We start from the raw sequence: 127684 nt of genomic DNA, 5'->3' as shown, positions 1-127684 counted from the left end.
GAGAACGACGGGAACATCCCCCAAGTTACTCCCAGCTGATAAAAGAGGTCAGAGAGGAGGAAGAAAGGCAGGCTGCCAGTGAGTTTTGGGAAGCCCAAACATCGGAGCCAGCCAGCACAACACCACTGCAAATGGCCAGTGTACTGATGGTGAGCACCAGAGAGGAACTTGCCCAACAAATGCAGGTCCTGACGGAACGGATAGCTGAGCTGCAAAGTACCGTTGACCGAGTTAAGACTTCTAGGAATAAGAAGCCTCAAACTGTGGCGATTGAGAAGCCCGCACTTAGAGCCACCATCCCCCCCAGGCGAAGGGGGAAAGGTCAATTCTTCTGCTACCGATGTGGTCAGGATGGACACAGTGCTGCCAAGTGCCGTAATGAAGAAAACCCCTCCTTAGTGTATGGAAAGCTGAGGATCAGTTGGGAGAGATCCGGTAGCTGCCAGAGGGTCTGGGGACGGGGACCCCCCAGGTCTGCAGGATTTGAAGATTCCCCCAGAAAAGACTGTCCAGCTGGGATCCCTGCAGGACTGATAGGGCCTCGAGCAGAGGTCATGGTGAGGATCGAAGGGGTGGAGTGTAAAGCAGTGCTTGACACTGGATCTCAAGTGACTATTATATTTCAGTCATTCTACCAACAGATGCTTAGGCACCTGCCTATACAGCCACTGACTGGCCTTGGCCTATGTGGCCTCAGCATGGATGAATACCCCTATCAAGGGTATGTCATAGTGCACCTGGAATTCCCAGAGGAGGTTGCTGGGGTAAGAGAAGAGGTAGACACAGCTGCCTTAATATGCCCTGACCCTAAAGGGACTTCTGATGTGTCTGTGCTGATAGGGACCAACTCCAGTCTCTTCAAGGTACTCGCGGATTACTGCAGAAGGCGGGCTGGGGACCAGTACCTGAATACCCTGATGATCCATACGCTTTGTGCTGAAGCCTATAGGAAAATTGAGAGCGCTAAAAGGGACACATCTGAGCTACCACTTGGGGCACTGAAGTACGCGGGCACAACCCCCTTAGTAGTGCCTGCAAGGACGGAGCAAGAAGTGCTTGTCATGAGTACCTGTCTGAAAGGCAGTAAAGGGACGTTAGCAATGATAGAGCAGCCGATGGGAGGAGAGCTCCCTGAAGGAGTGCTGGTCCCCAGTGGAGTCATAACCCTACCTGCTGAAGCCCAGGAAAGGGTGACTATACTGATTGCTAATGAAACGAGTCGTGATATTTTTGTGAAGCAAGGACAAAAGATAGCAGACCTCTTTGAGCCTGAGTCGATTGTAAAACCCCAGTATGAAACTCCACTTTCGGCAATAGACCCAGCAAAGTTTGACTTTGGAGATTCACCAGTGTCCGAGGACTGGAAAGATCGCCTGAGGAAGAAACTTTGTGAAAGATCCAAGGTGTTCTCACTGCATGAGTGGGATGTGGGATGTGCAAAAGGAGTAGAGCACAATATCAGACTACATGACTCTCGACCTTTCAGGGAGAGATCTAGGAAGATTGCTCTCTCTGAGATGGAAGATGTGCGACATCATCTTCAGGAGCTGGCTGCGAATGGCATCATTACAGAGTCCCGCAGCCCATACGCCTCACCCATTGTGGTAGTCCGCAAAAAGAATGGGAAAATCCGGATGTGTATTGACTACCGCACCCTAAACAGCCGTACTGTGGTCGACCAGTACACTATGCCTCGAGTGCAAGACGCCTTAGACTGTTTGCTGGGAAGCCAGTGGTTCTCTGTGTTGGATCTTCGAAGTGGATACTACCAGATCCCTCTGGGAGAAGAAGATAAGGAGAAGACAGCCTTCATCTGCCCATTAGGGTTTTATCAGTTCGAACGCATGCCCCAAGGGATTTCTGGAGCACCTGCCACCTTTCAACGTCTCATGGAGAAAGTTGTGGGAGACATGAATTTACTGCAAGTGTTAGTTTATTTGGATGACCTGATTGTGTTTGGAAGAACCTTAGAGGAGCATGAAGAAAGACTTCTTAAAGTGCTTGATAGGTTGGAGGATTATGGTCTGAAGCTTTCAATTGACAAATGCCAGTTCTGCAGAACCTCAGTGAAGTATGTGGGTCACATTGTGTCCCAAGAAGGTGTGAGTACCGATCCTGATAAAATAGAAGCACTCACTACATGGCCACGTCCAAGTAACTACAGAGAACTCAAGACCTTCCTTGGATTTAGTGGCTACTACCGCAGATTTGTGAAAAACTATGCTACGATTGTAAAGCCTCTGAATGATCTTACCAGGGGACATCAGTCCAGCAAGAACAAATCTAAGTCCAAGAATAAGGGGAGGTCCCCAAAGCCTCCTGTGCAGAGACACAATGGCCCCTTTGCACCATTTGGGCCACGGTGGGATGAGAGATGTGAAAGGGCTTTTCAAGAAATCATTACTTGCCTAACTCATGCTCCAGTCCTAGTTTTTGCTGACCCAAGCAAACCATTTATCCTGCATACTGATGCCAGTTTGGAGGGTCTGGGAGCAGTCCTGTACCAGGAAGTGGAAGGCAAATGTAAACCGGTAGCCTTTGCCAGCCGAGGATTGTCTGATAGTGAAACTCGCTATCCCACCCACAAGCTGGAGTTTTTGGCCTTGAAATGGGCCATCACTGAGAAATTTCGAGACTACTTGTATGGTGCTCAGTTCCAGGTGTGGACAGACAACAATCCACTGACTTATGTGTTAACAAGTGCTAAGCTGGATGCTACAGGGCAGAGATGGGTGGCCGCCTTGGCTAGCTATGAGTTCAGCATTCAGTACCGATCAGGGAGAAGCAATGTAGATGCAGATGCATTGTCCAGGCGTCCACAGGCTCCAGAAGTTGCTGTGATACCCACAGATGGAGTGAGAGCTATTTGCAGTGTGAGTCGCCGAGAGCCAGAGGCCCGTGAAGGCTTTCAGGGATGTGTTGCAGAAGCTTTGGGCCTGCCCCCTGAATGCATGCCTTCTGCTTTGGTGAACTATATTGCATTAGACCAATCTCCTTTGCCCATGCTCAATGCGGCTGACTGGCAAGAAGCCCAGCGGCAAGATATTGACATTCGTGATACACTACTTGCCAAAAGGGAGGGGCGAAGCCCAGCTGCGGTTGTCCCACCTAACCCGGAGGGTAAACTACTATTGAGAGAATGGACCAAACTAAAACTGATTCAGGGAGTGCTACACCGAATGACCACTGACCCTTTACAAAAACAACGAGCACAACTAGTACTGCCAAAAAAGTACAGAGCCCTGGCCATGAGGGCCCTGCATGATGACTTTGGGCATTTAGGGATGGAGAGGACCCTGGAACTTATTCGTAGTAGGTTCTATTGGCCCCGAATGGCTGAAGATGTTCGCAGGAAATGTGAGACTTGCGCTCGATGTGTTCAAAGGAAAACTCTGCCCACGAGGGCTGCATATCTCAAGAACATCACCAGCAACAAACCTTTGGAGTTGGTATGCATTGATTTCTTGTCTGTGGAGGTAGACAAGAGGAATGTTGGAAACATTCTAGTAGTGACTGACCATTTTACACGGTATGCACAAGCATATCCCACACGTGATCAGAGGGCCACCACCGTTGCTCGAGTATTGTGGGACAAATATTTCTCAGTCTATGGATTCCCGGCTCGGATACACTCTGATCAGGGGCGGGATTTTGAGAGTCACCTTCTGAAGGAGGTGCTGAAGATAGCAGGAATTAAAAAGTCTAGGACAACGCCTTATCACCCCCAAGGTGATCCTCAGCCCGAGAGGTTCAATCGAACCCTATTAGATATGTTGGGAACTTTGCGACCAGAGCAGAAGGCAACCTGGAGCCAGCATGTCGCATTTCTGGTGCATGCCTACAATGCCACAAAGAACGATGCTACGGGAGTCACCCCATATCTCTTGATGTTTGGGCGAGAACCAAGATTACCCATAGACTTGTGCTTTGGTGTATCAGAGGATGGAGATAGCTATGAAACTCATCAGCAGTATGTATCCCGACTAAGAGAAAAGCTGCGGGATGCTTATCGCTTAGCTACCGCTGCGGCTCGGAAGAACGCAGACCGCAACAAACATCGATATGATGCTAGAGTGCGTTCGCAGGAGCTCCAGCCGGGGGACAGAGTCCTGCTGCGAAATTTGGGTATTGCTGGCAAACACAAGATAGCTGACAGATGGAAGGCAATACCTTACCTGGTGATGGAAAAGCTGGGAGATCTGCCGGTCTACAAGATCAAACCTGAAGACGGTCCAGGGCAAATAAAGACGGTGCATAGAAACCTTTTGCTCCCTGTGGGGGAATTGGTAAGCACCCCTTGTGAGATGGGCCACGGCAGGGCCGCCGGGCAGAACAGAGGTGCTAGACCAAAGCCGCCATCCAACACAGACAGTGGGCCCCCTGCAGCTAACTTACCCCTATTCTGCACATCTGAGAGTGAGTCTGAGGAGGAAGACACAACCCTGGTGTATCCTGGGATGGAGACAAGATTTCAGTCTCGATCAGCTGAACCAAACGAGAGTTTTCCCTCTTCCGCCCTAAACCCAATGGCGGAACTATTTAGGCCCCTTTCTGATACCCCGGTGCTGCTGATGAGACCCCCCTGTGATGACAAACACAGGTTATTGGACAATGGGGACAGACAGGTAGAGGATGTCCTGGGCACCTTGGACCCTCCAGCGTTAGAACTAGGAGTGCAGGGGCCTACGCCAGTAGCCGAGGGACCCTCCAGGGAAGCCTCTCCATCCGTCACTCAAGAGGATGTTCCCCCTACCTCGGCAACAGAGATTCTCAATAGACGAGACAGGGTGATAAGACCAGTGAAACGGTTAACTTATGATGCACCTGGGGTGACTAGTGAGGAGCCAATACATTTAGCACACAGGCTTGTGGAAGCTAAAGTGGGCTTCCTGAGGCCCTTTGGAGGAAACCAATGAGTTGGTATAAAGGGAGTGTGATTTGTCGGGACGACAAAGTCTCGGCTGGGGGGAGGATGTAAGCAGTGTCAGGATGAGCTCCACCCTGACATCTGGTGGTGAGGTGTGGCAAGTTGTGGAAAAGAACTTCAGGGGCCGATCTCATTTGCATAGGCACACCCACCACGCCTAGAATGAGACCATAGCTGCCCAAATGGTCACTTTGGCTGCTGTGGGATCCCCAGTGTCTCTGTTATTGGGGCAGGAAGAATAAATTGTTATTACCCTGATTATGGGAACTGTGCTTGGAACTGTACGTGGCCTTTTGTTATGATGGAGGGATTCACCATCAACTAAGTAGCACTCGCTAGGCAAGGGTCATGGGTTCCAAAACTGTGTGAATGGAGAGAGGCTGGGGACAAGTAGTAGTACTTGGTGGCATGGGCCCCTTGGTGAGGGCCTTACATGCTGATTGCACTTCCTCCTCTCTCCACTGTGGAATATCAGAGCTAATTTTGATTTCATTAGAAGTCTAGTTATAGGCTGCTGAGCTGACTTTGGGCTGACAGTGCACCAGCACTGGGGCTCCCCTACTACAAGCTGAATTCACCTAAGAGCTGAAATCACTGAGTGTTGTGTTAAGTAGTGGGGGAGCCTGAAGATATATTGTGGAGCAGTTTGCGGGACGGCTGGTGAAGCAGTTCGACGCGGAGCAGTGTGTGGATGGCAGGAGCTGCTTGTGGGCCGTGGAGCTGAGTTTGTGGGGCAGCTGAGCGAAGGAGTTCGTGGGGCGGCTGACGGAGCGGAGCGCAGCTGAGCGAAGGAGTTCGTGGGGCGGCTGGCGGAGCGCCGCTATGGAGCTATGGGGCGGTCAGCTTCAGATCACGTAAGGTGCCTCTTACCCCCGTCCCATTTCCACCCAGGTTGGGAGGTAAAGCTCCGCCGATAAACTTTCGAACTCTGGGGCTGCCCTGACCAGGGACAGAGACTTTTGGGGCATTGGACTTTTGGGGTTGCTGGACTCAAGAACCAAAGGGAAAAGGGCATGCCCCAATTTGTCTGGGGTGGGGTTGTTTTTGCTCATGGGTTGTGTTATGAATCCTGTTGGGGGTGTTTCCCCAACATAATGCCACATTGTTTCTCTCTGTTATTAAAAGACTTTTGCTACACTCAGACTATGTGCTTGCGAGAGGGGAAGTATTGCCTCTTGGAGGCGCCCAGCGGGGGTGGTATATATTTGTCCCAGGTCACTGGGTGGGGGCTCGAGCCGGTTTGCATTGTGTTATTGGAATGGAACCCCTAGATATTGAACCCGGCCCTTGTTGCTGCCAACTCTGACGGGCAGAAGGGTTACACACTTTTTTAGTTAAGGTATAAAACAGATTTATTAACTACAGAAAGATAGATTTTAAGTGAAAGGCCTAAAAGGGTCAGCAATGGTTACCAAAGAAAATAAAAGATAAGCACACAATCTACATCTTAAACCTTATTAAACCAGTCAGTATTTAGATCAAACAATTTTCTTAACCCACTGGATATTACAGTTCATAGTACACAGGTTTCTCCCTTAAACCTGGACCAGTCTCCTCAGTTGAAGTCTTCTGTCTTTCTGTGTTCTTGTTGCTTCCAGGGTAGGTGGGGGAGGAGAAAGGCAAAAGCATGATCCCACTGTCTCCTATTTTATATCCTCAGTCCATGTGGCTGGAAGACACTAGCCCAAGCATCCCTGGTGGGTTTTGCTGAGTCACAGGGTTGAGCAACGCCTCTGGTGGTCTTGTGCAACTGAGCCATAGAATTGAGCAATCTCCATTGTGTGGTGCTTGCGGGACTGTCACTGAATTGTAAATCCCTTGATCACAACTCCCCTGCTGATTAATGGTTATTTAACACCCTCCTAGGAGAGATTAGCAGTAGTGACTCAAAGTTACAACATATTTCAGTAACAACTATACAGCAAAATCTCAAAACTTCATAAACACTAATGATATACATATTTGAACAAAACAATGGGTTTCAGCAGATCATGACCTTTCATAAAATATCTTTCATGGCATGCTTTGTATGAAATATCACAACCATATTTGAATGATGAATATGGGAGTTACAGGGTGCAATTTTGAGGTACAGTGTGTCACACCTCTTTTTTTTACTTAACAATTGAAAAAGAGACACTGAGCCAAACACACATATCTTTGCTTGCATTAGGACTTCCGAGTGTCATCGTAAAATAGCTCCCAACCCAATCTAGTGGAAGAAATGTTTTTATTTTCTTCACCCTCTTTAAATGTTTGTGAACGTTTAACACTGAAAGGTACTTCCTCTGTTCACAAAGTATGTAAGCATTGAAAAGCTTCCTATCCTCTTCACATGCTGCATCCACACCTGGAGAGGAGATTTAGAACCTCTAACACACTCAGCAACTTTCCTGGTCTTCTTTGCTCATACAGATAAACAGCCAGCCAACAACAACAAAAAGAGAGAAATGAATGAGTGCTGATAATTGGCATGTGGGAGGCAGGTGTCACCTTTCTATGTCATGCAAGTTTTCTCTAATTGTTTTACAAGGGCAGATGAGAGATTGGTTTCAAGGATAAGAATGAGCTCCCCATTGCAGCTGAGCTGTTTAGTGGCTGGTGATTCATTTGATGTTTGGTAATTCAGCTTCCACAGAACTGGCACAAGGGCACTGCGCCAGCTCCCAACATGGGGAGGGAGGAGGCATTCCAGGAGATGGGGAGGGAGTGGTAGCCCCAACACAACTTAGTGCAGCCCTCTGGCTGTTCTAACTTACACTGAGAGTGAGGTAGGTACCTATAGGGCCCCACAGTAGGAGGAACCCAAAGATGGCATAAAGGCACCTTTTCCCCAGCTCACTCTATTCCCACACTAGGCATAGAAATGGAGCAACTGAGAATCAGGGGCCCATTTGCTCCAAGGTAATTGAATATTCCTGCAGGTTACAGAGTAACTACCCTTGGTAGATGTAATTGGCTTCTAACTTGGGTTTTTAAAAGAAGTAACCTGACTGTAGCGACCTTTTCATGTTAGTTATTACATAGTTAAGTCTGCCATGGTGTGATGCTTAGGTGTTACTAATCCCAAGAATTCAAGCATAAGACTATGCCAGCAAATAACCTTCAGGAGCATAACTATTTAGAATGATGCACTAAGGGCTCAGCAGCATGACCCTCCTTAAATAGAGTAGAGCCACCTGCATCTATTGACATTACTGACTATACATGTGGCTAACAGCATATGCACCTTACTCTTCATCACTCTAGAGCCAGCCAAATACAATGATGGCATGGTTTCATTAGGGTTTGTTTTTCTATTCCCAGGTCTGCTTGTAAAGCAACTAAGTTCTTAGAAGGATGCAATGCCTCCTATCACTGAAACACAGAGAGATTATTCAGATTACTGGACATTGATGAGCACCTCCATGGTGGAGGGATCTGCACCTACACCCTTCTGGCTTTGGCTTATTCTCATCTGCTCCATCTTGGATGCTGTTGCAAGTGGAATTGCCCTCTGGTTTTTCTGCCTTCACGCTCAACTGGACCCCCTGAGCATTCACATACTGAACCTGGCTGTTGCACATCTCCTGCGTTCTGTTGGTGATGCACTCCTGACTCTTATGTCAAACATGCCTTCTAATGAATTGGGTGGCAGTCAGTAAGTGTGACCTACAGCTTGGGAAACAATGCCAGCCTCTTTTTCATGCCAGCTATTAATCGGGAGAGGGCCACGTCACTGCTTTTCCAAGCACAGTTTAGGCACCTCCACCCAAAACAGTCCATCTTTTGTGCTTTGATGTGGGTCCTGTCCTCTTTGCTGACAGGAACAGAACATGCATTCTGCGTGAAGGTGACGCTGAGGAAGTGGGGGTGGGGGCACAGGAGTTTACAGAGGGCTGAGACACAATGTCAAAGAGTGGTCATCTTTATGAACATCCTATATCTGGTGGATTTTGTTACATTTATGGCCATGTAATTTGATGCTGTGTAGGCAGATCCAGCAAAGCACATGTATACCTCACTCAAAGCTCTATGTAGCCCTTACAGCTACAGCTGCGATGGTATTTGCTTTAGGCATTTCCCTCTGGGTGCTGGATTATGAGTTTGAACTCTTAGAATTTCCATATTTATCTTTTATGAGAGCAGCCACAGATAGCAGATGTTCAAGCAGCATCTCCCTGCTCTCATGTCACAAGTCAGAAGCAAAAGAGCAAGGGGGAGATGGGAGTATCTCCAGTTTTATAACCGCCAGAGTTGAGCACAAACAGTGAATAGCCAGAGTCTGCTGGAAGGTAACAAAAGGTCCAGATCTGACTATCACCCAGAGAGTTTGCTTATGAGATCTGTGCTGCTTATTGACAGGAAGAGGTCCAGTTAAGCTGTTCATTTACTTAGAATGATGCATAGTGGCATAGAAAAAACCCAAACTGGAATTTTTGCCCATGTGGTCTCTTGTGTGTAGAAGTAGCTAGTTCAAGCCAATCTGGCCCCAGATTGAACATTTATAAGAAAACAAGTTCTCAAGCCAATAAAGAGTCAGCTGACATAACTGACAGAAGGAGAAACATGATTAATGAAGCTGTAAGTATAAAAGCTCTAAAACTGAGGAAAGGTTTACAAAAGTAGCAGCAGCTTAATTACTTCACTGCTGCCTAAAGTGCCACTCATATGTGGCTAAAAACATCCTCAATGCACCTCTGTGTTCTTGGTATAGCCTGACAACTAATTGTGAACTTTCTTGGGTGGACTGTCTTAGTGTTTTGTACAGCACCAAGCACAATGGGCTCCACTGTGACAAAAATAATAAATAGTGATTTACCAGCAGTGGCACATAAAGGACCACCACAGTCAACCTCAGCAGCTAAGGTGTCACAAAAAGCAAATTAATGTTCTGATGAGTGCACTAACCTAAGAAATAAGAAAAGACTGCCAGCAGTATATTGTACAGAGCTTAAAAACCACCTCTGAAAATACAGTACGTCTTTTCACAACACCAATAGTAAAAGGGTTGAAAACCCATGCAATTTGGCTTGCAAGCAAACAGCACTGGATATGTATGCCCCTGACACGTGAACATTGTTATGCATCTGTTTTTAAACTCTGTTCTAATATAAACTGCTCTTATTATGGAACCAGTTCTTCTCAATGGCTTCCTTGGACCACTTAAGTGTTAGTCATAGCATACTTTATAGGGCCTGTATTTACAGCATAACTGCTGAGCAGCCCTGGAACTGATGAAGGCAATCATGGTTTGACTATACAGATTTATAGGTTTGTTCTGGACATGAAGGAGGTTCTAGGAACGAGAAGGTCTGCACTAAATAGAAGGGGGTAGTGTACTTTTCTGTTATTACTTCAGCACACAGACATGACGGACAGTGTAATCCTCCACAAATACCCCACCCGTATATCTTCAGTCACTGGAGCCTGGTGTGTTTTTATGTAGTTGAAGGATTTGAATATTTTCATCCATAAGTTAATAAACCATTCAACCCGTGTCTTCCAAAGACCCCCATAAGCTAACATATTTTCCACTTTTATCTTTGCCTTTAGAGTTTGTTCTTACACTCGAATTGGAAGGTCTGAGCCTGGCTTGGTGCTTGGCTTGTTGAAGAATTCTCCCCTCCAGGCCAGCTGCAGAACTTCTCCCAAGAGCCTACTGCAGCAGACCACACAGTGCTCTTCTGACCCTGCAGAGGGGAGGCATGGATGGAAGGATCTAGGCAATGGATACCCAACCCCCAGTGCTCCTGTATCCCATCCTCCTTACGGTGGAGGGAGCTGAGTCCCTCCCCTATTCAGCTTCAACTTTCCACAGAAGAAACAAACTCTTCCTAGTATCTGAAGACCTTCCACACCTTAGAATTCCCAATCAATTTTAGATTGGGTTTTGTGCCAAGGGACGAGGAAATCCTGAAACTGATCCCTCTGAGATTAACAGTGTCCCTAGTCCCTGAGAAATGCTCATTATGACACACAGGCACCAAGGCCAGAAGTAAAAGCTGTTTTCCTTCGAAAGACTTACACAATTGTTGGGCTTACCAAATTTCAGAGTAGAGGACAGCAGTCCTTGGCCTGAAGCCCACTCACTCATCCATATCAGAAAAACTGATCAACATAGCACATGTTACTGTCAGGCACTCTCCTGCAACGTGTGCTTAAAAATACACACAGAGAAGTCACCTGACTTATTTTGTTGTCTTTGAAAACCTTTCAGGAGCCTGCAGAATTATTTCTCCATCAGTTTCGTCCTTTTCCATCTGGCAAACAGCAATAACCCCCCTTTCCCTCAGTTGAAATGGAATTAAAGTTAAAGTAGCTCTTCTATTTAACAATTTCCAAAAAACACAACATGAACCTGTGTACACCAGCCTTTTTAACAGCAACACAACACTTGGAATAGAACTGGTTTATTAATGTTGTTGAAGAACAAACAGGGAACAAGATAAAAGTCCCATCAAAACAGTGGATTCTCTGTTCCACTTGCACCTGAAGAAGAGGTAGTACTTCTTTAATAAATATATTTAAAAAAAAAAAAAAGGAGGATTTTCCCCTTCAGATTTGATTCCTAAAACCTAACAGTCTCCTTAAACACAGATTTTTTTTGTGATTGAAGGCAAACAAAAAACCTTTGTTAAATGCCTTTTACTGACCATCACTATATTAGCAATGTAAGGAAAAAAAAAAAACAGGCATCCTGGTGTAGAGCACAAAGATAGGAAAGATGTCCTTGAGATTTTTCCAGAAGATAATCTTTTACATGGCATACCATTGAGATCCTCCAAATACAAAGGCCAAAAGAGACCATGATGCCACAATCCCACAAATTCTGCAAGAAGAAAGTTAAAATGTCATTAGACTATTTCATAATCACACAACTAATCCCAAATGTAAAGTGAGACTACTCCCTGAGCTGGGTCAGAGCTAATATTCTCCCTCCATCTGCACCACTATATCACTGGATTAACAAAGCATAGAAATTTTAATCTGTAATTGTCCCTGATATTCCAGAATTGAACTTTCAACACAGCTTTACCCTTCCCCACACTTGGTATTCCAGTACTGGGCTTCAGAAATCAGCATCTGTCAATTATGGTTTGGTGATGGCCACAAGGAAACATTTCCTTGGTGATCCAAGTCAAGATTGGAATCCAGAGACGGAAGATCATTTACACAGTGACCATTCTAAACCACCGCATAAAGCCTGCTTCTGAATGACATGTTTTCATGATGGATCTACAGTGTAACATTACTTAAAAGTAATTAACTGTTTCTCATACAAAGATGCAGGGCAAGCTAGTTCAGGGGGGAATATTATTCTTGACTCACAGCAGAAAGCACATGAGAGCATCGTCACTTACTGTAGCAAGCAGTTCACTTGTGGTGAGTGTCTCCAGTGGTGATAGAGTGAAATCCGCAGATTGGGGTGAGCTTTATAATCTCGCAGAACAACCCTGACACTAAGAAATAAATCATAATTACATTAGATACATCTTGCATGCGGCTCTTATTGCATTCTGAGGCTTGGGACATGAATCCCCTTAACTAAAAGTCAGCAGGATTGGAGTAAGAGGGCAAATAGGGGCAGCAGGGGGAGAGGATGAGAGGGTAAAGAATTAGAATTTTGATCACTTACTCCTTAAACTTATTGGAGAGCAACAGAAATTGGTTCTCGGTCAGTCGTCTGACATCAAACTTGCACAGAGCTTTTAATATTTGATAGATCTGTTCTTCATCCACCCCAGGCCACCCCCGAACACTGGCAATCAGAAGAGGTGGACGTTGGCTAGGGACATCTGTGCCAGAGAAATTCTGGAAAATGATGAAGTGAAATTAAGCCAGAGACTCTCAAATTTAATCCACATCTGACTGTGGAAATACTAAAAGTGTTATTTAAGATAATTAAACACAACAGGCAAAAAGTGACATAGTGACTAAGCAATACCCACCTGTACAATACAAAGAAGTATTTTTTCATCTTCGGGCTCTTGTGGGCATGAACCATGAGAGCAAAACTTAAGTCACCAGAATGCATGTGAAACCAAAAATTCAAGGCAACAACCTATCCTCTAACAAACTGTAGGAATCAGAAGCCTGGAAGTAGGGATACCTTAATACAAATAAGTACCTTTGAGTGCTTCCTGTATTTCCATCTCATTATAGGTGCTGAAATGGGGGAAAAGGCATCTTGGCTGCAGTTAAAAAGACTATGGGCTTGTCTTCATTATGGCACTAAATTGGTGATATGCAGTTGATGCCATGGCGTCAATTTAGCAGGTCTGGTGAAGATGCAGTAAGTCGATAGGAGAGCGGTCTCCCGTCAACATAATTAATCCACCTCAACGAGAGGCAGAAGCGATGTCAACATTTCCCGCTGACATAGCACGGTGTAGATACCACGTTAAGTCAATGTAAATTACATCACTCGGGGGGTGGGGGGCAGTTTGTTTTTTTTTACACCCAGAGCAATGTAACTTACTTTGACTCACGCAGTGGTGTAGACAAGGCCCCAGGTCATTTGTAACTGGTGACAAAATGAATATAAATAACAGGGTAAAAATTCAGTACAACTGTTTTTTTTAAAATGCTATTTGGACTGACACTGAGCAGTCACCCGCAGATGAAGATCCAGACACCAGCTGGCATTTTCTTTCACTCATGTGAGTGAGCAGATAGCCTACTAGCTTATCCACCTGGGGATTCAGATACAATGAGGGTAAACATGATGCACTTTAAACTCACGATTTTTGAAACGCCAGCTCGGATCAGATTCACTTGGTTCAGGTACTTGGTTAATGCATTGAGATATTGAGAGAAAGAGGGACCATTCTCCAGCGTGTCACTATGTAGGAAAACAAAATAAAAAAAATAATTCAGTGATCTACACTAGAGGAAAACGGCACAGTACTACAGCTTTAAGGAACTCCTAGCTACAGCAGACCTTTAAGGGAACAGGTGCAGGGGAAGTATGAAGGATTTATTTATTTAAAATATGAATATAGTGCTGGTAAAAGGAAACAGATTAACAGTCTTGCAGTACGAACTCCTCTGTGTACAGAACAGATACAGCACATACAAGGCAGATCAAGCTTCCCCAGAACCCCCCTGCCAGTGTACCTCAATCATAACAGAGGGAAAGACCACATCTACTGGTGCAAGGATAGTGCTGTTTCAACACCCATTTAACACCCTTGTTATTCTCAACAGAAGCCAACAAGTGTACCAAACAGTGGGAAGGGGACAAACATTCACTAGGAACTTGACTGAAGCCATCAGTTCATTTCCCCATAGCTGTCAGATGGTAAGACCATTTGGTCACAACCAGACTGAGCTGGATTTGAAACAATGACCAAAAGAAGGAATGATGCACAATTTCATTACCAGCCTCCCAGGCCATCAAACCCCTCAAGATTATTTTTTTAAACAAGGTTTCAGCCTTGAGACAAAAACTCTAACTTGCAGCTTTATAAAACAACAAGCTAATTACTTGGAGTAGTCGCATTTTGAATAATGTTTTATTCAAAAACCGGACAAAGTTGTTGAACAGAAAATCACAAGCTGACAGCTATTTTCTAAAAGAGCTATGATTGCAAGGTAATTCCCAAGGCAAAGAAGTTCATAAACACCACTCACCATGGCATCCTGCCTAGGAGCAAGTGGGCTAATTTCAAAAGAACTAAAAGGAGGAACAATGAAGAGGTGACATTACAAGAGTGCAGAAGCAAAAGCTAAGCAAATGTTCAATTTTAAAGAACTATATATATGAATAATTTGGCAGTTTATCGTTAAGTAACGAGTACCTGTATTACCTACTATTGAATGAAAATGGTTACAGTGGAAGGAAAGCAATTCTTGAATTCTAACAGTTAAACCTTTAAGAAATGTCAGGTTTTACCTGATCCACAAAGAAATGCATCATAGGCCGCCTCATGGGGAGATTTCTTGTCAGCTAAGAGTCCAAAAAATGGAAAATAAATTAAAGCATCTCTAGAACACTGTGCAAACTACTTTGGGTCAAAATAATCCTTCTCTCACTAAGCATCAGATTACCCACAGTTTTCCTCTCTCATCTTTACACTTCTTACTATTTCTAACCCTCCCCCCTCACAGAATCCCTATACCCCTGCAGTCTCTGCTGCTCCTCAGCTTTCAAAATGACACTACCAAGGAGGCAACAGTTAGACCAGTGGCTGAAGAAAAGATGGCATCACATTTAAAGGTTTATTACAGCAAACTTGCATTTATAAAAGGTCGGGATTGGAGTTAAAGGTGTGAATGGACAGGTTCCCCAGCACATGTTCATTTTGCCACACAGCTTCATTTCTGCCTTGCATTTGGATTCCCATGGAATAAAACAAAGAGTCTTTATACAGAAATGAAAATTTGCTTCATTGCACAGAACATACCATATTTTGAACAGTCACTTGCATGGGCAATCACCGGACATGTGGGGTTGGTGGGATTTAGGTCACTGTTGAAGAAAATTTGAAGTGTAAATTTTCATTCTTCCCCTATGCCTAAGGGTGGGAGAAATTTTTCAGCAAACACTCTTGCCCCGTCGGAGTAATCCCTATGGCTTTCCATTTTTAACACAACTGCTAAAGAGATTTCTTAAAAGAAGTTTCTCTACCATTAAGGAATAAAATCATACCATTACAAAAGCAGTGCAAGCAACAATTTAACTGTTTAATTTTCACCAACAACAAAGGAAGTCATATGGCTCAAATCTCTGCAGGCTACTTTGAAAATTTATCCCAGAAGTTTCAAATCTTAGCTCTTGACTGATATTTGGGAGAAAAGAAACGCGGGGGGGGGGGGGGGGAGCATGTGAAATAGTCCAGAAGTACCAATTTGTGTCAGAGGGATCTGCATAAATCCACACACAGAGATTAGGAGCCAGGCAAGTTTGTGGCATGAAAACAAAGTATATGGAGTTCACAAATGTAGGAGCCTTCTACCCTGCACAATACACCCGAAGTAGATTTGTGCTTGTGGCTGCCTCTTCTAGACTCAAGTATCCTAAAGGCTTTCTGCACATCTCCCCACTTTACCAATTTACAGATTCTTGTCCCTGACCAAAGATTACAATAAAAATCAGAAGGGATTATAATCTCTTAACTAAAACTACTGCTGCTTCAGACCTTGAAGGTTGGTTCTTTTCCCTGCCCATTTGGCTGTGTGTATGCCCTCACTCCACACACTGGTCCAACAGACAAGACTTCCACTGAGATCTAAAAGCAGGCTAGTTCAAAGTTCCCTCCCTCACTCCATGCTCCCAATACTGTAACTCGTATTTGGTAAAGACGGTTATATGCAGGGGAGACATCAGAAGGCAGCATAGGGAATCTTATTCCAGTTGTGAAAAAGATCCTTTAACATCTGACTGTGCAAGGAGAACATGAGTTTGGGCAGCAGGATTCTCCTAATCTGTTTTGAACTATAAAAAAAAATAGTAGTCCCTACCCAAAGCCAATCACACTGCCTTTAATGGCTTCCCTTACATCAGTGACTGCAGAGACAAATAGGGACCCATGCAGCTGCATACCCGTGAATGCTCTCCTTACTGGAAACTAATCCCCACATGCTGCACTCTGTGTGTATCTGCTGATATTGTATACACTACACAGAATGTGTTCAAGTGCAGCAGAGTGTTTTACTTGCATAAAAAAGTGTGAATAAGGATGAGTAAAGACAGACTAGTCCAAGGAGATGTGCTGACTGACTGGCTCTGGAGGGAAGGCTGTTTTGATGCAGGGCTTTTGGAGAAGGCAATAAAGAGGGTAAAAATTAGGATTCTTGAAGTCACCGAGAACAAGAGTTCCCAACTTCCCAACAATTCTGGGTATCCACAGTTTGAAAAGACTATGAAAAAGCAGAATGTCTTAGGAAGAAAAGTTAGTGAGGTTAGTGTAATAAAAGGTGCCTGCCTGAGAGCACTCATATCCTCCATTTATCCACATAGCAGATCCAGTACAAACAGTAGCAACACAAGGCTCTCACCATATCTCCTGGCATGGTGTTTTGCCTGTGGAAGGAACACATCTATAGAAAAGGAGACTTATAGTGTCCAGTCCTTACACTCTACCCATTCTTCTAACAAGAGTGCCATTTGTAATGTGGACACATGTCTGCTAAGAGCCAAACTGAGGGCTTGTCTCCACTTACTGGTGGATCAATGCTGCAGCGATCAATCCACCAGGGGTCGATTTAACATGTCTAGTGAAGACCCGCTAAATCGACTGCAGATCGCTCTCCTGTCGATTCCGGTACTCCATTGGAACGAGAAGAGTAAGGGGAGTCGATGGGAGAGCATCTCCAGTCAAGATAGCATGGTGTGGACCCCACGGTAAGTAATCTAAGCTACATCAACTTCAGTTACACTACAAAACGTAACTCAAATTGCATAGCTTAGGTCAGCTTTCCCCCGTAGTGTAGACCTGTCCTGAGATTACAAATTTATTCCACTTAAGACCCTGTGCAGCAGTGAGATAGTATTAAATTACTGCCAATCCCAGCCCTAACCCAAATTCAAGATCAGGGAAATAATGGTAGAAAGCTTCAGAGCCCATTATCAATCCTCTAAACAATCCTATCCTCTAGAAGTCAGCATATGATCTAGTTTGCCATATATGTTTCTACATCAGAATCTGAGCCAGTTTCCATCCTAATTTAATACTGGCTGAATAATTCAAACGGAGGCATTTTAAACAATTTACTGACTATTAACTTGATAGGTTTATAGGTAGTACTTCCTCTGATATTAAAGCCAGGTTAGAAAGGAGGGAAATTGGTTGAACAATCTCAACCCACAAAGCAGCAGAAAAAAAAAAAAGTATAAAAATATTGCACGATTGACTTTTGAAATACCCTTTCCAAGATGAAAAGGAGTGCTTGTGGCACTTTAGAGACTAACAAATTTATTTGAGCATAAGCTTTCGTGAGCTACAGCCCACTTCATCGGATGCATTCAGTGGAAAATACAGGTGGGAGATTTATATACAGAGAACATGAAACAATGGGTGTTATCATACACACTGTAACGAGAGTGATCACTTAAGGTGAGCTATTACCAGCAGGAGAAGGGGGGCGGGGAGGGGAACCTTTTCTAGTGATAATCAAGGTGGGCCATTTCCAGCAGTTGACAAGAACGTCTGAGGAACAGTGAGGGGTGAGGGGCGGAATAAACAAGGGGAAATAGTTTTACTTTGTGTAATGACCCATCTACTCCCAGTCTCTAGTCAAGCCTCAGTTAATTCTATCCAGTTTGCAAATTAATTCCAATTCAGCAGTCTCTCGTTGGAGTCTGTTTTTGAAGTTTTTTTGTTGAAGAATTGACACTTTTAGGTCTGTAATTGAGTGACCAAAGAGATTGAAGTATTCTCAGACTGGTTTTTGAATGTTAGAATTCTTGACGTCTGATTTGTGTCCATTTATTCTTTTACGGAGAGACTGTCCAGTTTGACCAATGTACATAGCAGAGGGGCATTGCTGGCACATGATAGCATATATCACATTGGTAGATGTGCAGGTGAACGAGCCTCTGATAGTATGGCTGATGTGATTAGGCCCTATGATGGTGTCCCCTGAATAGATATGTGGACACAGTTGGCAACGGGCTTTGTTGCAAGGATAGGTTCCTGGGTTAGTGGTTCTGTTGTGTGGCGTGTGGTTGCTGGTGAGTATTTGCTTCAGGTTGGGGGGCTGTCTGTAAGCAAGGACTGGCCTGTCTCCCAAGATCTGTGAGAGTTTTGGGTCGTCCTTCAGGATAGGTTGGAGATCCTTGATGATGCATTGGAGAGGTTGGGGGCTGAAGGTGATGGCTAGTGGCGTTGTGTTATTTTCTTTGTTGGGCCTGCCCTGTAGTAGGTGACTTCTGGGTACTCATCTGGCTCTGTCAATCTGTTTCTTCACTTCAGCAGGTGGGTACTGTAGTTGTAAGAATGCTTGATAGAGATCTTGTAAGGTGTTTGTCTCTGTCAGAGGGGTTGGAGCAAATGTGGTTGTATCGTAGAGCTTGGCTGTAGACAATGGATTGTGTGGTGTGGTCTGGATGAAAGCTGGAGGCATGTAGGTAGGGATAGCAGTTAGTAGGTTTCCAGAATAGGGTGCCGTTTATGTGACCATTGCTTATTAGCACTGTAATTAGTCCAAAAAGTGGATCTCTTGTATGGACTGGTCCAGGCTGAGGTTGATGGTGGGATGGAAATTGTTGAAATCATGGTGGAATTCCTCAAGGGCTTCTTTTCCATGGGTCCAGATGATGAAGATGTAATCAATGTAGCGTAAGTAGAGTAGGGGCATTAGGGGACGAGAGGAAGCGTTGTTCTAAGTCAGCCATAAAAATGTTGGCATACTGTGGGGCATTGTGGGTACCCATAGCAGTGCCGCTGATTTGAAGGTATACATTGTCCCCAAATGTAAAATAGTTATGGGTGAGGACAAAGTCACAAAGTTCAGCCACCAGGTTTGCCATGACATTATCGGGGATACTGTTCCTGACGGCTTGTAGTCCATCTTTGTGCGGAATGTTGGTGTAGAGGGCGTCTACATCCATAGTGATCAGGATGGTGTTTTCAGGAAGATCACCGATGGATTGTAGTTTCCTCAGGAAGTCAGTGGTGTCTCGAAGACAGCTGGGAGTGCTGGTAGCATAGGGCCTGAGGAGGGAGTCTACGTAGCCAGACAATCCTGCTGTCAGAGTGCCAATGCCTGAGATGATGGGGCGTCCAAGATTTCCAGATTTATGGATCTTGGATAGCAGACAGAATACCCCAGGTCGGTGTTCCAGGGGTGTGTCTGTGCGTATTTGTTCTTGTGCTTTTTCAGGGAGTTTCTTGAGCAAATGTTGTAGTTTCTTTTGGTAACTCTCAGTGGGATCAGAGGGTAATGGCTTGTAGAAAGTGGTGTTGGAGAGCTGCCTAGCAGCCTCTTGTTCAGATTCCGACCTATTCATGATGACGACAGCACCTCCTTTGTCAGCCTTTTTGATTATGATGTCAGAGTTGTTTCTGAGGCTGTGGATGGCACTGTGTTCTGCACGGCTGAGGTTATGGGGCAAGTGATGCTACTTTTCCACAATTTCAGCCTGTGCATGTCCGTGGAAGCACTCTACGTAGAAGTCCAGTCTGTTGTTTCGACCTTCAGGAGCAGTCCACCCAGAATCCTATACCGGAAACCTGCTGACCTCTATTCCTACCTACATGCCTCCAGCTTTCATCTAGACCACACCACACCACACAATCCATTGTCTACAACCAAGCTCTATGATACAAGCGCATTTGCTCCAACCCCTCTGACAGAGACAAACACCTTACAAGATCTCTATCAAGCATTCTTACAACTACAATACCCACCTGCTGAAGTGAAGAAACAGATTGACAGAGCCAGAAGAGTACCCAGAAGTCACCTGCTACAGGACAGGCCCAACAAAGAAAATAACACAACGCCACTAGCCATCACCTTCAGCCCCCAACCTCTCCAATGCATCATCAAGGATCTCCAACCTATCCTGAAGGACGACCCAAAACTCTCACAGATCTTGGGAGACAGGCCAGTCCTTGCTTACAGACAGCCCCCCAACCTGAAGCAAATACTCACCAGCAACCACACGCCACACAACAGAACCACTAACCCAGGAACCTATCCTTGCAACAAAGCCCGTTGCCAACTGTGTCCACATATCTATTCAGGGGACACCATCATAGGGCCTAATCACATCAGCCACACTATCAGAGGCTCGTTCACCTGCACATCTACCAATGTGATATATGCTATCATGTGCCAGCAATGCCCCTCTGCTATGTACATTGGTCAAACTGGACAGTCTCTCCGTAAAAGAATAAATGGACACAAATCAGACGTCAAGAATTCTAACATTCAAAAACCAGTCTGAGAATACTTCAATCTCTTTGGTCACTCAATTACAGACCTAAAAGTGTCAATTCTTCAACAAAAAAACTTCAAAAACAGACTCCAACGAGAGACTGCTGAATTGGAATTAATTTGCAAACTGGATAGAATTAACTGAGGCTTGACTAGAGACTGGGAGTAGATGGGTCATTACACAAAGTAAAACTATTTCCCCTTGTTTATTCCGCCCCTCACCCCTCACTGTTCCTCAGACGTTCTTGTCAACTGCTGGAAATGGCCCACCTTGATTATCACTAGAAAAGGTTCCCGTCTCCCCCCCCACCGTTCTCCTGCTGGTAATAGCTCACCTTAAGTGATCACTCTCGTTACAGTGTGTATGATAACACCCATTGTTTCATGTTCTCTATGTATATAAATCTCCCACCTGTATTTTCCACTGAATGCATCCGATGAAGTGAGCTGTAGCTCACGAAAGCTTATGCTCAAATAAATTTGTGAGTCTCTAAGGTGCCACAAGTACTCCTTTTCTTTTTGCGAATACAGACTAACACGGCTGCTACTCTGAAACCTTCCCAAGATGATTCATGGACCAGCTGGTAGGGCTCAAATTCCCAGATTTCAATGCTCACCTGCACAGGATTTCATAAATTTCTAGGAGGTTAGATGCTCGTGGAAACTGAAATTCCTGTAAGAAAACAAGGCAAGATATTTCTGATGTGCTGTGATGTTTTGGAAGAAAGGAACCACAGGATCAGAAAACAAAGCGAAACAGTCAGACCATATAAAAAGTGCTGTGCAAGCTTCCTATCCGCACTGTTTTTCCAGTAGTGCCCTTCAATGGGCAACTAACAACAGCAGGATTCAAGTCCTGGGATCCCATAGAGCCAGAGTCTCAACGTCCTGGCCCGCGGGCCATCTGCGGCCCAAGAACCTCCCCACTGCAGCCCGTGGAGGAGAGATGCAGGCAGACACGCTGCCGGCAGTATCTGCTGTAGACGCCGCCCACCGCAGCTCCCATTGGCTGGGGGAGAGGGACAGAGACACCATCATTAGTTGCCCGGCAGAGTCAGCCATGAAGGCAGCATCACTTTTTTCCCCCCACAATGCATATAAACAAGTCAAAGTACCGAACACAACTATTTGATGCATGCCTTGCTGCAATCCTGAAGGTTTCAACTGCTCAGTCCCTGAGGCCAAACATCATCAAACTGACAGAACTGAAGCGTTGCCTGGTGTCTGGCAAACACTAAAAACTCTCTGGCAGGTGAAGAATTATATAAAGTTGTATGACAGTTTTATTATTTCTAAGAAATTCTAAATAAAAAAATACAATGTAAACATTTTCTTTTCTGAACACCATCTTCAGTGACATTATTGGCCCGCTGGAAGGATTTGAGGACTGGCACTGGCCCTAAGGTAAATTGAGTTTGAGACCCCTGCCATAGAGTTTCTTCAGAAGAAGCAAACTCACTGCAGTACTCTTCACAATGTTAATTTAAAGATTAAGTTACGATGCTGTGATAGTCAAAATCTGGAATATCAGTCCCTGGATGCCATCTTGCTTCCCTGATGGAAGGACTGGAAATTATCCTATCTGTTCAGTACTACCTTTAAATCCTCTTTCCCCTGGAGCTGTACTACCTCTTCTGCCGAGAAGGTGTTCTAAGCTCCAAGTGACAGCTGAGTTATGAAGTGTTACAACAGCAATTCCTAAAATCAATATTAGTAGATACTGCACTCTCAACTCCTCCACCCTCAAACTCAGGAACCATATTCTGGCAATGGAACACAAGTCGTCTGGAAGTCAGTCAACTTCAGAAGGGTCACTCAGTGACAGGGCATATTCTATCCAGTGCCCCCAGCTTTTTGTCCAATACTCAACTCCTGCAGAGTGACAACCAGGATCAGCATTCAAACCCCAAGTCCAAGCACTTGTACAACACACTACTGGTTTGGGTACCACCGCTTTAGTGCAACATTTAAAACTGGTCCCTGCTCTATAACCAGAGAGTGATCAGGACCTTCTTTCCATCTAAGTGTGAGGCAAGTTTTATTTCCCAAAACAAAATTCCATATCTTACCTTCCAGATGGATTTTGTTACATTCTTGGTGTCTATGAGGACAGGAAACAGGCTGTGAATATTCCTTTTAAACTCCTCATAGCTTTCTGAAAGAAAAATAATAAAGAAGCAAACATTCAGAAAAAAATATTACAGAACTGAGAAAAAAGAAACTCAGCACTCTATGCAGTAAACAAAGTTTAAGTATCTTTCTGGTCTTTTGCCCCATGGGAGAACCACACTGGGAGCATTCCGGAGGGACCAGGTCCTGCCCTAGAGGTGGGGGAGCCAGTGCAGTTATCTAGCATCAACCCAGTCACACTATGCGGAGTAAATGATGATCACTGAACATTCATGCTGCATTTGTGCCCAGCGATTGAAAAAGCTGCTTTGGGGAGAGATGCACCAGCATTTGAATGATGCTAAAGATTACGCTACCTGGGAGGGGCTTGTAAAACTTGTCATGAAGATGCAGAAGGTCCATGAGCATGTTGTGTCCCACCACTGGCTACGGGGAAAGACATAAAACAATATCAACATGTTCCTACAGAAGGTAGGTCAAGTAACCAACTTCAGACCTGTTCAATAGCCCAACTTCTTTACTACAGGGGTAACACCCATACAAGCCTCTTCACAAGCTACAAGGCCTAGAACAGCATCACAGTGAGGCCAATGCCATTCCCAGCTGGGTTTGCCCTCTAGTGTAAACCTTAGGGTGAGGGGGACATTTATTGGTAACATTTTGTTTAAAAGAGGTCTGAGGAACTAGGAAGGGGAGACAATAGCCTTTAAAAATCTTTCTGGGCCAGCTGGCCCAGAAAGATTATTTTAGTTGTCAGATCTACAAACTTATTCTGGGATCTGAGCATCCAGGTGGGGTCTTTCTGCCCTATACATCACCAGGGATAAAGTTTCTGAAATTGGATCTTATTCAACAATGCTGCTCGGAACACAGGAATTCCAATACTTGATCAGGCCATTGGTCCACGTGGTACAGTGTGCTGGCTCTGACAGTGGCCAGCACCAGATGTTTGAGAAAAATCTGCAAATGCACAATTATGTCAAAGTGGAATAACCTACCTGCAGGAATGTATCTGACTAACTCTCAGATGGTGGCTTATGCCTTGAAATGTGACAGGTTTTATTACTTCTGAACTTTTGGATTTTTTACAAATTGTTTGAAATGTATGAGTCAGAACAGAGCCTAGATTGCTCTCCCGCAGGCGTGCTTGCTCTGCAGGGTATCAGGAATGCAACGCAGTAAAGTATGATTTTTAGATCAATAAAGTAAGAATGTTTTAACAGAACACACTTAAAGCACACCTGCTTACTTAACAGATCTGCTATGTTTAATAGCCATTTTTCTAGACAAAATTACCCTTTAAACACTAAGTTGTTTTACTGACAGCTATGAAGGGGTTAACGAAGCCAGCCTGTGCAGCCACTCACTGCTTTGAATCTGTTTACTTAGCTCCATACAAAACATCTTGCATACTCCATCACCACCCTGCTACCATGGTAACAATCCAAGAATTCCAAAGGTGGGAATAGGGATGGTGAGTGTCACCTTCTTGGCTTCAACAAGGGTCTGGAAAAGGTTGGTGAAACCCCGGGCAGAGAGAAGAATGAGCTCCTTTCGGCAGCAGTCGTAAGAAGAGTTCTCCAGACACCAGCGATGCCGTGGACTCACCTTTTTCACCATTACCTGCAAGAAAAGAGTTACTACAACTCTGGAGAAATAACCTTGCACAAATGCACACACACAATCAATATAAGCAGCTTGTCTGGTAGCCTGGTGTTAACGCTGAAAACAGGTTCAATTTTCAGACTCCCAAGGCTGTGGAGATAGCACTTCAATACAGAAGGTGAAGATGGTCTCTCTTCCGTCACTGAATGGCGATCAGCACCCAGTTGATAAATTAAAATAACTCTGAAGGGAGTTACTTCCAGGCCTCCTCGGCTAGAAGGATGGTGGCCATAAAATAGGTTGCGTTTTTCAGGATGCGAGTGGGTGGCTATGGAATTTAAGTGCTCTTAGCGCTAGTAATATGTATTCGATTGACAACGCTGAAACAAGACGCCCTCTATCCATAAAACACGTATTGCAGGGACAGCAGCAATTCAGGTTTCGCCACACCAAAGTGCATCAACGCTGACTCTGAGGGCCCACACTTAGGTGTGAAATGGAAGCTCAGGAAATTTGTCCCATCTATAGCCTCTGTTTGAGAATAAGGGTGCTAGCTGCAATATTGATTTTTGTGGTATTTTTAAGCTTCTCCCTGGCATTTGACTGAGACCACTTGTTTCCTGAATATGCCATCCAATAGCCCTCATTCTTATTCAGTAAAGAGCGTGCCAGATTCAAGCTGATGACCTAGATGCGAGAGGCTGTGTAACATTACTGTTATAACAAACCAGCAACAGAATGGGTGAAAGTCTCCAAAGCTAATACAAGGGACAGTTTAACAATGAAAAAGCAACTACTGAAGACCAAATGTTCGCTTTTGTGGATACATGAGGCACTGGGTTTGAGAAGCCTGGAAATTCTGAGAGTCATTTCAGACTTTGCCGAAGAGTGACCCTTCTGGAAGAGGAGGCTTTGGGATTGTGGGAGAAACAGAGGCCAAAGCTTCCCAACCCATGGGAAAAGGGAACCTGGTTCAGCCCCTTAGCACGGTTCCTTTGCAAGCTCCCTCCTCCTCCAGGAACCTTTCCATTAAAGCACAACCAAGATTTCAGAATCCCAGCAGGAAGGACAGGCGCACACATATCTAAAACAGAAGTCCTACCCTCCAAAGGGCTTCATTTCCAACTTACCTTCTGATCTCCAAAAGGCTCTGTCCAAACATCTGGAATTGCCTGTCTCAGAATCAGCTGTACCTCAAATAGCTGAAAACCTGAGACCAGAAACCGAGAGAAAGATTTAAAGCTGGGGAGGAGTTTGCTTGGTAGAACAAGAATGTTTTTCAATGGAAGAATAAAATATCAATGTGGAAACCAAGATAAAAATTAAATATTTAGGGCATACAACAATCCAGAAAAGAGGGCTGATGATCTGAGTCATCCCTATTTCAAATTATTTTAAAAATACCTTTGAATATATATCTTAGAACATTTCCATGCAAAGGGCACAAAATCGAGCCAGAAAACCTTACAACGAGGAAAGCTGTCAGACTTACTACTCCCAACCCTGGAAAATCCACCTCAGTTCCAGAAACAGCCACTGATACCAACCTACCTCCAGAAAAAAAGCCCTTCCACAGTAGAGCTCATCATAATGACAAAAGAGGAGCAACAGAGCAGAGAGATGAAAACACGACAGGAACCAGAAGGCCTGGCAGCAGCAATGGTGGGCTGGGTATGTTTTTTTTAAAAGTGAAAAAGAAAGAGTGTTACAAGACAGGCAGCTATGTAAGTGGGCTGAACAAGCAGCAATCTCCATATATTCAGAAAAGGTACTGCAGCCACTGAGAAATCACAAATGAGGAAGGAATCCTATTTCATACCACTAATATTATGTAGAACCATAGAGTCTCCCTCTTCTGCTGATGGCACCCAGCATGTCACATCATCAATCACCTTTTTCACGTTATCCTTGTCCAAAGTGCTGAAATGAAAAGAAAAAAAGTGAGAAAGCTGCAAAAGCAGTGCCAAGCAAGACTCCACTTTAAAGAGGTGGCCCCCTTCCCTCCTGCTGTAGTCATTCTGTGGAGCAACTGACAGCACCATCCTGTGACCTTTCACCGGACTCTATATATTCCCCAAGGGAACAGAAATGGCAATGAGACATTCTCTCAGTTTCAGTAGTCCTACAAAATGTAAACTGAGTGAAAAGTGAAGGTGAAATACTAACAGAAGTCACTGGAGGAGCAATGGCTTTGGAAGAGCTTTACCTGCGAACTTTCCAGTTTCCAGCTAAGAGCCCTTGCTGAAGTTTCTTCTCCTGAACCTGATTCATATATGGGATTCCATCTTTCAGAAACTGAACGGGGGGGGAAAAGGGTTTATTTATCATAGGATTTTCTGGTGTTAAATTAGAAAAATAGTATGAAGTATTTATTTGTGAAATCTGTCATTTCTAATACGATAGCCTTCCCCCATTCCTTTCTCAAAATGCTTCCAAAAATTTTTTAAAAAGTCCAAAGTTCACCAGTAATCCAACTTGTATGCATATGCAAAGGAAGGGAAAGGTTTTATTTTAGGATTCCAAAGGGTTCACAGGTACAGAGAGGGAAAAACTGAATTATGAAAGACTGTGCATGAAAGATAAAATTGAAGTCCTGACCATTTGTGATTATTTAAGAGCCGACAGAAAAAGTACTCAGTGTCAGGATTCTAATCTAGGTTTTCAGGACAAATTCCAGCTCTTTAATTACATTCAATTTAATTAAATTCTCCAGCCATTTCAACTGGGTACTATTTTCTTCACTCCCTGCCACGAACTGTTGGATAGCGCTGCTGTATACTTATGCCTTGGAGATGGTGGAACATCATAGACAGGTAAAGTTATATTTAGCTAAGAGTTCAAGTTTCTTTGAGATTATCAGATGATAATAAATTCAGTACCCATTTTCTTATCTGCGTACCCAAGCTTCCCACTCCTACACAGGGTCTTACGTCTTCTGTGCAACTGAGTATGCTGGACCACATCTAATAGCCAATGAAATGACACTTAAGACACAAAAACTCTACTTCAGTGTATGAGGCCTGGAGATATTCACCCATCATGCAGACCCCACCTGGATAGCGTGGTTTGCAGACTCGGTGAGAAATGGGAGAGTAGTATAGGCGTCGACTTCTGCTGGCACCGGTGGGTGCTCGACCCCCCTCTGCCCCTTCCTGCCCTGCTCCGCCCCCTCCTGCCCTGCCCGCATTCCAACCCCTTCCCCATAGTCCACGCTTCAACTTCGCCCCCTCCCTGCCCCTATTCCAATCCATTCCCCAAATCCCCGCCCTGCCCCACCTCTTCCCCTGAGCGTGCCACGTTCCCATTCCTCCCCCTCCCTCCTGGAGCTTATTATGCAGCGAAACAGCTATTTTGCAGCGGCAAGCACTGGGAGGTAGCCGGAGAAACAGGGACATGGTGCACTCAGGGGAGAAGGCGGAGGTGAGGTGGGGCGGGGAGTGGGGAGTTGAGCTTGGCTGCCGGTGAGTGCAGAGCACCCACTAATTTTTCCCCATGGGTGCTCCAGCCCTGGAGCATCCATGGAGTCGGTGCCTATGGAGACTAGGGAGGAAGGGACGCATGTGACCTGCCATGTGCTTTATTTATTCAAAGGCTGGCTGTGCCGGGATACCAGTAAAGACAGGCATTTACCTCTCTGCTGATGAGGAGATGGGAAGTACATGGAGATGCCCTGTGGCCAGTGGCAGCTAAGGTTGGTGTCACAGGGCAGTAAGGAGGTGCCCAGTGACCAACTGCAACAATGTGAAGCAGCAGTACAGGGTCCACAGGGTTAGTTAGGGGTTCAATTTAGTAACCATTGGCAAAGATGTGGTTATTGCCCCCTGGTCATGGAACAGCTCAGTGTCCAAAGCCCTGTATTGCTACTGACACACAACAGAACAAACCCAACCCAAGTGTTCAAAGCAGCCATTGTACTGAAAAAGTAGCGAGCTGCTGCTTACACAAGAAATGCAGAGTTTTGGGGATATTTTTCCTTAATACTTCCCCACAACTACATAAGCCTCCTCTGCTCTAGTCACTTACAACAGAGAACATACCTTATTATAGTCAAAACCGTAATGTGTCAGGAACTGAATGCTAGACGCCTGGAAAGAGAATTCAGAGTCCATGACTCCAAATGTTGAGGGGAAGAGGAAGAAGTTATAGCAGCGTGCAACATACCTACAACGAAAAATAAAGATGCCTAAAACAGGATCACAAGGAACCATTGCAGAGGAGCCTGAGAACCTCCAGCATGGAATCTCAACTGCATTATCTCTATTGTAAGAGACAGCTATGAACTTATTTAGAAAGAATACTTTTTTTTTACTTACTTGTTTGATTTTTCATTTGAAAATATAGACAACCCTGAAAGAAACAAACACAAACTGAAGTCTTAGTACTGAGAGCTGGGTGTTACTCCTCGGTCTCCTGAATACTGATATTGTGAAAATTAAATAGCGGATGCAGGAGTTCTCCTTGCTATGCCATTTTAGTCATACACTAAAGCTGCTGCACTAGAATTTTACTAACCTCCAGATCACTGCCAGGTTACAAAGGGGTGGCATGAACATGGGTCCCCAGATAGTTAAACAGAAATAAGATTTTAGGGCTCAATGGAAAGACAAGTTAATCTTCAGTAAGAAGCAGCCCTTACTGAAAAGGGACTAAGCAAAGGAAGAGAAAAGGAAAATTATTGAGCTACAACCATGCTGTAGCTTTACAGGCCTTTCTACTCTACATGTAGTGTTGTAACGAAGTCCCCCAACACTAACTGATCTCCTCAGACCACAATAAATACTCTGATAATCTAAGACTTTAAAGGTGACCTGCAAACCATTTTTAAAGATGGAGTTTGGAACTTTAATTAATTTCATTATGAAACATACTCCCCTTCCAACACCCTAAAAATGAAGCATCCTAACTCTATTGTTTTTAAACATTAGAAATATAAATTCTTGTTTTCCCTTGGTATTGACGAAGATGCCTTAGAGGAGGCATACTAACAGCTCACAGTGTGACTAGAAAAGGTGGCTGAATCTATAGTAAAGACATTTTTAATTCAAAATATTAGTCATTGAAGTTAAATAGGTGTTAACCAAAAAAAATTACACCATCTAACTAAATATCTTAGTACTTCTAATTTTCTCAGCGTTCAGTCTCTTGTAGTGTCAGAATTTCACTAGTTTTTGAGTCAGAGTGTCTTTAGGCACAGGCAATCTAGACAAGTCCTGAATTTCTAATGTAAAAAGTAAGCAGAAAAACATTCAAAAGAGAGCAAGAAAACAAACCTTAAGATTTCTGTGTGTCATAAAAGAAATAAGGCACAAGTACATTTTCCCCATTGCAGGTCACCTTTAAATTGCTTCAGGTACAGACATTCCTGGGTCAAAGTATACGGATGTTTAAATGGATGAGGACAAAAATGAAGCTCCTTCCAGAACACCACTCTACCTTTTCAGCCAGAAGGAGCTTCAGCAGGGAAGGTTCAAATATCTCCTTGGCATCCCTACATTGGTTCAAAACACTCTGCAGCCCAGGAAACAGATGCAGAGATCATAATCTAACTGGCCTTTATTTAGAGACATTGTCAAAAAGTTGATACGTCCTCGTTTCTGTCTCCCCCAAATCAAACTGTGCTTAAAGCCAGTACCTCAGTCCTCAAGAGAAGCCCCTACAATAGTAACCTAAAATGCCAGAGGACAAAATGAAGTTTTATAAAGCAGCATATTTCATTGTTTAACCTTAGAAAATATTATTTTCTCTAGCACCTTCCATTTGAGAATCTGAGTTATTTATTAACATTAACCTCACAAAACCCCAGTGAGCTAGGATTACTCCCATTTTACACGGGAGACTATTAAGGCACAGAAAGGTTATATTTCTTGCTTACAGTCACATTGCAAGTCAATGACAGAGTCTGGAACAGAACCTAGAATGACTGACTTCCATTACATTTTTCTTTAAAGATGACAGATACCTTAAGTGTTTTTTAAAATAAATTTGCAGAAATATAAAGTAGACTGAAAATTCTTGCATAGCCAACCTGACTTTAAACTACTTAAGATGTATGCATGTTGATCATAGGTGCCGACTCCGCGGGGTGCTCTGGGGCTGGAGCACCTACAGGAAAAAATTAATGGGTGCTCTGCACCCACCGGCAGCCAAGCTCCCCTCTTCCCTCCCCCCTGAGTGCGCCACGTCCCCGCTCCTCCGCCTACCTTTGAGTGTTTCCCACCCGGCTACCACCAATAAGCTGTTTGGCAGCGTTAGCATGCTTTCGGATGGGGGGGTAGCGGGGGAGGAGTGGGAACGTGGCGCACTCAGGGGAGGAGGCAAGGAAGAGGCAGGAATGGGGCGGGGACTTTGGGGAAGGAGTTGGAATGGGAGTGGGAAAGAGGTGGGGCCTAATGGAAGAGGTGGAGTGGGGGCAGAGCCAAGGGCAGACTTGCAGGGGGTTGAGCCCACGGGAAAGAGGGGAAGTCGGCACCTATGATGCTAATAACATTATTCCTTAATAAAAAGGGATCTAGCATGGTGGACAACCAGTGCAAACACAGCAGACAAGCAAAAACAGAATTGCAAACCTTTATCCCTCTCAGAAAGTCCCACAATCCTCTAGTAGACTAGATGCTATGTGTTAGCCAAATTCAACTAGTTTGTGAAATGCTAGTAAATACTTTGCAAGAAGTGGGATTTTATCTTTTCTGACAACAATGAAAAAAGATCTCACCGAGCTGATTGACCGTGAACTTCTGAACACTCCGTCTGGCCTTCAGATACCACTCAGCAGGTGAATCGAAGAGACTATTAAACAATCGGAGGTGGGGGGGGGGGGAGAAATACTCCCATGATGTACTGTTTTACTTTTTCATCGCAACTTCTACCATTATTTTAACTCACTAGATCATATGACATTTTGAATGTGACATCTTTACCTGGTCTGCTTGCCTTGTGGAAAGACTGAATGTAAACCTGTGAATTCCATATCGAACCCTGTAGAGACAGAACACACAAAAAAAAGATTCCAAAATGTGAATCTGCCTTTCTGTAGCCTTTTGTACTAACGACAAATGGACAAAGGAGTGATCTAAGCTCCCAACATGGTACTAAGAAAATTAAATCCCCCCTAACTTTTCCCTTTAACCCATTAATTATTCAGCCAGTCAGCAGTTGGGTAGGGCATTACTCCTTCAAAACAAAAAATGTGCTTCACAATTTGGACATTCATATGAGGTTTACTCATCCCTGAATGTAGCATTAAGACACATAGTTGCATTAGACAGCATAGCATGTTAGGGCCAAAAGGAAAAAAAAGTACAGTATGTTTAATCAGCACCATGTGGCCAACACAAGCTCACCAAGACCAGCAATGCAAACACGAGCTGGGCTTATTCTCCACGTGGGGTTCACTACCTTTCTCAGCCAAAATTGAAGCTTTATTTCTGGGAGCAGTCTAAAATACCAGTACATACATATTGTACATTTTTCTGTCTTTTCAATATTAATAGAACAATCTTATTTCTACATAAATTAGAAGTACACACTCCTAATATGAAACTACTTTCACATACTAGTGAGATATAGTTTAGTTAGATGATTTTCTATACTATTCCTCTCTAGTGACAATCACTGACAGGAAAGATTGCAATCACATTGTCTATCTGAGGCGGCACAGCAGAGGCAAAGACCAGGGACAGGAAATGGACAATTAATAGTAATGCATTCTAGTGTTCATAGCTACAATTGAGGTGAAAATGTTATGTGGATGGATAAGGTGCTCTCCTAGGCTAAGCCTACACCAGGAGCGCTTTGTTGATATAGCTATAGAAGTACACTGTACTGGCAATACACCCCTAATGTAACATAGCTTATACTGGCAGAATGATGAGCTTATACCAGCCCCCGCCAGCAACGTAAATATCTAACACAAACGCAGTTTTGCTGGTATAACTGCGTCTACACTAGAGGCTTCTGCTAGCTCAGATATGTCAGCCAGAAACCGGAACTCATCACCCCTCTCTCTGACCAACATACCTCTGCCTGCAAAATTTTGTAGTGTAGACCTGGCCCTCGGCTCTCCATTCACCCCAGGCATCAGCACAGAGTACAAGTTGTTTGGATGCCTCAGCTGTAGCTGTACCATACTTTCCAATAATCTGAAGCTTAAGATTAACTCTGAACTTTAAAAAAAAGATAACTACAACATCCTTGTAAGGGTGTATATTTTTACTTTTAAGTTATATATGTATTCTTCTCCCAATCTTACCTCCTGTTTAACAGCTACTGAATGGAAAGTAACTTGTGCTTCATTTATAGATCAGGGAAAAGGGGAACATTTCGAGGACAATGGTGGAGAGAGTGGGAGAAAACAAAACGACATTTTTTCCTACTGTTTCAATGAAGTCACACAAATGAGGGTCATTCTTGTCAGTTGCCAGCTTGTGGAGATCAAGGAGTGACTGGTTCACATTCTTTTCCAGGTGCACACTAACTGTGATACGATTATATACACAGTAGTGATTATTAAAATCTTAAATAGAAAACTGGAAGAAACACCTAGGGTGGCTAGTCTACACTATAAAGTATAGCTATACTGGCAAATCCTTGCAGCAGAGATGCAGTTTATGCAAGCAAAAGAACTCCTTGTACTGTTAAAGGCATTAAATCACCTCGCCAAATGACGTCATGCTGCAATAGTTATTTCACTGTGTGCGATTTTTTTCACATTCCTGACATAGCTATGGCAGCAAAGCTTGAGACACTCTGCTCTACCAGTTCTCTGAACAAAATAAGCTATGCCAGCAAAAGAACTCAGATACATAGCTACACTGGTAAATCTTTTATACTGCAGACAAGGCTTAAGACTGAACTCCTTTTCTAATCCTTTGTTGTAATCATTCATGATGAAGAGGCAAAGTGAGATAGCAGAGATCACTGGAATTGGGATGGAAGGGGAAAAGAATTCTCAAGTCTTATAAAAATGTTTCTTATTTGTTACCATGGTGCAATCCTTTCCCTACATGATTATAACTGGCTCTACCTACCTTTCAATACAAAATGTGCACACACACACACAAAAAAGATTAGATGAATAAAGGGGCAGTAGAGGCAGTTTTGCTTTAGTACTTTTCAGCTTCCTCTTTGACAGCACTTCTGTACCTTTCTAGAGGTGTCTCAGAGGTTTTTCTATAGGCTTTCAGAAGGGAACCACACATCCTCATCAGCACCCAATTTTTTTTCCTTGATACCTACTGCACAAAGAGACCCAACTTTGTGCCTATGCCTCTTTCTGCAGTATGCAATGGAAAAGGAAAAAATCCTGTTTCCCTTGTCACATTTGGCAGTAGAAGCATAGGTGCTGGAACCAGGGGTGCTGCTGCATCCCCTGGCCTGAAGTGGTTTCCATCAATGGTCCAGTGGCTCTCAGCACCCACTATACAAATTGTTCCAACACACAACACCCCTGAATGGAAGAGGGCTCGGGAAAAAATCGGGTGGGGGGCCGGGCAGAGACAGTATTTATCAACTGCGGGCCAAGCACCAGGAAAGGCCAATCCATTAGTCTGGCAGCGGAGCTCAGCAGGGGCGCATCCCGCACGGTTTGGCGCCACGGGCCAGAGGCAAGTCACCAGGGGAGGGGATGCCTCTGGCGCTCCAGTCACGGCCCTGGCTCTCGGCTCGGACCGGGCTGCCGGAGTCACGCCGCCAGGAGCGCTCGCTCCCGCGGCCCAGTGTGAACAGCCACTTTCGCTCCGGGCAGCGAGCCCGGCGGCAGCTAGCAGGCGTGAGAGGTCCCACGTCTCCCCGCCCGCAGGGGGAGCAGGCAGCGGGCGGCTCCCGGCCCGCGGTAAACGGCCGGCCGGGGGGGGGGAGGGTCCGGCCCGCCGCCCGGCTCCAGGCGGGGCCCCTCACCCAGGAAGTCGCAGCCCAAGACCAGCGCCCGCAGGTGGGGCAGGCTCTGCGCGAACTGCCCGGTCCCCAGCTCCATCCCCGCCGCTCCCGCGCGAGGACGGAGCAGACAAACCGGCGCTCGGGGGGAGTTCCCGGGCCGCAACTAAGGGCCTCACGGGCACGCCCGCTTGATTGACAAGAACAGCAGCGAATCAGCGCTCGGTTAGGAACGTCAGCGCCATCCTCTCCCTTCTTTCCCTCCATAATGACAGGTTTCGGAGTAGCAGCCCTGTATTCGCAAAAGGAACAGGAGGACTTGTGGCACCTTAGAGACTAACCAATGTATTTGACCATAAGCTTTCGTGAGCATCCGATGAAGTGAGCTGTAGCTCACGAAAGCTTATGCTCAAATAAATTGGCTAGTCTCTAAGGTGCCACAAGAACTCCTGTTCTTATAACAGGAGAGGTACTGATTTGCTCCTAAAGCTAGAGGGACTGGGAGCTGGAATTTAACCAGGAACCTAAGTAACCGTGTTATAAACTGCATGGTTGTGTAACGCTCTCTTCTGTTCCAGCATTTAAACACTTTGATGCTGTGGCTCATTTGGCATATAATAATAATCGATGAGCAGAGAGGAGTTCCCCGACAACAGCCAGGATTCGAAAAAGTCAGGATTACAACAGCAACGTCTCCCACTAGAGGGCACCAAATTATTTTACAGCTGCTGGTACATTATACTGCTGCTGCAGAGATTCTGTCTGCCCCCTTTTGAAGGATTTTCTTTAAGACAGAAACATACAAAATTAACTTTCTGTGGAAAACAGGCCACCAGTTTTAACCAGGGCCATAGCAGCTGCTGGAAGACAGTAGGACAGGGCACACATAAAGCTTCTACCTTTGGGAGCTAACTCCACTGATACAAATTTGAAGAGAATAAATTATGCACTATGCAGGAAATTGAAGATAAATTTGTCCTAATGTTGTAAATGCAAACATCCACAGCTTTCTTCTACAACCAGTTTTAAAGAAGCCTCGCAACTGGTCACTTTCACTGACCTCATTTAATTTTTCCAGAGGACTGGAAGAAAGTTAAGGTTATGCTAGTATTTTAAAAAGGTAAATGGGACAACCCAGGTAACTATAGGCCAGCGAGTCTGCCATTGATCCCAGGCAAAAATCATAGAAAGACTAATATAGAAAATAATCAGTAAAGAATTAAAGGTTGATAGCATAGGTCACCATATACTATGAATGCTTCTAAGATTGTTTTTTAAAGGTAACTGCTATATTTCCATTTCTGTAAGGGGTTTAATTTAATAGTGAACAATTTTAAAAAGTCAGTATTCCATGGATTTTAAAACTGCCACTTGATAAATTTCTAAAGGTGAGGAATGATCGCCCAAAGGGGGCTACATTGTAGTGGCATCTGACCAGGACCTTTTCTTGGGCCAGTACTATTCTATTATCTATTAATGATTTGAAAAATATAAAATTAGTGCTGCTAAAGTTTGCAGCTCACCTGTTTTTTGCATCAAGTAGTAAATGGTCAGTTACACAGAGCAACTTGGGTCACTTGGTAAACTGGGCTCATTTGAACATGTGTTTTAATGAAGCCAAATGCAAGGTCATATCTAGGAAAAAGAAAAATGCAGGTCATACCTGCAGCATGGTGGACTGTGATCCAGTGACTGTAGAAAAGATTCAGGGATCATGACAGATAACCAACTGAACATGAGCTCCCAGTAGGATGCTGTGGCTAACAGGACTAATGTGATTCTTGGATGCATAAGAAGGTAATATAAAATAGGGAAATGGTATTACTTCTGTATATAGCACTGGGGAAATCATTACATGTTTTCTACTTCTAGTGTCCACACATCAAAAAGCATGTTGAATTGGAAAGGATTAAAAAGGGCTACAAGACTGATTTGGGGAAGTGCAATATATTTTGCTTATATGTCAAGTCAGTTCTCATAGGTACCTGCATGGGGAGAAGATTCCAAATAGTAGTGGTCTATGTCAGCTAGATTAAAGGCATCCAACATCTGGAAATTACATAACTTCAGATTAGAAATAAAGTGCAACTTTTTTTTTTTTTAAATTTTATTTAAACAAAGTGATTGTAATTAACCATTGAAAAATATACCAACAGATGTGGTAAATTCTCCCTTAGTTGAAGTTTATATCAAGACTGGATGTCTACAAATCTAGACTTGATCTAGCTCAACTGCAAGATATGGGCTTGAAGGAGTAGTTACTGGGTGAAATTGTGGCCTGATTAGATCATCATAATGATTTTTTTCTGGCCATAAAATCTTTGAACAAGTTGGAGTTGAAGTCAACAAAAAGAAAAAATCAGCATCACTTATTTAGAATAATAAATTGCTATGTTCCACACTGTTCCAGCTCTGGGCCTGAATTGCTTCTTTGCCCACTCCTGTATGAGAGCAGTTGTTTGACAGTCCGTTATAAGAAATTTCGCCCACAGTCTTCATCTTACTGATAGATTCTTCGAGGCTCACCCACGACAACACCACCATCTGTCACAGCTTTTTGGAATCGCTGGATCTGGTTTTAAAGGGAAACAGCTGTAAAATAGGAAGGTTTAAAGTAGTTTTCATTCCCCCCATCATCCCACCTCCAATTAAATCTGCTATACTGGGATAATAGGGGTCCTATAAATTAGTTTTGAGATGCAAAGCCATGGAGGCCCCCTGAACCGCAATAGCAGAAGGTGTTGCTTGTCAGAGATAAGGTGCTCTGGTAGGATGTCCACATGGCTCTGAGCTGAAAGAAGAGGGGATTGTGTAGTCTTTCTTGGTTAAGGTACATTCTTTGAGCCACCCAAAGATCACTTTAGCGTTCAAGAGCAGTAAAATTTGTGTAAAGAAATCCAGTGCAAGGAGATGGACGCTTACCGAGTCACAGCGATATTCCCACGGGATAACAGCTTTAAAGGTCACAAAGTTGATTCCTGCTTCCAGACAGCGTTGTGCCACCACACGCCCAATATTTTCACATGCCGCCACTCCCTTGGGACTGTATAGATGTCTCTTTATGGCCCACTCACGGGTGGAGGCTGACACAACGACATTCCCACTGCAATGCTCAACATAGGCCTCCACATAGTGCTGTGTCCGCTCAAGCCGTAGTCTGGATGAGGGAAAAATAAATATCATGGAACATGAAAGCTAAATAGTGAAATGATTCATTATTCTGTGATTGTTATTTTAGATTGTGTCACACTGAAAGAAAGACAGCTTCAGTATTATGCAGCAAGGGAGATGCATGTTAGATAGGAGAAAAAGCTTTTGAACTATAAGGATAGCTAAACTCTAGAATAGGCTTCCAAAGGAGGTTGTGGAATTCCCATCATTGGCAGTTTTTAAGAACAGTTTAGACAAACACCTGTCAGGGATAATTCAGGTTTACTTGGTGCTGCCTCTGCACAGGGGACTGGACTTGATGACCTCTTGAGGCCAGCCCTACATTTCTACGATTATTTGTTTACAACTCTGAAAGCAAAACTTTTAGGAAAAAAGTAAAAGTTGATAAGTTACAATATATGTGACTATGGAATCATTTCTAAATTTTAAAAACAAGGAAAATAGTTAAGGACATCATAAATTTTATGTTGCTCACTTATAAAGTAGAAAGAAAAGCATTGCAATAACCTTAATGCTGACTCATGGATTTTTAAAAGTAATTGTTATCTAAATATTTTCATTTAAGTGACTCTATTAGAGGAGGTATCGGGTGCCAGGATTCTGAACGTTTTTTTTTTTTTTGGATATACCAGAGTACAGAAGCAAAAGACACTGAAGAGGTAACTAGAACCCTGAGTAAAACTTCTGAAACATGTTTTAAGGCTGCAAAAGTTATTGCTTGTTCAAAAGTTTGCAAGTTCTCTTTTTGTTTTCACTGTTATTTTCATTAATAGTTAATTTGTAAGTATTTTTTGCCCACTGATTTTTATAAGTGGAACCTTAAAGCAATAATTCCCACACAACAATATGTTTATTTATATTCAACTGAAGATTTCAGGCTATTCAGAAAACAAGATATTTCCCTGGAATTAAAAACTCATTTACAACTCTTTTATTTCATTTGGAATCAACAGCAGAAAATTTTAACTTGCTATTATTTCTGTTTATTGGTACACTAAAACACTGTGGCCTGTAGTCTCAAGAGTAATTAGTGATTTTGGTTGCCCAACTTGAACATCTTTAAGGGCCCCGATTTTCAGATGGCAGATGCTCAGCACACTTTAAGGTGTATCTTGTTTTCTGAATGGAGTGAAATCTTCAGTTGAATCTAAACAAAAATATTGTAGTGAGGGAGTTACAACTTAAAGGTTACATTCTAGATGTATTTTGTTAAGCCTGCACTATTGTTAACAGATTTCTGACTCACCTATGCCAATACTCTCTCTTGGGCCATGTTGTTTCCCAGCCCCGTTCCTTTCTTGCTAGTGCCAGCAGCTCCAAGTTACGAGGATTTCGGTTGGTGAAATCTGGGGCAACAACTTCATTTTCCTTCGTGTCTACTTCACCCTCAGTGGTTCTGAAGCTGGCTACAGCAGATATGAAACGAAGCCCTTGGGGGAAATCAGGAAAAGAATGAACGAACTAGAATATACACAGAATACATGGATTGAGTCTACAAAGCCTGAAATGTAGAACTAGTGATCTGAAGATTTTGGGTAAAAATCTTAGTGGAATTGAACAGTTTTCCACCAAATGTGTGCGGAGTTGTAAGTTGAATGCAGAAGGCATACCACATTTCCACTTATGGTCTGCAAAGGTGAGTTGACAATTTTTCTGTGCCTATGCTTGTAACCCAAATGCATAAATGACAGAAAGATTCTCTCAGGATTACAAAGTTATTCTTAATGAAAATAAGTAATTGCACAGGAAACTGCCTAACTGAATAAAGACATCCTATACATCTCTACCAACATAGCTGAAGCCTGATTTGCAATACTGACTTATAGCTGGACAGTTGTATGTGCAGACTGCAAATGCTCAATTCTGGATAATTTCATGATGCAGAAAAACTTCTAATAGAAACTGATCACTGTTTATAATGAATAGTGCCTTCCATTTTGAAGGGTCCAGTAAGGTTTATGTCCACAGATCACTCCATTATCCATTCATATTCAAGCCACTCTGGGGTGAAGTAGCTGTTTAACAGTGCACAGCTGTGTAACAATGTTAGGCAGGAACCAAAAGTTCAAATATTCAAATAAGGATACAAGAGGCATTTAGGTAGGTCAATACTATCAGTGTTAACACTCCTTCTTCTAAAAATATGCCACAGGCATCTTCAGTAACCACATATGGGCAAGACCTTGGCATTCAGATATCACAGTAAGAATCTAGGAAAAGCTTTGCCATGTAGGCAAATTATACTATTATGACCAGTTACAGGGTGTCTTGCGTCTTCTTCTGAGGCACTTAGTTCTGGAGAGCATCAGAAACACAACCAGTAACTAGATGAACAATTAGTTTGTGCATGGTGATTCTTGCATTCCCCTAAATGCCTAGGTACCAAAGGCAACATCTACAGCAACCGAGTACCCCCAATACCTTCCTGGAGCACTGGGCTCGCCCTGGCCCAGAGGAAAACTTGCCACCAACAGCCCTTCCTAAAGCACCCCTGTTTCCGTGAAAGCCTCCCTGCCAACGTGCTGGGAGGCTCGCTAAGCATGGGGTACGAGCAGTGCAAGAGGCTCAGTCCCAAGAACAAAAGACTCGCGCCCACTCTCTAGGGGGCGCCCCGGGAGGCCTCCCGCCCGTCTGGCGGCCCAGCGCGGGTTACCGGGACTAGCGCGTTGAGTGCGGACGACACTTTATTTCGCTGCCTGCCCATGGCCAGCCCCCCGCGGGCAGGGTGAAGACACGGGTCGGAGGACCGCGGGGGAACCAGGGGCGGATGAGGGCAATCGCGAGGAGCGGCGGAAAAATCACCTTTTCCGGCTCCCTGGAGTCTCCCGGCCGCGGCCCTCAACACCAGGCCCCGGGTCCTCAGCGCCATCGCGACCAGGCAGGAGTCGCGGTGAAACGTCCCCCGCGCTCACGGCCGCCCAGGACGCGCCATCTTTGCTGAAGCGACCGGCTCGGCTACTCCGGAAGTAGACAACTAACTTCCGCCCTCACAGGCCAGGCGCCGCCACGGCGGCCTCCCTCGCGCAGCGGGGCGGAGCTAACAGAGGGGACAGTCAGTTCCGGCGAGGCGCAGGCTGCTCCCGCGCACAGCAGGCCCGGGGCCTACGAGGCAGGCGCCTTGCTGTGCAACCAATAACCCCCCTGCTCGGCACAGCGTTCCCGTCATGGGATCGGCTTTAGCCTTTGCATTCTCTCCGCTCAGGTTCGTGGAGGCAGATGGTAAAGGACAAAGCCCTGCCTAGTATTGCTCTGGATCACACCTTTATTACCTGGGCCAGAAATAAACTAAATCCCCATAGGTTTCAGAGTAGCAGCCATGTTAGTCTGTATTTGCAAAAAGAACAGGAGGACTTGTGGCACCTTAGAGACTAACCAATTTATTTGAGCATGAGCTTTCGTGAGCTACAGAAAGCTTAAGCTCAAATAAATTGGTTAGTCTCTAAGGTGCCACAAGTCCTCCTGTTCTTTTTGTAAATCCCAATAGGATCAGTGGTCTCAGACCTTTTTACGCCAAAGATCCCGTTTTGAATTTGAGGGCAACCCAGGATCCACCCTGAGACTTCATCCCACTCCCTCGGAGACTGCCCCCCACTCTGTTACTTGTTCTCCCCCACCCTCACTTTCACCAGGTTGGGGGAGGGGTTCAGGAGGGGCTGTGGGCTTAAAGGTTTGCAGTGTGGGAGTGGGCTCTGGGCTGAGCCTGGGGCAAGGGGTTAGGGTGTACGAGGGGGTGAAGGGAGCAAGCTCTGGGAGGGAGTTTGGGTGCAGGAGGGGGCTCCAGGCTGGGACAATGTGTTGGGCTGCAGGAGCAGGCTTGGGGTGCTGGTTCCATGACAGGACTGGGGTGCAGGAAGGAGTATGGGGTGCTGGCTCTGGGAGGGGGCTCAGGGCTGGGGGTGCGGCCTCCTGCCAGGAAGCACTGACATCAAGCAGCTCCTGGTCCGTGGCACAGCGAGGCTGCTACTAAGGTAGGCTCCCCACCTACCCTGGCACCACATAGCTCCTGGAAGGGACCTGGCTCTGCATGCTGCCCCTCTTTGCAAGCACCACCCCAGCAGCTCCCATTGGCCACAGCTCCCTGTTCCTGGCCAATGGGAGCTGCGGGGACGGTGCTTTTAGGCAGGAGCAGTGCATGGAGGGAGACCCCCCTGGCCACTTCTGGGAGCAGCATGGGGCCAGGGCTGACAGGAAGCCTGCCTTAGCCACAGCCCTGCTTTTCCACCAGAGATCAACCAGTTGTTGACCATTGCTCTAGGAAAAGGGGAGTAAGTGAAATTTCCTGAATCCCTGCCATTTCTCCAGTAAGGAACCATAGAATTATAGAATATCAGGGTTGGAAGGGACCTCAGGAGGTCATCTAGTCCAACCCCCTGCTCAAAGCAGGACCAATCCCCAACTAAATCATCCCAGCCAGGGCTTTGTCAAGCCTGACCTTAAAAACTTCAAAGGAAGGAGATTCCACCACCTCCTTAGATAACGCATTCCAGTGTTTCACCACCCTCCTAGTAAAGTTTTTCCTAATATCCAACCTAACCCTCCGTCACTGCAACTTGAGACCATTACTCCTTGTTCTGTCATCAGCAACCACTGAGAACAGTCTAGATCCATCCTCTTTGGAACCCTCTTTCAGGTAGTTGAAAGCAGCTATCAAATCCCCCCTCATTCTTCTCTTCTGCAGACTAAAGAATCCCATCTATGCACAGGATGGGATGTCATCAAGAGCGTCTTTTATTTCCCCTTCCTTGCTAGTTAGGAGGAGGCTCATATTGAGTCAATTCGCTGAAAGGCTGGTTAGATACAATTTTAAAGTTACTTTTAATTTCTGATTTTTTTAAAATTTACATTTAAAAAAATTTAAGTCAGATTTGTATATACTTGTCACTAATTCTTTATTTCTCGTTTTTCATGAAATCTGTTTACAGCTATACACTCCACAAGCATTAGCCTTACAGGCTAGCATTTAAATCTTCTTATCCTATCTTTAAAAACGGAGATAGAAATTACCTTAGCAGATGGAATATCTAAAATATATACAAGAGATATTTGGGGAAGACTGCGTGATAGTGCCGATCAAGAAAATCTTACTGTAGATTAACAGAGTAGGGAGTGATGCTCCACCACAGAGAACATTATTCTTGATTGAGTACTTTATATTTAAAAATTAGGCAATGAGAAATTCTATGTGGCCTTTGATAGAATCGAAAGCTATTTTGAAGTCTACAATCAGATAAAATTTCAGAACAGATTGATTCAAACTGGGATTTACCCAAGCACATTATGCCTTCTCAGCTCTGTGTGTGTGAGACCTCAACTAAGGCCAAAATTAGAAAAGGAAGACAAGGTGACTCCACCAACATTTTCAGGAATTTCAAAGGGGATTAGATTAAGCGGAGATAACTGGCTCTTTTTGTTGTTGTTATTTTTAATAGTACTAACATAAAATAAAAATTAAAGGAGCTTGTATTTTCCCTCCAAGAGTTAACTACCCTATCACTTCTTTTTGGTCCACCAGTGGTTTTAACTTTTTTTTCCATTTACAGACCCCTCAAAATTTCAGATGCAGGTGCAAACCCTTTTTAAAATCTTAGATATAGTCTGCAGACCCCCAGGAATCCATGTACCACAGGTTGAAAACCACTGTTCTATACTGATTTAATTTTAGTTTTTCCCCAAACACAAACGATTCCTAAAATATTTCCATGGTCACTACTAAGATCTTGATTTCATAGACAACAAAAACAAGGTAATGGTGGTAAGCCCTTTGCTCACATTAGGTTTGTAGATGGTCACAAACTAGAAGAGATTTGGGGCCAGACTTTGCACTAACATGGAAAATAGATCATATTTCCCGGATGAAATCCAAAGCTGTTACACCAGTGTTCTGAGGTTGACCGAAATGCTGGGTAGCACTGTACATTTGGTTAACTCTGCAATTAGTTATCAAGCTAAAACAGTCTCATGGGGCTGTAGACTATAAACACTGAAAATCTGCGAAAACTGTACTGGATTACTTCTGAAGAAGATACTGGCTCTGCTCTACTCAACTCCAAGGTCACACCAAGCTCTAGGGAATTACCCCTACGCCCTACTGCCAAAATGCAAGACGATGTCGTCGTCTAGGTTTATGGCTACTAAAGCAGCCCCGCAGCTTCCTGCAATTAACGCCCCCCCCAAGCCTGGGGAGAACATTTGCGGTTTCCAGCGATCTCGGCGCTGGAGAAGGGGCGGGGATTGGAGGGACGACTCCGGCCTGGGACGGGCTGGCTGTCGGCACGGCCCGGGCGGAAGCGGGGTTCCCGCGGTCCGGGACCCGCTGCAGGAGGCCGCGGAGCTAGTTTGCGGGCCTGTTTCCTCGGCGTCGGGCGAAGCCCAATGGAACACGCAGGACTGGGAGCGTCGGAGCACCCAGCACTAACCCCCAGGGGCTGCGCCCTGCTGGGCCGGCCCCGTGTGTGTGTCGTAGGAGGGTGGAGGTGCGCTGGGCCCCGCCCGGAGACAGGCGCTGAAGCTCGCTCGCGCCGTGCCGGGGCAGGGGCCGTCTCGGCAGCGGCTTCACCCCTCTGAGGCGACGCTCCCTGCGCTGGGAATTCCTAGGCCAGCCCTGCAATCTCCTGGAAGGAGAAAAAAACCAATGCTCCTAGCCCCGCCCCCTTTCCCAACATGCAACGTGACTCAGGGGGAAATTCAGAGAGCAGAGGCGTTGCTAACCCCAGAATCCAATCACCACCTTCAATCTAGGCACCTTCTGGGCCGCATTGCAACGGGCTGCTGGATTGGACAGAAGTGTTTAACGTCATCGTGAGTCAGCGCCGTTCCTTTCTCTGCCCCGCCCTCTCCCCATCATGCACCGCGGTTAGGGGCCAGTTTCCCAGCAAGCCTTGCGGCGTCGCCGGCGCATTCTTCTGCAGCGGCGCGCGTGTCACTGTCTCTCCTCTCGGCGCGCGGGGAAGATGGAGATGGGGTCGCTGGCTGTGTTTGGGGAGCGGATTTCCGGGGAGGCGATCCGCGGCCAGAACGGTAATGCGAGCGCGGAGCGGGGCCCTGGCCGCCTGCCTCAGCGGCCGCCGCCATGTGCTCCCTCGGCAGGGGGGGGCGGGGTGTCCTGTAGTAGAGGAACCCGGGCTCGGGTAGGGGCTAGGCCCCGGCTCTCAAGCCCGCTTGTGTCTGCGGGACGGGGCGCGGCCTCCGTCCCTGTGAAGCCATCGTTACGTGCCGGAGCCCGTTGGGAGGGAGCGCGAGGCGCGGCCGGCCCCGCCCGCCCCGTGGCGCGCTCAGAGCTCGGCCCGGGGCGGTGGTTGCCGAGAAGCAGCTCGCGGCAGTCCACGGGCCCGTTACGTAGGGCCGCTTTCCCCGCGGCGGCCCCTGGGTGGTTGCGGCGCGGGGGCGCCCGCGTTCGCACCGAGCAGCCGGGCGCGGGGCCGCTCGTGTCTTGCTGCTGTTCCTAGCCCGCTTCCCTTTGGGGCGCTAGGCAAACCCGAGCTCGTTGTTACGTGAATGGCCCCGGCCGCCATTTTTGACATGCCTTCAGCAGGCGAGACTTGGGGCGAAGCGGCGGGTGACTTATCCCGCGTGGGTCCCGTCTGGGACAGGACTGCGGCTCGCTATGGGGAAATGGCCGAGAAATCGGTAATCGTGTGCCGTGAATGTTTACACTGTCACTGTGTCGTCTGAAGTGCCTGTGAACAATAGTGACCGTCTTATCAACCCCCCCCCCCCCCCGGCGGGCCTTTGCTTCCCGGTTGGGTGGAATTTATGAAAAGTGACCCTTGTTACACTGGAGATTAAGGCTACACATGGGTGAAACTTGATATTGGTACTCTTAAGTTTTTGCCCACATGAGACCATTCTTGTATGTGTTTCCTACAAAATATTGGTGTTTTTGAATATAGATTATGAATGACTTTCAAACATTAAAGCTTCCTGCATATGCAAATTAAGAGCATGAAGACTGAGTTTCTCATCCTCTGTAGCACAGATCCTGTTTTAATCTATCTGAGGATCAAAAATAGTTTTGAGACATTTTCTTAACTCCATCCGGTTACTGACAGTTAAGAAGCAAATACCAGGATGTGGCCCTTAGTGCTAGTATAAAATCAAGATGTGTTAATTAAACAACGGGGTAGATAGACTAGTTTTGTGTGAAAATAATACAGCTTGGTATAAAGCTTTGGTCCCAGGCCCTCAAAGGTTTTCTTGGGGGAGAGGGGTGTCTCACTACCATATCTTTGAGAATCTGGTCATTGGCTAGTTTGGGATAGAATCAAGCATGGTAAGTGACAAAAAGAGGCTTAGATGTAGCTCCCTAGTACTCCACTAGCTCATCAGCCTGCCTTTGCCACAGCCGTAATTATCTCTTTGCAATGTTGGTGAGTCTGGAATTTGCAGAGTTACCTTTTAGTCCTCAAAAGGGTTTTTTGTGCCATCTGTCTCAGTGCTTCAGATAAGTTATTACAGGAGCCCTGCACAATGAGCAGAAACCAGCTGTTTTTGGAGTGGGTGCTCTATGCATCATGTGGAAAAGTGGTACATATCTTAGTAAAGTCTGTAGTTCCAGTAGTTTTTTCGCAGTGTCTTTAAATGGGATGAGGTACATGGCTGCCTATTTAGCCTATGGCTAAGGAAGCCTCTGATATTAAGGGCAAATTTGGGAAATGTTTTTTTTACGAAGGGCTGATCTCTGGAAAGAAAAAATGAGCAAGTTTGGTACATTTAAAGCTTTAAGGGAAAGATCAGATTTAAACTGGACCCTTCCCATTTGACTACCACTCCTTCAATTTACAGATTGAGTGGCTATGCTTATGGGATAGAGAAAACCCTGCCAAAGTCTGAAGGAGAAGATTGACGATATCTTTTTCCTATATGAAATGGCAGAACACAGAATGAAAAGATTCTGAATGACAAACCAAAGTGCATAATTTATTTCTTTAACTTGGAAAGTTTTTTACTATTTCAGTATCCAAAACAACATCCTTCAAGGCTGAATCCCCACTCTGTCACTCCGAGTGCAGAAAGTGGGGGCCCATAAGGATTCTAAAAGTTAATACTTGCCAATCCAGGCTTGTATTAAACTCATAAGGTTACAGCTTCTCTCTGACCTTGGCGTGGTAAATGCTGCCATCACCCAAATGCAAAAAAACCACCCTTTTAACCCAGGAAAGAGCACTTGGGAATCCCTCCCTGTGGGGTACCCTCAAGCCCTTCCCCTCCCTGCTCCGGGGAAGAGCTGAGAAAGGAACAAAGGACACTAGCTATGGCTACCAGCTAATCAAACAACATGCACAAACCTCTTAAGAGACCAGTAATCCAACCCTGTTCTTAAAAAAAGTAAATTTTATTAAAAACAAAAAGGACAAAATACATTTGGAATACATTTAGGCTTTTGCTAGATTTTAAGAGCAATTCTCAAAATTAAGCACCCAAAATAAAATAGCTTTCTTGGGGGTTCAGCTTAAATGTTACAAGCAAACAAAAGCAACTGGGGTTAGCAGAGAGGAGATCCTCAAGCATGAAAAAAATAAACCTGATCGCGTCTAACTAAACTTTCTGATCTGCTTACACCTTTGGGTTGTTAAAAGTAGTTCTAGATTGGCCACCATACATAGATTCCAGTCATGACATCACTATTTCGTAGTATCCAAGATCCCGATCTTGCAATCAAGTATCGTCATGGACCCTTACACAACCACCCTTTTTCCCCATTTTCCTGGTCAGATTGGCAAATTTTTTGCAGGATTGGAGTCTAAATAAGGAGTCATTTTATTTCAGGTTGCTGAAATTGAGAATCTGCTGACACAAAAATATACTGCTCTTAAAATAGATATTTGCGAAGAAAGAATTATTGATTTTTATTTTGCTTGATTTATACAGTTATGGCTGCAGCTTCTATTGCTAACATTGTGAAGAGTTCTCTTGGTCCAGTTGGTTTGGATAAAATGTTAGTGGATGATATTGGTGTAAGTAAGCACGTCTTTCATTTGACTTTGAAGAAAAGGGCTTGCATAGTAACAAACTTACACTGTAAATTAGAGCTGGCACCTGTTCTGCTTCAGCTGAAGGCATGTCTGTTTTTGTAAAGTGTTTCCATCTAAAATGTGCTCCATAGCTCTAATATACGTTTGGTAGTTTGACTTTTTTCCATTTTGTCATTAGGGATGTAAAATATTAAACGGTAAGCATTAGTCTTCCTGTTAACCCACCTTTAACCGTTAACCCCCAGCCCATCTCCCTTTAATCAGGTAACTTGTTAAGCAGTATAATTTTAATTGTTTAAACGGTTAACTTTTTAAATATTTAAATCTCTATTTGTCTTTAGTTTATTTTTTTTGAAGAAAGCCTTAATTGTAAACTATAGTTAACTGTTACTTCCTCCATGATGTGCTCCCTTATTTTATAACACAATTAACACTTGCTCATATACAAGTACGTTTGAATTTCAATAAACGTTTTTTTTCTCACATGGATACTTGTACTAACATTGTTTTCATTTATTCATTCTGTGTTCTATTCTAAACTTATTTTTGTGGTTGTTGACATGCATGTTGTTGTCTTTAAATTGTTTTACACGTATTAGAATTAGGTGCTGTTGTACATAATTTGCATTGGCTAATGTTTCTAATAAGATAGAATCACATCTCATTTTCAAATATTTAGACCAGGTGAGAATCTGATTTCTGTCTTTCTGCTGTGCTATCCTGAAAGCCAAAGTGAGATAGCATTATGTCATTGAGTGGTAACTGTGTAGTTAATAAAAGGTCGTAATATTGCACATTATCCTAAACTGAGATTTGTAAGTAACTGTATTTAAAATGCTTTCTTAAAAATAGACAAAGATATTCTAGCTACATTTAAGAAATCTTCCTTAGTTCTTATTTATACAACATGAAGAATTCTACCATCTAAAAGCTCATGCAAATTCTTGTGCACCAAGGTTCCCATCCTGCAACACATGGTTCACTGGGATTAGTTGTGTGTAGTTACATGTGTATAGATATAGTATTGAAGAGTTGACTTAAAAAGACAAAGTAAACTCTTAAGGTAAATGGTCAATGTACACAATGTTACATGAAGCATAGTTCTTCCCCACTATTCTCATTAAAATGTCTTCTCATATATTACAGTTTCATAAAGTTTAAAAATAAATTAGCATGAATATCAATCTTTTATTTGCTATTTTTTGAAAACTAGGATGTGACCATTACTAATGATGGTGCAACCATTCTGAAGCTGTTGGAGGTAGAACATCCTGCTGCAAAAGTTCTATGTGAGCTGGCAGAACTTCAAGACAAAGAAGTTGGAGATGGGACCACCTCAGTGGTATGTAGAAAGTTTTACAGGCAGACGTGTTGAAAGTCATTAACAAATGTAGCTTTTGGCATATCCTTATAAATGCTGGCACTGTAGGGATTAAATCTGGACCATTTCGTCATGTGACGACAGATTTCAAATGCATCTGCCCAGTGCAAACTATGAAAATTGCTTTGAAACAGTTCCTGGAACCGGAGTAATGAGGGAGACCACTGTAAAAAAACCTAGCATCTCTATGCATGCTTGCATTCTGGAAGAGGGTTATTCTTTACTTAGTGCCTGCAATTTGAGAATGATCATTCCTTCCCTTCCTGAAGTTATATTTGAGAGTAGCTTCTGGGTTGAAGAAGTTCTTAATTCTCAACCCCTGAGAAAAAATTAAAACATAGGTGGACTGATGGATGGACTAGAATCAGCTGATTCCAGACAACTCATATCAGTAGAGCCCCAAAATCAGTTCAGAGTTAACTAGTGAAATGGAAAGTTAGAATTAGAATTGTTTTGCTCATTAATGAATCTAAATGATGGGGAAACTTTTCATATTTGTCACTTATTTGTTCGTTGGAGCAAGAGCTACTGCTTATATTAAGACTTGCCCATTTTCTCAGTGACTCTTTCCTCTTTTCAAACAGGTAATTATTGCTGCTGAACTTCTAAAAAATGCAGATGAATTGGTCAAGCAGAAAATTCATCCCACCTCTGTTATTGGTGGCTATCGTCTTGCTTGCAAGTAAGAGAGATTATTTTGCAACTCTTGTGTTTCATTATATCCAGTGAACACTTATTTTACCTTAATCCTGTATTCATTATTGCCGACAATACAGGATATTTTTCTTGAGAAGACTTGTGGTGGTTTGTCAACTTGGTTCTAACTCTGCATTTAGTCTGCATGTCCTGACAGTAGGAAATGTTCCTTACAAGGAATAGAGAGAAATTGTTCTTGAAATGTTGGTTTTTATTCAACAGGGAGGCAGTTCGCTACATCAATGAAAATCTTATTATTAACACAGATGAACTTGGCCGGGAGTGTCTTATTAATTCAGCTAAAACATCAATGTCCTCCAAAATCATAGGAATGTATCCTTTGACTTGGTAATAATAAATTGGAATCTTAATTTTACAAAAATAGGGGATATTATTGTGGAGAGCTTGAGTATCCACTGTAAAGCCCATGGCAGCAGTTCTTAGTTCTTATCCTTTTTCATTCTAAACCCTTCTTTTAAGAGTTATAACTCCATTGTGAAAACTTGTTCTTGGTATCAACTTGGCATAAAAGGTGTATTCTGGTTTACTAAACCAAACCCTGCTCGTTTAAAGGACAATTGCAACAAGTTTTTAAATCTCACACTTACAAACCATTTTCCTCTTTTGGTATCACATTTTGTTTAAACCCTTAATCCTTAAACACAAGCTACAATTGACCACCCCCTTAGATGCTGAAATTGTAGCTGTTTTCTCTGACAGAAGCTGCCATACCCAGAGGCTTGAAGGAGCTGTTCTAATCTAAACAGCTGTTTTGATCCCCCTAATAGTTGTAGAAAACACAATGATGTGCTGTGCCCCTTGCCTATATTTTTTCTTGTTTTTACCAATCTTTTATGTTTCTTTAAAAACAATACTCTGGTTAGTTTGCCTGTTCTTTTTTTAGTATAATGGCTAAAAAAATGCTCTTTCTGCCACTTACTACATAACCCTTTTCTCCTTCCTGGGGCTGCCCAGGTGTTTTGCCCCTGTGGAACCCACTCTGACTCAGTTCACGTTCCACCCTAGCCAACATATAACTTATATTTTGCATTAATGGAGGAAAAAAATTAAAAGCATCCAAGCAGACGATCAGCCACACTAATCCCAAGAGTGTCTCCATTATTCCAGGCAACATTCCTTCTTGCAGTCTGTCTTCCCACTGTAGTTCAGTGATCGTTACTTGTTTATGGCATCCATTTGTTTCCTTTGAAAAACTGTTCACTAATTCAGGATTCTGATGTGACTGGGATAAAGCGGGCAAAAATAGGCTGTGTGTGTGTGTGCGCGTACTTGTGTAAACAGTAGCAAAATGTTGTGATTGTGAAAACATGAAATAATTTGATATTTGGACAAAACATTTAAACTCTGTCCTAGTTCCTTCTATCTGTAAAATGAGATTAATAATTATTTTACCTCATAGGTGCTTCAAGGATTATTTTAAAGGCATGTTAATATAAAGCAGCCTATAAATGCTGTTTTTAGGATTAAAATGAATTTATATTATGCTAGTTGTCTCTGTTTAGCTCATTTTAGCCTTAACGGTATTCTAGTGATGGTGACTTCTTTGCCAACATGGTGGTGGATGCTGTGCTTGCAGTTAAATTCACAGATCAAAAGGGTCAAGCCAAATATCCAATCAGTTCCATTAACGTTTTGAAGGCACATGGCCGTAGCCAGAAAGAGAGTATTCTTGTAAACGGCTATGCACTGAACTGTGTGGTGGGCTCACAAGGTAAGCTCAGATTTTGTTTTATAAGCCTTCAGTGAGCAGAATGACTGAAGTTTGTTTATGAATATGCTCTTATGTGGATGTTTCTAGTGATGTGAAGAATTGGCTAATAAGCTATTGTTCGTTCAGAAAAATTAAAAACAACCCTTGAAACAACAAAGTAAATGAAAACATTCTTAAATAAAACCAAACCCTACACTAACCAGTGGGTTTTTTGCCCCAAAAGTGAGAAGTCACAGACTCTGTGAAGTCCACAGGCTTTGCTGCTGTTGATGTTCTGAAAGGAACTCGGGTATTGCAGTGAGGCACCACTGTATAAAACCAAAAAGAAAAATTATGGTGGTTGCTTTACTATGCTACATTGTACTTCAGTTGTGACATCATGTGGATGATAATTCCCATTTTACATGGTCTTACAATTACATGTTAAATATTTGTGTCATTGAAACACTGTCCTGGTTCCCCAGTTGAAGGTTGTGTTTTTCTGAAACTTTGTAAAATTACTCTAGCAATTTAAATCCAATAAATAATGTACTAGTTTCTAACTACCCATCTCTAGAAAAATAGCAGACGCATAGGTACAAATTCATGGGCAGCTATTAAGGACTTCAGTGAAACTTGCATTCATGTCTGAAATCAATATTTGGCTTTGAAATCTTGTCTCAATAAGGATTTTTTAAATGAGATCTACGATCATATAGATTTTTAATTGTTTAGTCTGTTCACTGTCACTTTCTTGCACTTGAATGGTGGAAATAAGCCAATCGCTTATCTGGTGCTTAATCAGTGCCTAATAGATCTCAGGTTATCAGGTACGTACAATACTTATGTTTGGAATGTATACATCGCAGTAGACTGTTTAAAAACTTGCAGTTTAAGAGAGACTCGGGGAACTATTTCTATTGCCCATAAGGTTTTAAAAGCTTATTTTTGAAGTCTAAATTTGTGCAGTCTTTGACAGGAATGTCTAGTTTATTACATCGGTTACTGTGCAGCACTCTGCAGGTGTCAAGAAACCACACCGGCAGGTAAAACTCATGAGGCTTCAGTTGTCAGTGTTAAAGGAACGTGCATTTAAATGACACAATCTGGAATACAGCACAGGCTGCTGTTCATTTGGTAGTGGAGGGGAGGTTCATTGTATTGCTCAGCTTATCTAGCAAATAAGTGAGCAACAATAAATGTCACCCAAAGGAGTTCCATCCAGCCCTCCTTGGCCTGAGGATTGTTGACTGCAGTGCAAGGCCTCAAAGGTGGACAGTGTAAAAGCAAGGAAATTGGCTACTGTCACTAGAATTAGGTTACTGTATTTTGACATGTTCAGCTCTGTTAAAATCAACATGTTCTTATTATCCCTTACTGGGAATGTACTAGGTCCCTGCTAAATATATCCGAGTTCTCTGTAGATTTACATAGTGATTACACTGGATACCAAAGGGTCAGTTTCATTACCTGTGGTACTAATACATCTTGAACTTGTAGCTCACCAATGTCACAAACTGGCAAGCAAGGAGTCATGGAAAGGTGCTCCTCTGTGTCTTCGTATGAAGTGGTAAATTAAGAAAGCAGCTAAGGTTATGTCTGCATATTGAAGAATGTCTCACTACCCTTTTCGTTGTTCTTGTCATAACATTTTCCCAAGTATGTTTGTGAAAAGAGTTGCAGGAAAAAAAGCAGCCTTAGATGGGTAATTGTATGTGTATTAGAAATCTAAAAAGTAAAATACATCACAACTATTTTTGCTTTATTAAGCATTTTTAATTAAAACTTACTTGTAACAACATTGAATAAAATGCCATTTTTATATAGGTATGACCAAGAGGATAGTTAATGCAAAGATTGCCTGTCTTGACTTCAGTCTGCAGAAAACAAAAATGAAGCTTGGTGTTCAGGTGGTGATCACAGATCCGGAGAAACTGGACCAGATTAGACAGAGGTAGCACATTTTCAAACTAATTTTGGTATTTTTTAATTATGTACTGGGTTTCTGGGTATTCTGAAGAGTGTAATAGACAACAAAATTAACTACAGAGGTAAGTAACACATCTTAATATAAAATACTGGTGGAAAACATTGATCATAACTATTGATTAAAATGTATTTGGATAATCTGTATTCAGTTGAACTGTATAATTATATTGAATTTAGGGCTGTCAAGCAATTAAAAAAATTAATCGTGATTAATCGCGCTGTTAAGCAATCTAATACCATTTATTTTAAATATTTTGGATGTTTACTACATTTTCAAATATATTAATTTCAATTACAACACAGAATACAAAGTGTACAGTGCTCACTTTATATTATTACAAATATTTGCACTGTAAAAAAACATATTTTTCAATTCACCTCATACAAGTACTGTAGTGCAATCTCTTTATCATGAAAGTTGAACTTACAAATGTAGAATTGTATACCAAAAAAACTATATTCAAAAACAAAACAATGTAAAACTTTAGAGCCTACAAGTCCACTCAATCCTACTTCTTGGTCAGCCAATCACTCGGACAAACAAGGTTGGTTACAATTTGCAGGAGATAATGCTGCCAGCTTCTTGTTTACAATGTCACCTGAAAGTGAGAACAGGCATTTGCATGGCACTGTTGTAGCTGGCATTGCAAGATATTTACGTGCCAGATGCGCTAAAGATTCATATGTCCCTTCAAGCTTCAGTCGCCATTCCAGAGGACATGCTTCCATGCTGATGATGGATTCTGCTTGATAATGATCCAAAGCAGTGCAGACTGATGCACGTTCATTTTCATCATCTGAGTCAGATGCCACTAGCAGAAGGTTGATTTTCTTTTTTGGTGGTTTGGGTTCTGTAGTTTCCGCATCAGAGTGTTGCTCTTCTAAGACTTCTGAAAGCATGCTCCACACCTCGTCCCTCTCAGATTTTGGAAGGCACTTGTCATAAATATAAAGGGAAGGGTAAACCCCTTTGAAATCCCTCCTGGCCAGGGGAAAGCTCCTCTCACCTGTAAAGGGTTAAGAAGCTAAAGGTAACCTCGCTGGCACCTGACCAAAATGACCAATGAGGAGACAAGATGCTTTCAAAAGCTGGGAGGAGGGAGAGAAACAAAGGGTCTGTGGGTCTGTCTATATGCTGGTTTCTGCCGGGGATAGACCAGGAATGGAGTCTTAGAACTTTTAGTAAGTAATCTAGCTAGGTATGTGTTAGATTATGATTTCTTTAAATGGCTGAGAAAAGAATTGTGCTGAATAGAATAACTATTTCTGTCTGTGTATCTTTTTTGTAACTTAAGGTTTTGCCTAGAGGGGTTCTCTATGTTTTTGAATCTAATTACCCTGTAAGATATCTACCATCCTGATTTTACAGGGGGGATTTCTTCATTTCTATTTACTTCTATTTTTATTAAGTCTTCCTGTAAGAAAACTGAATGCTTTTTCATTGTTCTGAGATCCAAGGGTTTGGGTCTGTGGTCACCTATGCAAATTGGTGAGGCTTTTTATCCAACATTTCCCAGGAAAGGGGGGGTGCAAGTGTTGGGAGGATTGTTCATTGTTCTTAAAATCCAAGGGTCTGGGTCTGTAGTCACCTAGGCAAATTGGTGAGGCTTTTTACCAAACCTTGTCCAGGAAGTGGGGTGCAAGGTTTTGGGAAGTATTTTGGGGGGAAAGACGCGTCCAAACAGCTCTTCCCCAGTAACCAGTATTAGTTTGGTGGTGGTAGCGGCCAATCCAAGGACAACGGGTGGAATATTTTGTACCTTGGGGAAGTTTTGACCTAAGCTGGTAAAGATAAGCTTAGGAGGTTTTTCATGCAGGTCCCCACATCTGTACCCTAGAGTTCAGAGTGGGGGAGGAACCTTGACAGCACTTCAGATTCTTAAACCTTGGGTTGAGTGCTGTAGCTATTTTTAGAAATCTCACATTGGTACCTTCTTGGCGTTCTGTCAAACCTGCTGTGAAAAGTGTTCTTGAAATGAACATGTGCTGGGTCATCATCCGAGACTGCTATAACATGAGATATATGCAGAATGTCAGTAAAACAGAGGAGGAGACATACAATTCTCCCCCAAGGAGTACAGCCACAGATTTAATTGATACATTATTTTTTAAATGAGCATCATCAGCATGGAAGCATGTCCTGTGGAATGGTGGCCGAAGCATGGAAGGGGCATACGAATGTTTAGCATATCTGGCATGTAAATACTTTGCAACGCTGGCTACAAAAGTGCCATGTGAATGCCTGTTCTCGCTTTCAGGTGACATTGTAAACAAGAAGCAGGCAGCCATATCGCCCATCAATGTAAACAAACTTGTTTGTCTTAACAATTGGCAGAATAAGAAGTAGGACTGAGTGACTTGTAGACTCTGAAATTTTACAGGTTTTGAGTGCAGTTATGTGACCAAAACAATCTGCATTTGTAAGTTACTTTCACAATAAAGAGATTGCACTTCAGTACTTGTATGAGGTGAATTGAAAAATACTGTCTTTTGTTTATCATTTTTACAGTGCATATATATGTAAACAAAAATAATATAAAGTGAGAACTGTGCACTCTGTATTCTGTGTTGTAATTGAAATCAATATTGAAAATATAGAAAAACATCCAAAAATATTTAAGTTTCAATTGGTATTCTATTGTTACAAGTGCGATTAATCCTGATTTATTTTTTGAGTTAATCCCAAGTTAACTGTGATCGACAGCCCTAATTGAATTATGAAGCAAAAAAGTTACATTATTTAGAACCAAAGATTGGATTGATTTATATCAGCAAGCAGAAAACTTTGATTTAAATAATTGATTTACATTGTTTTATGTTTGTACTTTTCATTTTCCTAAAGAAAGATTTGATTCTTATTGGTTGGTGGCTATTAGAATATAGCCTGTACACTGTGTTTAGCAATTTTTGCTAACCAGGTGGGTACACTGAGTCTATGCCTAAGCAATTATCTATCTTACACCTACATTAATTCAGATTCTTAATTTTTTAATTTTAATATATCAGAAAATGGTGCATGATGCATTTAAGACTTTATTTTTACTTGTAATTTGTGTCGGTGCATTTGGATGGAAACTGAAATTCAATTAAAATGCACAAACAGAATTGTAAAGTCTTTTTTATTCATAAAAAAAAGATCAAAACATGTTTTGAATTTAAAACTGATTTATTAAACAAAGGAAGTTAATGAATTGAACTGATTATTTCTGCCCACCAAGTCCGTTGGTATTTTAGAATGAGTAGATCTCATCCTCTTGAACACAGTTTTATTCCTAGATTGTGAGAGGAAACAAGACTTCATGCTTTTTCAACTTCCAATCATTTTCTTAACTTTTTAATGTACTAGTTATTGAAAAAACTCAAATGGATAAAATATTCTCTCTGAGTCTATGGAAGGGGTTACTGCTGTCAAAAACTCATTCAGCACTTCAAACTCTAGTGTGTAGCCAGTGTTTTCCACGAGTTCAGTGGTTAGACTTTCTTTGAAACTTAGGCAGCAACATTCCTTAATACTTTTTATTTAATTTAAATTATAGTAAATGTAGGTCTTAACGTAGATTATTGTAATTTCAAATCTCATTTCAAATAGGCTTAATTTTAAAAATAGAAATATTTTTTGTATTTAATTTTTTATCCACCCTGACACACATTCATGTGATGGTTCCTTTTCTCCCTGGAGATCTTAGCTTTGCACTGCTGGTAATTATTCAGATGTTTGTGTATGGTTTAGCCATTCAGTTGATGATTTTTAATCCCACTTTCATAATTTTTGGTTATAAGTAAACACGTGCCCATTATCTTTTGCAGAGAGTCCGATATCACTAAAGAGAGGATTCAGAAGATTCTGGCCACAGGTGCCAACGTTGTTCTAACCACTGGTAGCATTGATGATATGTGTCTGAAATATTTTGTGGATGCTGGTGCTATGGCAGTACGCAGAGTTTTAAAAAAGGACCTTAAACGCATTGCTAAAGCAGCAGGAGGTATGTATATATTGTGATTTTGGTCGTAGTATATGTTTTTAGTTCTATATAGTGTTTCCAAAGCTGTTATTAAGCAGTAGTTGGTCAGTTCCCTGAGTATTATTGGGCTGATCCACATATAGAGTGATAAGGAAGTATGCTTGGAATAGAAAACATTCAGATGCTACAATGCCCTGACAGGGAGCACCTCACTAAGTAAAGAGGAGCCACTGAAAAATTGTGACTGCAGAAAATGTACAGTGAGGGGAGATGTTCACTGACACAGGGAAGGCTCTGTTATGCCAGGGCACACAACCAGACTATATTTTATCTAGAAATGGGGATTATGGAAGTCTGGTTAATCTAATCTCCAACTTCCTGTAGTAATTGAAATTTTTTTCTTAAAATTCAGAGTCTATAGTATAAAATTATTCAATCCCAAAATGCATTTTATAAAGATCATCTAAAAGAGATTTTGATAGTTCAAGTCTTCTTAGAACCGTGCAGAACAAAGTGTGTAATTTGTTTTTAGCAGCAATGTGAAAACTTCAATTAATACAGAATAGGTGCTGTAAAGATCAAGTAAAAATGAACCCAGAGAGACTAAGGGGGACTATAAAATACAGAAACGGATTTAAAAGTAAGGTAGGGCCTATAGGACTACTTAATCCAGCCAGCACTGCAGGGAAATAGAAATGTTCAATCTTGCATTTATGTTTAATGTTAAGGAATACTGATGAATACTACCATTCTGTTTGCCCTGTAAACCTAAAACCATTTGTTCTGTGAGTTTGATAAATAACAATGAGTTGGTGTTGTCCACACTGATTTCACAATTTTGTTTTGTTTTTATTTTAAAGCAATCATTTGTTCCACTCTGGCTAATCTGGAAGGTGAAGAAAGCTTTGAGGCATCAATGCTGGGACAGGCAGAAGAGGTGGTGCAAGAGAGAATTTGTGATGATGAACTGATTTTAATAAAAAAGTAAGGACTTTTCTAGGGTTCTAGAGTTCATCATGCCTTGGAAACATGTTTTGCTAAATCTTTAGATAAACTTCCCATTTATTTACTGCTATGCAATCTCAATGCTATGAGCAGTTATACGCGTGGGATAGAGTATAGTAAGGCCATTGTAAATTTGTGATGAAACAACCAATGTTTCACCATTATTGCTAGGGCCAGACATCCTTCTCAGTCATACCAGTTACAAGCTGTAAGCCTGTCCTGTTGTTGTGTAGTTGACATAAAGAATGTCTTTTGTTTAAATAGCTTATCTATAACTATAGAAATTACTTTTCTAAACATTGATGTGTGAAAGTATAGAGAAAATCCAATCGGAACGGTGTAACTGTATGATGATCAGCTTCACTAGTGATTATAGTGACAGAGGTGTGGTTATGTCTTCTGTGACACTACCTAGATTTGAAAATGCTGTATACTGAAGTTTGATTAAAACTAGCTCTGTATAACCTTTTTGATGCTGATTTAAACCCATTTAATGGCAGGAATTCATATTAAATTGTCACGTGACTATCAAGAACAGCAATTCTTAACTCAGTGCATTTTTCCTTTTCCCTTTTATGATTTTGGTATGCCATGGTGATGATATGAATGCAAACTTGTTTCTGCCTCATCATAAAATATGTTGACACACTTAATCGGTTTCCCATGTTTTCTGGTGTGATCCCCTGGTTTCAGTTTCATGAGACTAAAAGACATTCTCAAAGATGTTGAGTTGATACCTCTAACCATATCACTTTCTGCAGCTGCCTGACTACCTGTTGCTGTACTGATGGCAGTTACAGGCACTAAGTTTGTACGTTGAATAAAGAAATCCAGCAATGGTACTGAGGGAATCTAGCAGAGGAATTGAGAGGCTGGAAAAAACAAATGTGCTATCTAAAATCTCTAGTGGCAATAAATGTGTGTTTAAAATGGATACGTTTCCATTAATGGTAATTTTTATCTCACTCCCATTGTGTGGAAATGCCTTGCCTTTCTTGCTGAGGAGTAAAGAATTTTCTGATAGGGTGAGCAAATTAAAATGCATTAGCCAGCACAGAATATCTGGGATTGTCTGAGAGGGGTTAGTGTGAACTGAAGGGTTACCCACAGATGTCACAAGAGATAATATAACCCCTTTAGGATTAAATGTTTGAGGAATTTAGCTGTAGCAATGAGATAGTAAAGTATCAAAGCTCTTTATCCAGAAGAGTTTTTCTGATCGGCGTGAAGTTAACTCACTTTTCCTCATTTTTTGGACAGTACCAAGGCTCGTACTTCTGCATCAATTATTTTACGAGGAGCCAATGACTTCATGTGTGATGAAATGGAGAGATCCTTACACGATGCTCTTTGTGTAGTTAAAAGAGTATTGGAGTCCAAGTCTGTGGTACCAGGTGGTGGTGCTGTAGAGGCAGCACTTTCAATATATCTTGAAAATTATGCAACCAGCATGGTAAGTGCAGTTCACAAAATAACAGTGTTTCATTGCATAACACTAAAACTTCTTGCTGTGGTGGTTATAATGCAGAACTTGACTTTTAAGTGCTTTGAGCTTTGTTCTGCCAGATCTTGGGAGCATCTGTTTTAATACACCAAAATATTAACTTCAGTTTTCAAAACAATTAAGAAATAACCTTGAGCTGGGAACAGAACAGTTCTTCCTCTCCCTACATCTATTTTCCCCCTGTATTGTTCATAATCAATATAGATTGTAAGTGTCTACCTGCGGTCTAAAATTATGGCTACATTTTTCCTCTTGTATTGCATGAATTGGCTTGATGGGTTTCAAAGTAAATAACTCTTCCTCCCTCTCATTTAGGGATCACGTGAACAGCTTGCTATTGCAGAATTTGCACGGTCTCTCTTAATTATTCCAAATACCTTGGCAGTAAATGCTGCCCAGGATGCCACAGATCTTGTTGCGAAGCTGAGAGCATTTCACAATGAAGCTCAAGTGAACCCAGAACGCAAAAATCTGAAATGGCAAGTATCCATTAATAGAAGTGAAAGGGGGTTACATTTAAATGCAGGGCTGTCTTAGGAGTTTTGTAAATATTGACTGCTTGTGGAGAAGTTCTGTTACAAAATATAGTGTAAATTTACTTTTCTCTGCATTTCTGTTTTTCTCCTGTTGTGTACTTTAGCTGCTCCTCTTGATCATAATTTAGGAACTCTGAGCTTGCTCTGGGAAACTTTTTTTTTTATTTTCCTTCAGATAAGCATACTGGTAATCCTCAGAAGTTTATGTTCTAACTTCAGCCAAATTATGTGTATTACCATAGTGCCTAGCACCTATGTGCTACCCAACAAATTAGACTTGTCTAATCCATTTCTTGTTTGCAGGATTGGTCTTGATTTAATCAATGGGAAACCTCGTGATAACAAACAAGCTGGTGTGTTTGAGCCTACTGTAGTCAAAGTAAAGAGCTTGAAATTTGCAACAGAAGCTGCAATTACTATTCTACGAATTGATGATCTTATTAAGTTGCATCCTGAAAGCAAAGATGATAGAGGCGGGTGTTACGAAGATGCCGTTCGTTCTGGAGCACTTGAGAATTAGTCTGGCTTTTATTTATGTTACTGTTTAATTGTTCATCTTACACTTCTTCCCAGTATTGTACCTAGAGTGTATGTTAATAAAATGGGGATAGTTACAAGAGAACTTGCTGTCAAGTTTGTGTTCTTTATTCACCACAGTAAGTCCAGGGCTGAGAGGTAGAGTTTAGGGTGGTAAGTTCTGTTTCTCACATCCTTCTGGCTAACAGTCATTGAAGTAATTAACAACTTCAGTCATAGTTTTTAATAAGTTCACAATTTAGACAAAGTGAATTAAGTTAATACTATAGCTTTATTAGCAAGCTGAAACCACTCTACAGGGTTATACATTAGCAGTGAGAAGAGACTGAACTATGTTAATCTTTCAATGCACATAGCTATTCCCATCCCCCCTCCTATACAAAGAGCAGCAACACCACATTTTCCAGCTGTTCGTTCCAGTGCATACAGAAGAGTAACAAGAATACGACAACCAGAGGCACCCAGAGGATGACCAAGGGCAACAGCCCCACCTTCAATGTTAACCTGAAAAATAAAGTCAGCCTTATTTGTCTTGTAATAATTAATAAGAAAGAGGCAAGGTAGGTGAGAAGCCAATAAATGAGTCCAACTTGAATTGGTGAAAGGTAAACTTTGGGCCAATAAAAGAGTCCCTCACCTACCTTGTCTCTCACATAACCTGGGACCAACATGGCTCTACCACTACTGCAAATAAGAAATAAACATCCTTCCAATAAATCGAGAGTGCTTAATGACTGGTAGTTCAGGCTTTGTTTCCTGAAACACTTCCATTAGCCCTTCCCTCATTCTTGAGGTATTTTCTGGACATATGTGGCACTACATGAAAGAAAACCATTACTGTCAGGTGTTTAGACCAGTTTGACTACTACAAAACTAGTGAGGACTTTCCTTTTAGTTCCAGCAAACACCATCCTTATACTTAATGGTCTTACTTCACCTCTGACAATGGTTTAGAGTGCCTTCAGTTCTCAAATGATGCCCTGAATTACATCAGTACATCTGTGTATCCAAGTTACCTCTGCAAAGGAAACAGGTCTTCAAACTCAGTTTTTTAGGTGTAGGTACTGATGCTATCTAGAATTACCTAAAGATTTGCACTGAAACTGAGCAGTATGTAGACTATCAGCATAACTGTTACAGGAATTATCCAAACTTTCTAAGATGATAGCATACATCTACTGTAGCAGTAAAGCTCATGAAAGTAAGATTAAGGGCCACTGTATGCTTTAAAAGTAGAGTGGTTCTCAAACTTTTGTACTAGTGACCCCTTATAAATTAAAAACACTTTTATATATTTAATGCAATTATGAATGCTAGAGGCAAAGCAGAGTTTGAGGGGGAGGCTGACAGCTCACAAACACCTCCCCCCATATAACCACCTCATTGACCCCCTGAGGGGTCCCAACCCCCAGTTTGAGAACCTCAGCTTTAGTACAATGTTTGCTAGAGAACCAGATTCAGTTCACAACAGAGCTAGTTCGCCTGTTAGTGAAGTAAAGACAATTCCCTTACCCCACATCCTCAGCATAATGCCTCTGCTGTCAGTTCAGTCGCTTGTTAAAGCAAAATTGTATCTCGGCTGTACATGAGCTTAGTTTGGACAGCATATTCAATACAGGCACTAGGGAAGTATTTAATTCTCTCCTAAAAAAGGAAGAAGAAACTAACCCAAATCATTGCTTTTATAAAGAACTGGGTGTGTTTTCCCATTACATACCTTCTCAGGGTTCAATTTCAGTTCTTTAGCTATTGCTATGGCTAGTGATGCAAAGGCTTCATTAATTTCAAACAAGTCAACTTGCTCCAGCGTCCAACCTGCTTTATCAACCTAGGAGATAATATTTAATATTAACTGAAACGAGACTGGAGTTTAATGGCTTGTGGAGGGCCTTTGTCCCCTCACAACTTACACTGGTTTGTGACTAGAAAGTGTTGTGGCCTAACACTCTTCTGTAACTTGGCTCATTACCTACAAGGTTAGTGATTAATCTAAATGAGGCAAGAGTTACAGAAGAGTTTTCCAATATCCACTATACTTGATTACAAAATATCACTCTGGGGCAGTTGTGAATGATTTCAGTAGCTCTACAGTAACCCCAGCTGCAAGCTGTTTGCCATAGGGCTCAGAGCCACCTGTGACAGAAGAGACGGAATTGTTGAGCTTCCTCTTCCAAGCTCCATTGGTATTCACTCTTTTCCAGGAATCTACCTGTAAATAGTGCTGTTAATAGAAATATAGCAGCACTAAGGGACATTTTATTTTAAAAAATGCCAGTTTTGACAGCCCTGCACATACTATATCCTGGATATTTGAAAATATTTTCTGCTGATATTTTAAGGGAGAAACAAACTTTACATGGGAAATAATTATATGGCCTGTGGAATGCTGTGAAATGCACAAACTGTTTTTAACTTGTTGGTTCTCTTAGAAGTTATCTTGGGTGTCATAACCACAGTAGGTCCAACATCCAGAAAAAGGGAGTTAAAAACATCCTGTTAAGACAAAAGCTTTTCCAACAGCCTCACTTAATTTCTAAACTCAGGGAAACTTGTTTTTTCCTGCTTCAAGAATCTCAAACTAGGAACAGGCCCTGGTATGTTTTACGGAAGCCCACCTCCCCAGTTTACCTTGCATCACTGTTGAATCTGCTTTGTCAGCAGAAAACATTTGCTGCAGTGGCATTTCAAAACCATTTGTATGCCTGCACCTCCTCGGAGTACACAATCAAGGCTCAGGACCCTATTTTACTAGGTATTGTCTAGACATTAATTAAGAGACTCCCTACTTCAAAGAACTTGCATCTCTTTAGGAACTACTCTGCTACTCCAGGGGTGGCCAAATTTTTTTGGCCCAAAGGCCACACCTGGGAATAGAAATTGTATGGCGGGTCATGAATGCTCACAAAATTGGGGTTGGAACACGGGAGGGGGTGAGGGCTCCAGAAACGAGGAGTTCAGGGTGTGGGAGGGAGCTCCGAGCTGAGGTGGGCGAGTGGGGTGAGGGCTCCAGCTGGGGATGTGGGCTCTGGGGTCGGGCTGGGGTTAAGGCGTTTGGGTGCAGCAGGGTGCTCCAGGCTGGGATCAAGGGGTTCAGAGGGCAGGAGGGGAATCAGGGCTGGGTCAGGGGTGCGGGGAGAGGCTGAAGTGTGCAGGTTCCAGGTGGCATTTACCTCAAGCGGCTCCCAGAAGCAGTGGCATGTCCATCCTCTGACTCCTACACGGAGGCGTGGCCAGGTGGCTCTGCGTGCTGCCCCCTCTGCAGGCACCACCCCTGCAGCTCCCACTGGAGTGCTGGAGGGGGGCCATGTTGCTGCTTCCGGAAGCTGCGTGGAGCGGCCCCCGACCCTGCTTCCTGGCTGGAGCTCAAGGGCCAACTTAAAATGGCTGGCGGGCCAGATCTGACTCACAGTTTGCCCACGCTTGTGGTACTGTAATGCTAATGCACAAGTGGCTTACAAGGTCCTCAAGCTGATATATTTACCAACTAGGCATAGTGACAGTTTAAACTTGTAATAATTACAATGAAAGGATCTGGAATGTGCTTGTTTTTCAGAATTTACTGTATGGCTATGAAGTGGTAGAGCCGGTTAACCCCTCAAAGCTGTTCATACACCGACAGTACTTTATTTGTGTTCTTGTTTCCGCAGCTTTAGTTTCCTTTTCCATTAAATATTACGCTTGGAGGGTGGGGTGAGAAAGTCAGACAGTAACAGCCTCCATCGCTCAGTTCTGCAGGTTTCGAAGAGTTGAAATATGGAGTAAGAGGATGGTATACCCCAGATCTATCTACTTTGGAAAATAACAGACTTCACCTTCTGCAGCTCAACATCTCCCAGACACAGTTCTGACAGGGATGGGCTATTCTGCCTCCTGCCTGCACTCTCCAGAGGCAGTTCAAAGCTGTAACACAGCTCACGCTACCTACGCTCCCTTTTCTGGCCTGCTGTTGGATTTTCTGCCCTCAAGTGGTGGATTGCCTTGTGCCTGACTTTTCTTTGCCAACTTATTACACCTGTTTTTACAGGCAGTAGCGTGCAGATTTTCTTCTCCCTCCTGTATCAGTGGAGTGATCTCAGCTACCTGGAGCCAGTATCACAGTGCCTCCCTGCCCCCTTCTCAGGTATGGCAAAGGCATTGTGCAAACACTAAGCTAAATCCAAGCAGTGTTCTGTTTGGAAGGCAGCTTTCAGGCTCTTTGGAAGATGAACTGGGCCCTGCCTGTTCTCATTCAGTCAAACTTTGCACTGCCAGGGCACAGGTCTTTGAGTCAGACAGACATGTTGGGTTCCCACCCTTGCTCCAGGAAGCCACGGCACACAGAAAAGCCTGACCTGGAGATGCAGAATGGGGAGAGACTCCAAGCATGAGTTCAGCCACCCAGCTCAGGGTGAGTCCCAGGACAGAAAGAAAAACCCTCAAGGGGCACCAGGTCCTTGTCTCCTCCCAGCCCCAAAGTCTTAAAATGGGTCCTAAGTTCCGGAGGGAGAAAAGCAAGATTCATGCTCAGCTCCTTCCCAGCTCAAGTCGGGGAATTCCAACAATGAAGCCCCATCCCCCAAGCAAGGGGAGGCCATTAAGGGAGAGAGATCCAGAGAGCTCTGCGTAAAGTAAGATGCAAAACGCCAGAGATGAGCAGCGACACCTACAAAGTGGGCCAAAAAGTTCAAAAAGGAAAAGAAAAGGTTTAAAAAAAACCTGAGTCCTCTGACTCAAACACCTCCTAGATGGATCCAGCTATGCACTGTTGAGGCAAACCAGGCTCTACCAAACCAAGTGCTCCTGTTCCAGATGTATCACGGTGCACTCCAAAAGACCTACTGCAACTGCATAGAAAGGGCTTCTGCTTCCACTACAGAAATCTGCAAGGTAGCAACATGCCCATCAATTAAAACTTTCATCAGATGTTATGAAATGGACTTTCTCCAGTAATGGCATTGCCATTTTGGGAAGTTAACCCTGACGGGTCTTTCTCATAGCATTCTGTTTTTCTCAAGCCTCCCTACTTCTGTTCACTACTTCCCATATGTATCCAACCTGTGGAAGATGCCGAGCTGCACAATGTTACATTTCTCACCTGATTATTTCCTTTCTGCTAGCAGTGTCTCCCACAATTCTACCCTCCCTGGGTGGCTTCCTAGCCAAGGGACAGTATTTAATTTTGAAAACTATGCTTATTGGCTGTAATCTACTGTACATCAGTTACTGGCTTTGAAGTCATTGTTACCAATCATACTCAAGTTTTTACACAGCTTTGGAATGAATCATCTGGCAACAGCCCAGGAAAGGGGGCATGGCTAGCACACGCTCTGCTACAGCTTTGAACTGTCTTAATATATTACTTCATCCACCTTGTCTCTCTAATATCCTGGGACCAACATGGCTACAACCACTATATAACTAGGGAGGCTAACAGCATTTTGGGGTGTATAAGTAGGGGCACTGCCAGCAGATCGAGGGACGTGATCGTTCCCATCCATTCAACATTGGTGAGGCCTCATCTGGAGTACTGTGTCCAGTTTTGGGCCCCACACTACAAGAACGATGTGGAAAAATTGGAAAACATCCAGCAGAGGGCAACAAAAATGATTAGGGGACTGGAACACATGACTTATGAGGAGAGACTGAGGGAACTGGGATTGTTTAGTCTGCAGAAGAGAAGAACAAGGGGGGATTTGATAGCTGCTTTCAACTACCTAAAAGGGGGTTCCAAAGAGGATGGCTCTAGACTGTTCTCAGTGGTAGCAGATGACAGAACAAGGAGTAATGGTCTCAAGTTGCAGTGGGGGAGGGTTAGGTTGGATATTAGGAAAAAAAATTTCACTAGGAGGATGGTGAAGCACTGGAATGCGTTACCTAGGGAGGTGGTGGAATCGCCTTCCTTTGAGGTTTTTAAGGTCAGGCTTGACAAAGCCCTGGCTGGGATGATTTAGTTGGGGATTGGTCCTGCTTTGAGCAGAGGGTTGGACTAGATGACCTCCTGAGGTCCCTTCCAACCCTGATATTCTTATATATATATATATATATATATATAATGATTGTGGGAGACACTTCTAGCAGAAAGGAAATCATCAGGAAAGAAATTTACCTTTCCTGATATTTCTAAGAGGTTTTTTTTTTTTTTTTTTTAAAAAGGCCATAAACCCAATTAAAGAGACCTTTGTTGTTCACCTTTAGAAGAGTTACTGTTAAGTTACAGCTTTGTGTATGACAATTTGGGAGGCATTCCATGAACTAGGCTCATTTCTACTTTTGACCCATTTATAAATTTCTCTGAAAATAACAATACAGATACTAGCCCTAGCAAAAAAGAATCAAAGCTTCACATGTCCTGCCTTTTGAAATCTTGTTTGTCATGGTCTCCATTATAGAATTGTTTGGTGCTACATTTTTGGCATTTCTTTGAGAAAAACTAAGATCTGGACAGTCAAAGGGAGACTTGTCTTAAACAAGTATTTCAAAGTGATCAGTAATTTTTCTTCTGATATTACTTACAGCTTTCTTTATTGCAGAGACAGGTCCTACTCCCATGATGGAAGGGTCTAAACCCACTTGAGCCCAAGACACAATTTGTGCTAAAGGAGTAAGACCTCTTCTAGCAGCTTCCGACTCCTTCATAAGAATTACAGCTGCAGCCCCATCATTCACACCTGCAGAACAGTGAACAATTGCTTTCAGTTTATTATTTTCAAACACCTAAAACTGTGATTGTGTTAGACTCTTCACAGGAAGCAGATGATGGGTCCCTCTCCTAAAGAGTTAGTCTAAATTATAGGTTTGACAAGCAAGACAGTACACAGGCTATAGATATCGAGGCTGGTGTAAGTCAGTGTAGCTCCACTGGTTTTGGTGGAGATATGACAGTTTACATCAGCAGGCTAAAGGTTACTCAGATTAGGTGCATACACACTTAGGTTGTGGGGGAAGTTATGTGATGTGTACTTTCTGTAAGTGATGCTGTGGAATCAAGGTTTTAATGAAAGAGTGGAAAGGAAAGGGTGGCAGCTGTGCTGAACAGATTTTGGAAGGACATGGTAAGCATAAGAGGCAGCATGGAAGACCACTGGGGTCCACTAGAGGGTCTGAAGAGGAATTCATTTTACATTTTTTGAAGTAGAAATACTAAGGTGTGGTGGGGGGTGCCCCACCCCCAAGCCAGATTGGGCTGCGCAGATGGACAGCCAATCAGGGAGGGCCTGTTAGAGAACCAATCAGGGCCAGGCTAGGCCCTATATAGAGGCTGCTCAGGCAAGAGGCAGGCAGTCTCTCCCAGACCTTTAAGGGAGAAGATCTGTCTCCTGAGTGAAGGAGACCAGCCGGGGGGCTGAAGGGGAAGTGGCCCAGGGAGGAGAGGTGGACAAGAGGAGTGAAGGATGGCAGGGAGGCTGCTGCCAGAGGGTCCTTGGGCTGGGACCCAGAGTAGAGGGCGGTCCTGGGTTCCCCCTCTTGTACTACACCTGGCCGTTAGAAGTGGCAATAGTGGACTGCGCCTGACCTGACAGAAGGGGTTAGACTTTGGGGATGTGGCTGGGGTGAAGAGAAAACACTTGGACTAGGGGGCACTGCTGGGGGGCAGTGTTCTGAGGAGGATGCTGTGAGAAGGGAGCAACGTGGTCCGGATGCCAACAGAGGGTGAGAGATGGATGGGACACCACCAGTGGAGGGCGCTCCACATGGACTGAGCTAATTCCCAGAGTTACCAACTGGAGGCACTGCATTGGTGAGTCCAAACCACATCACACAAGGTAAGGAAATGAAAAAAGGAGGAATACAGAAATTATCTAAATACAGTTAGACTAAGAAATAGAAGGATGGGGGACTAGGGAATGTGGACCCTGCTGAGATGTGTCAGTAATAAAAGCACCTCTGACTTCATGTCATGACGGGGTGTTGCAGGTTGAATTCTGGCATTGATGCAAAAATCAAGTCTCCGCTGCACAACATCTCACAAAAGTAATATTTAGGGGAAAAAGCACACACGCATATGCAAGTTCTTACATGTGCACTTGAACTCAATGCTGTATTTCCTTGTACAATAGTAAACACTGTAGATGTTGCAAACAAAATCCTGAGCTGCTTGCAATTGCTGGTCTGTGGCATTTTGTTTTACCCATCTACAAACCTGAGGCATTAGCTGCAGTTACTGTCCCAGTTCCATCGGTCAGAAAGCAAGGCTTTAACTTTGCTACTGTTTCCAAGGTGCTTCCATGGCGAGGATGCTCATCTGTTTTAACTTCTACAAGACCTGCAAAATGGTCAGACATGAACTTGAGATAAATTCTATGCAATTTTGCACTTGTAAAAGGGTTCTAAAAGGAGAAAAATAGCCTCTAGAATAAAGACTACAGAGAGTAACTTCTAAGTAGTGACCACTCAGGAATATATTACATGTAACTGGGGAGGGAAGGAAGGGATGTATTTAATTTTTCCAGTTCATAGCTGTCAGGGTTATAACAATAATACACAAGAACTTCAAGTTAGCCCCATAATCTCCTATTCCTTTAGAGGCCTAACTCCTTCCAGGTGCTGGTAGCAGTATGTATGGCTACTTTACATCTGAGCTTTTGGAAACAAGCCCCAATGGCTAAATTTGCCTGCCTGTTCAAAAGCAATTCTCCTATCTGCTATTCCCCAACCATTCCTCTGCTAGGAAGGCTCTTTTGGGAATGGATACTTATCGGGCTCTTATTTGAGAGAGTCAAGTCACAATATTATCCAGAAGCCTTCCCTGGTTCAGCTTGGGTTTTTTCTTCCTCCGTTAACTACACGGTCAGTAAAAGATCACATATGATGCCATTAAGCTAACTCCAAAGCTATTTGACCAAGTCCATTAAGAGCAAAGAAAAGCTATTGGAGTTCTTCAACAGACTAATGAATCTAGGGAGTGAGTTTAGCACAAAAGATGTGGAACTCTCTCCACTCCCCACCCAAAAGTGGATCCTGGAATCACTCCACTATCAAAGGGCCTACCTATACAAAGAAAGGCACCCCAAGACTTTAAATTTAAAAAAAAAACAAAAAAAACTGACAGACAAGATTAAGAAGCTGGCAGGCTTTGAAAAAATCTATAAGCTACTGAGTATAACAGAATGACTCTCTAGGTTATTTTCACTATGTCTTTCACCAGTGAGGGAGGTTTATGCACCAAATATCATGGTGAGCTTGAACATGTTTTAAACTTAGCATAATATGGGTCTAACGTAACTCAGGACCTGATTCTACAGCTGGCTACATGTGGGCAGGAGCACCATTGAAGTCGGGTCCACCTACAAAGAAGGGGTGGTAGGATCAGTAACATAACTATATTTCATATACTTGCTGAGTTACATTTGGAAATTCTGAAACATCAGTGTTCTTCCACCTTCTCTCTCTTTTTAGGGAAAAAAATGGGGGAAGCCTTACCCATTGTTAAAGATTGAAAAGAGGAGCCCTCCTGCCTGTAAAATAGGCTTTTCCACAAAGACACCATTTATTAAATAAATAAAAACTGGCATTGGAATATCTGGTACTGACTATCCATTATAATTAATTACACACACACACACCCACCTACCTTTCCTAGAAGGCACAAGGACAGAAACAATCTCTTTATCAAAGTAGCCAGCTTTCTGTGCACCCTCTGCCTTTTTCTGTGACTGTACAGCAAGTTGGTCTTGTTCCCTTCTGCTAACTTGCCATTGCTTTGCCACATTTTCAGCTGAAACAAAGCAAAAATACCAGTTTGAAGAAAAAATTCAATCATTTACTCTTAACCGCAAGTTTGCTAGGTCTTAAGTTAAAATTCCAGCATGCCAATCAGACAGTGTTTGCTGGTAGTAGCCTGTAGGTTAAGCTTACAGAACAGTGTTCGTTCTGAGCTCCTGTTTTCACTCACTCATGACTTTCTGCTACATTCACTTTTTGGGGCTGAACATTTCCATATTTGATCTCCATCCAGAATTGCTTTAAAGAGTTTTTTGAGCAAGCAAAATCAAGTATTCATTATTGCTCTGGACAGTTGTGTTCAAATATCTCTGCAGCAATTGTATATTGGAAAGACTGTACTGTAGATACACTAACCTCATAAAATCAGAGGTTGAAGACTCATTACCCCTTCCAGTGCAGAACTGTTTCCTACACATTCATACATGTTCTCCAATATTCTGTCCTTGCACTTCAAATTTTAAATTGCTTTTCCCCAAACTTTTAATTCGCAGAGATTAATTTCAGATAATTCTTTGCAACAGATATCACTATCTGATGTACAGTATTATGGGACAAAATGCTGAAGACAGAAATAGATAAGGCAGACCAAAAAAAAATTCCCCCCTCTTCCCCCCCAACTGACTGTTAGCTCAGATAGTATCCTTTCCAAGTCAATTTTGTAATATGGTAACATGCAAAAGGGAAAATCAATGTGAACTTGTAGATATAGTCAATTTCTTAACTTCTATTGCCTTGACGTATATTTGAATCGCACTTTAAAGTTTCCAGAATCTGTTTATACTGCACTCCCACCCCCTTGCTAATTTACAATTAACTTTTCAGAACTAGAGTAAATGGTGGATTCTCTGTAACTTTAAGTCTTTAAATCAAGATTTAAAGACTTCTGTAGTAAGCCCATAACCTCTAGCTGAGTTACTGGAGTGGCTGTATGAGGTTCTGTGGCCTGTAATGTGCAGAAGGGCACATTATCTAATCATGATGATCCCTTCTGACCTTAAAGTCTGAGTCTAACTGCTACTACTTACCTGTTATACCCATGTGATACTGGCAAAATGCATCTGTAAGACCATCACAGATAATACTGTCCTGCAATGAGGCCTCCCCCATTTTCACTCCAGCTCGCATATGAACTAAGTGAGGAGCCTGTAGATAAGATATTTTGAGAGAAATGTAGAAGTCTCAATGGTACGGTTAGTTCTTCCCAGCAAAGCCCCATCTCCCATCCAATCCCTTCATCAAAAAGTCTGACTTTGATCTGATGGCCAAAAGGAATCCTCTCCAGCTTAATGAATAAAAGGCCTACAGAATAACCAGCAGACAAGGGGCCACCCATTAGTTTTGGGTTATTTCCAACCATCAAGTGAACTCTCTCATTCCAAGGTTTTCAATCTGAAAGTGAGCCAGCAGAAGGCACTGGGTGGCCCAGCCAACACCTACCCTTGGAGAACAGACAGCTCACACATGAGGAAAAGTAGTCTTCAGATTACTCCTGCACCTGGGCCTCCTGCAGAGCAAGCAGCAATACTGCCTTTGCCTGTCTTGCTGGGAGTAAACCACTCACTGTCAGGGTGATGGAGGGAAATTAATAGGCTTGAATTAAAACAATGTAATCAGTCTTGTCTCCAAGGTTTCCATTCCCTCTATTTAAGCCAGATGTTGCATTTATAACTATTGCCAACTAAAAACATTTAGAAATTTAAGACACTGTAAATTCTGATGAAATTGCTTATTTCTCCATGTCCGTGCTCTGGGGATGAATTTAGAAAGTTCTTAATCTGTCTTCTTATCACTCCAAATACATCCCCACCACCAAAAACTATTTGTCAGTATCTACCATCCTAAATAGCAAAGTTAAAAAAGAAAAAAGGTTGTCAAGAAGTCTAGTTTCAGTTCAGAAGGATTCGTTCTGATCAATCAGGGTTCATATCAGCATTAGTTTAATTTCTACTCAGTAAGATTCCAGATGGTCCCATTTAAGTCATATTACTCAGGTGAGTAAGAGTTGCAGGACTGGGCCCTAAGGATCTGATCTACAGCCCAACAAAATCAGTGAAAAGATTCCCATTGATTACAATGGGCTTTGGATTGGGCCTTAAGTGAATCTCCCTTTGAATTTCCTCTTGCTAGATTTTAAGCAGGAACACTCAATAGATACATCAATAGCGTACACAATATTTTCATATCCCATGCAGTCTCATAACACAGTCAGATCTATAATACTAAAATTCCTAAATCACATTTTGAATTTCAGTAAAGGGTTAATCCAAGTTAGGGACCACTACAACTATATTCTGACTTTCATTTTATATCATTCATTATATATGAACGCTTAATAGATTTCATCTAGAAATAGTCTCACTAGAGGAGAAAAAGGTTGCTCAAATGGAAAGTTGGATACTAATGAAGGTGAAGAAATCCATGACAGTTTTGAAATTTCAAAAGAAGAATTTAAAGACAACTCTGCCTCAACCACTAAAGAGGTATTGGTTAGTGGAAGAGGACAAACGCAACAGATCTATTAAAGAGAAGTCTACAAAAGTAGTAACTTTTTAAACTAAGTTTAGGCTGCAATGGAAAAACAAAAATCTCAAACAAAAAAAGGACAACAAATACATAGACCAATTCCAGTTACTCACTTGCAACTCCAGCTGAGCTCATTAAGAGTTCCAGGTGCCCAAAAAACAAAGGAACAATCCAAAACATTTTCCTACCAGATTATTCAAGTTTTAAAATCCAATAGTAAACCTGAAGTCACGAGTAACCCTTTGTTATTGCCCAAAGGGACTATAGCCTCACCTTGCTCATGCTTTCCATGCCTCCTGCCACCACAATGCTGGAATCTCCTGTCAATATGGACTGAGCCCCCAAACATATTGCTTTCAGGCCTGAGCCACATATCATCTGACAGCCCCAAGATGGTACAGCATATGGGATTCCTGCACCAACACTGGCCTGTCGTACAGGATTCTGACCAGCACCTGCAAGAATTACAGATCTGAACAAGTGCAGAGTGGGGGAGGGATAGCTCAGTAGTTTGAGCATTGGCCTGCTAAACCCAGGGTTGTGAGCTCAATCCTTGAGGGGGCCATTTAGGGATCTGGGGCAAAAATAAGGGACAGTACTGGGTCCTGCTGTGAAGGCAGGAGACTGGACTCTATGACCTTTCAAGGTCCCTTCCAGCTCTGAGATAGCTTACTTACCTCTGTTTAATATGGAGATAGGTCTAACATATACATTCTGCTACTCATGAAGTGACAGCCAGATTTCCCCCCACATTTTAGAGTTCATTCCCAGTGATGAATGGCAGTTAAGAGGGGTTATCTAAGCTTCTACTGGGTGAGAGGAAAAAAATTACAAGGGCATTTGTTTGCAAATGGAATAACTCATGGGAGTTCTCCTGCTTTCTGACACCAGAGTGTCTTGCTCACATGACTTTCCTGGTTAGAAATGAAGAGCACCCTTCCAAGTGGGACTCTGTAGTTGCCTAAAGTAATTTCTCAGCTAAGGTTTGTGCGTGGGGTGTGTGTGGTTTTTTTTTTTTCTTTTTAAAAAGAACCCTCACACACAGCTTAATTTTGAGTGATAGCACATCCATCACAACATGCTTTAGGGATTTGTTGCAATCTCCTCCCATGCCCTGGTGTTGTGATTCCCTTTGAAGAACTCACAGCAGAGCAGACAGAAAACCAACTCTATTCTACAGTGTGCTGCTGCGGTCTTTGTCAGAGGGCTTTACCTGCACTACAGGCACAAGAGTCAGGGGAACCAGTTGCCGTTTATAACAGACAGGACCTTTCCCATATTCATATTAATATGTAATGTAATTCCCATGTTTGTATGTAATATCACTGTATTAATCTTTGGATATGACCGTTTTATTTGCTATTTGTAGTAAAGACCAGTAAAAGATTTGCAAAAATAGATTTCCCCAATTTGCTGTAAATTCATATTTACAATCCTGCTTTCCATTGGTTACAAATTTCAAGCAAATGTGACTTGACTAAACTAGTACTTTTCTGAAACTAAACAGACATTGGTCATTTTATTACTAGATCAAACTTCTTGGATATTCTACACAACAGTTAAGAATGACCAAATATTACCCTATACCCCTTAGGAAATGGATAAAGCTCAAGCATATAGCAAGAGTCATAAAAGCTTTCATTCTGTAACCTCTGACAGAACTGAAGTATTGCATATTACAGAAAACATTCTTCAACTCCATGTCTCCAGGCCAAAGCAGTGCCTGCTCTTTTGTATAGAAGCCACTAGTAAAAAGAGTGGGCACACCCTTCATTTAATTACATAATCTAGGAGGCAAAGAATTGAGTTCTAGTTTAAAATATACCAATAAAGGCATGTGCATTAGTATTTATATTTCAAATAACCCAAAGCCATGTAATCTTCTAGTTAAGAAGCCATTAAAGTGGTCGTCTTCTTTAACAGCTGCATTTCCATCATATCAAAATAAACTGAGGTTTCTCTTTATGGGGTCTTAACACAAGGATTATTTCCACAGCTTCACAAGTGTATATACTGCATTACAGATAGATACAATACAGCTCTTTGCCCTGAGGACTTTCCAGTTAAAGTCAGACTTAACATGGCAAGCAATGATTAAGGAGAGACAAGGGAGACATGAGAGGAGGCTGGTTACAACAGTGAAAGATCAGTCTGTGGTTAGTGTTACGTACCCACTTTGTTAGTTCCTCTTTGGATTAAAAGAAAATAAGTTAGATATCTATATGGCTTTATGCAGTGTCCAGAATGAAGGTTGGGGTTTAAGTCAGGATCTGCTTTCTTCAGTCCTTAAATACCAACAATGTTAATATTCTTAAAATGAAATTTTAAAATTTCAACATTTCAATGGAACAGTAAAATAGGGACTTGATATTTGATGGGATTTGTTCTCTGCTATAAAATCATAGTCTCTCATAGTAAAACTAAAGGAAAAAACTTTTATTTCCAATTCCTTTTCGTACAAGTGTTTGAGAAAGGAATTTAAAAAATACCTGCTGTCAAGACTTGTCCAAATATAACCTCAGACACTTCTTCCGGATTGACATTTGCCCTCTTCAATACTTCTTTAATGACAATAGAGCCCAGCTCATGGGCATGCATTGTGGACAAGGCACCATTAAAGGAACCTACATAAAAAACCAAACAATTAGATTTTTATGTCAGTGTCATCTTTTTTTTTTTTAAACCTCATGACTCCAAAAAAGATTCTGAGGAAAATATTGCCCAAGATTTCACTTCTCGACTTGAGAGAGAATAAATTAGTTTTTGCCTTTAGGATTCATTTTGCTCCTTCTCACTTCAGTCAATGAAGGAGGAAAAGAACACAGGAAATAAAACATCTGGTTTACAATGATCAGAGCAGCACAACAAAGAACAGAAGGAACTCAAGGGTGATATTCAACAACTAGTACCATTATCTGATCTAGTCTACTCTACATTTTAAGACACCATACATCAGCAGAATATCTGAATTATTTACCTGAAAAAGGGCCTTTCTAAACCCATGTTTAGTTCTGCCTAGTGTAATTTAGAAGTACTATAGTGCTGTGGTGTGTCAAAGTCTATCATGCCTTTCTTTTGGTTAATTCTTTGAGGGGGAGCTGAAGTTGTGGGGAAAAGTATCATTTCAAATGAATACTATGTTTTGGGGGAGGGAATACAATTTCTAGACTGGGGGGCGGGGAGGGAGTGTCCTGGAATCACCATGTGATCCTGCCACAAATTTTGTAGGCAGCTTAAAATGTAATTATATGACCTAAATATCAGCAAACCATAAAATACTCTACCAGGTTACCATTCCTTACTGCAAAAAGAAAAGGAGTACTATTTGTTAGCCCCTAAGGTGCCACAAGTACTCCTTTTCTTTTTGCAGATACAGACTAACATGGCTGCTACGCTGTGTCCTTAGAATCCCCTACACATATACCCCAACTAGTTCTATTTAGGGATCGCAGTCTACTTTGTTTATAATATTTTTCTCTCTATCAAAAAAGGAGATGGGGGGGGGAGGAATCATTAGACTTTTACAGTTTACATTCTATTTGGAAAAAATCTTTAATCCACCCAGGACAGGAAGAAGTGGCTGGTATACACATTTTTATGGTTTTTTTTATTATTCTGTCCAATATAGATTAGTTTTGAGTTCATCAGCCACACTTGTATCACCTCTCCCATCAGTACCGTGGAGGGGAAAGAATGTTCCCTCAAAAAACTACTTATTAACAATATAATGGTGCAGGAGTCAGAGAACACAAGATAAAATCATCATAAATATTTATGGAGTAGTGGTCAAGGATATTCTAGACAGACTGGACACACTTTATCCCAGTTTACCAATACCTTAAACAAATGGCTATGGGTAACCTAACATTCTAAGATTAGCCTAGAACAAGCATAATAAAACACTCCAAGAAAACAGATCTTACCAAGAGGATAAAGGTCAAGTCACCTATCCCCACCCACATGTGCCCCTGACACTGCCTCCTTCACAGGAGGCATTTCATTGAAATGAGAAAGCCCTTGTTCTTCTCTGTAAGTGTTTTCGTTTATACCTCTCAACGTACCAGCCAGTATTTATATGCATGCTACCCACATCCTTGAAGCTTTGCATCATGTTTACCTTACAGGCCTTCCCCCTACAGAAAGTGCTGGCCTCAGGCCGAACGAAGAGGGATTGTTTGCTTTCTCTTTAATAAAAAGAAAAGGAGGACTCGTGGCACCTTAGAGACTAACCAAAACTAAGGTGCCACAAGTCCTCCTTTTCTTTTTGCGAATACAGACTAACACGGCTGCTACTCTGAAACCTCTCTCTTTAATGCAAACCACACCCTAAACAAAAGGAACCTGAATGAACACATCAGCTCCTCCTCCTTGGACTCCCTGAAGCTACTGAATGAGAGGCGTCGCAGCGCCTCGGGCCGCAGCTTATGGTTCTACCGTGCGCAACCCACTCGGAGCAAGAGCAACCCTCGAGGAGGCCGGCTAAGCAAGCGCCAAACCGCCTCACAGAGTGGCTCCATCGCTTCTGCCCAATCCGTGCGAGGCAGGCGCAGGGCCTGGGTGGAGTCTCCCTGCGCCCACAGCGATGGCCCGACGCCGCTGCAAGCAGGGCCGGCTCTAGGGAAGCTGGTGCCGGGGCGGCACTCCGGGTTTTTTTTATTTTGTTTTTCGTTTTCCCTTCCTCGGCGGCAGCTTTTTCATCTCTTCTTCTTCGCCCCCCGCCTTCGCTGCTTGGGGCGGCAAAAAAGGCAGAGCCGGCCCTGGCTGCAAGGAGGGGAGCGAGCCAATCAGCAGCCGCATCAGCAGCCTTCTCCCCCAGCCCCATTCACAGAAAGAAGAGTAGCAAAGGATATTGCGCGCCTATAGCACCCTCCGTGTCGAAGGCTGCCCAAGCACCCTGGAACCTAGGGGCAGCGCGTGCCTGGAGTGCCCCAGAAACACACCCAACCTGGCTGGTGGGAGCGGGCAACAAAGCCGCACAGCACGCATCCGCCCACCCAAACAGTGCAGAAAGAGGAGCCCCCCCCCCCCGGCGCAATCACACACGCGCGCAAGAGCACGCGGGGGGCCCCGCTGCCATCCGCAGCCACTGGCTCAACGCCCCACCTCCCCCGCCACCAGCCGCTGCAGGGCGCACCACGGAGCCGCTTACCAACGGGGGTTCTTGCAGCGGAAACAAGCACCACCGCTTCCGAGCCTTGCGCGCTCATGCTGGCGACAGCCGGACTCCCAGCGCGCCCCAGCCCCAGCCCCGGCCCCGCTCGCGCCCCCGCGGCTGGCCCGCCCGGCTCCGAGACTGATCTCCCAGTTTCTCTCCCTCCCAACCACCTTCGGCAGGGAGGCGCTCGCCTCGGGAAGCAGGCGCATCACATGACAGACGCGGGGGAGGAGCGTTGCCAGTGGACAGGCCACGTGACCTTCTCCCTTGTTTTTCCAAAGGGAGGCTGAGTTGCCCTAGGGCAGGGGGGGCCCAGTTCATGGCCTCCTAAGGCAGGGCCAGTCTGCACCACAGATAAAACTGACTTAGGGAGCCGCCTGATTGCTGACGCCATCCTTAAAAGCTGTAGCGTGGGCTGGACCTATTTGGATTGCAGACAGCACTTCAGCCTTGCTACCAGGGACACAATCCTGTTCCATCTATGCTACAGTTATATACAGTTAAATATAACACTGGCATGATTATATTTAAGTGTAACATAGGCCCACACATGCCATATTGGCAACTCCAGTATTAATAATCAGGAGTCAGGCCCCCAAAAGGGAGGAGATTGGCTTAAAAATCACGAGATTTAAACAAAAATACTAAATGGTGGTTTCTTTTGTCTACTATTTTTTTCAGCTTTTAGGGTTCACATTTTCAAGCTTTTCTCCACAACCATAAAGGCTTTAGGCTTTTTTTTTTTTTCTCCTCAGTGAAAGCTGACCTTCTCATATAATCACTTGATGCTTGGGGCTGAGACAAAACACCAAAGAAAAACACCAAATATCATGAAATTTGTAATAAAAAGACACAGTTTAGGATGCAATTCTGTCTGCGTCCATGCCAGCACTGTACTATATCATTGCAGTTGTACTGGCTTTTGGGTACTAATCCCCCTGTTCCTGAAACACTCCCTGAAGTAGTGGCCTCTGGGAGATTTAGAATGACCTCCTGGGAGCACAGGGAATTGTAAGGAAAAAGAGGTAACATTCTCCTAATTTGAAGGGCCACTCCAATAAGCTTCCAGGCACTAGTATAATTTCCAAGTCTTTTTTTCAAAACAGTGGCTAAAGTAAATACTCAAAGATCCACAAAGGTATTTAGGCCCCTAACATTCACTGAAATTACTGTGAAATCTGATTCCACTCTGAAATCAGTGGACGTTAGAAGCCTAAATACCTTTGAGGATCTGGGCTTTGGTTCTCACTCTTTGCTCAGCAGAGAATATTTTTGCTATATCTTTTGAAAAGTAATTGTGAGGCACTGGGGGCAGCTTTGGCAAGATGGCTGAGTGTGTTCTAGCAATGTCTGTTGACGGCCACAGACCAATCATATGTCTACACTGCAAAATTATGTCGACCTAAGTTACAGCGATGTACAGCCACCGCAGTAATTAAATGGCTTTTGTATGTCCACACTATGCTTCTTGTGTCAGTGGTGTGCATCCTCACCAGAAGCACTTGCTCCGATTTAACTGTCAACTTGGGACATTGTGGGATGGCTTCTGAAAGGCAGCAACAGTAGATGTAAGCAACGCAGTGTCTACTCTGAGTCAACCTAACTACATCAACATTGACTCTATGCCTCTCATGGAGGTGGAGTTATTAAGTCAATGTAGTGGGTGAGTTATCAGCAGGAGCAACATTTTAGTGTAGACGCTCACAGAGTTAGGTCAACGTAAGGCAACTTACATCAACTTATCTCTGTAGTGTAGACCAGGCCCAGATAGTTAGCAGTTGTTGCTGTAATGTCATGCACAACTACCTAAGGAGGAGTTTTCTCCATGTACTATTTGAGGATGATGTTCACTAAGGGGAGTGCCACTTTTGATCCTGGACTACAACCCCAGACTAGCAGGACCAGGGTGTTGTCAAGATCTGGGACAAGCAATCGTAAATGCATAACTTCAAAATAAGAAATGACAATTTTTTATGCCTCTGGTGATGTTGCAAGACCAGACCACAAGGTTGAGGAAAAGAGTGGCCAGTTGCCCTGTCGAAGCTGCCTGCTCAAATATTTATTGGTCAGCTGAGTGGGTACCAGTTTGGGACTGAAGTCTCCAGTGGGTGCTGTTATTGTGGCTGTGTGCACAGCTGTTCATCTTACGTTGCAGGTACTTATGATCGAGGTCACAAATGTTGAAGAGATTCAGGTATTTAAATAATTTGGCTTTTCAAACGCTGCAGGAGCTATTCGTGTAACTCATGTGCCCATAGTGCCCCGAGGTAGATCAAGAGAAAAGATTATGAATCAATGGTGGCATAAGCATTAGTAATCATGGCATGTTTCTGGAAGTTTACACAGGGTGGTCAGGCAAAGTGCACAACGCTAGAATTTTCAAAAAATTTAAGTGTGTATAGATGGAAACTTTCTACCTTTCATCCCCAACAACATCAACATTAATGGTGTTTCTCTTCCCATTATGTTCTGAGTGACCCTGCCTGCCCACATTTGCTATGGTTCAGGAAATTATTTCCAGATGATACAAACATAGAGGTATGCCCAGTCAACTATTCAAGTGGCAGATGGTGGTGGATTGTGCTCCTGGGAGACTGATTTCAATCCCTAGTTTAAAGTAGCCCAGATATCTGTACCTCTCTCTCTAGCCAAACGCTGGTAAGTGGGGGAAATGAAATGTAGGGCTGAGGTGGAAACAGACATTAAAAACTTCTCCTTGTGAACTGCTCTTGTAGCAGTTCTTGCTGGTTGTCTAATTACTTTCAGATCTCATTTTATATGGAAAACCCTAACCTAACATTTGTTTAGCCCAGCCTCTTGTTGTTCCAAACTCTCACTTAATTTTTTTTTTTTTACAATTGAAAGTGAGTATGTCAAGTGACCTTGAAACAACAGGCTGCAGCTGGGTTTATAGGAGAGCAGTTGTCCACAGAGCCCAGATAATTGGAAAAAATCATACATTAGGTTAAATCAATGTATTTAACACTTCTCTACTATTTATGTTAAAATCCTATTGGTTATTTTAATCCATTATTACCAACCCCTTTGATCTGTTAGGTATCTCTACCATGATCATTTTACATGGTGGAAGCATAATGGGGGGGTAACATATGGAGTGATATGCTGTTACAGATGAGGGATTCCTCTTTAATCCTATACAAACAAGCATCAAGCAGAATATTTGGGGGTGATGCCTCTGCTCGAGAAGAATGGAGATATTACTGGGAAGCCAGGTGATGTGTGTGAGCAAGAGGGAGTTCAGAGGAGGGGAAAGTGATTGAGATGAAGAAAGGAAAAGTGACAGAACAAAGGAAGGAACCTGGAGAGAAAGGGAGAGCAGAGAAAGACAGATGGACAGACAACCACCTGAGCAGATCCGTGCCCTCTCTCTCACTGAGATGCCAGAGCCCCCGCCAACAGGCCCGCACAAGAGGTATCTGACACTGCTGACATGCCAATTAGGGCGCAGTACAACACTGAAATTTGCCAGCTCCAGGAGAAGACCAGAAAAGTTGACATGACTCAATTTATCTAGCGTCCTAGGAGAGCTGGGGATTATATTTTTACCTATATATTTAAGTATTGTATTTTGGGGGGCAAATGCAATCCCAGAGAAGTATGAATGAGCTAAAAAGATGGGTGACCACATACCCTAGCATGATGACAAGTAGATAGGACATGAGAGAGCATATGCAACAAAAGTTTACTGATGGTCATGTACTGCCTATTGCGTAATGTGCACTTGGTGGTGGTTAACCTGCCTGTGTAACCTGTATTTGGACTCTCTGTGTGGAGGCACAGGGTAAGAGCAGCAACATTACCACTGCCTTCCATGCACTTGTTCCTAACATAATCTCATTTATAATGCAAAGGAAGCCATGGAGCTAATATACAGGAAAATACAACACTCCAGTTACATAGATGATGAAGATGGTTGGCATGGACTCTCACAGGAGCCTGATTTCATCAGTAATCAAGATAGACCAGGCTGGACAGTAAAACTGTGACAATCACAGTGGGGAATGCTCCTCACATATTCTGGTCTGGTTGGAGGAACACTGGAACTGAAGGAACCACACTATACAAGAAAGCTTCAGCTACTCTTGGGTTTCTAGCTCTTGAAAGGGGAAGAAGTGTCCCCAGTCTCTTTGGGTTCAGTATACAAGTTGTACGAGGAAGCCAGACAAATCTCTTGAGCAATAGAATCATTGGGTGGGCAGAGAGGAAGGCATACCATATGCTCCCAAGCAGCTAAAGATTGAAAATATGAAGGGTTCAAGGTACAACAGCTCTTCCTTCAGGTGCTTCCTCCTTGTCATAGGACCCCCCCTCCCCGACCATCTTGGCCGGGCCACCTGGTCCTTTAACAATGATCTGTTTAAATTTGAAAAAAAAAATGTATTTCAGTTTGAGGTCCTTTAAAAGACCTGATCAATAAGCAATTATTATGTCTACCATCAGATAAGGGAGAATTATGATTATATACTTTTATGCCAAACAGGGTAGATAACCTTGGAAAAAAATCCATATAATTCCTGAGACACCATAGCATCTGCAGCACAAAGTTGTCTTCAACATCTTTTTACAGACCAAGAGGGAATGACTAATGTGGACATTTAAGGGTAGCACATCACTGATGCTATACCCATGCTAACATGATCATTACTATAATTAGTAATTGATTAATTATTAATTTGAGGCATCACTGCAGGTGCACAATCTACATTCAATTTAAGATGAGCTTCTGGTGGTATTAAATGTTATTTTTAGGAGTGCAAAGTCCAGAGAGGGCAGTAAATCAACAGGACTGCTCACCCCAGTAAGCTAGCCTGCTGCAATATTCTTCTTCTAGCTGCAAGCAACAAAATTGTTTGACAGCCAGAACAGAGAAAGTTACAACAGTCAAGACGTGATACAACAAGGGTCTCAGTGGTAATGGTGAGAAGTTGGTGAATTTTATAAAAGCATTCCTACCGAACTTGCAATGTCCTAACTAACTCTGATCAGAAAATGGCCAGGATGGGACCCAAATTCATAAAAGCAATGCTCAAAAGAACATAGCAATTGCATAAGACAATTATGAAACAGGTAGGTTACAGATCAGAATAAGTCAAACTGCATACAAGTGATACAAAAAAAGTACATTCAGCAGTTTGGCAAGTTGTGCTTTGGATCCAGCAGTTAATGAATAGCGAAATAGTGTCCAAAGTTGGTACATTTTCCCATTACTTTGAAATCTCATCCATACCTGACAAATCCAATTGGGTAAGATGGGAAAATTAATTTGGAATGGAGGCCCTGATCCACAAAGGTATTAAAGGTCTAAACCTCAGATTTAGGTGCCAAAGCCTCATGTTTAGGCACCAAAGTCCCAGTTTTAAGCTCCACTGAACTGCCACTGAACTCTGTAGGCACATAGATACCAACTGCCTCTATATTTTCAGGGTAAATGTTCCCTGCCACCCACGTTTTTGTCTCTGGGCCTGCGCAGTACTTCCTCACTCTAGTCATCCAGTCATCTATCTCCCGTATAAGCCCCAGAGTGATTCACACACAGAGGAAAGATATACGTTTGCCTAAGTCGCATAAGATGCCTGATTTGGTAGGCATGCTCAGAGGCCACCTACAAGACTGGGTCCCATTTACAGTCTGGCTACCACCAGAGGAGGAGGAGGTGATGGTGCTGCCCACCTTATAACTCTTAGCCTGATGGCTAACGCACTTGCCTGGGTTGTGGGAGACCCTGCCTTCAAATCCCTTCCCTCTGCCAGCATGGGGAAGAAAACATTTTGAATAGGAGTCTCCCACCCCTCAGGAGAGTCTTTTAACCACTGCATTATAGGATAGTCTGATGTAGGGCTCCCTCAGTCTCTCCTGTTGAAGCTTTTCCACAGTAGCTAAATAATGAAAGAGTTTGGAACAGGGGAACTGGATCCAGGATTTCCCACTTCCCAGATGGATGCCCTAACCATGGGACCGCAGAGTCATTCCCATTCTTTCTCTCTCTGGTCCCATGACTATTTAAATATTTATCCATAGTGGAACTGTCACAGGGCCAGAGAGAGAGTGAATCTGTAGTCTGGTTCGGACAAAATCTCTTCAGCGATGTTTGTGCCTGAAGATTGGGGGGGAAAGGGGAGAGAGAGAGCACACACACACACTTTTGCCATTAAAAAAGAATTAAACACCATTATTCTTTGTTTTATATACAGATATACAATACACTTAATCTTAAAGTTTTGCATTCATTTTGCAAAAACGAGTTGCTTTGGCTGCTTTGAAAAAGCCTTGATGAAGCAATCTTTTCCAGTTTTGCCCTTCCACATAGCTTGCCCACAGGAGGGCCTGATTTCATATTGTGCCTGGGCCTGTTCAAGGTCTATAGTGTATACTCTAAGGCGGGGTGGCCAAACTGAGCCTGAGAAGGAGCCAGAATTTACCAATATACATTGCCAAAGAGCCACAGTAATACATCAGCAGCCCCTCATCAGCTCCCCACACCCACTCCCAGTGCCTACCACCCACCGGCAGCCCCACTGATCAGCGCCTCCCTGTCCCATGCCCTGTCCCATTGACCCATGCCTCCTGATCAGCTGTTTCATGGCATGCAGAGGCTCCAGGGCGTGAGGGGGGAGGAGCGGGCACTGCAGGCTCAGGGGAGGGGGCAGGAAGGGGTGGAGTGGGGGCAGGGCCTGCGGCAGAGCCAGGGGTTGAGCAGTGAGCGCCCCCCAGCACATTGGAAAGTTGGCGCCTGTAGCTCCAGCCCTGGAGTTGGTGCCTAGACAAGGAGCCGCATATTAACGTCTGAAGAGCCACACGTTGGCCACCCCTGTTCTAAGGTGTAGGACAGGGAATACAGCTGAGTAAAATGTTTTGATTGAAACTTTCTTCAGTGAAAAATGCACATTCAGCAACACAGAAACATTTTGCAAATTCATGTCTAGTTTGTCAAGTTGTTTTGGTTAAAAAACAAACACACCAAAAACAGTTTTCAAAATAAATCAAAACATTTTCTTTCAGCCTGTTTGAAATAAAACATTTTGATTTATTTATTCTAGAGGGCTTTTTGTTTCGAAACTTCCGTTGATTGTACTAAAAATTTGTTAAATGTAAAAAAAAAAAGTTCAAAATACAAATGTTTTGTTTGACCCAAAATAACTTTTTTACTTTTGGTTTTGATTTGACCCAAAACTATATTTTTCCTCCCAGTTTTTTGGAGTTGTAAGTGAACAAAAAAATCTGTTATTCACCCATCTCCAGTCGGGAGGCCGTGATATTCCTCCTTCAGATTTTCCCACCAAAGAGAACCCACAGATCCAGTCTACAGTGCAGGGACAGATTCAGGCCATTAGGCATAGCCTGAAGATCAAACTGCTATCCCGAGGTAAGATATGAGATACAAAGGTTCAAATTCCCAATCCTCAAATTATGAACTGATTGTATTGTGGGAGAAAAGTTTCTCAGGAGTAGGTGGGCAGGAATTCCTCTCAGCTATGAGAAGCTCAGGGTAAGCAACTAACTTCCTTGCTAAATATAACTTAATCAGGGCAAGTGCAACTCATCACCTAATCAGGATCACATAAAAAATTCTGGCTTGCTTTCAAATAAAAATCTTTGCAAATTAAAGCTGTGGGGGTTTTTCTATGACTTAAAAAAGGAGCTTGACAGAAACTTGATTTTATCCCTTAGCCAAATAACTGTATATTGCACTGTTGTAGCCATGTCGGTCTCATGCTATGAGAAAGAGAAGGTGGATGAGGTAATATATTTTATTGGACCAACTTCTGTTGATGGAAAAGACAATCTCTGCGTAGTGTGAAAGCTTGTCTCTTCCACCAACAGAAGTTGGTCCAATAAAAGATATTACCTCACCCAACTTGTCTGTCTCAAAAAATTGTACAGGCAGTTGTGCTTTGAACTTGTTTGTATTAACTGTTCCACCAAAATTGATTCTGACTACAGCAGCAATTCTCAAACTGTGGGTCTGGACCCCAAAGTGGGTCACCACACTTTAATGAGGTCGCCAGGGGTGTCTTAGACTTGCTGGGGTCTGGGGCTGAAGCCCGAGCCCCACTGCCCAGGTCCGAAGCCGAAGCCTGAGGGCTTCAGCCCTGAGCGGTGGGGCTCAGGTTACAGGCCGCCAGCCTTGAGCTGAAGCCCTTGGCATTTGGTTTTGGCCTTCCAACTCGGGGCAATGGGGCTTGGGCTTTGGGGCTTTTTCTTATATAGGTGCCTATTACCCTCCACCCCCTGTACCGATTTTTCACACTTGCTATCTGGTCACCCTAAATAGAAGTGTACAAGAATAGCCTTGCTCCTCCAGTTTAGTATCCAAGATATTCCTTTAGCCCAACCCTCTCTGGAGAGAGTCACTGAATTCAAACCTGGGCTTACCTCTGCTCAGATGTCCCCACCTGGTGGTCAGATTGTAAACCTGTCCATATCATTTTCCTGCTGTCCAGTGGTTTCAGTGATCCATATATTCTGTTGAATTATCTTTTCTGTTGGTGACAGACAAAATAATACCCCTTCCCCATTGTCCCTGAAAAAGCCCTTGCCTGTTCCTCATTCCATGCTCCTTCCACACCACATTGTCTATAGAACTAGGTTAGGGCGATTGATTCATTCCTACTCTCCTTTCTACTGGGGAATTTCCCCCCCCCAGTAAATATAATCAGAGACTGCCTTTTCATGATCTGATCAGCCTTTCTTCAGTTCCTGCTCTTTTAAGGTTCTTGCAGACTACCAGTGCTTTATGGAAACTGTATTGACCCTTCTACCTTGACTACTTCCATTTTCTTTTCTGTAACCCTTATTTTCTCTTATCTGTTGCTGCCTAGCTCTCCAAGGCTACAGATCATAGCTGCCATCAGAGCTGTTGCCAACTTTTGCCCTTTTTCCTCACTATTTTTTTTCCCAACCCTCAGTTTCTGGAGCCAGATTATTCATGGGAATCTCAACTATTTACTTTTAAACTAAGTTTATAGCCCTCATAGTTACAGAGAAAAGTTTGATAACACAAATCAAGTGTACTCTAAAGGCTCAGAAGACTGACACCAAAAAGAACCCCAAATTTATTATTATTTTTTTTTAAATCCCATGATTTAAAGACAGACAATCTCATGACTTTGGGGGTTTAGTCTGAGTCATGAATTTTAAATACTGCATCACTTTTTATTTGACAAGGACCATACTTGTGTCTGTAAATTTGTCCAGACTGCATGGCAACAGGAGACAACTGTAGCAATACTATGCTCAGAGCCCAACTGCTCCTCTTTTGCTTTCTTAGTGGACCCAATCATCCCATGCCAGCTATTCAAGTTGTATAACAGCATCTCCAGCTCTGCCAGATGCATCTTAGCTTCTGGTTGCCTAGAGAACCTGCACGCCATGCAATTATAGAAGAGGTCAGGACCGGCACAAGTGAAGAACAAGAAGGGAGAGAAAATATTGGAAGAGAACACACAAATAAAAGTAGTAACAGTGGTTTAAGACCATTTTTCTAGTTTAAAAAAATCTCTATTATTGACATATACAGGCATTTGTTTTTAAATAATGTTTTCAAGTTTGTTTTGTTCTAACTGGCCTCCATGCTGAAAAGCCAAAAGCAAAACAAAAGATCAAGAGCTGGGTAAGTGAAGAAGCACTCTAGTTGCAAGCCTCTCAGCAGTAGAATAATTAGGTTAATGTGCAATGTACGATTATCCACAGAACCTACAACAGGATGAGAAGAGGATGAAAAGATTAAAAGCAACAATTAAAACTGTCTATAACCATACCACTCTGAACAGGCCTGATCTTGGACGCTAAGCAAGATCAGTCGTTGGATGAAGACAGCTTTGGCATATGGGTGATTGTAGACTTTTTGATTCTACCCTAATGCCAGGTAGTGCTCTTTTGAAGACATTTTCTCTCTCTCTTTTTTAAAAACCACTTTTCCACTAAAAGCAAGTGCAAAACAGGAAGATACAGATCCACAAAGGGACTTAGGAATTTCTGAGATCCACAAAACCTCCACTCAGCTGCTGCCTAAACTCATTCAGCACCTAACTTTTCACTGTAACATAGATCATAGAAGGTTAGGGTTGGAAGGGACCTCAGGAGGTCATCTAGTCCAACCCCCAGCTTGAAGCAGGACCAATCCCCAATTTTTGCCCCAGACGCCTAAATTGCCCCCTCAAGGATTGAACTCACAACCCTGGGTTTAGCAGGCCAATGCTCAAACCACTGAGCTATCCCTCCCTCCAGATCCATACTTGCCTCAGCCACCTATCACATATGAAAGTCTCAGCCTGATCCTGAAACCAGGTGAAGCTAGGCATTCTCATACTACCTTTAAAAAACAACAGCAACAAGAAAGATTTTCTTCTTTTACCTATTGTAGAAACGCCCAACAGATGCACAAACTGAGGTGCAAGATGGGCAATATGTACCAATGACAGATTTAAAGTTCAACATCTCAAAACTCATCAGAGCCCGATAGGAGTTTTATATCATTAGAGAAGAGGTTTTCCAATGAGATAAACAGTATTTACTTCTAGCCCTGGAAATCCTGAGATGTTTGATGTTTAAAATTGTGATTTATACATGGAAAAACCATTTTAGGTAATTTATGTATGGAATATAAATTACCTAAAATAATTGTCCATTATTATTTTAAAGTGGGAAATCTTCCCTTTTCCACTGTATAAATCTCCCACTTCTTGTCCTAATTGCTTTAAATATAAATGCCCAGTTTTGTAGGGTCTGAGCAGTCCCACTGTATGATCAAATATGTAAGTGTTCCACTTATATCAATGTTTATATTACAAACTAGTCTGATAAAATAGCAGCCCTCTTAGACTTTGGATATGTTATCAATTAATACAAAATGCAAGAACTTGAAATACACATCTGCAAGGTTGGGGGTGAGAGTGGGGGGTGGGCCCCCGGGAGTCACCTCACAAGTCGAGAACCAGTGTTGAACCGGATTGGCCCTGTCAACACTGGTTCTCCACTTGTGAGGTAACTCCCTTCTCTTCATGTGTCATTATATAATGCCTGCATCTGTAATTTTCACTCCATGCATCTGAAGAAGTGGTTTTTTACCCACAAAAGCTTGCGCCCAAATAAATCTGTTAGTCTTTAAGGTGCCACCGGACTCCTTGTTGTTTAAGTAAAAATAGCATCTTCTTATTCAACAGATCCATTTTCTGTATATATTTCACAATCAGACCTGCCCTCTAGTGACAAATACATTTGTACTGCTGTTTAGTCCTTCTAGTGCTAGAGAGCTCAGCTAACATAGCTGAGAGAGAATGGACTAGATGGATTCAGGTTTCAGAGTAACAGCCGTGTTAGTCTGTATTCGCAAAAAGAAAAGGAGTACTTGTGGCACCTTAGAGACTAACCGATTTATTTGAGCATAAGCTTTCGTGAGCTACAGCTGAAGTGAGCTGTAGCTCACGAAAGCTTATGCTCAAATAAATCGGTTAGTCTCTAAGGTGCCACAAGTACTCCTTTTCTTTTTAGATGGATTCCGTTATTCCTTGTGCATCATTGCTAGAATTGCTTACAGAGTTCTAATCAGTTATACCTACACAACCCAGTTGCATAGGTGTAACAGAGGGCCTAATTTGACCCAAAATACCATACTTTATTATTTGTTGAGTTAGTAGGGAGGGAACATTTCTGTCAGCTGAATATCTTTAAGCTAGAAATAATGGATAGTACATAAAGAGCACCACAAAATGAAACGTAGACAGTAGCTGTCCAAACTCAAACTTTGCTTTAAGGCCAACATTAGGCAATTTTTTCTACATTTTAAAATTAGCAGAAATATTTTTATTCTTTTGAACATTAATAGGATCTAAACATTTCCTTGCAGTTTACTGTCTGAAGACTGAACATTGTACTAGACAACTGAAACTGACTAGTCTAATTTTCATTATCCACGCTGAGAAAAAAGCAAAAAGTAAACAATATAAAAGGTGAAAATAAAAATTACATTTTTAAACATCCTTTTAGTTTAATAAGCTGGCTCGTAGCAACAAGTGAATTTGCTTCTCACGGTGCTTTATCTTTTTGGTGACCCTTTAACAGGCAACACCAAGGGCGCCTCCAAATCCGAAGGACGGTTCGGGGAGGGGGGGGGGGCTCCAAAAATGCGCATGGTCGCAGTGAGACTTGGTGGGTAACATGGCCTTTTATTGGACCGATTTCTGTTGGTGAGAGAGCCATGGAGCGCACTCTGGGTTCGCCATGCATTGGCCATACTATTTGCTCTGCCCTGAGGGAGGGTGGAGATGAGGCCGGGGAGCTGCCGGCGGATGGGTTTCGAGCCTGCCTCAGGACCGGGCTGTCAGCGGGTAACGTGGGGATGACCCCGCGCTGGGCTCGAGGCCAACAGCGCCGCGTCCTCTCGCGGAGTAGAGTGGTTGACTTTCTCTGCTTCCGCCCGAAGCCTCATTTCAGCAGGGGGTATCCCTCCGCGTCTTCCCCCCCGCCTCCTCCTCCGCAGCAGCTGTCCGGCTGCCCCATGCGATGTCCGTTCAACTGTCAGGTTAACCGCCCCGCCACATACCAGGCGAGACGCCGTGGGAAGGCGGCGGCTCCAGGCCGGGAGCCCGCAGGGAGGAGGAAAGGCGCTTGGGAAGTAGTTCCGGTGAGGAGCCGGAGGAGGGAAGTTACCGTCGCGCCGCCGCCGCCGCCGCCGGGTGAGTAAGAGCGGCGCGGGACAGGGGCCACCGCCGGCGTGTCGCGCTGCTACTGCAGCAGCTGCTCCTCCCGCTCCCTGCGCCCGGCGGGCTCTGCGGGCGGCCGCGGCTCCTCCCAGGGGCGGGCTGGGGGCGGGGCGGCCGCACTCGCGTTTCCTCCTTCGGCGCCATTTTGTAGCGCAGAGAATCCGCAAATAAAGAGCGGGCGGCAGCGCGGGGTGGGGGAGGTGGTGACCGCTGAGGCCCCGGGTCTGGGCGCTGAGGCGGGTGCGGAAGGTGCCGCCCTTGATGTGACAGGCCCGGCCCGGCCCAGGCAGTCGGTGCGCGGGGACAGCGAGGCCTCCGCGCCGTAAGCAGGAGGTGAGTAGCCGAGCAGCCGCCCCTTCTCCCGGGGTGCCGCCGCTGCCGTCTCCTCCATCTCCCTCTCCTCCGCTCGGGATGCGCCCGCTGGAGCGGGGCCGGTGCGCACCGGGCACCAGGGTGTCCCTGTCCCGCTGCTTTTGAGGCTGGGGGCTCCGGGCCGGGCGGCTCCGGCCGTTACCTACGGGGGCAGGGCAGAAGCACCTAGAGCCATTTTGTGTGAGGCGCAGGCCAGAGCCCGGCTGGGTGCGTGAGTCAGGGCCGGGCCCCGGGGGCGTCCATTGTGCCCACCCGCCGCCTGGGGAGGCCCCGTTTTCTCTTGTAGGCTGCGGCGACAGCGGCCAGGACGGGTTGGGCGGAGCCCGGGCCCGCGGGATTAGGAGCCATTCGGGGGCTCTGCTCCCCCCTTCCACCGGCAATGAGCCGTAGCCCCGCCGCAGGGAGCGGCCTGTGCGCTCCGCTGTCAAATGGCCCTTCTTGCTGCGGGGGCGGCTGCTGCGGCCTGGCTGGGGCCGTGCGGGAGAGGTGAACGATTTCCAGTGGCTTGTTCAGCGTGGCGGAAGGGTCCGCTGGTAGAGCTGCAGCGCACTTGGGTGCCCGTCCCGCGGCGGCTGCTGCACATGCTTAGCTTTACGCTCCGTGCGGGTTTCCGGGAAGGCAGTGGGACTAGTCACCGTGCCTAAAGTTAGGTATGTGTAGAAATCTTTGTAGAGCCGGGGCCTTGTTTTGCATTTTTGCTTGTTTTTGTTTTGGAGATGCTGATGCCTGTAGTGGTGGTTTCTACGCAGACTGTAATATAAAAATTAGCTGCCAGGTATTTTTTTAAAAAAAGCCCGTAAAGCAATGTTATAACTAGAACAATTGAAATTAACTGCATCATTTCATCCCTGTATCTAATATTTTATGTCCCTTTACAATATGTCATCAATACCGTAGTATGTTAAGTGGCATGTGAGATAAAATAGAACATTATGATCCTCAAGCATGAGCCTTTTAGTTCATGTGTCAAATATGGCAAAGTAATGTCTGCTATAATCAGCTTATAATAAGTTAAGAATTTACATAGAAATTTTAAATAAAAACCCATCCTGTGTTCCAACTGTCTGTGTTAATGTGTTAGTATAGGTGAAATACTAATGTACGTTTGATATTACTGAGAGCAAAAGTAAAAGGCTGGAAACTTGACAAGCTACCATTTGTCACCAGAATGAATTTTTGGGTTAAGATGCACATTTTTTTAGTATGATAATGAATAAATTATACCATGTATAAACAGTGAATTTGTGTTTATTTCAATAGGACGTATTGAAGATTACTCTTTAAAAGAATTCTTGTTTGTTCTTGTAGAAAATAGCACGTTGTCATGCTCTTACAGAAAATTACAATAACCTTAGCAGTGAGCTTGATCATTCTTTCAGTTGAGAGCCAACTGAGGGGAAGCATCTTTAGCTATTGCACAATATTTAAAGGTTTCAGAGTAGTAGCCGTGTTAGTCTGTATTTCCAAAAAGAAAAGGAGTATTGTGGCACCTTAGAGACTAACCAATTTATTTGAGCATAAGCTCATCCGATGAAGTGAGCTGTAGCTCACGAAAGCTTATGCTCAAATAAATTGTTTAGTCTCTAAGGTGCCACAATACTCTTTTTCTTTTTGACAATATTTAAAGTTGCTTATTCTTTGTGCTTTGCTTTTTAAAAAAAACAACTTATTTTTTAGTAAACGTATTCTATGTACTGTGGTCAGCATCTTGGAGATGGTGGTCCATTAACATGTTTTCTTACCCATCTTACTATTGGCATGTTAATGACATTTAAAATGAAAATTGATAAAATAACAAACAAGACCCCTTGGGTCTTGAGCTTGCAAATAATTAAGCATGCAATAACTTTACACTTTGAGTACCTCATGCTTAAGTGTTTATAGGATTGTTGCTTTACTGATTTATTTTATTTTTCCTTTTCCCATATCCAGGTGTGTATATATACTGATAAAACAATAAGCAATATAAAACAGCCAGTCAACATTCAAAGACCTAAAACAATTTAGGTTGGCTTTTAACTCTCCTTCATGCTGCTGTAGATGTGTCAGTAGTTTTGAGGAAGTTACTTAATGTGTCTCAGTGTTGACTACCGGGGTGGTGTTATCAATCTGCTCTGTGTAGCTAAACCTCTCAAGTTTAAATTGCTAAGATACTGTGAAGTCTTGCTGATGCAGAAAGTCTGCCATGTTTCAGTAATAGGGTGTAGTGTTTATATAATGTACAAAAAAACTATTAAGAGGAAGTTATCTATTTAGGTTGCAAAGTCAACCCCTAAGTTAAGAAATGCCAGACTTGCATGAGCAACTGTAACATGAATTCTGACCCTTGTGCATCCATCCTGTGCACTGAATAATATTAATCCAGGAGGTGTGGGGGGGAATACACACTATCAGATTAAAGATTATATCATTATGCATATGCGGGGGTGGGTGGGAATTAAGATTGTACAGGAAACTTACATCTGATATTTCCTAACGTTTGAGCCACATGGCTTTGCAACCAATTAACTGTTTTACTGTAGAGTTTTAATATAATTTTATAGTTCTTAAAGGAAAAAAGTGTTAAGATTATACATATAGCATCATTAGCATGATTTGAACTCTGAACCTTCATTGCCTCAGGACTCGTACTACAGTAGGAGAAATAACTTGGTAGATTAACTTCTGGTAGCTTTTGCTGGGGTGCAGGCAACCTGGCCTGTTTCTGATCGGTACAATGCCCCTAAAGCCTTGTGCTTGGTCCAGACAGAGATGGTTGTAGGAATGGAGCCCAGCTGTGCTCCCACCACTGCTTTTGCAGCTCCAAGGTGTTTCTGCTGCTGCAGCTTTGGCACAGCACCTAGGACCTGTTTTAGAATGTTTACATTTTGTTGTTTTGGCATGCTGCCAAAATTTCATCAGGCAAACAAGTAGCATATGGGAAAGAGCTGTCTAACAGATTGTAACTTCTCATGCATTTCATGGGACAGGCAAAAGGCACATCCCTATCTCCAAGGCTTTCGCCTTGCTGAATTTCAGACATGCCAAACAATGCAGGTGTTAGAATCACTTACAAAAATAAGTGAGCCTTTTATTATGAAGAGTGGTAGACAGCCTAAACATAGGGGGCCACTACTGGTTCCATCCTATGATGTAGAACAACTTGTGATGTTTTTGGATGACAGCATATGGAGCAAAAGTGATTAGTAAGACTGAGTATTTCCATTATGATCCCATTTTCAGTTGCTTAGCTCTTTCCAAAATTTTCATCTATTGAAATTTCATCTCGGAGCATGATTTCTGCCCACAAATGGGTTGTTTTAGAAAGTTTGAGCAAAAAGACTTTGGTGGCTTTTCAAAAAGGGGGAGGGGGGGGGTGTGGGCGGGCCTGGCAGCAAATGCTTCCCTTTTAAAAAGTTTGAATAGCTGTATCTCCACTTGTTCCGAGGTAAAGTGTCTTTATTTAACCAGGCTGAGAGGTTGAAAATTGCACTTCGTACATGCACTGTACTTCAGGTGCAACTTTTAAGTACTTTTTGCCACTGTTCTGTGCATGGCTAACATACCAGTGTGGTGTATGTACATTGATGGAGCCCTCTTTCATTGAGTGAGTATAGCTTTGCACATCTGAAAACAGTATTTTCCCAATGCAGTTTAAAAACATGAAAAAACTTTAAGCCCTTGCCTTACTAGGCTCATCTAGAATGTTTTGCAGGGTTTAGCTTATATGTTTGGCTTAAAAAAAATCATTTAAAAATTACATCTAAGAGTATTATGCTTGCAAACGGTGAATAAAATCAGTTTAATTTTGATTTTTTTAATTTAAATTAAGTACAGGCTATTTAAAAATACCTGTTTAACATAAAATTAGAAATTGACCACCTCTATTAAGACCTAAACTTTCTATACTCTATTAATCACTTAAACTAAATACAGAACTTTAACAGCGTGTCAGGTTGTAAAGAAAATCACTGACCTAGTGAAAGTCAATAGCTAAGCACCTCGAACCAGAGTTTGATGAAATGCTAAACCAACTTGTGACATCTGTAGCCTCTTCTGCAGAGACAATATTCTGTTCATTTCCGTTTATTCAACTAGTTCAGTTTAATGACTAGCTCATTGAAAGTTAAGAAACCAATTGGGATTGGAAAAACATTTTCCTCTTCCAATCTATGCATAAAACGTAGGTGTGAGGATGAGATGATGATCTGCTAGTTCTAACATCTTGAATGATGTGGTGATCAGAAACAATCAGTTCACTAACTATATATATGCTTCCTTTGCTTTATAAATCAGTTTTAAATGCAAAAAATATTTTGAGGTGCTAAATAAATAAATTTAAGAATTTAATGGAAAAAATTTAAAATGCTCTCTGTGCATTTTGATTTTTGGATTTCTATCGAAATAGAGCTTGACCGATCACAGGAAAAATTAAGCACCTAGTAAATAAATGCATCACTCATCATTTTCTAACATAAGTAAAAATTAAGAATTTGAATAAATGTTAGTGAAGCTATATAATTGCTTAAATGTGTATGGATCGTGTGTCCTAGTTAGCAAAGTGCCAAATTTAGCATAAAGGCTATATTTAGTTGCAAATCAACATGTTTTAATAGTTACCAGTCAAGGAGAATCAACCTTTCTTTAGGAAAATAACTGAAGTACAAATAATGACAGGTTTCAGAGTAGCAGCCATGTTAGTGTGTATCTGCAAAAAGAACAGGGGTACTTGTGGCACCTTAGAGACTAACAAATTTATTTGAGCATAAGCTTTCATGGGCTACAGCCCACTTCATTCACTTTACAAATGTAAAACATGATTAAAATCAATGACTTACATAAAGGTTTCATGCTTGTTTTAAATCATGATTAAAATTGGTGATTTTAAATCAATCCACCCTGCTTGAAAATAAAGCACTTGCAAACGAGGTAATACCAAAGTTAAGGTTTTCTGCTTGTGGGTATACATCACACCATGGTCTTAAAATAGTTTCTCAAATTCTATATTACTACACTTCTGAATACACCTTACATTACAAAGATTGGAGGGCTGTGCTGGACTCTCATTGTATGTTAATGATTTTTGAGGAGTCTGGCACTTCAATGATTTAAAAAAGCCACATCTGTTTAAGGTGTGGAAGTGTATACTGTAATTCAAGAAAGTGTAATCTTACCTAATTACTGAATTGTGACACATGCACAACAGAGCAGAATCTAGGCTGTGAAGGCACCCTAAACTTTGGTGGTAACCATGCAACCTCCAGTGTTCTAAGTTGCTATAGTATACTTTCCATCCATCCAAAACCTTACCTTATTTCTGTACTCTTAAGAGAAGTCTCCAGCATTCTTTGCCATCTTCACATCCCCTACAACATGGTCAGTAACACTCCCAAAGTTATTCACTTCCGTCACGAATAGAGGCAAAAAGCAGTATGCATCCCAGGTTATCAAACTTTGATTTGAAGGCAAAACATTAATAGTGATCTCTGCAGTGTGAAAGTAGAACAACATTACATAGGTGTGATCTGGGACATATATTCTTGATATTATGTGTCGGAGTTAAGGTTTAATTGGGAGTGTTTAATTGGCCAAATAAGGCATTTGAACACCTAAAGAAACTCACATTAAGTCCATTAAAAATAAACTAGTATTAGCTTCTGACACCCACTGTAGAAAAACTTGATGACAAACAGAAAATTCCTTCATGACCTTTTTCTTAAATGTTCTGATTATACTGTATTTTTGAAGAGTTTCATTTCTGATAATCAGTGCAGATTTTTGGCAGTTGTGTACCATACATTCATTTTATTAGGAAGTGCACTTTCTGTATTTGAATTATTTGTCCTAAAAAAGTGTGGAATGGAAGGAGAGAAGAAGCTTCATAATACTTAATTAAGCCTCCCAAAATTAAAGTGCTACTGTGATGTAGCTGTGCCAATGCAGCATCTTAAGCATAGACTTGCCCTTGATGATCTTTTTGTCTTTTCTGAGTGTAAGTGTTCTTTATTGCTCTTAACATACTGATAAGTCTGGTCCTGAGGACAGCTGAGAAGGCTGTTGCTTCTACCTCTTGCGGCTTGGCTACACTTGCATGTTAGAGTGCATTAAAGCAGCCCTGGGAGCCCTAACTCCTGAGGTGTCCACACTGGCAACGCATGTAGAGTGCCTGGAGTCTGCAGCTGGAGCGTTCCTGGTAATCCACCTCCAGGAGCAGCATAAAGCTTGCTGTGCCCCAGCTGAAATGCCCGGGCATCAGTATGGACAAGTTGTTGCATTACAGTGCTGTGATTGGCCTCTGGAAACGTCCCATAATCCCCCTGAAATCAAGTGGCCACTCTTCTCATTGTTTTGAAATTGGTTGCAGGCATGCAGATATCCCCTTTCAAAGCTCCATTTCTGACAGCCGGCATGCTCATCTGCTCCAGGACTAAGCAAACCATTAGTGTGGAATGCCGCTGTTGTGAGCGGGTGAGAAGGGAGTCTGCTGCTGTCTGAACTTACGAGACAGCATGCTGACACACTCAGCCCCCCAAAACACTTTCCCCCCCATACACACAACATTCCCTGTCACACTCCACCCCCGCCCCATTTGAAAAGCACGTTGCAGCCACTTGCACACTGGGATAGCTACCAAAATGCACTGCTCTTTGTGGCATTGCAAGAGCTGCTAATGTGGCCATGCCAGTGCGCTTGCAGCTGACAGTGTAAACCCATGGCAGCGTTTTCCCTGTTGCGGTCTCCAAAGGCTGGTTTAACTCCCAGTGTTCTACATCTGCAAGTGTAGCCAAGTCCTTAGATGGAAACTAATCATTGGTACCTCTCTGTGTGTGGTAAAAAAAAAAAAAAACACCCCAAACTGTCAAAATCCAAGTGGCTCTTGTCATAAGCTATGCCTATGCTAGGTGTGTTACCTATGTAGGTATACCAATATACTACACTGGCAGAGCTCTCCTGGTGTGGATTATAGTGGTAAAGATGCGTTCCATAGTTTGTTCTCTGGGCTTGTCTACACAGTGCATTAGTGAGTACCAATGGGGGTGTAAATTCTTGTGTGCAGCAGTGTGTCGTGAACTGTGCTGGTGCACACTAAAAGTTCCCAAACTGGCGTTGCCATAATACTGTTTTAAACTCTTTACTATGTGTCAGCAAGGTTGCATGCAGTATGTGACATGCTGCTGCACATAAGAATTTACACTTGGCTGATGTGCACTAATGCACTGTGTAGACAAGCCCTCTACTGGTATAGCTTGATCTACTGGGAAAAGTAGAGTTCAGCCACGTAGGGATCATGTCTCAATACCCTGGACCAGTGGTTCTCAACCCACAGGCCGCTTATGGCCCAATCAGCATACAGCTGCAGCCCATGTGACATCCTCAGGGCCATACAGGGAGTATATATAGTGTGTGGATACAGCCCACATAACACAGAGAGCTGTATTTTTGGCCTACAATGGTAAATAGGTTGAGAACTGCCTAGACTGACATAGCTATTTCAACAGAAGTCTAGTACAGACATAGCCATCGACTATTTCATAATAGAATAGAGCCCATTTTAATGAATACCAGATTATAGGACAATGTTAAAACACTTCCAGTGTTATAAAAAAATGCAAGATGAAGCAGTGTATCGTAATGATTACAGAAACTGGATGCCTGAGATTCACGTGGGGCAAGTGGTTTCATGACCCTCTTGCCGTACCCGTTCAGCTCTAAAACTTTTAAAAGGCACATTGTTATCTGTGAAAACTAAACTGTGCACCTGAAATGAGCTTTTCTAGATAGAAATTCCCTTTACTTCCCACCCTCTGCACTTAAAACAACAATACATAGTAAGAAATAAAAGTAAAATCTGATGAACACTTTCTGGGAACAAAGCAGTTTTTTTTAGTAAAACTCAGGTGTCTATTAGATCAGTCTTGCAAAACCAATTAGCCAAAATATGGCGGCTTTTTCTCTGCATCTGTAGTATAATGGACAAGTTAATGATACTTACTGAATGCAGTCTTTAAAAGTTTCCCTGGGAAAACACAATTGTTGCATGATTATTATTCCCTTTTTATTAAACACTCTTGGGGAATGTTTTTCTGTTGCTGCCCTTTAACTATGGTCTTTGAGAACAGAATCTCAGTGTTTGGAAAAGGAGTTCTTGCACTCCACTTCTTTATTAAAAAACAAAACAAAAAACCCGCCAGAGTGTGAGTAGAGCTGTGTCCAACTGCATAGCAGCTTCCCTGCTTCACAAATGCTTTTCTGGTGGCTATACTACTTTCCCTTCCATCTAAATCACAGCAGGTTTCTAGTTTTGAAGCTTTCCTTCAGAGGGAGGAGGGGATCAGTCTCTTTTGTTGTTTAAAAGACTTATTTGGCCTGTGGAAAGCTGGAGTTCCCCTCCCCCCCTCTTTCCCTGCGCTGCCCCCTGGTTAGAATTGGTTAAAATTTCAGCCTATTAAGACTCGGGCTTTGTCAAAAATAAAAATCATGGGAAGTACTTACGTTATTTAATGTTGAAGTGTTGCAGAGAGTTTCAAGCATAACGGACTGGGGTATCCTAGTTAAAGAAACTAATTTTACTAATTTTTCAATTTATCCTCCAACCATGTTTGTGTATTCATAAACTACTTCCCCCGAGTTGAGTCAGCGTGGAATTAGTTTAAAAGTGTTAGACCCGCTTTGTTTCAAATCAATTTGTGGGAGAAAAGCCACTATCCGCCACTTTCTAAACATGCTAAATGTTACTCGGGAGCTACTTCAGTGTTCCTTAAATGCAGCCACCAGGGGCTCTTCATGCGGCTATAGCCTCCTGGATCGTGAGTGGGCTGGGGGAGAGGGGGACAAAACAGCAGCCCTTCCCCTGGCACTGTCAGCAGGGGTTGGGCCCTGCCCTCCCTCTGGAGCCACAAACACCTGAGAAGCAGCCAGCCAGTGTGAGTACCCCATCTTCCTGGGGGCAGTAGGGCGTGGGCTTCTGGCTTTCAGCTTCAGCCCTGGGAGGAAGGCAGTGGGCTCCGTCCCCTGGCCACAGAGTTTCAGGTCTCAGCCACATGGCGGCAGGTGCTGGCCCTGGCCCACCCCTCCATCACTTCTGGTCCCTGCTGCGTCCTCCAGCCCTGCACTTTGGTGGTGCGACTGCAGGCCTCTGGTTCCCAGGCTCCAGCCGCAGGCTCACCCGCCACCCCATTTCCCCAAGCACCTGCTGCCTCCCTCAGACCCTTATTAATCTCTTCCCCCATCGCCCCTCACTGCTGTACTGCCTCCCTACCCGCCTCCCCATCTCAGTGCTTAATTTGTCCCCTGGCTTGTTAGGGCTGAATAAGTCTGTTGTGAAAAGTGATATTTGTATGTTTGTTAACATCACTTGTCCCTGCCTCCCAGGTAGCTAGCAAGTCTGCTGCTGAGAAAAGTGATATTAACAAACATACAAATATCACTTTTCACAGAAGTAGATTAACTAGCAAGTCTTAAAAAGAAAAGGCAACCCCCCAAATAAACAACAAAAATCAAGAACATCCAAACTGTACATTTTTTTTGAGTCTGCAAAAAAAACCTAAATTGCAGTGAATTGGACATGCATATTTGACAATTTTTCCTAAAATTGTAACTAACTTTAGGAAAAACAAATTGGCCACCAGCAAGAGTTGGTGGCTGCACTCTGAGGCCACCAAAATTTTTGTTGTGAGAAACCCTGTATAACTAGATTGGCAGTCCACTGCTGCAATGGTAAATCAGTCACTCACAGGCCAAAGAAATTAATGTTGTGCATAACTGAAAATGTAAAAGACCTGAAACTGCTATCACTGCTGTTTATGACCTTGTACTGAGTTCCTCTATCTCTTCTTAAACACTGTAACCAACCAAAAAGTTTAAAGTAAGTGATCCTTTATTTTGGTGGTGTTTTTCCATTGCCTTTTATGGTATTTGACCCTTTCCCATTAGGTTTTGTTATGTGTGTCATTACACCTGTTGCTACAAGGCATGACCCTTTAGAGCGAGAGACTTCTTCTGAGGACTTTGTTTCATAAACATTGGTATCCTAAATATTGGTAGCCGTACTACAGAATAAAGTTGCAAACTGTCTCACTAGGAGAATAAACTGTACATATGTATGGCAGAAATGAGTTAACTGGATGAGTTCTCTGGAAGTTATTGCCAGGGTTAATAGCAAAATTATAGATGTTTGTTTAAATATGTAAGTCTGTAGAGTTTTCCTACTACACTTGTGAAAATAGAAATGAACACTTAAAATTGAAGATTGTCTTAACAGGCCATTCTTTTGTTAGTCACAGCAAAAATACTATTGATACTGGTATTAATGTTATCACCAAAATAAAACGTTACTTGGAAGTTCTACCTCCTGATGTTTGTGCTGGAAGAGTGAATAGCATGGCTTGTTATCAAACAGATGTTGTGTACTTCAGCATCTGACCTCGCTGATGTGTGGTTATTGTGGTGTGGGTTTTTTTTTTTGTTTTTTTTTAATTAAGGATGGGAATGCAAAGATGGGCTAACTTTCTGAACTCAGTAACTGGACCAAATCAGACTGACTAAGGTTTGTTTTTTCTTCCTCAGTTCACAATGACTAATGAAGAACCTCTCCCAAAGAAGGTAAGTTTGAAATTTTTCCCCATTTTTCCTTGTTTTGTTGGTAGCAGAGACAAACAGTTAAATTGTTTTTTTTGTTTGTTTGTTTTTTTTACTTTGTAGGTTCGCCTTAGTGAAACAGACTTTAAGGTTTTGGCTAGAGATGAACTGATCCTAAGGTAAAGTAATAAATGTTTTTTGTATAAACAAAAACTTTTAAATGGGATTTCTCTCAAATCCTAATGGGAAAAGTACCACTCTGTCCAAACTGTTATTTCTAAAGTACACCATGTAGCAGTACATGTAATTTGGTAGTTGACAATGGCCAAGATTTTCAAAAGTGATTTTGATGTTTGGGTGTCCAACTCGAAACTTATTAAAAGGGCTTGATTTCTCATATTGCTGCTCTCCACCCTCTGAAAAATCAAGCTTCTTTAAAGGTGTCTCAGCTTAAATATCCAGAACTGAGGCACCTGAAATCACTAGTCACTCTCAAAAGCATTTGTCAGTATCTATAAACATGTCCTTGGAGTTATCAGGGTTCAAAAAAATCCACTTTAATTGTAAATAGCATACTAGTATTGGTGAGTAGGGAGAATTAAGCAGCTAGAAACCTCTATTAATTTAAGCTTTTTATTTAAAAACAAGTTTCTGGCAGTCTTCACACCCCATAAGGATCTCTTGAATGTGGATCAAATATCAACTGATGCAGTGCTGTCTTTCTGAGGCTGCATACATTTTCTGTACCTCAGCTGCTTAACCTTTTTCCCCAAGTAGTAGCTGAGTGAAATTGGCAAAATTGATCCATATCACTACTGCTATTGGGAGTTCTTTAGCCAGCACTGAAACTGACAATCTTGTTTTTCCTCCACTGTTATGGAAAGCTGTCTGGAACAAATACACTGAAACTATTCAAAGGAGGGAACATCAGAAACAGACTTGGGAGAGCAAAAGAGACTGACTATATGGGGAAGAGAAAGAAGTCCCTTTCCCTAGCCATTAAGTGGGAGTATTTAAAATTGGTCAGATGTTCTCAGATTCTGGCTAGGAGGTTTTTGTAATTGTAAAAGTTGCAACAGTTTAACTTAAATCTGTTCACTTATCCCAATGTCAGGCCCTCTGATGAGCACAATCCAGTTGTAAACAAATTTAACTGTGTCCACACAGTTGGGATTGTGTCAATACAGGGATGGATGTTGGTTTAAGTAAATAGATTTTAAATAACAATTGTTAAATCATTGCAGATCTTGTATGTAGATCAGGCCAAATGAAGGGAATTCACCCTGTGTTGGAATACCCTCCTGCCTTTAAGCAGCTGGAAGTGGTAGGCTGGATTTTTCACCAGGCTGTTACTGCTGAACCTTGCTGGTGACTGCACCCCACCCAACCACCTGGTCTGTTGTATGGCCTTCATCCAGGAATTTTTCAAGCCTGTATCTCATGTTAGATGGCAAGTGACTTCAGAGTTGTCTTTGGACACAGGAATATACATAAGTGTTGTCTCACAACCTTGAAGTATGAAAGTTGGGACTTTTTATTTTTTTTTTCCCTTAAGATAATGGAGTATTTACTAACTAGCAATATTCATGTTTACATATCTAGTATGTAGGAATTGTATAGACTGATTTTCCTTGGTTGTATATTTTGACAACTTAAAATGTTTCAGTGGTGTCTGTGGGAATCTTACTGTCTGTATATGTTGTGCACCGATTATCAGTGCACATTTGTGGATAATGTTTTGCTGTTCTTAAATGGGGCTAAAAGATGTACACATGAAGTAGACAAACATCGCATCCTGGCACTGGTTACATTAGTGAGTAAACAAATCATTAACTTGAAGTTCCACAACAAATACTGTCTTTCCAACTCTTTTTCAAACTGGTTACATGAGTACTTTTTAAAAATAGATCTAGCTGCACCTAGGGGAACCCAAATTCATTATAGCTCTGCATGACAGCAGCTGCTGGGTTTTTTTTCCACTTTATCAAGTAGCTTACTACTATAGGAATGACATTCCCCTTGCTTATACAGACAGCTCAAGAGCAGACTATGGTTCCAACATTTATCATGGAATCCTGCCTTTAAGTCTGCTTTGTTCCCCCCCCCCCCCCATGTCATTCCTAACACTGTTTCCACTCTACAAATGGCTTCTGTAGAGCACGTATGTACATCACTTGTGAACTGCATGAGGCTGCAAATGTGAATAACGTAGCTGAAGTCAACGTACTTAAATCTACTCACCGCGGTGTCTTCGCTGCAGTGAGTCAACAGCTGATGCTTCCCCGTCGACTCCACCTCTTGCTCCGGTAGAGTACTGGAGTGGATGGGGGAGCGCTCAGCAGTTAATCTATCGTGTCTAGACTAGACACGATAAATCAACCCCTGCTGGATCAATCACTGCTCGTCGATCCTGCGGGTAATGTAGAGAAGCCCTTAGAACTTAATGTACAAGGTAAGTAACTTCTCTTTCTTTTGAGTAGTGTCCCTATTGGTGCTCCACTAAGACTCCAGAGCAGCATTTCTGGAAAGAGGATCACGCTTGAGAGCTGGATCTAAAACTGTTGATAAGACTGCTTTGTCAACAGCAGCATATGGCTGCCTGGAGACATATACCAGAACAAAGTGTTTGGAAACTGTGTGAACTGATGCTCAAGTTGCAGCTTTGCCAATTTGAGTCTACTATACTTTTCAACTATGTATGTGTCTCCCAGACAGTGGATGCACTGTGAATGTCAGTTGCTAACTGCAATAGATTCCAAGCATGTGAGGCACTGCTTGAGTCCCAGGGACCCTGGTATAGCACACTAATGACAACCCCTGAGCAGAGTCTCTTAGGGGGTGGTGGTGTTGGGGGGGAGGGGGAGAAAAAGAAATGGTGTTTAATGTAGGGGAAAACCCTAAAACAAAATAGAGCTATAAAGTAAAAGGAAACAATGCTAGATGCTCTGTTGCAGAACAATTAAGTAACGAAGGGTGGTGGTTTGACCTCTTGGGCACAGCTCTGTATCGCCTCTGTATGGACATGAGGAAGTCATGGAATGAAGAGGCACTGCTACCAAAAATCTCAGATTAAAGGCGCATGGAGGGCATGCGCATCTGAAGTGGAACATACAAAGGGAGGCTACTCAGAGAAGTCATGTTTTAAGGTTGAACAATTGCAGCACAAATGTTAAACTCCTCACTATACAGGCAAAGGAAAATATCTTCCTTATAAAAAGAAAAGGAGTACTTGTGGCACCTTAGAGACTAGTGTACACTTTCCACAGTATGCATCCGATGAAGTGAGCTGTAGCTCACGAAAGCTTATGCTCAAATTGGTTAGTCTCTAAGGTGCCACAAGTCCTCCTTTTCTTTTTGCGAATACAGACTAACACGGCTGTTACTCTGAAACCTATCTTCCTTATAGCATCTTCAAAGTTCTGATCATCACCTTTCCAGAAGATGAACAGCCTGACTAACTGAGGCTGTTTTAATCTAGCAACAGTCACAGGTTTATTATTTTGAATGACTTTTAAAATTACTTGCAGCTAAAACCACTTGGATTTGGACTAAGCTGTCTTCGTTGTGACAAAACCGTGCATGATTGGCACCATCTTTCCTACCTGAGCTTTGACAGATTCTGAGGGAGTTGCAGGGTACAAGCCTATAGGTTGAGTCCATAACTTATCTAATGAAGGAAAGTGGGAATACGCTTGGCTATTGTTGAAGGGAAGGCATTGATCCACTCCAAGAAGGCTAGGATGTTGCTTAAGAAAACTTCTCGTCATTGTTCTCAGCTATTACTCTGTCCAAATCATCTTTTTTAGTGAATGTTGGTTAGAAGGTTGTGATGGAACAGTTCTGGCAGAACCATAAGTAATGATATCCTTGACCCAAGTCTCTCTCTTTGGGTAAACCCTGGGAATAGTGGTGTGGTGGTTCCACTTCTAGTAGTGGATTAAAATTAGATGTCAATGCTACTTTTTCTGGAAATATCAGTTAACAGTATTAAAGCCCATAAAGTGTGTGTTTGCTGTTTGGAGCCTACCAATGGTAGACAGTTTTTGTTTTTAAGGGAGCAAGAGCCCCAAAGATCATGTGGAACAAATTACTCCCCTACCTGGATGACTATTGTGCATAATTTCGTTATTCCCCTTTTTATTAATCTATGTATAAAACCAGTAGGAGGCTAGTGAGGAAGTATGGGCTCTAGTGTCAGTCATCCAAGATAAGTTATGCTTGTATCGCTGTGGAAAGCAACAAGAAGAAATGCCAGAGATCTGTACAGTAAATTTTTTAAAAGGATGTTGAAAAATTGAGTTAAAAAAAACTAAAAGGTTTCAGGTCTTGAAAACATCTCCTTCAATGAGAGACTGAGGTCCTTCAGTCTATTAACCTTCTCTCTAATAAATCAGATATCAAATTTGTACATTAAGTCCAGAAAGGATCATTAAATCATCTAGCCCAGCGGTTCTCAAACTGTGGGTCAGGACCCCATTTTAATACGATCGCCAGGCTGCATTAGATTTACTGGGGTTTGGGGCTGAAACTGACATCTGAGCCCCAGTGCTGAAGCCCTCAAGCTGTGGCGCCCCGTCCGGGTGGCAGGGCTTTGGCCCTGGGTGGTGGGGCTTGGGCTTTGGTCCCCCTTCCCAGGGTCCCCATAGTAATTCTGGTTGTCAGAAGGGGGTCGCATGCAATGAAGTTTGAGGAAACCCTGAAGTAGTCTGACCTCTTGTGTAACGCAGGCCACAGAATTTCACCCAGTTACTCCTGTATTGAGCTCAGTAATGTGTCACTAAAGCATATTTTCAGGAGAGGCATCCAGTCTTTATTTGATGACCTATACAGGGAGAAGATCCTGACGGCTAGAGAGCACATTAACCTTAGATAGTCATAAGAAGATCCAATGGCTGGATCAGATGGGGAAATAAGATGCAAGCTTTCTAACAGCAAGCATAATATTGGAACAGATTATCAGGTGTGGTAGGTCCTCCTCACTTGAACTCTTCACATCAAAGTTTGACATTTATCTTTTTAAAACAACAAAACTATAGCTCCTCAAAAGTTAAACTGAGTGGAGGAATTATTGGGTGGAATTCTATTCATTGTGTTTATGCAGGAGATCAGGTTAGATTAGGAGGTTCACAAATGGGGGTCACGAGTACATGCATGAAGCAGAGAGCAACTACTTTAAATTATATAGTTTAAATCTAGTGTTCTGGAAAACTATACACACCCTACATTGCAGTAGAAAGGTATTTACTTCAGAAAGTATTGTAAACATAATGCAGAAATCTTTGTTTCTAATCAATATATATTTGTATTATCACCACGTTAAGGAAATTGGGCTCTGGGGATTATAATATCGTGCATGCAGGTTTGTCATCTTGAGGATAAAAAGGTGGGACAACAGAGGGCTTGATTATTCAGCTGCTGAAAAGCTGCACTAAACTAGACCAATCAAAACACTGAGATCAGCCCCCCCCCCCAGTGTGTGTCTGACTGTTAAATTACAAATTATAGTATGGTACTCGGGGGGAGAAGGAGGCTTGTGGCCTAAAGCCCCCCCCGTAAAGGCCAAGCATTATGCAGAAGTAAAGGTGGCATGATATGGCATTGCCACCCTTACTTGTGCAGTTCTGCACTGCTGTCGGTGGTAGCACTGTCTTCAGAGTTGGGCGACCAGCCAGCAGTCGCCACTCTCCAGCTGCCCAGCTCTTGAGGCAGCACCTGCCACCACCACCAGCAGCACAGAAGTAAGAGTTGCAATAGGGCACTAGCAAATCTGCTGTGAAAAGTGATTAATACCACTTTTCCCAGCCTCCCAGTTAGCTAGCAAGTCTGCTCTGAAGTCTGTGCTAATGTCTGGTGTAAAAAGTGATGCACAGTTTCTTTCCGACCCTGGAATTAGACAGTAACTTTAAAAAAAAAAAAACCACTTTTCTGTTTATAACAATTCAGTAAAAAATGGTTGTCTTAATTTTAAAAGTGGCGAGAAAAGGTAAATTCATTTTAACATTTAAAATAGTGTTAAATAAGCGTTTAATTTATATGGGGGGGGGGTGTCTCTCACTTAGTGGTTTGCTGTCTGAGAGGGGTTGCCAATCCAAAAAGTTTGAGAACCACTGAGTTAGATTATGTTGACTATTATTAGCCTTAAAATCTGTAAAACCCTCCTCAGAGGGTACTTGTGCCATTTGTCTAGAAGATAAGGTGCTGCTCTGGGAAGCAGGTTTTGTTCCCAGTTCTGCCACTGACTTGCTGTGAGCGCTTGGGTAATCTGTTACCCCTACCACCCATTTGTCTATCATGTCTGTTTAGACTGTAAACTCTTAATGACAAGGATTCTGAACTGTTTGTACTGTGCTTAGAACAATTGGGCCTTGATATCTGTTGAAGCCTTTAAGAACCACTGTAATACAAATACTTGATGCATGAACAGAATCCAGCTCATTTTTTCTAGCTATGCTCTGTATTAACAGGGGCAACAAGTACACCAGACCCGCGCTAGAGCGCGCATCTATATAGCACAAGTTTGCATATAACGCGGTCGTGGCCATGGATCCCAAATTTAATTCCTTTAATTGTAATGCATTTTAACGCGGTCCCCACTAGAACGCGGTACTGCACATGAATCCCAAATCCTGCGTTCTAGCGAGGGTCCGGTGTAGTAACTCTTGTCACACAAGCAAGCAAATACAGATGACTATTACACAAAAGAAATCTGTTCAATAAGAATGTGGCATTTTTAGTCATACTTCTGAGTAAAACTGCACTTTGACAGTTACTAGGAAACTGGCTTAATCTTCCTAGCCTTTAAACCATCAATTTTCATGAAAAAGTGCCGTTAGTTAACACCTATTAAATGTGCTGTTCTGTCTCAAGTTTAACGTTTCAGGAAGTAGCATTTCACTGCAGCTCCTGCTGCAGATGAGTTCTCTGGGGTTATGAATAGATGCTGTTATAGGAACATATGTCAAAGGCAGGAGTTAAAGCACAGTAAATAACCTCAGTGCAGGATTTTCACTCCTGGATATTGTGCCTTCCTGGCTCTTCAGATTTTTGTTCCTCTGTGGTACCTGTAGGCTGACTGTATGGCAGGGCTTTTCCGTGATCAGAACATTCCAACCCCAGGTACCTCAGAGGCTTGAACATTTTGAGCTAGTTCCTTTTTGACTGGTCAAGAAAGGAACTTCCTCTATGAGCTGTCTGATGACATATGAAGGTTAATTGTGTGCAGTAAAAGGTTCCCTTGGGTCTGTTTACAACCCCCAAGCATGTGGCATGCAATGAAAACTGCAAGGCTTTTTGGTAGATAAGTAGATTCCACTTATTAGCAACTGCCAAATAACTTTTTACTGGCAACTGAAATGCTAATAAGTGGAAGGCAGGTTTCTGAGTCAATAGCCAAGGAAGGAAATAAAGGGCTGCAGCCTGGGAGGGCATGCTCCCAGAAAATCTGCTTACAGGCGGGGTGACAGCAGAGGGAGGCTGCAGCCCACATGCCAGGCTTTCTGTGCGGAGCAAGGGGACTGGGAGCCAATGGGGCTACACTGTACCTCCCCCTGTGCTCTCTGGGGTTGGGGATAAGCACATCCACAGCCTCTTGAAAAAATTAGACTGGAGCAAGCTCAGCATTCAGACTTCGAGTTAAACTACTGGTGTACTAGAGGAGCCTCCTGCTGCAGCCGCCCCCCCACAGTCTTAAGAGCTAAGGAAATTTCCTAAATGTGTAGAGGGCACAAGACCCAAGAATGAATCCTGTATGGTATTTTCAGAGAAATAATAATGTAAGTAATTTTGTTCTTGAAAATTGATATTTAAGCGTCAGAACTTAGTAGAAATTCCAAAGGAAAATCTTGAAGGAAAAAAAAGCTGGCCATAAAATAGAACAGATTGAAAATGTTCCTATAAATTAGGAGATGGCAACTTTTAACAGAAATATTATTTTACTGGGTGCGTTCACTTTATTCCTAGGGGTCAGGTGCTCTCATAAATAAATTTAAGATTTTATTTGGACAGATCACTCCTTCCCTGTAACTGAATTTTATCTCAGATTAGACTTTTTCAGACCTTTAATCGAAATGGAAAAATGTCTCAAGGAATAATTGCAAGAATGTTCTTATTTAAGCAAAATTCTGAAGTTGTGTCTCACGGTCATTAATAAAATATTAATCTTATTGTATACCTTACCATTTGATAAAGACCTCTTGAAGTCAGCTATTAAGTCCATTGGGAGCTCATTGCTTTGAAAAATCTAGGTAGTTTATTTAGTAGTCTAATTTTTTTTTCTTGTTCTTAAGACTTTGACCTGGATGTCCAAATGCCATTCTCCCCCCCCCCTTCCCCCCCAAATTTTGTTTGCATCAGGATGGTGTAATCTAGAGTCTTTTTGAATAAATGGATTATTTAAGTATTCCATGGCTAGAGTAGCTAAAAGATGGCCAACTCTAACAACTGCTTGTTTGCCAATAACTTAACCATTTGTCTCCCATTCACTGGATTTTCAGAAGACAATCCTGGCTTGAACAAGCCAAGAAAACTTTCCAACTTTTCACCTTATTAATTTTGACTGTCTGAATCTCTTGATGGATTTCTAAATCCACTTGTATGCTGTGCATTTGTGTTCACTTTTTATTAAATTTTCGTTTTGATAGTTTTGCATTTGGGAACACGATAATATTTAAATGAACAAGTAAAGTGTTCCATAAAATTCATGACTAAATAGTAAACATGAATGGTCTAAAGTTTTGTCCAGAATAATGCAGACAACCTTCTAAGACTTTTAGTATGTCACTTTTTTTTAGAAGGTAGTGATTTTTCTTTATCCTTTTCTCTTTAGTTCAGAAGCAGAATTAAACTTGACTTTCAGCCATGAAAGTCAACTTTTCCATCGTTTTAACTAGCAAATAGAAGATTATATATATGTGTGTATCTGTGTGTGTGTGTGTGTGTGTATATACACATACGCACACCTGCATGTATCCCTTGTGACCTATTCTGGTTATGGTACAAATGTGTATTATGTTAGTGTTTTTAAATTAAGATGCCTCAGTCTAATGAATCAAGGTTCAGAAATGTTTGTTTTCCTCCCTTAATAGGTGGAAGCAATATGAAGCATATGTACAGGCTCTGGAGGGCAAATACACAGATCTTAATTGTAAGTTAGTCTACTTTCAAAGTCACAAATGTTACACAAATCTGTTTAAATAGTGTTTCAAGTGATTTATATGCCTTGTAAAATAAATAAATAAATAAATAAATTACAGTGGGGAATGATAATCTGAACAGAAGGTGTTACCTGGCTGGTGCACTGGCCGGGATGGTTTAGTATAGGCCCACAAGACCTGCATCCTCTAGAGCAGATATCCACCCCCTGTCTTCCAGTGGCTTCTTCATCTATCAGTAAATGGTCTTCTTTGTTTGGGCATGTATAAAATTAGCAGGTGTGCCCCGACTGGGGGGGGGATACATATCGTTTTTAAGACAGACTTTGGCAATCATTTCTCTGTGAAAGAGAGGCCATTTTACAAAAATGTTCTAGGATGAGAAGTGAAAGGATTTTTGGTTAGGGGAAGTGGTCTAAAATGAATCGCCAGTTAAGTCTTGTATAGATCATGTATCTTAATTTACCACTTTTGAATATTCACCAGCTATGCTGTTCTTTAACTGTAGATCTTCTCCTTTTGAAAGAGAAGGAGAGAGATTTCCACCCACCCTAAGATTGGATGAATGAGTGTGTTTTAGGGGTAGCTGAGTTACCAATCCTACTTATGTCACTAATTGGATTGGCAACTAAAATAATGGATTCACCACCCCGCTTTCAAATCTTGAGAATTCTTTGTACCACTACTCTTCAAGGTGGCTTTGTTCTCTTTTTCAACCTGTCTTTATCATGCTTGCTTTGAGAGAGACTGACCTCTAATTGGTTTCTTGCTCGTTATGGTTTTGTACATGCAACAAACTGAAATGAGTGTATACCATGGTTTCCCTCTGTGCTGGGACCACGCTAGCCCTGTAGAAGTGCATGAATGGACTAGATGTGTAGCTTCCACTCGAATGCTCCTGCCATCTTCAGGTGCGGGAACAGCTGTACCAGCACAAATAGTCGGTGATTAAAACTATTACAGATTTTGTACAAAAACTTTTTTAAATCCTCCCCAAAACTAGTATTAAGTTTTTCCTTAGTGTGCATTAAAAGAGCTCAAGTAGTTTTAAAATAACATTGTTAAATAGCACTTCCAGCATCTTGTCAGATTAGTTGACAAATGCTATGAGCAAAACAAAAACATACATTATTGTAACGTCAGTAGAAAACAAAAATTGAATCCCTAACTTACATTTCCAACATACCTAATAGAAATGTTTTAACATGGTGTGTTTGGTTGGAATGAAACTTTAAAATGTGATTGGATTGCCATCTCTGAAGTTTTGTAATGTCAAAATGTGACTGTGGGGTTTTGACATTCCAGCTTGAGTATTGTCTAAAAACAATGCTGCTTAGAAATTGAGTACAGTTGCTGAGAATGCACAGTCCTCAGCTATACTGGTCTCTTTCTGAAGACCTTTCCCTCCCTTAATACCAATGCAGTTCCTTGGGTCCTAGTAGCAGAGTAGGAGTGCTAATGAAGAAGAGGCACAAACAGTGGCTGGTTTACACTAGCGCTGTTGCAGTTGCTACTACTGGTATTTAACATGATAGAAAGCTTTCAAAAAAGGATTAGTAGAAACTAACAGGGACTAATGTCACAAATTTAAAATGGACTTTAGAGTAATTCCAGTATCTAAACCTTGATGTTTTTGACTTAGTTTTCCTTTTAATCTATTTTTAAAGCAACCAGTTTATTCTTTCTAAAGTCATCATAGTCTTTGAACTAGTCTGTTGTAAACTAGGCTATTAAAGTTTGTGCTTTCTGTATTTATCATTAATATTAGCTAATGATGTAACTGGATTGAGAGAGTCTGAAGAGAAGCTGAAGCAACAACAACAAGAGTCTGCCCGAAGAGAGAATATCCTAGTGATGAGGCTGGCAACTAAGGAACAGGAAATGCAAGAGTGTACTGTAAGTATTTAATGTTGATAAATGTCTTAATGTTATAGGAATGTGTTTTCAGCTGAGCATGTACTGCATATTGTTATCTTGTAAGGGAAAATAGGATCAGAATCTAAAGAGTAATTTAATATGGAAGAATATACATTTTAACTTAAACTCAAGTAAGATATTTAATAAGAGGCCCTGAAACATAAACCCTTGTGTCTGAGGCCTAAAGCCTGAACCAAAGTACTTCCAGGCATTGCTAAGCAAAGCTGGGCTGTGACCCAGAGGCAGGCCCTAATTGCAGTACTTGGCAAGAAAAGGGCTCCTTGAAAGCACGTACTAATGATATAAGTAGTAGTAAGAAGAACATGTGCCAAGATGACACCTGGACATCCCGATAAGAGGATACTTACAGAGTTAAGGAACAACCAGGTGCATCCCAAAGACGGGGTCAAAAGGGTAGCATGATGGACAGATGTGTTTGTTTGAACCAACATGATCAAAGTGGGAAACAGCACCCTAATGAGTCAAGGGGCTGTACCTCAATACGTCAGTAGGGATGAGTAATCTGTCCTGCAACTGTATAAAAATAGGTCCTGGAGCGCACATCTTTGTCCAGCCTAGGGGGCAGTGGAGTGCCCTGCCACTGACTGAGCTGTGCCCATTGTTGGGGGCACATATTCGTAGTATGTCCTATAGAGTCTATAGGAAACTACTACTGTGCTTCGTTTGACAATAAACCTGGCCGGGTGCCTTCATACCTTACTAGAGTCTGTGGTTTTTGGGAGTTCTCTCGGGGTCTGCTGTATCAGCTGTCTTCACAGAGCTGGGGCAGCACACAGAGGGAACATGCATGTAGCCGACTTATCATTGAACCAGAGCAGAGCACCTCACGGTAGCTACCGACAACAGATAATAAATATAGCAAAGACATTCCTCTCCTGATCAGTGGCACTAATTCAAGTGCTGTTACATTCAAACAATTCCATACTTTTGCTGCTGCTAGCCTGTTGCATGAGGCCATTTTCTTTTTTTAATATATAGTTTATCGAATGTATACATGTAAAATAACTTCTTCACTTTGGATATGGGAACAGACTTTGGAAGTCAGTGGCATTTTATCCTTAAGCGCCAAGCATCAGGGTCTACTGCTGGAGCTTCTGGTCTGACATAATTCAAATTGATGTTGGGTTGCTGGTTTTTGTTATCCTTCCCACTGATTCAAATGGGTAGACAATGCAGTAATTTTAGGAAAGGAGGTTTTTTAAAATCAGAATTCTTTTGAAATTTAGCAGCTCAGCTTTTCTTTTCCCTCAGGGTTACACTTCAGTTGCTCCTCCCTTTTTATATTTAATGGTTTTTTCTTTCTACTCACCCTCTCCCCCCTTTTACTTTTCTCTGATTTTCTATCTTTAATTTGGCCTCTGGGGATTCCTCTTTCCTTGTTTGGGATTCTCTTGGAATTCCATATTTTCTCCTTTTTACAGGTTTCTTCCATATCACCTCTACCTTGCTCACTGAAAAAATAAATACTTGATTAGATGAGAAACTCAGGAGAGAGAGAGCTATAAAATGCTCCCTAATCATAGGGGTTAAGTGTGCCATCCATTCACAGTGCACTCCTAGGATCTGCTTGTATGGGGAACAAAGACCTAAGCGCTATTGAGAACAGGTTCACAACCCCTTTCCCTTTCTCCAGTCTTCTTCCCTCCTCCTCTTCGGGATCACAGAGGTGCCAGAAGTAGTAGTGTGAAACGTATTATCAGGTTTACACCACTGGTGCAGAGCCACCTTTGAAATATTGTCACAGTCCTCTACTTCTGCTGTGAAAGTTAAGAAATGAGGGGAGAACATGTTTTCCTTTCCCCCATCCCCATATTCTTATTTACAAATGAATGACTTCAACAATTTTATTTTTCTGGTAAGGAACATTATTTCACTTCAGAGAGATTTTTGAAATACATACAGGAATCACTTTCTTTTTAGATAGTCAGATTAAACTGTTTCCACGATGAGTCTGTAGAACATAGATCAGTTGTTGAATTTAAGTGTGTGGGGGGGGGCATACCATTGAGCTTGAAAGACTTAATTATCCAGTAGCTGTAGATACGAGATTATACATTTTTTGACAATCATGTAAATCCTTGTAATGATGCATCCTTACCTTGAGTACTGCTCCTTTGTGTCATGGTGCAGTGTTGCCAGGGATCCTTGTCTTTGGCTGCAGGTTATCATTTTCTTGGCCCTGAGATGGCCTCGCTCTTCTTCTGTGGCCTGGCTGTCCTGCCATCTTACATAAAAATTCACTCCCCTTCTAAGGTAAGAAAAGGTCCAACTGAAAGTCCAAAACAAATGCTCACATTTATGGTTCTTCTGCCTTGTCGGGCTCTACCAAAGTACTCTGCTTCTTGACCCCTTCTCCGGGCCCCTGCGGAGCGTCTTGGTTTTCTTGTCTTGGTTCTGCCGCAGGATTCCCCTACTGCCTCCCTGGATGCCTGGCCCCTTCCAGGAGCTCACCAATAGGAGTTAACTCTATGGGAAAGCTCTGCTCTAACCACAAGCAGCCCCAAACTACTGGGCTTCCCATGCAGGCGTGTCCCATCTCCTTTACAGCATCTCTCCCTGTAGTGCATTCTCAGTTGTATTTAAGAAGTCCTTCCTGATTCTCTGCAGCTGGGTCACTAATTAAGTTGCCATATCACCATCAGCTGAGGTCACAGACAGGACTGAGCCTGGTTTTCCTTAAAGAGACAGCCATCCTGTGACAATCCCGTGAGGTTTACTTGGAATGTCATTAAATTGTTTGCAGATAGGACACATATACCTAAAGAAGATTCTCTTACAGAAACTTTTTTCATATTTTTAAGATGGAAATGTATTTTAACTTCAGGATGTCAAAAAATACAAATTGCAGCTTAATTTGTCCCTTTAAAAAACCCATTTACATGTTTGGAACACGTCCTTTATGAATCTCCTCTTTTTGGGGATGGTTAAAAGGATGGAATATCCACCTCTAAGTGGAGATACAGAAAAGATATAATGTAAGATATATATATATATACCCTTGAGTATGAGGGCTTTTTTTAAAAAAAAAAATTAAAAAAAATTGGAGAGGCTGGCTAGTTAGTTTGTTTTGTTGTTTTGTTTTTTTTTTACTCTTTCATATTTGATTTTGCAATGCAGTCTTTGAGGAAGCTTGGTATATGTTTTAAATGATGATGGTAGAAACCTGTTTTGTAACATTGGAAGTGAAGTATTTTCATAAATAAAGTACTGGCAGCATTATATAAGAGAGTGGAGCAAAGCTAAGAGAAAAATGGGATGAATGGGGTTTTGTAAACTAACAAAATAAGTTAGTGAGGTCTCACTGTTTAGTGGAAAGATGAAGTCCATTAAATAACTATAGTGAAACATTCTATGTAAAATGATTACCTAATCGACATAGTATAGTTGGTAAAAATACAAAATGACACCACATGGCATTCTTTAACTTTTGACCGCTTAACTTTGCAACCATAACGTTTTTAGTGTAGTTTTGTATGTAATATGTTTTATATAGAGGGGAATATATAATAAACCTGTTCTTGGAAAGCATCTTTGAAAAAAGGTTTTGTAATTGGTTGACCAGTTGAAGTTTGTTTGAAAGACCCCCTGTAAATGATTAAAACAAAATGACTATTCTAGTTTAAGATATCCACTGTTTCACTTGGACTTCAAGTTGCATAATTAAAATAAAATCTAATCAATCAGAGTTTAAACTGGTTTCAGGGACTAAACCTGCCCCTGGGTCTTCGCTGCTGTTTAAAGTGGTGGTGGTCTTTCAGTCAGATTTTTGTTGTTGAAAGACTCACTCAAATAGCATAAACTGACTATACAAAGAGAACAGTCAAGCTAACTGGACATGCAGTTCTGTCAAATGCACAAAATAGAAAAATATTTGTGTTTTTTTTAGTTTATCACGTATACAAAGCAGCCTCAATCCTGCAGGCAGATCCTTGTGCCTGGTGCAGAGCTTCTTTGACGTAAGTGAAACTTTACTTAGGTACAAGGATTTGCCAGTGCATATCTACCTACAGGATTGGGGTGTATAAGTGATCACAGCAGCTAAAAATCAAACAAATGTAATTTTTAAAGTTGATGTTTCTTTCAGCCTGTGAAATTCTTAATTTACTTAGTTGTAATAGAAACATGAGAGAGGTTTAGGAAGCATATTAAACTGAATTTAGTATAAACCGATTCTGCCTGTGCTAAGGGGATGTAATTTTAACAAGTATATGGATTTAGAATTCAAATACTTCTGTTTAGCACCCCTTTTAAAGTAAAGTATATAAAGATATGGTTTTTAAGTTAAAAGAATTCACACTTCCAAAAATGCATTTGAATGAATCCTATTTAAATATGGTAACAGTAGTTCTATAAGTAATTCATGTGCTAAAAGAAAATAGGTAAATTAAAAGTAACTACAAATTTTTCTTTTCATTTCATTACTGGATTGCAGATTCTGCAAAAGAACCTAAATCCAAACAAAAACCCTTTTTTTTTTTTGTTGAAGTATAGCTTAAATTTAATTTAAAACAAGATAATGAAGTTTCATACTCTGTAACAAAACACAGATTTTCAACCTTAGCTTCCTGATTATTCTTAAATAAGAATACCGCAAATAATACAAACCAGCATCAAAGGTGCCTGTTTTGTGGTCTTCATAAACACATCAGGATTTTAGACAAACAATTTGGAAATAGTAAGAACCACTATTTATTTGTCAACATTAATGTCATCACTCTGATTTGGTCTACATTACAGGTATATGGAAACTAGTCAATTTCTAATTTGACTTTGGGAAAACTCTGGTTTTGATACTCTTCCTACTTGTAGTCACCTTTCAGAAGAATGCAAACAATCAAAAAGTAGAGTATTATAGTAGCCTAAATGCTATTCTTATTATGAAAACCTAAATTGAGGTGGTATGAAGAATTAAGTAGATTTGGGAGAGAGAAGCAAAATTTGTAGCCTTTAAATTTAAAGTAAACTGAGCCATATTTTTTTCTATTCTGGGGTCATTTTCCTACTGATTTATACTTTAGTTGATACTGCTGTCTGCCTGTGAATTTAACAGTTACAATATGGAAGGAAAATGAGCTTCTTTTAACTCCATCAGCAGAATAATGTGGCTTCTTTTAACTGTCCATTCTGAAATCATTGACACTTTTTAAATTATAAACAGTAACAATTTGTTTCTCTTATTTTATGCAGAATCAGATTCAGTACCTCAAGCAAGTCCAGCAGCCTAGTGTTGCCCAACTGAGATCAACAATGGTGGACCCAGCCATCAACTTGTTTTTCCTAAAAATGAAAGGTGAACTGGAACAGACTAAAGACAAACTGGAACAAGCCCAAAATGAACTGAGTGCCTGGAAATTTACGCCTGATAGGTAAACAAAACAAATACTCCCCAGTCAAGACTACCCTGACAGTCTCACTGCGAGAATGCTATGGTGGGACAGCCACGTACTCGTTTCCACACCAAGACTCAGACGTTTTGAGCCAAAAAGCCACATTCTTATACTGTCCAGCTTGTAATGCTTAATGTAAAACTTACCAGATGAACCTTGTGTTTCAGCTTTTTTCTCCCCCTTTGCTTCAGAGGCCTGATGGCGTCGGACTATTCTGAAGAAGTGGCTGCCTCTGAAAAAAAAATTTCTTTTCTAGAACATGTAGACACGTGCAAAGTGGTTCTATTTGAAGAAATAGAGGGAGAAACAGAAGGCTTAAGTCTGTGGCACACTGTGTCTACAGACAGTTTGGAGGAGAGAGAACCTAGAGATTTTAAATCATGAATTGAACATGTAAAATTCCAGTAAAATGTAAAAATGGAATATGCTTCGCTCTTAACCTTGAGCCTAGTGACTTAGAGACACTGTAAGTCAGTTTTGCCAATAAGACTGGACTTCCTGCTTGTTCACTGAACTGCTGGGTCAAAACTCAATGAGGTGAATTTTGCATTAAAGAGTTTATTTGCTAACCAGCTTTAAATAGCCACAAGAGAGTGCTATTTCATATTGCATCAGTGGTAGTGTACACTTCTGACTGTTTAGCATTTGGGCTATATAGCATTTCACTGAGCCTTAAGTCAATATGATTTTAAATAATGGATTGTTCTCTGGATGGTTGATGATACTGTGGACTCAAAAATAGGACTGTATAAAATACAGGTACTATCTAATTGCAGGTTTTAAATTGTTTGAAGCAATATATTTGATCACAACTAGAGTGTATGATTAGGAAAACTAGTTGTGATAAGTATTTCACTGCATGGAAACATGCAGAAATGAGAATTTTTTCAAACGTCTATTCTGAGAACTGATCTCAAATGCTTCATATATAAGGCACACATAATGGCAACTGTCTTCAGTGTTGGTATGGGGTATTTTTTGTTTCATTGTATGCCTGTTTTTGTATTGCACTTCTATATAATATGTGCCTTGAAAGCGTTGTTAATATAGAGCTTAAGGAACACGACGGTAATACTATTGTACTGTGAAACTTTTGGGGTAATGAACGAGAATGTTACCTTTAAGATGTCTCGTTCTCTGAAAAGAGAGGGAAGACCATATTCTTAAAAAAAATAATAATTTAAACACATGCATTCTTCTGGCTGGAATCAATTAAGGAGCTTTGCTACTCTATTGATGCCTTTTTGTAATGTTGTCCCAAGTTATTTGCAAGAATAGTAATATGGGACAGCTCAGAGTGCATGTTTTGAGATGTGTAAGTGTGCAGAGAAATGTGAAATTATGTGGACTGGTATAGTGCTCATGTATTGTTAGCTGATTAGTTTGTCAGAACATTAATGTTCTAAATATACAGTCGGGCACTATTTCATGACTCCGTCCAACACTGTGGAAAGTTCACTGTAACCAAATCATTTTAAAAAAACAAACCAAAACCCCAAATCCACCAGGTTCCATTTTATAAAAGGTAATGTATTCTAACTGCTTATTGTTCAAAATGCACTTTTCATTAAGATCATTTAAATTTTAATTCAACTCACTTAAAGTATCTTAAACTGTTGTGCTTCACATAATTAATGTGGGCAAGAAAGAGTAGTGTGCTTTTGTGTAGTGTTACCTAAGCGGTGGATTTACATCAAAAGAAAACCTTCAAAATTTTAATTTTTTAAAAAAATTATACATATATTGAATCTATTTTGCTGTGACAGTATTATTTAAGGTTTTAGTGATCTAGCATCAAAACAAAGGTAAGACTTGCATTAGTGAACAATTGTGTTAGTGTTACCAAGTAATTTGAAAGTACTGTTTACTATAATATGCAGTCAAAAAAACCAGCCATGCTGATTTCTTGGTAATTTGAAGTTTATAAATCAGTTAATTTATTTAGATAAAGGATGCAAAACTGTCCTTTGGAGCAAAATGTGTTGTGTGACACTGAGGTGACAAATGTGTTTCTTACCACTTTGTCTTAATTTCAAGCAGAAGTATTTAAAATCTTGTTTTGCTAATTTTTATATAGTCTTTGAGGGGGGGAGGTTATGTTGTGTTTAAAAGTAAGTGATAAAAGAACTGAACAATATTCCCTAATTCAAATATTGTGTAATCTGAGTCTAATCATGGTGCAAGTATATGAATACATATTAGATACATGCAGGAAATAGAATGCAAGGAATCAACAATTTATTTCTAGTCTGTTTGTTTGTTTGTTTCAATATTTAGGGAACTCTTTTATTTGTCATTGGGTTCATGATTTTATTTTCATTGGTAAAGAGATGAGTCAGACTGCTCAAGCTATAAAGGGTTTGTAGAAATTTTTATTGTTTCACTAGGAACGGTTTCCCATTTTCGTCCTGTCCTTCTGTATAACTACTTTTATTTTATGGCACCTCATCTCATATTTGAAAGAGTTGATGATCTCCTTCAAAATCTTTAATTGTTCTGAACTAACCCGACACACGTCTGCTCCAATTCCATTGCAAGCCCAAGTTTAGCATCAAGCCTGGGACTTCATTGTAGTAGATGCATACAGCATTATACTTGCTGACAGATGTTTAAAGGGGGAAAGAAGTGAGTGGTTTTATTAAGCCATTTAAATCACCATTTAAACATTCAGTACATAATACGCATTTTTGTTTAAATAAAACGTCAGCGGAAACTTCACTTAGAGAAAACTTACTGTTACAAATGTTAGTCTTTTGAAATTTAACCCCTTCCATTTTTACAGGTTTCATAGTATGTGTTCGCACATAAATTTGGTAAACATACAGTTGCAAAACCTGGTTCTGTGACTTTAATCAGAGTTATTCTAAGATTTACTGCCTCTGATATTCTTGCATGTATTATCTTGATTACATACTTCAACATGCAAGGTAGGTTTGTTCAAACTCAGTAGTGCAAAGTGTTTAGACAAAGTAAAGTTTAGAAAAGTAAATTGCATTATAGGTAACTGTGCAAATTCCTATACGGGTAATAAAAGCAAAAGGTTTGTTGTGGCAGGAACAGACATGGTGAAGAAATAGCAGGCATTCTAGAATGGTGCAAAGCTTCTGAAGTTGTTAATGGTGCATACTAATACATGCAACAGTTGGCAATGACTGTTGTGAAGACATTACATGATGATCTATAGTGGTAGTAAATACAGAATAAAAGCTTACCAGTAGCAGGAACTTGGAAATGGCTAAATCATTGCCTGTCTGCCTAAAAGCTTTTGCAATATCTGTCACATTGGTTAAGTCCAAAGTGGTCCTAGTTTACACAGAATAAATAAGCATCCCGTAGAAAATTTTTATCTTAAATTGTATTACTTGTATTGTATTAGGTCAGCACAACTCTAAGCTTCAAGAACTTGGCATTGGACATCACATCAAGATAAAGAACAGGTTGCTGTATTAAGCACATTTGCAGGCTTCCAGGACTTTACACAGCCAGATTCCTTCTGGAGCAGCCCCTCTGAAAGATGTGGGAGAGTCAGTTGGAAGACTTTAAATGGACAGAGTTGGCAGAACTATTAAAAATCTGAAGTGTTAAAAGCTTGAATGCTTAAACAGTTAATTGAGAGATAATTTGAAGTGACTTTTGGCTGGGCACCAGTTTTGCTGGGGAGAGCTGTGGTCTGAAGCACACTAGCAATATTTTTTTACCTTTTTAATATGCAAAATTTCATTCTGCCCTTGTAACTTTATTATACAGTCTCAAGCTGACCTCCTCAGGCTTGTTACCTAATACAAGACCTGAAGTTCAATCACAAACCCATTAATTCTGTTTTTCCAGGGCTTTCATTTCCTGTGGAAAAAGAGGACTGCTTCATTATATATGTTGCTAAACCTCAAAGAAGGCAAAATATTTGTGGTTACTTTCCAAACTTTGGCAGACCAACAGTGTTAGAGGGCTTTAGCTATCAACTTTATTTTGTGATTAAATAAATATTATTGCCTATATATTAATTTGCATACTAGTTCCTATAATGCTCTACATTGCAGTTTTAACATGAAGATTTAAGATATGTGTATGTTCCTGATTTTGCAAAAAGCAGAATATCAGATCTGCTTTTTCCCCATGAAATACTTTTTGGTCTGGTGTTTCTTGGCTTTTGATCACCAGGCACTCTTAAAGGTACACTGTCAACTTTGAAATCTGGTTAAACTTAAAAAAAACAAACAAAAAAAAAACAAAAAAAACACTACTTGCTCCTGAATCCCCCTGCTGCCTTGTATTTTTCAGCTCCATTTTCTCTTATCTCCCCTCACGCTCTGTGAAAAACACAAAGGAGGAGCTGACTGTAGCTATTGGGGAAACAACGAAGCAATGTATATAATATAGTCAAAAGTACGAAACTGGAAAAATATAAATATTTAATCATTCAGGTATGTTAAGTAAGAAGTTTTCATGCTGATCAAAAAAACACATTAAATTCAATATTCTTCAAACCTGACAGTGTAAAAATAAATAAATAAATAAAGCTGACTAGCTAGTAAAATATTTAGTACGTAAAGTGAAGGAGCACTTTTAATGTTTGTAACTCACTGTCTGATTACCAGGCACATAGTTAACCTTTTTTTTTTCTTCCTTTGAGAATGGACAAATGCCAAATTGTGTCCTTGATAGTCCAGATGTCAGTAATCAAAAACATTGTGGCCATTCATATTTACAGTAATAGAATTTGCCTTTCGCTTTTATGGAACGGCGACAGAAGATCAACAGACATTGGAACAGCACGTGGTAACTATAGGGAGACTTTCTGCTATGACAATTACCTTGAGGCACAATGTTCCTTAAATTGTGACATGCAGAAATCGCATCTCCTATCTCTGTTATAATTGTAATTGAGGAAGATTACAGAAGGTTTTATCTTCATTTTGTGATAGATGGCTCTTTCCTTTGCAGCCAAACAGGCAAAAAGTTAATGGCGAAGTGTCGAATGCTTATCCAGGAGAATCAAGAGCTTGGAAGGCAGCTGTCCCAAGGACGCATTGCGCAGCTTGAGGCAGAGCTGGCTTTACAGAAGAAATATAGTGAGGAACTAAAAAGCAGTCAGGATGGTAAGGGCTTTTTTAAGAAAATGGAAATTGCCTTGCATTTGCCCTGGCTTAATTATTTAATCTACTGGTCATGTGGATATTGTAAATTATCCCGTTACTGAGCAGGAGACACTTTTTTTTTTTTTTTTTTTCCCCCCCCTTTCCCAGAATCAAAGGGACAGTGTCAGGTTAAACATAATGTGTAAATTCTTATCTGTGGTGCTGGTTGCCTTAGATTACTAAAACAAAATATTTAAGGGTAACTTCGCTGTTTACACTGGGGTCAGAGTCACTTTAAGGTGGAGAATGAAACTATTTCACTTTTTGGGTCTGAACACAATATTCTGCACTCCTTGGACAGCAAAAGCTGCTGAACTGTTAAATGTAAAACTCTTACTTTTTATTAATTGGATGTTTATAGTCTCACTTCATTTGCTAAAAACAGGCTTTTAATAATACCTAAAATCAGTAGAAATGTTCACAAATCTTTTTACATTTCAGTGACTATTTTTTACACAAATGTTCTGCAATATTCACAATTGAAATATTGCAGCATTTGTTAGTGCCTCTGAACCTGCAAGTGAAACTACCTGTGAACTGACTGACTTTCACCTAGCTGAAATGGAGGAAAAAATCCTAGACTACTAAATTTCCAGCCTTAAAGGTTCAGAGTTTGTAACATAGGTCAGGAAATTTTTCTTCTAAATTTATTGTCTGAGAGTGGCCCTAAACAGACTTCTTTATAAAATATTTTAAAAAGAAAGTTTGGGAGTTAAGTCTGACACTGTCCCTGAAACCAGTTGCGGAAAAGAAAAGCTAGAAGTTCAACAGGACTATGCAGGTTTTATTTGACTTTACAACCTGTAGCTGGTTAATGGTTTGTGACATGATGCACTTATTTTTGAAGATAGGACTATCTGCTTCCTTTGTGAGGAAGCTCATTGTAGAATGCCTAGAAGAATTAGGGAAAATAGTTCTTACAATTGTGACATCAATTTGCAGTATGTTACTGGAATAAAGACTACTTTTTCGGTTCCCTAAATTAATGCATTAAATCACCCAAGTGACTTTTTCCTTCTAAATTTATCAAGTTGGTAATTGAAACAAAGGAAGCGAATGTTCTTTCAAAAACTGCCTCTGCAGGTATCTGCTCTTGAACATGATGCAGTGTTACAAGCTTCAGAATGATTTAAAAGCAACCACTGGGGGTATGAACGCACACTCCCTGCAGAACCAAATGTTTTAAGTGAGGTTCTAAAAGGCCTGAGACTGTAACCAGCTCACAATTCTGTTCTTTTTTTTTTTAGTTTCCTTTACAGCTGCAAATAATATGAGTTAGAGTTCTGAAAAGTCCATCTTCTCGAGATACTTTGTTTATAAAACATCAAAATAAAGTAATTGCATGTTTTGCTTTGTCATCGTAGAGTTAATGTGCAGTTTAATGTAAAAAGTGACCAAAAATTGCATTGTGGGATTCCATATTTCTCTTATTGACTCCTGGTCAAACTTGCTCAGTTAGCCAATACAATTTTTTCTTTCCCTGACTCCCGGTATTGCATCCTCAATCCAGGCTATGAGAGGCGAGCTGTTTTTTTCTTTTGTTATACATCCAAACTAAAAATTCTACAGTTGCAACTTGGTTAACAAATCTGTTAATGATGCACAAGTCAGACTGGAATCCATCTCTCTCCTGTTGTACTTGTTATGCAAGGCTGAAAGGAGGAAAAGTAATTAAATCACTTATTGTTAGTAAACTAATGATTCTGAATCCTTCTGATACCTACAGGTAGCCCATATGTTGCATCAGAATGTGCTTTGTCACTACCTTTTTTTTTTTTTTTTTTTTTTTAAACAATAGCTGCTATAGTATTGTACCTGGAAGTGAAGTTCACTTGCAGTATATTTCCTACTAATACTTTTGAGTTCAGCTATCTCCCAGCACGTATTTCTACACTGTCCCTTTGTCCAAGAATGGATTTTTCCACACACTCCTCCACCCTCACCCAATAGCTGTGTTTGAAAAAGTATGCAGATGGCAGTTTGGAATTTAGGATTTCCTCCATACAAAACATTGCAACATCACACAATTTGCAGATGCAACAGCTGAAAATACAGACCTCTAGGAACTTTAGCATACGAACCTTTAGTAATAACTCTATCTGCTCAGGATTCTATGTACTGTTTTAGGGTCCAGGTATGTGAGCTATTAAGTGTGTGCTCCAAATGTGTTTTCTCTATATAGAATTGAATGACTTCATCATCCAGCTTGATGAGGAGGTAGAGGGTATGCAGAGTACCATCCTAGTTCTCCAGCAGCAGTTGAAGGAGACTCGCCAGCAGTTGGCTCAGTTCCAGCAGCAGCAGTCCCAGGCCTCAGCCCCAGGTACCAGCAGGACTCCATCTTCTGAGCCTACAGACCAGGGAGAGGCCATGGGTAAAGACTGCAGCCGTCTGGCTAACGGACCGAGCAATGGCAGCTCTTCCCATCAGAGGACGTCTGGGCCTGGATTTTATAGGGAGGGTAGTGGCACGGAAGATGACTTCCCAGCGTCTCCAGGGAATGGTAATAAGCTCTCCAACCACTCTGAAGATAGAACAGTCAGAGGAGGTTGTAGCTACATAAACCAACTAAGTACTGGGTATGAAAGTGTAGACTCTCCCACTGGCAGTGAAAACTCACTCACTCACCACTCAAATGACACAGACTCCAATCATGATCCTCAAGAAGAGAAAACAGTGAGCATGAAAGGTAACAGAACTGTGGGTTCTCGTCATGTTCAGAATGGTTTGGACTCCAATGTAAATGTCCAGGGTTCAGTTTTGTAACATTTTTTTCTGCAACACTTTTATACAGTGTCATTTAAATTGGGAGAGGATACTGTCCAGAAACCGTTTAAATTAGTGCATACTTGTCACAGTTTTGCCTTTTTGTGGTTTTTTTGCTTCAATACCTCTGCCACTTTGGAAATTTTAACAGTTAATTACGTTGAATGTTGCTAAAAGGACATTTGTGTAGGCTCAAGTTATTTTTATATGAGTTAATGTGAAGTTGAAAATGGAAATTATTTCCACAAAGTATAACATAAATGATGTCTGTACAAATCTGTGTATATCTAGAACCTGTGCTGTGTAAGGGCATTCTTACTCATATTGTTATATTTACACCACATTCAAAATTTGTCATATTAGCTGTGGGTTTATGACTGCCAAGTTTGCCCAGTACAGTAGTTTTATCACTAAGAGATGGACTTGTTGAAGGAGTCCTGTAGTAGTTCCAGTGTTAATTACAGTTTTTTCCACCATACATCTGTGCATTTCTCCTTAGGTGACCGAATGTTTAAGAAGTTTGTGTGCATAGTTACTCAGTTTTTAAGAACTGTTGTATCTTGTTTATGCATATTGCTCTGTGACTCCAATATTATCTTACCTGTACTGACCAAACCTAAATAAAGACTTTTAATAATGTAATTTATTTTAGTCTGCATTGGTTTCATGTGATGTATTTGTATACAATGCATTTTTATTGTACATGTTTTCTGTTGGATTATTTGCCCACTACCAATCTACATAGTAAAAAATCATGCTGAAGACCTCAAGTTTGAGACATGTGACATTTTTCTTTTTAATAAATAAAAATAAGTTCTTGTAGTTTAATTTCAGGTTGGCTTGGTGGCTACGGGTGCTTACCTTGTAAATTGTTTTTGTTATCACCAAATGAAGAAGTGACAATACTATGTGTGAAGAATTGATATTGCAGACTTCATGGTGTCATAAATCTGATCCATAGCGAGGTATAAATGTCTTGTGTGTAAATTCACAAGGAATTAAACTATAAAAGCTGAAGAAATTAAGTTATTCCTGGTTTCGTTATGATTAACTTAACCTTAATCTTGAGTTAAAGCAAATCTGAAACTGCTTAAAAATAGATCACACTTTATATTGTCAGATAAATGTGTTTTTAGTTACAAGTTCTTCAGCACCTGAGTTTCTGGTGACACACTATGCTTTACCAATTTAAAGGTGGCAGTATGAAAACAAGGAGATTACTTTATAAAAATGGCACTTTTATAAACACAACTATATGGCTAAAGCCCTGTGGCACTATCTGGTGGGTTTAGGGTTAAGTTAAAGTTAAGAACCATACTTTTAAAATTGCTTTAATTTCACCTTTAACTAGAAATGCATTGACACTAGATAACTTATCAGTCTGTTACTTGAAGGTTTTATGCCGCTTGTGCATAGCGG

At 42.0% G+C, this 127684-nt stretch overlaps 5 protein-coding genes across 9 annotated transcripts; 2 read left to right on the top strand and 3 right to left on the bottom strand.

The window, feature by feature from the left end:
* Positions 1 to 11444: 11444 nt before the first annotated feature.
* PNLDC1 (PARN like ribonuclease domain containing exonuclease 1) lies at positions 11445 to 34559 on the bottom strand. Of its 2 annotated transcripts, XM_084624626.1 has the most exons (20): positions 34421 to 34559; positions 31444 to 31501; positions 31239 to 31312; positions 28840 to 28873; positions 28564 to 28687; positions 27406 to 27489; positions 26733 to 26821; positions 26346 to 26446; positions 25657 to 25736; positions 24407 to 24544; positions 23278 to 23347; positions 22861 to 22946; positions 21409 to 21464; positions 15316 to 15380; positions 14805 to 14858; positions 14543 to 14585; positions 13652 to 13751; positions 12546 to 12721; positions 12271 to 12369; positions 11445 to 11738 (listed from the first exon to the last, which is right to left on the bottom strand). In XM_084624626.1, exons 1-20 carry the CDS (start codon positions 34494 to 34496, stop codon positions 11666 to 11668), a joined length of 1680 nt encoding a protein of 559 aa, XP_084480752.1. In that variant the 5' UTR covers positions 34497 to 34559; the 3' UTR covers positions 11445 to 11665. The 2 variants fall into 2 exon arrangements, with proteins under 2 accessions (XP_084480752.1, XP_084480753.1); XM_084624627.1 differs by lacking the exon at positions 27406 to 27489.
* Positions 34560 to 36502: 1943 nt separating this feature from the next.
* Positions 36503 to 40542, bottom strand: MRPL18 (mitochondrial ribosomal protein L18). Of its 2 annotated transcripts, none has more exons than XM_084624407.1 (4): positions 40370 to 40542; positions 38814 to 38997; positions 37319 to 37553; positions 36503 to 36988 (listed from the first exon to the last, which is right to left on the bottom strand). In XM_084624407.1, the coding sequence occupies exons 1-4, from the start codon at positions 40434 to 40436 to the stop codon at positions 36944 to 36946; spliced, it is 531 nt and encodes a 176-aa protein (XP_084480533.1). In that variant the 5' UTR covers positions 40437 to 40542; the 3' UTR covers positions 36503 to 36943. The 2 variants fall into 2 exon arrangements, with proteins under 2 accessions (XP_084480533.1, XP_084480532.1); XM_084624406.1 differs by having other exon boundaries at positions 36505 to 36968; positions 40370 to 40540.
* Positions 40543 to 44424: 3882 nt separating this feature from the next.
* On the top strand, positions 44425 to 60944 carry TCP1 (t-complex 1). Its single transcript, XM_084623494.1, has 12 exons — positions 44425 to 44584; positions 47435 to 47520; positions 48752 to 48880; positions 49504 to 49601; positions 49838 to 49948; positions 51166 to 51347; positions 53154 to 53280; positions 57123 to 57298; positions 58138 to 58261; positions 59543 to 59735; positions 60102 to 60265; positions 60626 to 60944. Exons 1-12 carry the CDS (start codon positions 44518 to 44520, stop codon positions 60840 to 60842), a joined length of 1674 nt encoding a protein of 557 aa, XP_084479620.1. The 5' UTR covers positions 44425 to 44517; the 3' UTR covers positions 60843 to 60944.
* A 167-nt stretch (positions 60945 to 61111) lies between these two features.
* Positions 61112 to 78397, bottom strand: ACAT2 (acetyl-CoA acetyltransferase 2). The gene is made up of 9 exons (XM_084623495.1): positions 78234 to 78397; positions 75574 to 75708; positions 73358 to 73539; positions 71587 to 71704; positions 70410 to 70553; positions 68979 to 69101; positions 67352 to 67506; positions 62577 to 62687; positions 61112 to 61363 (listed from the first exon to the last, which is right to left on the bottom strand). The coding sequence occupies exons 1-9, from the start codon at positions 78289 to 78291 to the stop codon at positions 61190 to 61192; spliced, it is 1200 nt and encodes a 399-aa protein (XP_084479621.1). The 5' UTR covers positions 78292 to 78397; the 3' UTR covers positions 61112 to 61189.
* An 11754-nt stretch (positions 78398 to 90151) lies between these two features.
* On the top strand, positions 90152 to 126907 carry WTAP (WT1 associated protein). Of its 3 annotated transcripts, none has more exons than XM_084623717.1 (8): positions 90152 to 90934; positions 101879 to 101914; positions 102014 to 102069; positions 110974 to 111032; positions 112808 to 112935; positions 118165 to 118343; positions 123306 to 123460; positions 125682 to 126907. In XM_084623717.1, exons 2-8 carry the CDS (start codon positions 101885 to 101887, stop codon positions 126263 to 126265), a joined length of 1191 nt encoding a protein of 396 aa, XP_084479843.1. In that variant the 5' UTR covers positions 90152 to 90934; positions 101879 to 101884; the 3' UTR covers positions 126266 to 126907. The 3 variants fall into 3 exon arrangements, 2 of the variants coding, with proteins under 2 accessions (XP_084479843.1, XP_084479842.1); XM_084623716.1 differs by lacking the exon at positions 90152 to 90934 and adding an exon at positions 91085 to 91294; XR_014710908.1 differs by lacking the exons at positions 90152 to 90934; positions 125682 to 126907 and adding an exon at positions 91079 to 91294 and having other exon boundaries at positions 118165 to 118901; positions 123306 to 123442.
* Positions 126908 to 127684: the final 777 nt, after the last annotated feature.

This window comes from Lepidochelys olivacea, assembly GCF_965140295.1.
Source record: "Lepidochelys olivacea isolate rLepOli2 genome assembly, chromosome: 3".
Lineage (NCBI taxonomy): Eukaryota > Metazoa > Chordata > Testudines > Cheloniidae > Lepidochelys > Lepidochelys olivacea.
The sequence above is the reverse complement of the archived record's forward strand: the minus strand, read 5'-3'. Positions and strand labels throughout refer to the sequence as shown.

Coding starts and splice junctions, on each gene's coding strand:
- MRPL18 (XM_084624406.1), bottom strand. CDS start 40,436: ATGGCGCTGAGGACCCGGGGCCTGGTGTTGAGGGCCGCGGCCGGGAGA. Junction 38,998..40,369: donor ACTCCAGGGAGCCGGAAAAG/GTGATTTTTCCG, acceptor ATTTCCCCCAAG/GGCTTCGTTTCATATCTGCT. Junction 37,554..38,813: donor AAGAGAGAGTATTGGCATAG/GTGAGTCAGAAA, acceptor TCCCTCATCCAG/ACTACGGCTTGAGCGGACAC.
- PNLDC1 (XM_084624626.1), bottom strand. CDS start 34,496: ATGGAGCTGGGGACCGGGCAGTTCGCGCAGAGCCTGCCCCACCTGCGG. Junction 14,586..14,804: donor TGCATTTCTTTGTGGATCAG/GTAAAACCTGAC, acceptor TCCTCCTTTTAG/TTCTTTTGAAATTAGCCCAC. Junction 13,752..14,542: donor CTCCTAGGCAGGATGCCATG/GTGAGTGGTGTT, acceptor TTTCCTACATAG/TGACACGCTGGAGAATGGTC.
- ACAT2 (XM_084623495.1), bottom strand. CDS start 78,291: ATGAGCGCGCAAGGCTCGGAAGCGGTGGTGCTTGTTTCCGCTGCAAGA. Junction 75,709..78,233: donor CGCTGCAAGAACCCCCGTTG/GTAAGCGGCTCC, acceptor TTTTTTATGTAG/GTTCCTTTAATGGTGCCTTG. Junction 71,705..73,357: donor GCATGGAAAGCATGAGCAAG/GTGAGGCTATAG, acceptor TCTTATCTACAG/GCTCCTCACTTAGTTCATAT.
- WTAP (XM_084623717.1), top strand. CDS start 101,885: ATGACTAATGAAGAACCTCTCCCAAAGAAG. Junction 102,070..110,973: donor AGAGATGAACTGATCCTAAG/GTAAAGTAATAA, acceptor CTCCCTTAATAG/GTGGAAGCAATATGAAGCAT. Junction 111,033..112,807: donor CAAATACACAGATCTTAATT/GTAAGTTAGTCT, acceptor CATTAATATTAG/CTAATGATGTAACTGGATTG.
- TCP1 (XM_084623494.1), top strand. CDS start 44,518: ATGGAGATGGGGTCGCTGGCTGTGTTTGGGGAGCGGATTTCCGGGGAG. Junction 49,602..49,837: donor GGCTATCGTCTTGCTTGCAA/GTAAGAGAGATT, acceptor TTTATTCAACAG/GGAGGCAGTTCGCTACATCA. Junction 51,348..53,153: donor CTGTGTGGTGGGCTCACAAG/GTAAGCTCAGAT, acceptor ATTTTTATATAG/GTATGACCAAGAGGATAGTT.